Source organism: Taudactylus pleione, unplaced genomic scaffold, assembly GCF_031769625.1.
Source record: "Taudactylus pleione unplaced genomic scaffold, aTauple2 ptg000296l, whole genome shotgun sequence".
Taxonomy (NCBI): domain Eukaryota; kingdom Metazoa; phylum Chordata; class Amphibia; order Anura; family Myobatrachidae; genus Taudactylus; species Taudactylus pleione.
Window position 1 is genome coordinate 12,857,191 of NW_028284698.1, and position 144,179 is coordinate 13,001,369.

Genomic DNA, 144,179 nt, shown 5'->3' on the forward strand with positions numbered 1-144,179 from the left:
AAACTTGAATATTACACTTTGAAGCTATGGAACCTTTTATGTAAGTGTGCAGTGTGTAAGTATTAGGGGTTTGGAAAAGGACGCTAGTTTAGAGTTTACCATGGTAAGTGTTTTGCAGGGTTGATTCCTTTGTGTTTTAGTGACTGTCTGTATTTATGTAGTAAGGACTATTAACTTGGGGAAGATGCGTATGCATGGAACTAATAAATAGCGTTCGTTCGCGGGGTATTATGCATTTGCTAATGTGCGTATGGTGTTAACAGCGCAGCTGTGCATATTTAATGTGTATATGGGGTATGATGAGATATGCAATAACACGATGCTAATAAGAGCATCGCCGTATGTACTTAAGTGTGAGTTTCGCTAAAATGGCGCTGGGCGGCCATTCGCAAAATGGCGTTGTGCAGATCTCATTTTTAAGATGGAGTCTTGTTGCCATTCGCAAGATGGCGTCGCTCCGATCTAATTTTTAACTGATCCTGTCTCAGCCAATTATCCGGCTTCTACAGTCCACCATTTGATAGCAACCAACATGCTATCATACACTGCTCTTACATTTAATTTTTAAGCTTACATTATGACATATTATTTAATGTTATTATGGGATGGCCCAAGGTGGTTCTTAATCCATCAATAATATGTCTCTAGGAGGGGACATACTGTAAAACTACCATTATACGCACACCGCGAATCTTGGGAGATCATGGGAAAGATGTTGGGATGCACCAATCCTATAAAGGAAGTCTTGAGTGGGAGATAGGGACTTACATTATTTGAGGTGTTTTAAAATAACACTTAAATATTAAAATTTTGTACATGTCTAAATATAATACAATATACAATGGTATTTCCTAGTTCAGGGTTGTAATGCAGTTCTACATTTACCTCAGTATTCATATTGTCACTACTGACCACCATCATAATTTCATTCTTCTGGTTTACATTATTTTTACATTTTCCACACTTCAACACAGTAGGAACACACTTGACACATATGCCAATTACTAAGATGACAACCAGTATGAGGATCAGGAGTTTACCTATGCTTGCGATAATTTCCTGGACCCATTCCCCTAGACTTGAGAACCATTTCCCTGGGTTCAACCATGAAACCCATTCTTCTACCTTCTCCTCTACTTCAGCCACTGAAGCATTATGGTTCTTTCAAAATTCCCATTTTAGATGCAGAATTTCATCCATCTTCCGGTCTATCACCTCCTTGGGGTCGCTGGTATCATTTGTGATATAAGTGCAACACTTCACTCCAAATTAGGTGGTCAAAGTTACGCAGTACCCTCCAGTGACAGCTGTTAAATAATTTAACACTAGTCTGTGTTGCACCAATTCTTTCTTGTACGCTTGCAACTCCCTACCTGTATACCTGAATGTGTCATCATACATATCGGTGATATTATCTATCAATTTAGCAAGATCTTGGATATATCTGAAGTTTAGTGTACCCCGAGCGATCCTGGTGGAATCCAGTGCTACTAAAACTTGAAAGCCAGTAGTTTCACTAATCAACTGTATGGCTTTATGCACATCACCAGGTATCATATTTCTTTTGCCTGTGTTCATACTGCGTGTGAAGATATGGTGATGGTGTGTTTTTATGAATACCAAGCATTTCAACATGTGTGAAGGTCATAACCTCTGGGACTACTATTCCCAGGTAAGACAAACCTTCGGAACATGGCGAGAGCCACTTATATGCTTTCCTTCCACATATAAAATATATATCATCAGGGAGAACATAAGGAATAGTATGCATCATTATCATTAAACACATTTCCCTCGCAAATAATCCTATCTCAGGTTCTCCCATCTGGCAAATACATGTTTCTGGTTGTATAACCTTAGCACAGTACCCTTCTGGTATTCTACCAACCATTTCTTTGGTGTTACTCAGTGTATATTTATACCGGAAGTGTCTTCCACCTGGTCTAATTTTGCATAATAATTCATAATTCATAGGCTCCCGGTCAGATCTTTGTGAGAAGGTCATCATCTGATTATTACCAGTCACCTCCCAACTTCCTGGTTCATTGGAGTTGGTGATGTTTAAACATAAAAGTGTTTTATCTACTTTCTACTAGTGGAGTTTAAAATGGGGTGGTTTGGTATTAAGAAATTTCCCGTCCAGTGTCTTCCTTTTTTGCAATTCTAAAATTTCAGAGATATTTAACGGGAAGGGCACTAATCCTACATTATGCTGTCCTTGGGGCATGTGAGAGCACACCCAACAGTCAGTTTGGTTCAAAATTTTTCCCACCATGGTGTGATAATCCTCTAAAGGATACCCACCCCAATACTGATTATGCTTAGGTTGACAACGTTGGATGCATCTCTCATCAATTACGGACCCACAGAACTCACACATACAATAATCCTCAGACGATAAACCTTCACACTGTCCCGGAGTATCAAAAATAGCAGATCTCTTAACAATTACAGTACTAAGATTGAACAGACACTCCCCTGATTGGCATAGCACTCCTCCTCTTGACTCCACTCCATCAGCACTGCCATCAGCTCCCATCTCCTCTATCAGTCCCCTGTGACAGAAACCAGAAATCCCCGAGCAAACCAGGATGATGGAAACTCTGGAGAATATAAAAATGAACACAGCAGACCAGTCCATCGCCGCAGCAAGGACTTGCAAATTTCTTTAGCTCAGGTATTTCACTACAACCTTTTAATCCTTCCGGAACAAACTCGCGATTGACAGGTCCACGTTATCGGCCTTGTCTCCTCCTTGTTTCTCCACTGGTTGGTTGACCTTTTTGCAGTGAGTGGAATGGACCCAGGTATCTTTCTCGGCCACCTTCAATGATGTGGTACTCATCAGTAACACCTGATATGGACCCTCCCAACGATCAGTCAAACAACCTGAACGCAAGAAATTTCTGATCATAACATATTATCCAGGTTCAATATCATGAAAGTTTGTTTCAGGCATATCATGGGACAACAATTTCAGTTTCTGCTGTTGCTATTTTAACTGTTTACTCATTGATATGATACTTTACAGTTACCTCGTTGTTACCTTTTAAATCTTCCTGCGGACTTATAATCAAATGAGGTTGTCTACCAAACAGTATTTCAAAGGGGGACAGATTTACAGGGGGTCTAGAAGTGGTCCTTATGCTTTGTAGGACCAACGGTAATGCTTCAGGCCATCCTAGTCCAGTCTCTGCCATGATTTTACTTAGTTTATTTTTAATAGTCTCTGAGTGTTGGGGTAATACGGTACGCATGTATATATATATATATATATATATATATACACAGTATATATATATATATATATATATATATAGTGTTCACTCTAGCTCCGGCGGCAGGCAGGGCGCCGGAGCTAGAGAGGGCAACTTTGTGTGCGCGCTGCAGGCGCGCCCGCGCTTCCGAAAAGGGGCATGGCCATGAAAAGGGGGCATGTTTATAAGATGCGTCCCCTTTTCGTAATATTTGAGGGCGTGCCCGGCACTTACGGACACGCTGGACAGCCCCCAAGCGCTGCAGACAGTGAGAATATATGCTGGGCGCATGCGCCCGGCATCTATTCTCTGGCAGTGACAGGGTCACCGCACAATTCTCCACCCGCGGGACACTGCGACCCGCGGGTGAAGACGGCACCCGCAGGCTGTGAGGGCAGGGCACTTTTTGCCCGCCCTGCTAAAACAGCCTAACAGGAGCACTACATACATATATATATATATATATATATATATATATATATATATATATATATATTTTGAGATCGTTCCACTCTGTCTAAACTACTACACTATATAGGCGCTTGCTCTCACCCTCTTATTTTTCATATATATATATATATATATACAACAGCACATGTATTTTGAGTGTCAGCAAGTGTAATGGGGTGAGGGGGGGCATAGGCTGCAGTATTGCCTAGGGTGCCAGGAGTCTTGCACTGGCCCTGGGGGCCCGCTGCTCAGTTGAGGGGGTACACTGCACACAGGCCCACTCGGGCTTTAATGTGCCTCTATATAAGGGTGTACCCATAAGAAAAAAATTGAGAAATATGGGGTTCTTCATGAATACCATGTTTTAAATAACTACATTAAACAGGATATATTTCGTAAATACATACGACTACCATTTTCCTGTCTTATGGGTTCTATTTTTAAGGACAGCATGACTTTAGCAACAAAGATAGTGTAACAAAAAAAGGAGAGCATGATGGTTAATACTTTAAGAGCATGAATTACACATGATATATATAGTTTTAAACCAAACTGACTGTTGGGTGTGCTCTCACGTGCCTCAAGGACAGCATAATGTAGGGTTAGTGCCATTCCCATTAAATGTCTCTGAGGTCTTAGAATTGCGAAGAGGGGATACATTAGATGGAAAATTTCTTATGTCCAAACCACCTCATTTTAAACTCCACCAGTACCAAGTAGATAGATCACTTTTATGTTTGAACATCACCAACTTCAATAAAACAGGAATTTGGGAGGTGACTGGGAATAACCAGACGATGACCTTCTCACTAAGAGCTGATAGTGAACTTATACATTTTGAACTTTTACCCACAATTAGAACAGGTGGAAGACACTACCGGTATAAATATACACTAAGTTCCACCAAGGAAATGGTTGGTAGGGTACCAGAAGGGTACTGTGCCAAGGTAATACAACCAGAAACTTATATGAGTCAAATGGGAGAACCTGAAATAGGATCACTGGCTAGGGAAATGTGTTTACTGATAATGATGTTTACTATCCCTTATGTACTCCCTGATGATGCATATTTTATATGTGGAAGGAAAGTGTATAAGTGGCTCTCTCCGAGTTCAGAAGGTTTATGCTATATAGGAAGAGTAGTTCCAGAAGTTATGACCCTTACACATGGTGAAATGCTTGGTATACATAGGAACACACCATCCCCATATCTTCATATACATTATGAACACCGTGACAAGAGAAACATGATACCTGGTGATGTACATAAAGCCACACAATTGATTAGTGAAACAACTGGCTATCAAGTTTTAGTAGCATTGGATCCCACCAGGATCGCTCGGGGTACTTTAAATTTCAGATATATTCAAGATCTTGCTAAATTAATAGATAATACCACTGAGATGTTTGATGACACGTTTAGGTATACAGGTAGGGAGTTACAAGCTTATAAAAAAGAACTTGTGCAACATAGGCTAGTGTTAAATTATTTAACAGCTGTCACTGGAGGGTATTGTGTAACTTTGTCCACCCAATTTGGTGTAAGGTGTTGCACATACATCACAAACGATACTAGTGACCCCAAGGAGGTGATAGACCGGAAGATGGATGAAATTCTACAGTTAAAATGGGAATTTCGGAAGAACCATAATGCTTCAGTGGCTGAAGTAGAGGAAAAGGTAGAAGAATGGGTTTCTTGGTTGAACCCAGTGAAATGGTTCTCTGGTCTAGGAGAGTGGGTCCAGGAAATGATTGCTAGTATAGATAAACTCCTGATCCTCATATTGGTTGTCACCTGGCATATGTGTCAGGTGTGTTCCTACAGTGTTGAAATGTGGAAAATGTAAAACTAAAGTTAAATGAAGGAATGAAATTATGATGGTGATCAGTAGTAACAATATGAATACTGAGGTAAATGAAGAACTGCATTACAACCCTGAACTAGAATGCACCATCAGATGATGTATAGATTTAGCCATGCATGAAACGTATTATGAAATGTTATTTTAAACATCTTAAATAATGTAAGTCCCTATCCCCTTCAAGACTTCCTTTATAGGTTAGGTGCATCCCCACATCTTTCCCATGATCTCCCAAGATCTGTGGTGTGCGTATAAGGGTAGTTTTATGTCCCTCCCAGAGACACATGAATAAAATAATATGTTATAGTGTAAGGCTAAAATAAATAAATAAATAAATTTAAGACCAGAGTGTGATAGCGTATTGTTTGCTATCAAAGGGTGGACTGTCAAAGCTGGATGATTGGCTGAGTCCTAAATTGTGAAATTAGAATCTGCACGAAGCCATTTTATGTTGCCCCTGACGACGCCATCTTGCATCGTCAGCCTGAAACCATTGTGTGCGATGCTAATATGCTATTATTAGCATTGTGCGATTACATTGTTACCGCATATTGTTAAAAGTCCTACCATACCCCATACACACATGAAAACATACATATAATATACAAGACGCACTGTGCACAGTTGCACTGTTTATTAATGCACTCTGCACATAAAATGCACCATGCATAGTAGCGACTGTACGATACCCTGTGTACGGCGCTGTTATGATTATTAGCGTCGTGCGTCTGCCACTGCCCCAGGTTAAAAGTCCTCATTATACAAATATGTACATTTATTAGAACATATAGTATGAACAACCCAGCAAAGCACGTACCATGGTGTACGCAGACGCACAACGCATACTAGTGTCTTTTCTTAATATCCCCACACCGACACACTGCATACTTACACATAAAAGTTCCCTAGCATTAAGGTTAATAATAAAGGTTTTATATGTTATCAAATCTATTGTGAAATGCCGGTATTTTGAAATCTAGGGTTTAGTACATGATAAGCAGACCGTGTTTGGTGCTATTCTAAACCACTGTTTATTTGCAGATTTCCGGTTCCATCGGCAAGGAGATCGCAACATGCATCTGCGAATTATGGATCATAGAGAGATAGGCATTGAAATGTACTCTGTAATGTAATGTTTATTAGCCAGTTTAGACTTGTTCTTCGGCGGAAAAGCGGACACAAAGAGCTGTTGGAGGCTGAACTATTACAATACAAACTGACCTATGAACTTCATTGTAACAGAAGAACCAGGAGGAAGAACCAATGGGATTATGCCAACTTGTTCTATTGTATTGCCTATCTCTGCAAGGGTTTATATGCAGGTACCCTGGATCTGGTATTTAGTCATCTTTCTTTTCTGTTGACGGGGGCGGCATGCATATGTATCGACTGTACCTTGTGATTGTATCATTTGTTTGCGCTAATTGTATTTAGATCACAGCGTGTAACAATATGCTTTTTGGTGAATAATATATTTTTGTGCTTTGGAAATCAAAGTCTGGAAAGCAATTATTTCTTGTGCGACTTACAACGCTAAATAGCGACATTATGGTATAAAGGTTAGATAGGAATTCATAGGGGGACTACTACTGGGCACACTGCATCAAGGGGGACACCTACTGGGGGCTCTATATAAGGGGCTTACTACTGGGGGCACTGCACAAGGGTGACCACTACAGGAGGCACTGAAAAGGGAGAACCACTACAGGGGGCACTGCATAGGGGGGATAACTACTGGGGGCCTGCATAAGGGGGACAACTACTGGGGGCACTGTATAAGGGGCACTACTGTGGACCTGCATAAGGGGGGATCACTCCTGGGGGCACTGTATAATGGCTGGCTGCATAAGTGGGACTACTAGAGGCAGTGATCGCGTTGAGCTGAACAAATTGTGGATCCCTGGGACCACTTACTTTACTAAACTGGGGTCCTACCTGACCTTTTCTGGGTCCCATCGGAATGAAAGTCTTATGAAAATCTAACAACTTAAACAGAAAAAAATAATGAATGCTAAACATTTATGTAAAGCATTAGCTTTATTATAGTATAGTAAAACATTTTGTTAATCTTTATTGCACAATGAGACATTTTTCCATAATAGACTCAAGTGCTGGTAATTAACATTAGAGCTGCCAGTGTTAGCCAACTAAACTTTTAGGGGCCCATTTTTCATTGAATAATGAGGTAAAATCCCAGAAAACACCCTTTTTCGGAGGTTTACCTCAAATATTAAGTTTCCCCCGGATGTATGAAGGAGGGACCGCAACAGGTATCTCCGATACCAACTGCAATCCCTCCATTCCCGCTGGCAGCCGCCTCCCCCATGGGTGTCTATGGGGGATGAGATACTGCCATATTTACCAATATCCGGAATGTGATGCACTGGCCCCCTCAGCTAATGCCATTAATAATATTTATTTCACCATCAGCAGGCTTATTATGCAGGCCCATGATCTACAAAGAGCCCATCTATAGGAAGCAGAGGCTGCACATCAATGGGGAAAACCCATGGGACTTCCCCCACTACTGCCAGCACCACTAACAACCCTCCCTTCTCCACTACTACCAGCATCACTAACAACCCCCCCCCACTACTTCCAGCATCACTAACACCCCCCACTACTTCCAGCATCACCAACCTCCCCCCCACTACTTCCAGCATCACCAACATCCCCCACTGCTTCCAGCATCACCAACATCCCCCCCACTGCTTCCAGCATCACCAACATCCCCCCCACTGCTTCCAGCATCACCAACATCCCCCCCACTAATCCTTGCATCACTAACAACCCCCCCACTACTCACAGCATTAATAACAACCCCCCCACTACTCCCTGCATCACTGACCCCACTCCCTCACTGCTTCCAGCATCACCAACATCCACCACTACTTCCAGCATCACCAACATCCCCCCCACTAATCCCTGCATCACTAACAAACCCCCCACTACTCCCAGCATTAATAACAACCCCCCCCACTACTCCCTGCATCAACAACCCCCCACGCTAATCCCTGCATCACTGACCCCACTCCCTCACTACTTCCAGCATCACTAACAACCCTCCTCCACTACGCCCCCTGCATCAATAACAACCCCGCTCCTACTGTACCAGGGACCTGCTAAGAGCATGAGCATGGAAATGCAGTTTGTCTGGCAGTAATTTCCAGAGGCCGCTACAAAGTGCAAGTGGTACCGCCCGCTGCCGCACCAACCCCCGCCCGCTACTGCACAACCCCCCCACTACTCCCTGCATCAATAACAACCCCCCCACTACTCCCAATATCACTAACAACCCCCCTATCCACTACTCCCTGCATCACTAACAACCCCCCCACTACTCCCTGCATCAATAACAAGCCCCAACTACCCCCTGCATCAATAACAACCCCCTCCACTACTCCCAACATCACTAACAACCCCCCTATACACTACTCCCAGCACTACTAACAACCCTCCCACCCACTACACCCTGAATCAATAACAACCCTCCACCACTATTCCCTGCACAAATTATTACCCACCCCCCATACTCCACTACTCCCTGCTTCAATAACAGGCTAACAGCTATCTTCCATCGCTCTGTTTTTTCAGAGGAGGAGGCAGGAGCGGTGAATCCAGCTAGGCAGGGACAGGAGAAGTGCACCCAGCCCCAGCACCCAAGGCTCCCCTACATACCAGCCATCGGAGCGTGATGCTCATGCTCCTAGCAGGTCCCTGGAACAGTAGGAGCTGAGGTGCTGTTATGCCACAGAGCAAGACCATGGTGCTAAACGGCATGGGGCGGCGTGACTGCACCTCCGCTCCTACTGTACCAGGGACCTGCTAAGAGCATGAGCATGGAAATGCAGTTTGTCTGGCAGTAATTTCCAGAGGCCGCTACAAAGTTCAAGTGGTACCGCCCGCTGCCGCACCAACCCCCACCCGCTACTGCACCACCCCCCACCCATCACGCTACCCCTCTTCACATGTACCTTCAAATTGGGGGGGGCCAGAGTGTTCACGCCGGGGTGGGGCGAAGTATTCTATCCAGATGGGCCTCCAGGACCAGACACAGTCTTCACGCCAGAGGGGCCACCGCGACCGGGACCAGTATTCACGCCGGAGGAGCCGTCGCCGGGACCAGTCTTCACGCCGGAGGGGCCGTCACCGGGACCAGTCTTCACTCCGGAGGGGCCGTCACCGGGACCAGTCTTCATGCCGGAGGGGCCGCCGCCGGGAGGACCAGTCTTCACGCTGGAGGGGCCGCTGCTGGGACCAGTCTTCATGTCAGAGGTGCCGACACCGGGACCAGTCGTCACACCAGAGGGGCCAGGCATATTTCTCCTCATTTTGCCCCTCGCGCCCACACCAGAGCAACCCTTGAAAATAGCCCTGTCATACAAACCTGGCACCGCGCATGAGTCAATCAGAGCTTGCGGACCGGCAGCCGCTGCTGATAGGCTGCTGGTCTGCGAGCTCCAATTGGCTCATGACTGGCGCCTATTTGATTGACAGTGGTACTTTTAGCTACGTGTGCAAGGTGACTGGGTCGTGTCTGACGGGGATTGACAGCGGCACAGCGTGTCCCCGGGGACCCAGCTCTTTTATAAAAGTGAGTCCCCAGTCCTTGAAACTGGGTAAAATACGTGCTATAGCGCGTATTTGTGAACACTGCTACAGGGGGAACTGTGTAAGGGGCATTGCATATGGGGGATCGCTACTAGGGCCACTGTAAAAGGGGAACTAATGGGGGGCTGTATAAGGGGGACCACTACAGGGGGCACTGTGTAAGGGGCACTGCATATGGGGGACCATTACTGGGGGCACTGTATAAGGGGAACTAATGGGGGGCTGCATAAGGGGTACCACTACAGGGGGCACTGTGTAAGGGGCACTGCATATGGGGGACCATTACTGGGGGCCTGTATAAGGGGAACTAATTGGGGGCTGCATGAGGGGGACCACTACTGGGGTACTGTATAAGGGGCACTACTGGGGGCCTGCATAAGAGGGACCACTACTGGGGGCATTGTATACTGGTGGTACTATACAAGGGGGACCACTACTAGGGGCACTGCATAGGTGTGACTGTATAAGGGGCACTGCATTAAGGTGCATATGGAAAGAAATGTTCCCAGTGACTAGAAAGGGGGGGTGTCATATTGACACGACCCATTTTCAGTGGCCACGCCCCTTGTGACCACGCCCGGCTGTGCGCGCACATGGGTGGGGCTCCATTTTAATATTTGCCCTGGGCTCCAAATACCCTAGTTATGTCACTGCACCCCAATAAGTCAGTTTTAAAAAACATGTTTGAAAAAATCACCCATATCTCACATACAGTACATCCAACTGATAAACAGCAGCAGTATTCTGCACCAGGAGTGTGCCAGGAAATCTGAAAACATGGCTGTGACTTGTTATAATATAGCTGCAATATTAATTAGTGAAGATCAGTCACCTGGAGGGGTCAAACAGAAGCAGCCAATCAGAAGCAGCTATTGGCATCATTATCACATATCTGTGCACCAGTCCCACTAAGAAATTCAAGACAAACTTCCAACATGGCCCAATGAGTTCTAGCTGTGTCAGGGTTTACTAGGTAATAACACTTGTTTATTGGAAGGGGCTATGGCAGCGCAACATAATAACTGAGATAATGAGATATATAAATGTCTCCTGTGGGTTGACCTGTTTTATTTCCCTGCCATTTTATATGTATTCAGTAGTATTTATAATATGAATATGTGTAGATAAAGTAAGCCCGAAGGCTGACATTAAGCATGAGGGACATTAAACCACAAGTGTTTTGAGAGTTGCCAGTTTAATAACGTGTTGGCTATTGCCCCTTTAAGTTTAGCTGCAGCCACTGAATGTTCATGGAGAGTGGTCTAGGGGTATGTAATGGAGTGTATGTAAATCTGTCTCTTTGTGCCAGTTTTTCAGGACAGAGAAGTACATGCAGTTGTTATTATAATATTTGCAGCTTCCTTACTTTATCTTTCTTTCTTACTGCTCCTCGGCTCCCCCCTTTTTCTCTTTCCTTCATCTTCATTCAATCTGTTTTCTTTTCTCCTCGTTTTCTTGCTTTAACCTGCTCCCCCCCCCCTTTTTGAGCATGTCCCTTCCTGGTCATGTGCCACTCATCTTCTCTCCCCACCACTATATGCGCCCTGGGAGCCTGAGCCCTGTGGCAGCAGGCTCCCAGTACTGATCCCTGCCGTGGCCGCCGCACCTCGACCATCAGCGTGTCTGAGGCAGTCGCTGCGCATGCGCTGTAAGGCAGAGCCGTGGCTGAGGCTTTGGCAGACGGCTCTGCTTTGAATGCGGCCATGTCGGGAGCAGCCAGCAGTGCCGCCGCCCCACATAGTATCCCCTACACCACAGCCATTGCCAGGCTCCTTCTAGGCCACGATCGTGCAAGCGGACTGCTGCGGCAGCTAAGGCCGATGGCCATCCTGAACCAGTTATGTTGAGGCAGGCAGCACCTGCTTCTGCCTCTATGCTGCAGAGGTAAAGGTCTGGTCGTGTGCAGGCCGCGCCCGCGATCCAAACCCGCTCAGGGGGCGTGGCTACGCCACTAGTCGCGGACGCTATTTTGTGCTTGAGGGGCTGCTAATGCACCCTACAGGTGTTCAGCCTCCCCTGACCCTGGTCCCTGACTCCACAGTGCCCTATGTTATAAGGGGCTGCAGGGGTGGTTACCCCAATGATGGTTCTATTCCCTCCCCCTCAGTCCTTAATGCCCCTGGTCAATGTCATCTTTGTGGCTGCAGGGCCAGCCCCGTAGGCAGGAGGGGTTTATGGTTGGCCCCCTCCCCCAAGCCCACACCTTGATGACCACAATAGAAATAGCCTATAATACTAAAGTAGCATGTTTTTTAGTATCCCCTCAGGTCACAAATGTCTATCCCCTTAGGTCACAGCTATCCAGAACATAAGTCCAATCTGTACATCTATGTCCAGGGCAGTGTACGGTTTCTTTTTCTGCCCTCCCCCAAATTCCCCAACTTGCTCAAATGATCTGTAATTGAGCGCACATATGAAATAAAAGATTGAGCTCAGACAGGATGGCTCTAATTCTGCATATAATTACTTACTGTGTTTGCTGGTCCTGTATATACCTGAATTATTTGATTCAGTACATTCGTATGATGTATATTATAGCTGGTTTAAGTGCTGATTATGGCCTTAAATGTAGTAAATGTTGAATTCAAGCATTTGGAAACCCCTCTGCAGAAATTCTGCTTTTGCCACTGAGCCCTGTCCCTTTACGAACAAGGGCTGTTAGGATTGCCGAAGCAGGAGGTGCAGGCCAGTGGCAAACACAGGATTTCTAGAGGGGGGTTTCCAAATTCTTCATGTTAAAGCAAGTGTGGCCAGTCCATGAAGAGGGCATAATTAGCACATACACACCAGCTATAATATGTCATATGAAGTAAAGTGTATGTAATAATTCTGACACATACAGGACTAGTAATCACAGTATGCCATTACATGTGACAGTAGGGCCATCCTGCTTGAGCTGAATGTTTTTATTTCAGATATGGGCTACATTTCAGAACATTTGAGCAAGTTTGGGAGTGAGGGGGAGCAGCAAAAGAACCTAGCAGTGTCCTGGACATACAGTCAGGTCCATAAATATTGGGACATTGACAGAATTTTCAGATTTTGGCCTCTATTCAACATTACAATGGTTTTGAAATGAAACAAACAAGATGTGCTTTAACTGCAGACTTTCAGATTTAATTTGAGGGTAATTATATCCAAATCGGGTGAACGGTGTAGGAATTACAACGGTTTCAATATGTGCCTTCCACTTTTTAAGGGGCCAAAAGTAATGGGACTATCAACTCAGAAGCTATTTCATGGACAGGTGTGGGCTATTCCCTCGTTATTTCATTATCAATTAAGCAGGTAAAAGGTCTGGAGTTGATTCTAGGTGTGACATTTGCATTTGGAATCAGTTGATGTCGACTCTCAATATGAGATCCAAAGAGCTGTCACTATCAGTGAAGCAAGCCATCATTAGGCTGAAAAATCAAAACAAACCCATCAGAGAGATAGCAAAAACATTAGGTGTGGCCAAATCAACGCACCGGAGAGCTCAGCAACACTAAAAGACCCGGAAGACCACGGAAAACAACTGCGGTGGATGACAGAAGAATTATTTCCCTGGTGAAGAAAAACCCCTTCACAACAGTTGGCCAAATCAAGAACACTCTCCAGGAGGTAGATGTATATGTGTCAAAGTCAACAATCAAGAGAAGACTTCACAAGAGTGAATATAGAGGGTTCAAACCATTGGTGAGCCAAAAACAGGAAGACCAGATTAGAGTTTGCCAAACAACATCTAAAAAAGCCATTACAGTTCTGGAACAACATCCTATGGACAGATGAGACAAAGATCAACTTGTACCAGAGTGATGGGCAGAGAAGAGTACGGAGAAGGAAAGGAACTGCTCATGATCCAAAACATATCACCTCATCAGTGAAGCATGGTGGTGGTAGTGTCATGGCGTGGGCATGTATGGCTGCCAATGGAACTGGTTCCCTTGTATTTATTGATGATGTGACTGCTGACAAAAGCAGCAGAATGAATTCTGAAGTGTTTCGGGCAATATTATATGCTCATATTCAGTCAAATGCTTCAGAACTCATTGGACGGCGCTTCACAGTGCAGATGGACAATGACCCGAAGCATACTGCAAAAGCAACCAAAGAGTTTTTTAAGGCTAAAAAGTGGAATGTTATGCAATGGCTCTGACCTGAATCCGATTGAGCATGCCTTTCACTTGATGAAGACAAAACTGAAGGGAAAATGCCCCAAGAACAAGCAGGAACTGAAGACATTTGCAGTAGAGGCCTGGCAAAGCATCACCAGGGATTAAACCCAGCGTCTGGTGATGTCTATGCATTCCAGACTTCAGGCTGTAATTGCCTGCAAAGGATTTGCAACAAAGTATTAAAAAGTGAAAGTTAGATTTAGGATTGTTTAGTTTGTCCCATTACTTTTGGCCCCTTAAAAAGTGGGAGGCACATATAGAAACCGTTGTAATTCCTATACCGTTCACCTGATTTGGATGTAATTACCCTCAAATTAAATCTGAAAGTCTGCAGTTAAATCACATCTTGTTTGTTTCATTTCAAAGCCATTGTGGTGGTGAATAGAGGCCAAAATATGAAAATTCTGTCAATGTCCCAATATTTATGGACCTGACTGTATATGTACACATTAGTCTCCTTATGTACTGGATAGTGTTATATTATACAGTATTAATAATTGACCCTATAGATGGTATTCATCAGTGCACCCCTAACAGTGCATGTTTTCCATATCTCCAAGTTGGTGCGCAGGTTTATTCATCACTGGCTCACACATTTTAAAAGGTCAACAGGTGGGCTAATTATTTCATCTGCGACACTAAGGGGATCTTAAAAACATGCAACTTTAGTATTATATGCTATTTCTATTGTGGTCATCATGGTGTGGGCTGGGGTGGGGTGTTTCCAGGCAACCGGAAACCCCCCCTGCGTTTGCCTATGAGCTGTGCCAGTGGGGTTTGGCCAGCCTGCGGGGGACTACTGAAGTGAAGAGAAAAACAAGCAGTGGCAGTTTTATGCTGGGAACTGAGGTCCCATTGGGGGAATAGCATACTTTAGTGATGCACTATCTGACATTAAAGGGGTAGCTGCTTTGTCACTGCTTTATTTATGTATAGGACCTAGGATCTAGCTTTTATCTCCTTTGAATCATTGTTAACAGTCAATAGAGGAGATTGTGTTATATATTCTGAGCATTTAAATTGACAGAATACATGGGCTACAGTGAATACATGTGCTACATTGAAATTCCACAGGGTGCATGGCTTATTGCTGCAATTACTGCCCCAAGCTGCTGTCACTGGAGTGGGAACACCTATGGGAAAGCTCCATTCTCAGCTATGCTCCTACTTTGCATTGTCTCCTGTGGCTGTGATACCCCCCCTCTCCCCCAGCTGTCATCTCGGGTAAGCCTTTTCACCATGACAAGGCTTGCTTCCGTGTCGAATCTGGTACCGCCCCCAGCCATCCAGCTGTCGGTGGCAGATTTCTGTAAGACGGCATCATCTATACGCCTTGGTCGTATGTGGCGCTGGCTGTGGCTATATCCACATAGGGAAGTGGCTGAGTACTCCTGCAGTAACACTCAGCTCCAATTTTACTGATGCTGCTGTCGCAACTGGCTTTTTGAGCTTACCTCAACAGTTCGTGGTGCACTATACTTTGGCCGATCACGTGGGTTGCATAGGGGTTCACTAAGAACATGCTGTTGCTTGAGCTGTTCGGGGGACCGCTTGGGTAACGTATGATTTTGTTGCGACAACCTGGGCGCGTTGCAGGTGCTTGACCTCAGAGGTCGTCCTCTCTTCCAGTTGTTTGTTTGCTAGCATGAATTGTTCTGTGTTGCCTGCTGCTTAATGTCCAATTTGTGTCCAGTCATGTGCCTGGGATAAATTGGATTGCGGATGCACTTTTGCCGTTCTAAGAATTAGCCCCTCAGGCCGCTCTGGCTGGTGGGTACAAAAAATATGATTGGCAGAGATCCTGGGCGCCTATGGCACTTGGATATGGTTGCAGATAAAATGTCAAAAAAAAAAAAAGTACCACCCCAAGATACTCAAAATATATGTAGCGAAAATATTACTGTGACATTTTAAGTGCGCACGGTGCCAAAATAAGAATTATGGAATACTCCCCAATTATGCTGATATGGGGGTCCCGTATATGTCAGTCGGTCCCAGTCAATGATGTTCTCATTTACATGTAAAACATAATTATCATGTAGACATAGTGCATTAAAGTAATCAGTTTATTGAACAATAAAAAATTAATGAAGTGCAATACATAAACTTATTCATAAGCGCAATACACAACACGTCAGGTAGGTTATAATATGTACATATATGCATACACAATATAAAATCCAAGGGCCACTGCCTCTTATTTACAGTAAAAATTGGGGAATTTCCTCTCTGGCAGGTGACCCATGTCCTTATGTTTGGCAGATCATCAGGCCGGCATTTAGGATTTGTTTTCGAGGGCCAATGCCCCCCCAGGACTTTGCACTGTTATCAGGTGGGTTGGCTGGAATGGGAGCGTTTTTTCTGATTTCAGTGGCTCAGGCACGTAAGAGCTTGCAGAGAGTCATGCTGACATTTATTTTGGATCTGTATTCGCAAGGGCGCTCGCTCGCTGTGGTAGGGCATATTTTAGCAGGTGTGTCTATTTTCTCTGCGTTGTATGACAGGCCCGGCCCCTTCAGGTCCTTCATAATTTCAGGGGCCTGCAGGGGTTGGTCCAGGTCGACCCCTAAAGCAATTTACTGCAGGTGTTCCATTGTTATGTCCATGTTGCTTTACTTGGTGGCTGCAGTCTCTTCAGTTTGTTTTTATTTTCAGCTTTGAATGCTTGCTGTTTCAATTAGGTTTTTGCCATGACGCTTCTTGTAGCATTTTGGATCCGCGAATCAGTTGTCGCCTTTAAGAGGGCTGACCCACCACTCACTATTGCGGACGTAATTTGTATGCCCGGAAGCGATGCTAGGCCTTATACAGTGCTCCAGTACGGACCAGGCTGGTAGAGGGCACTGGCTTTCACTTCAACCATATCCAATTCCTGCAGTATGTCCGATGGTGCTGGCGCGTGCCTTTGAGCAGATGCATGACGATGGGATGGGGCATGGTTGATGCACAAGGATGTATCCCAGTTACGAAATACCAGTTTTGTCATGTTTTTTTGCAGCGTTGTTTGGCTTTTTAAGAGCTCGAGGTGGGCAAGTTCGGTAATCACTCATTTAGAAGAGGAGCTGCTTTATCTGCGGCTTCTGCTGGCTTATCCGATGGGGATATCCAATCCCTTGGTCAGTGGCATTCTGCTGCGTTCCGGCGTTATATTCGTCCAGGTTTAGCTATTTTGCTCAAACGTAGCTCACCGGAGGCCTAACTACTCGCCGACCTACTGCAGGAGTTTAGGAGGAAGTTTTTATTTTCCCCTGGAGGACCAATTGGCTTCTGAATTATATGATATGGCGTGATGGTTAGTTTACTCTGGTTTTTTTTTTTTTTTAGGTTTTTTGCCTCAAGTCTGGTTAGCTACGTTGTTCCCCTCCCCCTTCTCCCCTCTGTTACGGTTCCATGTCTTGTCGGTATGGTGTGTATGTGGTTCAACTGCTTGATTTGTTTTTTTTTTCTTTCCGTATTATAAGGTGCTGCATCTGTGTGTGAATGAACATATCTACTTATGTTGTGATATGTGGACATACTGTATATGTACTCCATTCAACGCAGTGCTATAATTGTTTGAAATAATACGGAGAGAGTGGCATTTGGTTTAAATAATTATTTATTGCAATAGATTAAATAAATGGTAATATATACAGTAGATATCCAGGATACTACCACATATTTCAGAAAAATATTAAAAACACACCTGTATTGGTACCAAGAATCTATTTTAATTACATTTTTCTTACCTATATAACAATTAATTTCTTTCATTGAATATTTCACGGACTATATCATTGATTTACATATTTTAAAGACTAATAAAAGTTCTATTTTAATTCTGTGCATCCATTGCAGACAACTCTTTCCCTCTCTACACATCATTGGGAGTGATTTAAGTCAGCGAATTGCATTGGATTTGCGCTCTATTGTCATTAGAGCCACTTGATAGCAGAAGCTCTGCCTTCCTGCCAGTTGTTGTGGTATTTCATTGTCCACAGGAGTGTTTGGTGGTGTGCTGGTTCTGGTGCCCGGTTAGATGTGGCTAGGAGGAAGGAAAATACTGCAGTGGTGAGGTACATATTGGAGAATGGGGGTGGTGTAGTGGAGAATGGTGGTGGTGTAGTGGAGAATGGTGGTGGTGTAGTGGAGAATGGTGGTGGTGTAGTGGAGAATGGTGGTGGTGTAGTGGAGCAGGTGTTTATTCATTCAGCAATGCACATTTGTTTCATGGACATGGTGTACATTTTAGCCCTGCTGGATTGGCTCATTTTTCTGCTGGTTGAGGTGTTTATTGTTACAGGGTTGAGTTATGGTGGCGGTGCATCGGTTTAGGCCTCGCTTGGCGGAAAAGAATGACACTTGGAGTTACTTTATGTTAATACTTAGGCTTAGTGGGTGCGCTCTCATTCAAGTGGAGTAAGGAGACAGCCAATTGTCCTGGACGGGAAATGGCTATACCACCTGGACCGGTGGTTGAAGTTAAAGAAGAGTTGATCAGCAATGCTTGGCTTGTGTGTGTGTTTGTTTAAACGGCTTTATTGTTATTGTCCTGTGCGTTCTTTTTGTGCCGTCACCATTATTAGTATTAACTTCTAGTCTAAAAATGTAATGACTTGTCAAAAATAAATTTGACAAAATATTTAAATGCCAACACTGTTGTCTGTGTCTTTATTTTAGAAGTTAAGTTACATTGTATTTAAGAAGGTATTATATGTTAACACGATAATACACGTTAGTGACTTTATATTCTATTAGACAGCTTGGTAACCACAGATTCCTATAGAACAGCCCCACATGTAACTACGCTTATTATAATGAATTGTAGAAAGCTTCCTGGTATTTTCCATACACCAAGTATCTAAATAATGCATCACTCAGCAGGAAATGTTCTGGAAAACATTTATTGTTTGTTTTTACAATACTTCATATTTTATTACAAGCCATTCAATTTTATATCAATTTATTTTATGTACAAGGGGTGGCCCAATAAATCAGGTAACAAGAGCTCTCATTGTGTATATTGCAGGAACTGCACTCCCTCCTCATGGTACTGTGTCATGTGCATGAGACACAATCCCAACTTATTGGTTTTATGAACTTCTGTATGGTTCTTCAGTACCCAGCGTGAACACCTTTTCCTGTACCCCGGTTGCCCATGAACGATGTTGTGCACAGTGAGCTCGATTCAGACCCGATCGCTAAGCTGCGGACACACTCTATGGACGATTATCGCACATTTGCGCATGCATATGTGTCAATGTACGCATGCGTGAACCAGTCACTGTGTCTGGGAATCGGGGGCTCTCAGTACACAGGACGCTATTTTGAGTGACAGATAGTGCCGTTTGTTGGAAGTAACAGGGGAAGGTGCTTGTAAACGAGGGACTGGTGTTGCGAACACAGGCGTGTCTGGGCGTCAAAACGGCGTCTTACGGGTATGCATAATTAGCAAAGTTGCGTCATTGTACACGTCACTTGGTTGTATTTCAGCCTGCAGTGATCGCAGTGCTTGCGGTGGGATAAGGTCTACCTCAAGCGCTGTGGGCAGCTCCGATGGCTCTCGATGGTTCCGATTAATCATACACTTTCTGGAGATGACGTGTGTTAAGTGAGAAAAGTTAGTGTCTTTATACTAGCGTGCGTTCGCTCTGCCATCGCTCTCTAAGACAGAGGGCGTCCTTACACCAGACAGTGCGATCGCATAATTTGCATACCCAACCCATTTTAGCTGCATTAGAGCGCAGCTTAGCGACCGGGTCTGAATGAGCTCCTGTGTCCACTAAGATGTTCAGTTCATCAGCAATATCACTAACTCGAATGCGTCTGTCCTCCTGACTCAGATATTCAAAGTGGCAAAAATTGTCATCTGTGGTAGACATGCTTGGCCGTCCAGATCACTGCTCATCTTAAACATCTGTCCTGCTATTATCAAAGATAGTGCACCAAACCCAAACCTGTTTTCGTGACATGACATTATCACTGTACACCTCGACATGTTGGTGATGAATTTCAGCTGCTGATGTGCCCTTTAGATGCAGAAATGATCACACTACGCACCACAATGTTTGACCATGTTTCTGCCAATCCCGCCATGTTACTGATGTTGGGACAGTATGACTGATATGAGCCTCAGTGTAATGGCCATGAGGGGAAGCAGTGGTCTATCTGCTCTAGCATGGTGGGAAATTAGAATGAAATAGAGAATATTACACACGTGAGAGGTTATGTTACCTTACTTATTGAACCATCCTCGTATTACAATCCATTAAATTTTATATGAATTTATTTTATATATATACGGCCTCCAAACCACCTCTTCTAGCCGGCCAGCACACACCTCTGATGTTATTATCTCATTGCTATTACATACTAAAATTCTATAAATATTAAAATACAAAAGTAAATAAGTAAATATAAAAGTTAATACATATAAAAGTGTTTGCTTTTACAATTTTATATCAATTTGTTTCATGTACGAGGGTGGTTCAATAAATAGGGTAGCAAGACCTCTCATTCTGTAAATGTATTCAACTCATACATGGTACCAAACCCAAACCTCTTTCTGTGACATGACATTCTCAATGTACACCTCAACAAGTTGGCAATGAATTTCAGCTGCTGATATGCCCTTTAGACACACAAATCTGATTACACTACGCACCTCAATGTTTGACCATATTTCTGCCAGCCCTGTCATCTTACAACTGATGTTGGGACAGTATAACTGTTACGGTCTCCTAGGACTCACCGTGTAAGACCTCTAGAATCACACAGATGAGGTCTTCACCAATAACAGCCACCCCGCTGTTCCCTTAGAACTGGACACGTTCACCGGTACTTAGGTGGCCGCCTGGACTTAACTCAAGATAGTAGATGCTTACACGGTTATCCTAGGGCCACAAGATATTATGCGACTGTTGAATCTCAGGAAAGGGTGAGAGATACAAGGAGGAGTAGACAGGGTGCAGCTTAAAGAGTTTATAAATACAGTATATAATGACTTATATCAAGCACAGTGTAACGGCCGTGAGGGGAAGCAGTGGTCTACCTGCTCTGGCCTGGTGGGAAATTAGAATGAAATAGAGAATATTACACACGTGAGAGGTTATGTTACCGTACTTATTGAACCATCCTTGTATTACAATCCATTCACTTTTATATCAATTTATTTTATTTATATCCGGCCTCCAAACCACCCCTTCCAGCCGGCCAGCACACACCACTGATGTTATTATCTCTTAACTATTAAATATATACTAAAATGCTATAAATTTTATAAATATTAAAATGTAAATAAATAAGTATAAAAGTAAATAAGGTAAAACATATAAATAACAATCTATATAGAGAAAAGAAAAGTTTTCATAAAATATAACAAATATAATTCAGAAAATATAAAAATTCTTAGTATTCTATTGGTTACAATCTTCGATCTTCTACAGACTTGATAACTACGTTGTCTTCGATGTGCTGTATAATTACAAATGAATATCAGATCAGTATACCTATTACACATGTGCACTCTGGTAACATGTACAACTAGATACTGTATAACATTATATACATCTTTATTTATATTTGTACCCTTTGTTTATTTCGTTACTCACCAGCAGCTGACAGCATGCAGTAATATAGCCGGGTTATATACCAGAGTGTAATATTACACCCCTGTAGAGCATATGCAGCCTTGTGACATCTCTTCTTGCACTAATGTGCACACTTATATAGTAAGCACCTGGATCTGTACATCTAGGGGTGGTGCAACATCTTGGTGGGAGAAGTTGGGATGATCAGTGTTTGCAGCTAAATATCGGGGGCTAAACTTGCAGGATGTGATATGTAACTGAGACTGAAGGGAAGGAGATAGGGCATGTATACGGGCATTCTCTGGTTAGTGTGTGGTCGCAGAAGCTCTTCTCTGCTAAAGGATCTCAGAAGGTGTCTGTAATTAGGAGTTGGTCTAACTCTGGGGCTGATTCAGACCTGCTCGCAAGCGGGTCGATGTTTTCCCCCTGCGCATGCCCCGCCTCTGGCATGCGCATGCATGAGACCCAGCCAGCGACGGGTGCTCCGTAACTACGGGTCTCGCACCAAAACGGGGCGGCTGTCGATTGTGATTGACAGCTGACCCCGTTTAGGAGGCGGGCAGGGGGGGTGGCTACACAAATGGAGGAGTTTCCGAAGGAATGCCTGCCGTTTGTGGGAGGCACCACTGACATCACCAGTTATGTCAGTGGTGAGCTTCCGGCTCTATTTAGAGCTGGAAGCTCACTGGGGCTTGCGGGAACGAGACCCTACCACAAGGGTTTCGTCGCAAGCCCCGATGGTCACGACCATCACCTGGCCGCTCGCAAAAACTGTGGGTGACCACCCACAGCTATGCAAGCGGCCAGGAGGCCAAATAAAAAAAAACGCCCTGATTCAGAGCGAGCGCTCTGAAAGAGTGTCCGGCTCTGAATCAGGGCCTCTATACTATCAGTAGGACGGCTTTTGTATCACCCAGACATCTTTCATATGAATGCCTGACTAGGTGCACATATATACGCTTTGTAATAAAAGCACTGACATATAAAAGGGACACATACAGTAAAAACAGTCCACATCCCTCCCAATACCCTCCCAGTCATTATTAATATATGACTGGTGATGCTTGTTTTAGGAGAAAGCGTAATATGGGAGACTAATGAATAGGGTGATGGTGCAATAATAGGAGGCATTGTATAGAGGGGGTGGGGCCAAAAGGCAACATGGCCATACCCCCGCTCCACCTGCAAATGCTGGGTAAGCTGTCCAGCCATGACACCCTATGCCGGCCATGCTCCCCTGCTATGCCAATCTGCCTGTTCCCTCCCGGAAGGGGCAGCCAGAATGTTGGCATCCCTGTCATCTACATTTCCACGTGCACCACAATACATCCAAAATAGATTTATCCCCATTTTGTGGACAGTTACCAAAGGTATAACATGGGCTTCCCCTGTACATGTCCTAATACACACATTTAAATAAACAGAACACACTGAATGTCGTCATATGTTGCAGTTAGTAAATGAGCTTTTATTTTATACTTAAGTCTTATTAATTATTAAGGCATGGGGGCTGATTACTAAGATAAATCATATGATGTAGTCCATAGCAACCAAGTAGTCATTTTCTATCATACACCTATCCACTAGACTGATGAACGGTAATATCTGTTGTTATAGCATATTGTCATATTTATATTATTTCATGACTGTCCAACACCCAGCCCACAAGGGGTCCTCATAGAGCCTGCAGTGTAATTAGAGGAAAAGGCATCTAATCATATTCATAAACCTTCCAAAGAATAAGGGTTATAGTTAATAAAGTGAAAGTTTCTAGAAGTGGAGATGTTGCCCTTTAATAAATATGCCCCTAAGAGTGTGCACCAGTGGCGGTTCTTACCTTTTCCCAGCCGGGGGGCTGCCCGGGCTCCTAATCTTGTATTGCACACGTGCAAAAGCCGGGCTTGGGGGGGAAAAAAAAACGTGCATGCGCAGTTGTAGTATAAAAGCATCTGGGCTGTTATACTACACTGCCAGTGCCAACATGCAGGGCAGGTCTACACAGGGAGACTGTCTCCTGCTCCCTGCTGTGCCTGCCCTACTATTGATTATCACGCCAGTGAGTGGGCGGGGCCGGAGTCAGAGCAGAGGGGACTCACAGTGGCAGATTTTTACTGGGGGGGCTGCAGTCCGCTGCCCCTAGTTAGAATCCTCCACTAGTGTGCAAATTAGGGTGTGCAGTCCAGTATTTGTGTATATAAAGAAAATAGCCACTTCCTTCTGCTAGGTACCAGAACCCCTCCCATCTGCCCTTAGGTGTTTATAACCAGCACAGGTTCCTGCATTCCTAGCTACATATTACCAGGCATTGTATAAATATACAATAATAATAATCTGTAACTAGAAAATATAAATGGAGTTTTGGTAAATGACTCTTAATGAAAGCAGGGGATTGGGTGCCGGTATACATGGCCGTAGCTAGGGTGGTGCGGCTGCACAGAGCGCACTTGCTCTGTGGCTGGAACCAGCCGCCTCCACCTACGATCATGGCTACTACTGCCCGCTACAATGATTAATAGTAGCTGTGTGCTTGGGTCTTTAATTGCCAGGCACAGCGCTACTTATATACTTTACAGTGGACCGGGCAGCGCTGCAGCGCCCCCTCTCTGTTTCTGGTAGTATCACTTGTGGACTGGGAGAGACGCCATGACGTCTACTAGTCAGTCCCAAGGTGGCCTGCGATGAGGAGCCTCTGGCCTGCCGCCATTCCCCCTACTGCGGCAGATACAGAGACTGCGGCTCCCTAATGCCCCCACCCCCTACTCGTTATAAAGCTAAGGGCTGCTTTATGTGCGGGGATGGGGGAGTTTAATTGGCATACTGTGTAAGGGGGAGGGGGGATTTTTATTGTTTGGCCTAATGTGTAAGGGGGAGGGGGGGTTACTGTTTGGCCTAATGTGTAAACTGGTGGACTTTTACTGTGTGGGCATAATGTGTAAGGGGGAGGGGGGAATTTTACTGTGTGGGCATAATGTGTAAGGGGCATTACTACTGTGGGCATAATGTGTAAGGGGCATTACTACTGAGGGCATATTGTGTAAGGGGCATCACTACTGTGGGCATAATGTGTAAGGAGCACTACTACTATGGGCATAATGTGTAATTGGCATTACTACTGTGTGGCGTAATTTGTAAGGGGCACTACTACTGTGTGGTCATAATGTGTAAGGGGCATTACTAATGTGTATAAGGGACAATATTGTGTAGAGTAATGTGCATAAGGGGAACTACTATGTCTCGTAATGTGAATTGGGGGGTAGTATAATGTGGCCACACCCTTTTTTCGGACGCGCGCCTGTACCGCTCACTGTCCCTGTTTCATAGTTGCCGGCATACCCTCCCTCCCGGGAGGGAGCTGAATGCCTGCACACAGCGGGGGGCATGGCCGGGCACTGACTCTGCATGGGGGTGAGGCCAGGGGCGTATCCGTGGGATCGCGCCATCATGGCCCTGCCCTCTCTTCACAATGCCGAAATTAAAGGCATTGTAAAGCAGGGGGCGGAGCCACGATGACGCGATTTAGCGCGAATCGCATCATCGGGTCCCTTACTGCAGGGGGGTTTCTAGTTGTAGTCGGGGGTCAGACGGCAGCCGGGAGGCTCGCCTGCCTTTCCGGGGGGTCGGGAGCGGCACCCGATAATCAGGAGGGTAGGCAAGTCTGCCCTGTTTACAACATGGGGGGGTACCGATGCAAATTCTGGCACAGGGCACCAAAATGTCTAGCTACGGCTCTGCCGGTATACCATACACGCCTACTCTCCCAGAAGTCGTGGGAGGCTCACGATTTTTGAGGTAAGCCCCGCACCCCCGGTAGAGTAGGCATTTCTCCCGCATTCTTGCCCACTTCCTAGTGAAGTGGGCATAATAGGGAAAATTTCTGCGGTGATTGCGGGTCCCCGTTTAGGGGACAGGGTTTTGTGACGCGATTCTGCAAAAATCGCATCATTTGGCTCCACCCCTGTTTAAAGCTGCGTGAATCATGGCAACTTACCACGAGGGGGCGGGGCTTAATTACTTGGACCGTCATGTTCCACCCCCCCATTGCCATCCAGCTGCTTCTCCTCCCAGGATTTCTCCCGGGGAAGAGAAAAAATTAGTCGGCAAGTATGCGGTATACCAAACCATTTGGAGTAATGCTGGAGGATGGGAAATAAATAAAACAAGGGGACATTACTCTGTACAAAAACCGAACCCTTCTGTAGATAAGAACATGTATTAGTTCTGCACGGTACTGTATGTGTAGCTAAGTATATAAGGCTGTGTTTTTTGGGAATGGTATTGAAATATCGACAGCTCTTTAGCCACCGGTTCAAATACCATCTCTGGAAGACCGACAGCAGGAGATCCCGACGTGACTAGGTAAGTAATCTAACCCTCCCCTACCCCCCCAACCCTAACCCACCCTTAGTGGTGCCTAAACCTAACCTCGCCTAACCCTAAGTCCCCCCACAGTGGTGCCTAACCCTAACCCCCCATCCTGGCGCCCTAAACCTTAGTCTCCTGGGGGGTGCCTAACACTAACCTCCCCCCGGGATGCCTAACCCCCCCCCTCCCCGCACGCTAACACTAACCCCCCTGTATATTAGGCTGGCAATGTGCATATGAGGCTGGCAATATGGTCCCTGTAACGGGCTGGATATTAGACTGAACATCTATGAAGCTGGCATAGTGTCAGGGCACAGTATGATACCTGTTATAGCCTTGGTATCGGTATACAAGTCTGGCATGGAATCAGGGCAGAGTGTGGTCCCTGTAATGTGCTGGGTACTAGATACTGTACATAAATGAGGCTGGTATAGAATCAGGGCAGAGTGTGATCCATATAATATGCTAAGTATATGTACTATACATATGAGGCTGGAATATTGTCAGCATAAAGTGTGGTATGTATAATGTAATTGTATCAGTACTGTACATATCAGGCTGGCAAAGTGTCAGGACAATGGGTCTCATTCAGACCCGGTCGCAAGCACCGATGTGCTCGCAACCGGGTCGATGGTAGCCCTGCGCACGCGCAGCAGCCGCACTGCGCGTGTGCAAGCCCCAGAAACTTTCTTGCTCCGAAGCTTGCTACAAAATGGGCGGCTGTCGATGGTGATCGACAGCTCACCCTGTTTTGTAGGCGGGTCGGGGGGTGGTTTCCAAAATGGAGGCGTTCCTTAAGGATCGACTACCGTTTTGTGGGCGGCCGCACTGACATCATCAGTGATGTCAGTGGGGAGCTTCCTGCTCCATCAGAGCAGAAAGCTCCCTGGAGCTTGCGGTTGCCAAGATCCAACCTTAGGGTCTTGTTGCAAGCCCCGATGGTCGCAATGGTGATCACCATCGCGACCATCAACTTGGTCTGTTGTTAAGCTGTGGGTGGTAACCCACAGCTTAACTAACGACCAGGAGGCCGCACTTCAAAAATGAAGCGGCCGCCCTCATTCAGAGAGAGCGATCGCGACTTGCGACCGCCTCTGAATGAGGGCCAATGTGTGGTCTGTGTAATGTACATTGTGTGACTTGTGTGAGAACGTCTGTTGGGCAAGGTATGACAGGGGTGAGAAAATTTGGAAGGCAAGGGTTGGCATATGGGATAAACACTGGTGGGCAGGGGGTGACATGGGAGATAAGACATTGTGGCTGTGGGAGCATGTGAGAGTACAGCTGGTAGGGAGTGTGTGGCATGTGACAGAAATCTGATGAGCATGGGGGCATGTGAGGGAAAAGTTGGTGACCAGATGGAATATGAACAAAAAGCTGGTAGAGGACATGAAATGTGAGATAGAAGCTGGTAGGGAAAGGGTGACATATTATAGAAAAGTGTGGTGAGCAGAGAATGGCTAGTGATTGAATAGAAACAGGACTAGGGCTGGTACGGGAGGTGTTGGGCACTCCCTGGTTCTAATATACTATAGATGATCCTGCCCACTATGCCAATAAGTAAGGGTGTGTAGAGCTAGATAGTAAGAGAGAGACACCTCAAATTCCTGACTCACCATGATGTGATCCAGCCGTATTTGGAGAATGTAACTCAGGTCTCACTGACGGACGCAGCACTGATGCGGGAGAAGAGGATCCCTGCCTTGTACACCGGCCTTGGATTTCTGTAAAAGAAAAAGAAAGGGCATTTCTGCGAGAGCAGCACCATTCATGTCCCTGACCCAACTATACTCACCAAGTAACGAGTTCATCTGACGACCTCGGTGGAATCCTTGCTCCTTCTCTTCATGTGCATGACGGTGTTCCACTAGCTGGCTCTCACTGATGTTACCAAATGATCTGTGGACAGAACACACCTTATTACTTATCCTGTCCCTATTCTATCTCTGGTGATACACTCTACAACCATTTACATGCAGCCCTGGCTGTTACTCTCTACATGACATACAATAACCCAATCATCCACTGCACTGATCAGTTCCATTTTGGGTACATACCAGCTAGAGTACATTACTAGCGTCTTTCATAAATGCTGTAATAAATTCTCCAGCGTTTGTTCCCCCTGGATCAGGCACCATAAGGCCCCGTGAAACAACTGATTTTGCATGGTTCTCTTGCTTCTTCTGAGGTGTCCATCCTCTGCTAACATCCCTGACAGGCCTCTTCTCCTCTCCTCATCCCCTGTCCTCCATTTCCCCCATTTTATTATATCTCTTATGTGTAACTCAAGCTGTATATCAGTTTAGTTAATAATCTCAAGACTGCTATTGTTTCTCCATTTAGTCTTGTGAGAAGCCTATTGTACACCTTTCACCATGAATATTGATTATTACTGCCCCTTACTGTACATCATTGTTACTAGCTCTAGCTCCCTTTTTTCTCTCTTTATCCTTGTTTACAAATAATAACACATAAATATATTATGTACATACATGCAGAGACCTCCATTGGTGTAACCAGCAGTGCTGCTGCCTGAGCTCTGTGTACTTATAGGCAGGGTGGCTTTGGCAGGGTTCTCCAGGTGGAGTTGGTAAATGAGAACCCATGAAATACTGCCTGGTCCTTGGATGTTATTGGCTGTTTGCTGGCCTCTGCTGCTTCCAGACTTTCCAGGTGGTTCTTTCTGCATCCAGAGTGAGGAATGGCTGGCTACAGAAAGAAGAAATAAGTGATTATTGCATCTTTCATTTCAATGTGTAAAGCTGCATACACACATAAAGATTTTCTGTCCAACCATCCAACTAGTTGATTGGTTGGAATGAAAATCTGGTAACGTATGGGAGTAACTGATGATCAGTGATGACCACTTTATTTCCCCCCATTCATTAACATAAACATAAAGGGCTCTATTTACTACAATCCGCATTGGTAATGCAGATCGTAGTGTGATATTACTGACTGAGGGCCCGATTCAGACCCGCTCGCGAGCGCATATCGCTCGCAAGCGGGTCGATGGTGGGGTACTGCGCTCGCGCGGCGCGCACATGTGCGAGCCCCGGAGCGAGAGAGACATTCTCTCGCTCCGGGACTCACTACAAAAGAAGCAGCTGTCGATGTTAATCGACAGCTCGCCCCATTTTGTACGCGGAGCGGGGGGGGGTGGCTACACAAATGGAGGCGTTCCCGAAGGAACACCGGCTGTTTGTGGGAGGCACCACTGACATCACCAGTGATGTCAGTGAAGAGCTTCCTGCTCTATTAGAGCAGGAAGCTCTCTGGGGCTTGCGACTGATGAGACCCTACCACAAGGGTCTCGTCGCAAGCCCCGATGGTTATGATGGTCAAACAAAAAAAAAAACGCCCTGATTCAGAGCGAACGCTCTTAAAGAGCGTCCGGCTCTGAATCAGACTCTGAATTCGCATTGTGAATTCAGGCAATATCACAGGGATTTACTACAAATCTCTTGCAGGGACAGAGTTTGTAAGAAAGCTCTGTCCCTGCGAATCCCGTCCGTACACCAGTCACTGTTTTTTTCACCAAAAAAATAAAGTGACCAGTGCCCCGCGCATGCATCAACCGGCCGCTGCTGCTACCCCCGCCCCGCCCCTGCTGCTAAGCCCTGCCCATTGTTAAGCCCCGCCTTTCTCCCCCAAAGTGCAATATGAAGGCTAAGAAGAGCCCCATTAATAGTGGAAATGTTCCCTTTGCACAAAAGGAAATGCACCATGTCCACCCTTATCTCCTTTCCAAAATATCACTCTGAGAATGTAAATCTCATACCTTACTGGTCTGGAAATATAGGAGTGCCGGTATACCTACTCCCTGCTTCATAATGAGCTCCCTTATTCTGCCCAGCATCTCTGCTTGTGCTAACTTGTGGTCTTCCACAGATGCCGACATCTTGCCTTGATGGAAATGTTGGTGCACTGGTTGCTCACAGCTGATTTTACTCAGTGCAGCGTCTGTGTTATGTTTTGCCAATGATACAGAGGAGGAAATCTCTTTGTGACCTGGACCAGCATTTATGAGAATGAAGTCGGCCAATTCATTAGGAAAGAGTGACACCACCTAGGCACAAGGCACTGCGGGGTTTATTTAGTAAATGAAATAAAGGCTTTTGTCCAGCATTATTTTTCTAATAACAATGCTGCAGACCCCATTGGTTTCAATAGGGACTGCACACAAAACTCTGTTTAAGAAATGATAGAAGCAAAGCTTCTCACTATAATAAAACACCATATAAGGATGGCATTATGTGTACCCTCAGGGGAGATAAGCAGGAACAGACCAATCTCTTCCTGCTTTCTCCCATACTGCATTGCACCCCAGGCTACTTTGGGGCAGAAGGGTAAAAGATGGCAGTGGACTCTGTTATCTCCTCACTAGGTCTGTTCCGGCGCCCAAAAATATAAATATGGAGATAAAAGACAAGAGAAAAGAGGTGATGCTGTTATGCCGCTTTTCACTTTCCTTTTTAAATAGAGCCCTGTGTGTTCTTATAAACTTATTATGAGGCTAATTAATGGAAAGAGTCCGCACAAGTAATATCAAATCCATAAGAAGTCACAATTAAATATTATGTAGCAACATAATGGTCTATCCTTAGGATAAATTCTAAATGACACTAGGTTGGTGGTGCGCCCACAAAGATTTGTGCTGTACACATATGTAGGAGTTTGAGTAAAGAACAAAAACTCAAGAAAAAAGACAAATATGTCTATATGGGCGCACTCTTGATACAAATTATGAAAAAAATAATAAGGAATATTAAAACTTAACTTTTATTAGTTGGTTGTTTTAAATGAGATTCTCTTCATTAAATATAGCATCTAGTAAAATAGATCAAATGCGCAAATCAAGTACTGATATACAGTAATTGTACCTAATCAGTGTTTATATATTGAACGCGAAACAATTGGCGAACATAAATACTGAATTAAAGGATCTCTAAGGTCCTGTTACTATCATAGAAGTCCACAGTGGACACAGGTACACCATACACAGCAAATACAGAATCTGACTGACAAAATGAAAAAAGTATCGAATGAATATCAAAAGGACTGATATGGAGATCTCAGTCAATCTGACAGGTATTCATCGCAAACCCAGTGTGCCTTTATTCAGGATATCAGTAACTAACATTGTGAGAGTGGAAACTGGGTTTGCGATTAATACCTGTCAGATTGACTGAGATCTCCATATCAGTCCTTTTGATATTCATTCGATACTTTTTTCATTTTGTCAGTCAGATTCTGTATTTGCTGTGTATGGTGTACCTGTGTCCACTGTGGACTTCTATGATAGTAACAGGACCTTAGAGATCCTTTAATTCAGTATTTATGTTCGCCAATTGTTTCGCGTTCAATATATAAACACTGATTAGGTACAATTACTGTATATCAGTACTTGATTTGCGCATTTGATCTATTTTACTAGATGCTATATTTAATGAAGAGAATCTCATTTAAAACAACCAACTAATAAAAGTTAAGTTTTAATATTCCTTATTATTTTTTTCATAATTTGTATCAAGAGTGCGCCCATATAGACATATTTGTCTTTTTTCTTGAGTTTTTGTTCTTTACTCAAACTCCTACAAACTTATTATAAGGGTCAGGGGAATCACACCTGAAATTGGTCACAGATGTGAATTCAGCTATAAGAAAGTATTATCAAAGTAATAAAAATCCTTTCTTATATACTGTATGTCCACTTGTAGAAAGAAAACCCTTATAAATGTGTCTTGTCAGTAATTACTATATAGACCTGATCACAAGAATATCTTATTTTTAAATTTCCATTTATAATTATGTAAAAGTAGCCAGGTGGCACATTAGTCACATTTCAGCCTCTTGGCACTGGGGTCATGAGCTAAATCTTCAGCCAAGGCAATATATGCATAGAGTTTGTATGTTTTCCCCATGTTGGTGTGGGTTTCCTTCCAGACTCCAAAAACACATTGATAGGTTAATTGACTTCTGATTACAATGTACATGTGTGAGTGTATTAGAGAGAGCTGGTAGAAGTGACAGGTGCACATCTCCTTATATCTATGTGACTGACACTTATACATCATCTGCTGATCTGCATTTAGTTACAGGCTGCCCAGGAGCTCATACAAGTTCTGTATTATACTTACTGGAGCGGGTATGTACGGGGGTGCAACTTCAAGAGCTTCAATTGAGACCCAATCAACATGCTGGAAAAATGGATGGTGGCGGATCTTTCCATGCACTCCAAGACGTCTGGTCGGATCTTTATCGCGCAGCTGAAAAGTGATTTGTATTTAATTTAGTGACTTTAATTAATACAGCAGAAGTGCTCAACACATCATGTTATACACATTTCTGCTGCCTGGCACAGAGGAATATAAAGTGATCTGTCCATGGCCACAGTATGATAACACTGAGATTCTATCTGGGGACTGTAGCATGTCTCACATTGGGCCTGATACAGAGGAGGATGCATTTAATACATCAGACAAAAGTGCCGGATGTTATAAATGTGTGCATGGGTCTGAGACGCACTGAGCCAGCATCCTGATGGTTACCGCCATCTGTAGCACAGTGATAAATGGTATGTTAAATTAAACATCTAGGATTTCCCTCATGCTGTATATAAAGTTATATAACGTTATCTATAGCCATTAGAATTGTATAAGTGACAGAAATACTTCTAAACGTAATATCTAGGTTACCTTTACAATGATGTCTCTGGCTGCTGCGCCTGGTGCTTTAAATAGCTTACGTTGGAAGGTAAGTCTGCTGGTGATCATTTGGGTTAGGATGACACCAAACGAATACCAGTCAGCACCAGCGTTGTAGTTCTTGCCAGACCGCATCTACCAGAAGAGAGATAATAGTTATTATGGCTGTCACCAATCCCTCTCTAATGTACATTCTTTTATCTCACTGCCCCAGTCCATCACTCTATATAATAAGTGTTTATGTGGGGATAGAATACACGGAGGTAGAATAACAATACAATGTAATGCTCCAATTCAGAACACTGATGAGTGACTGTGCAAGCTTGTAATCATATTGGCATGTGCTGGGTTGTATGGGGAAGGCTGCATGTATACTATACAGGCATTACTATTACTTTATTTCATTATTTATAAATCATGGATATTTCCCTGACCTGGGATATCAGGAATATAATAATAGTTACTATCTAGTCTCCTACCTTACTCACCTTTTCTTATTAATTATTTACATAGTAACATCACAAGACAACATTATAAATCACGTGACGATGATGGCCGTCATTATAAAGATCCAAATAAATAACTAAGAACTCCTTGTTATCCCCTCATAATGTGTAACCAGCACCAGTGCTATAGCCAGGACTTGGTGCAGCTAAAGCAGAGGGACCACCAGGGGGTGTGGGGATTAGCTCTCTGCAGTGTTGGGTCACCAGTGATCTTGCAGATACAACTGTAACAACGTAATCACATGTGAGAGCCTGACGTCTCACTAAGAGATCTCTGACAATGGCTAATGGGCCTGATACAGAGATGTACACAATGCCAATGTTTCCATAAGTGAAGCGATTATTTGCCACTGCACAGGCATCACGGTACATTACCGTAGTCGGTATGCAATCGGGAAGCCGGCTGCTGGAATCCCGGCAGTCGGCTCCCTGACTGCTTTATCCCGCCATAGGATAAATGACCGGCGTCTATATCTAGACACCGCTCATTTCCCCGACGCCGGGAGACAGGCGCCCGGCATCCCGATCGAGCGGATGCTGGGTGCCGCGAACGGACAGCCGCAGTGGGGGGAGAGGGTTATGTTTAGGGCACCCAGGGGGGGACTTAGGGTTAGGCACACCCCCGGGAGGGTTAGGGTTAGGCCTAGGGGGAGGGAGGGTTAGGGTTAGGCACCCCCCCGGGGGACTTAGGTTTAGGCAGCGGGGAAGGGGGGGTTAAGGTTAGGCATAGGGGGGGGTTAGGGTTAGGCACCCCTAAGGAGGGTTAGGGTTAGGGGGTTAGGTTAGTTCATACTTACCTTACCACGATCGGGATTTCCAGCGCTGTTGGGCTTCCGCTGCCGGGCTCTGCTGTTTTGTCAGCCTGCCGCTGCCGGTATTCGAACTCCCGGCCATGCGGAAGCCGGGATATCATACCAATTCCCCGTAGTCACACGCTGTGCAGGTAATGTACAGGTATTCTTAAAGTGTGCCTTTTATAGCCATATTGCATTATACCAGGCTCCTCTATGAAATGGGAGAAGTTACATGAGTAACAGTAGGAAATCCTGTGCACCTCACCTCAGGAGCGATGTAGCCAGGTGTTCCTGCGTATCCATTGGCTGTTCTGTCTCCCAGCATGTTTTCAATTGCAAGACCGAAGTCTGCAATCTTCAGATGACCCGTTTCAGCAACTAGAATGTTTTCAGGCTTGAGGTCTCTGTGAAGAAAAAAAACTCTTTGTATGCACTATGCAAATATTATTTTGATACATTAAATGATGTGTACATTCTAAATATTAGTAGTTTTGAATGTAGGTTTAGGAGCATTGACTAGAGTGCCAGCACCTTATATTGTCATTATGAAATTAGTGTCCATATGAGCCCACTATTTTATGTACATTTATATGGGTTCAGCAGAATTCTTTTAACCATTTTGCAGCTAAGGACGAGTAGGACCCGTCCTAAGCAATGTAGAGGTTCAAATTGGGATGGGGAAGTTACCTAACAGTCCCCTCTTATAGTTGATGTTGCTTGGATCTGGAAGGGAGTGGGGCTTGATGATGTCATCTTGTCGGCCCTGTGATGTCATTAATCATCATTACTCTTCCAGATTAAACATTGAAGAACTTTTTAAAAGCTAAAAAATAGGGGAAAGAGCATTCTGAGTGCTCTATCTGCTCTATCCTGGCATCCACAGATTAAGGGGAACCCTCATATGAAAGAAGAGAATCTCCCCTTTCAAATGATTTGATCCCTGAGAAGTTATTCTGTGGTGAATATCGGTGATCACCAGAGAACACATCTGAGCTCCAGAGATTATTATAAAGTCCAGGGATAGGGGAATATATATCCCATCCTGGCTTGAATAAACTCAGGGGCATCTTTATTTGAAAGAGGGGAGTCCCCTCTTTCAAATAATGTGGCCTCTTTGTGGTTATTATCTGGTGATCACCAGGCAGTATCAACCTGCACTGCAGAAATACTAGTAGACCTGGCAGATAGGGAAGGGTACTTAACACAATTAATTTCCCCCATTCAGTAGCGCTGAGGGGGGGCGAGTATTAATTACCTGGGCTTGTTGGAGGGTACCGGGTCCGATGCTTCCCCCCTCTCTCTTATCTGTCAGCAGCCCAGCTGCAGTCTCCTCTCCTCTGCCATGCCCCCCTTGGCAACTTCAGGTAAAAGACGAATTTTCTTGGGGTAACCTCATGTAAAGGAGGAATTTCCCCTCTTTCAAAAATGTGCCCTCTTAGTAGTTTTTTACTTGTGATCACCTGACAATAGCACCCTATGCTATAGAAGTGTAATAAGTCAGGGCTGAGGTGCTTCTAATCCCCAGATCTCCCACATGCTGGAATCAATTAATACAAAGGTCCCCTCATTTGATGCGATAGATTGTCTATGTATCAGAGTGCTATGCCTTGTTGAGCTGCCATATTATTCCTGCACATTTGGGCCTGAATTGTGTTGCCCGCAGCTCTGTACATGGCTGCATCTAGTGAATTATAGCAAACCGCATATGTACACTACCATATTTGCCTATAATTCTTAGTCAGACAGACCTCTGCTGTTTCTCTCTGTATGAACGGGGGGATGCACGGAAGAATAATAGGAGAGATAGAATGCCATGGGCATGTAGCCAGAGGTACCATCCTGTTCTGAGTCCTGCAGATGGATCTCTTGCATCCAGCATGGGATAGTGTAAGTGCCAATACCAGAGATGATGGCTGTGACAGCGTATGGAAAATCAATGGGTGGCGCAATGTGCACACAGGATGATGTGCGCTTACTCGCAATAACATCCTGTTACCAAAATATGTGCATTGGAATGTGGCCGCATACAGAGCTGCTTGTGACACAGAATCAGGCCCTTTATGTGTTTCATTCATACACGTAATAGAGAAAATGCATTATCACTTTCTGTGCAGCTTCTGTTTTGGAAACCTGTGTAGAATGCATTATGATGCTGGTCTGGAAAGGTGGATTAATGGTTACAAAATAATGCATACATCTTATTTTGGTTCACACTATTTTGCAATTACAAGAAAACAAACATTTTATGCCATTGTTGGTAGATTGGCTTTTGCCTTGGTAGGAGAAATAAGCAAACTAATGCTATTACCAGGAAAGTCAGAGTCTTCAGAAAAAAGTAGGTATGATTTGTGTGTACACCATAAATAATGACTGATGTTAGATGCTGGAATGTGACCATTACAAAAGTGCCATAACTGGATCAGCAGTAAAGGGGTTAAAAACCTGTGTGCGATTAATATTCTCCACAAAGGATTCCAATTATTGCTGCAAGCAAAGGCAGAAAAAAAAAAATCTGTTTTGCACTGAAAGTAAATTTAGTATAATGCCTCTGCCGTGCCACAAGCCTAATTCACAGAATTTATTTTCCCCTCCACTTGGTCACATTTTCTCTTTTCTTCATTAACAGATCTATGGGCCCAGGTCCCATTTGTATAAAACACCATTACCATTAATGATAAAGTATGCATACACAGTATGTGCGATAAGTTACATAAATGTGCTGTGATAATAGAACAGTGGCCGGCATGTCACTCTTGTATATCTTTTGCCTTTGGGCCGGCCTATATTATACCACTTACACACTGAAAATGAAAACCCTGTGTAATTCACTTTTACCCGGTAATTTGCTAAACAACCCGGGATTTTTCCCTGTGTGAAAGGGTCATCCCGGGACTAAATTCCCAGGTCTCCGACCCTGGTTTTTTGCATTGAATTAAGGGCCTGATTCAAAGCTGCTCGTATGCGGCCGCTCGCTCGCTCCGAGCGATGTTCGCACATCTACGCATGCGTATGGGTCGTAATGCGCATGCGCCAACCAGTCATTGTGGTCAGAAATCGAGCGCTCGCAAAATAGCGAGTGCCTGCTAATTTGAGTGACAGGATGAGGCGTTTGTGGGTGGTAACAGGGGAAGGTGCTTGAAAACGGGGAGTGGTGATCCGAATACAAGCGTGCCAAACGGTCAAAACGGGTGTTTTAAGGGTGTGCATAATTAACAAAGCAGCGTCATCGACCACGTCACTTGATTGTTTCTTAGCCTGAACTGTTCGCATGATTGCGGTAGGAAAATCCAACCACAAGCACTGCGAGCAGTTCAGACGCCTTTCGATGTACTCGATTAATCAAATAAATAGCGGAGATGACGTAGGATGCGAGCGGCCAGGGGGCGTCTTTACAAAATAGTGAGCGCATGTTTCGTTCGCTCGCTCAGACATAGAGGCATCAACAGACCGCAAAGAGCGAGCTCTCAATTTAAATAGCCGGCCCCTTTTTCTGAACGAGCGAGCGCCAATAGCGTCCGGCTCTGAATCAGGCCCTAAATCCCAGGTTGACCCTTTCACACAGGGAAATAACCCGGGTTGTTTAGCAAATTACCGGGTAAAAGTGAATTACCTGGGATTTTCATTACATGTTATTAGTGGCCAGTGTATACTGGGCCTGATTCAGAGACGGACGCTCTGAACGAGCGCTCGCTCTGAATCAGGGCATTTTTTTTTTTCTTTTTTGTTCGGCCTCCTGGCCACTCGCATAGCCGTGGGTGACCACCCACAGCTATTGCGAGCGGCCAGGTTGATGGTCGCAATGGTCAAGACCATCGCGACCCTTGGGCTTGCGACGAGACCCTTGTGGTAGGGTCTCGTGGCCGCAAGCCCCAGAGAGCTGGCTCTAATAGAGCCGGAAGCTCTCCCACTGACATCACTGGTGATGTCAGTGGGGCCGCCCCCAAACGGCAGGCGTTCTTTCGGTAACGCCTCCGTTTGGCCAGCCACCCCCCCTGCCCGCTTACCAAACGGGGCGAGCTGTCTATCACCATCGACAGCTCACCACCTTTGGTGCAAGACCCGGAGCAATGGAGCACCCATCGCTAGCTGGGTCTTGTGCATGCGCACGACGGAGCCGGCTCCGTTGTGCGCATGCCCAGTGGGCAAACATCAACCCGGTTGTGAGCAGACGGCGCTTGCGACCGGGTCTGAATCAGGCCTTATGTTCTAACTCACAAACTTTTTACTGGATCTTAGAGCTGCTGTCAGCCTCTAATTTACTGGCTAAGAGCTATTAGCTATTGCTATTTCCTCTCTGAAGTTTGGTAGCAGTTTGGTACACGAGAAGAAATATAACACTATTAGCTAATGTTAGGTAATATTCAGTTTCCTGTCTTGCAATGGATTGTCCAAGTTTGATGGCATAGAGAAAGCACAGCAGCTACCAGGCAGTAACCACAGTTTACTGGTACTATAGCTGCTCCCAGACCAGGTGGGAGGTTTCTCTGCTGGGTTTTGCTGCAATTGTTGTCAGAGAACTAATCTGCTAGAAGAGTAAATAATGGATGTTATTATGAATGTCTCCTTAATATTAACTGCAGTCTGGTTCTCCTTCTCTTGTTATATGAACAACTCATGAAAGGTAAATTGGTAATATCCTAACAGGGTATTTCTGTACAAGTGTTTTAATCTTTTAATGTAATGTAAAGATGAAGGGGCTTGAATAATGTTTTATTACTCCTCCTCAGAGGTCCTCTCCAGCAGAGCCGTAGCTAGACATTTTGGTGCCCTGTGCGAGAAAGACCATTGGGGCCCCCCCCCTCCCCCCACCAATTGCCGGAGTTTGCAAGTATAAAGGCAGCTGTGTGTGGTGGCACCGACCGCACCACCCTAGCTACAGCCCTAACTCTTGGCTTTTTGTAAAATATATATAATGAGAATTCTATACATAGATTAACAGATCAACAATAACCAAATGAATTAAGCTCAATTACGGGCACTATAAAATCATATCGATAGCGATATTATGGATGAACTGGGTATGATTTTTATAGTGCCCGTATTTGAGCTTAATTAGATTGGTGAGAGCTGCAGTTCCATATTATGTGATATCTATTTATTATTGTTGATCTGTTAATCTATGTATAGAATTCTTATTAAATACTTATTAAATATATTTCACAAAAAACCTTTACACATATATATATATATACACGCACACAGTGGTCGACGTGGGCATAGCTACGTACCATGAGGGGTGTGGAAACGTGTCATGTGGGGTGTGCACACTCAAAAATGGGGTGTGTCATGCATCCATCTCATTCCTACCTTTCATCTCTCACCCTTTGCACGTCTCATTCAAACACATAGGGGCCCATTTATTAATGATCGCTTTTGCAATGCGATCAGGGCATGTCAATAACCGCCAATGATCGCATTACAAAATGCGATCATGGTGGCCGGATGTATCATCCGGGACATGCAGGGACATGGGCTCCGAAAGGAGCCCGTCCCTGCAATGTCTTCGGAGAGCTGCCGGCCAGTGCCGGGGCGGCTGCGCACGCAAAGTCCCGGTTGGCTGGCAGCCATTGCCGTGGGAGGGTTCCTGAGGATCCCTCTGCCAGCAAGTTATGCGGTGTGTAGCCATAAGCCTTAGCTGAGGGGCCAAATATCGGGAATGCGTCGCATTCCGGATATTGGTAGATCTGGCAGCATTGCATCCCCCATAGGTTTCTATGGGAGGTGTGGCTGCCTGCGGGAGTGGAGGGATTGCAGCAGGTATCAGAGATACCTGCTGCAGTCTCTCCTTAATACATCCGGGGGATACTTAATATTTGAGACAAACACACACACACTGGCACCCATAGGAAAAAAACAAATACATAGGCCCCCATAAATTGCACAACCTTTGCTTGAAAATAAACATTGGCACCGATAGGAAAAATGTTGCGGGGTACACTGGGGTGGTGAGGAACACAAAGGTAATGAGGCAAATATAGAAGGTAGGGTACTCAAAGGTGTAGGGGTACATATAGGAGGAGGGATACACAAATGGTGGAGGGGTACACATAGGAAGTGGGGTACACACTAGAGGAATAGTAACTGAAATCTGGTATTACTTACCAGCTGCTGCTGACTCCAACTGAGGGTTGAAAAGGTGGAGTGGAGAGGGATCCATCCAGAGGTGAGCAGCAAAGGAGGAGGGAAGCACCAGCAGTAAAAACAGGGCTCCAGGGCCCAACCAGCCACATAGTCATCCGGGCAGAATGAGGGGCTAACCTGTGACCCCTGTCACTGTATCCAGCAGGGGATGGCCATACACACACTGGCTGGTGGGCGGAACGGCGCGCGGCAGCTGGGACACAATGCCGGACTCTGCTGCGTGCATATGGCAGAGACCTTCCGGCAGTGGGAGGGGGACAGGCACTGATGGGTGGGGAAACGGGCACCTGCGGATGGGGGAACAGGCACCGGATGGCACACTGCCAGAAATTATTTAGAGCCAGCCGCACAATCATACACTGCGGCTGGCTATGGCTTTAGGGGCTGTCCTCCTCCTGTGACTGGCAGCCTGTGAGTAGTGTCAGACTGTCAGTCACTGAAGTTAGTGGGCGAAGGCATGTAGCTTCCCCGCGCCGCGGCCACGCAGCAGTGGCTGTCCAGCTCAGATAGATAAGCTGGTGGGCGGCCGGTGTTCCGCCCTCAGCGCTGTTCCACTCTGTGCGGTGGCATCGACCGCACCACCCTAGCTACGGCCCTGCTCTCCAGTAGTGTTGGACATGTGCAGTAAGAGTGTGATATCCCCGTATTACAGGAGAGAGTGACGTCCTTAAGAAGACAGAAAGGATGTCCTATACTCAGCATGTAGACTGCTATGGAGTTACCCAGACAATGCCTGATGTGAGGGGGCCACAACACACTTGCCTACTTTTGAAAAGGCATTTCAGGAAGATTGTGAAAGCAGCACCTACAGTATGAGCGCGCAGTAAAGTGGGCGTGTACTGCTACATCTGAGAGGCATGTCATAGAACTGACTTACATCCAAATGTAAATGCACCCAATGCAGTTAGTAGGATCTACTTGTTGATGAAAACACACTGATACATTTCAAAAAATGCATGTAGCCATAGGGATCATTGTGTCTTATAACCAATGCAGGGAAATTATACTGATGATCACATTTTGAATGTATATATCTCTGTTTTTATTTTAATATAACAACTTCATAATGGGGGTAAGGTGCAATCAGGGAGATTTCTAGACTCTTCGGGGAGACAGGGAGATTACTACTATTTCAGGGAGTCTCCCTGACAATGAGGGAGAGTAGGCAAGTATGGGCCACAAGTAAAACATCCCCATATCAGGCAGCTGAGAAGCTTCTGGATAGAATCTCTGAATAATGTGAGTACAAATTTTTCAAAACTCTCCTCACCCACAAATCCCAGTAACAGAATAAATGACTTGTGCAGAGAGATCCTATATGTGTTCTGAGAATACAGAGTGAGCATTACTGTGTAAGGGAAGCAGTGTGTAAGATGTAGGTGGAAATATCGGCAATGAATAAAAGTATAACATGTAAACATTCTGCATAATACAATCCATACTTATATAACGTCATTATACTATTGTTATGTTGTAGCTATATACTTACCGATGGACAATGCCCTTGGAATGGAGGTATTGTACCCCACATACAATCTCCGCTCCATAGAACCTGGTAGAAAGAGAATAAATCAATGTATCACTGTTAGGATGGTTACATATTGGCAACACATTTTCTGACAATGTCTCTCATATTTGTTTTATATAATTTGTCTTTGGTGATACCTATCACTAATCTAACTGTGGTCTCGATTCAGACCCGGTCGCTAAGTAGTGTTCGCTTGTAGCTGCCGATGGTTCGCATTGTACGCGAATGCGTATGCATTGCAGTGCGCGTGTGCAAACCACTGCGAAAGATCGGGAAGGGTGCGCTTGCCGAACATAGACAGCCCAGCAGAGTGAGTGACGGGAGAAGCTGTTTGTGGGTGGTAACAGGGGCTGGCCACTAGAAACGGGGGAGTGTAGATGTGAACGCAGGCGTGCCTGACTGAAATAACCCATTTCAGAGGCATGCATAGTTAAAAGGAAGCGTCATTGTACACATCATCTGGCTGTTTTTTACAATCAAGTGATTGCAGTGCTTGAGGTAGGGTATAGACTACCTCAAGCGCTGCGTTCACTTTCGATGGTACCCAATGTACCGATGCTTGCATACACTTCCTGGAGATGGGATGGCATTAGGGGCGTCTTAACACAAGCTGGTGGGGACGTCTGCATACACGAAGTGATCGAACGCCAAGACATAAGAGGGCATGCTTATGCCTTGCCGTGCGATCGCCTGCCGTGCCGTCACTTAGCCGAATTTGCATACAGTGGGAGTGAAAGAACGCATCCAGCGAGCGGGTCTGAATAAGCTCCAGTGTTCATAAGATTGACCAACTTGCATGCCCAAAGGCAAATAGCACCTTTCTATGTGATAAGCTCCACCCAGCTCTATCCTAATTGGATGGGGTTATACCCATGTGACCTTCTCCCTGCATCTGACAGCTGCCTCCGTTCCTATATAAAGCTGACTCGCCCCGCTGTTCTCTCTGACCTGCCTAATGGAGCCCAGCCTGAGATCTGGCAACAACAGTGAGAGCAGAATCTCCTCCAAACACATGTGGTGAGTAATAACAGGATTTTGGTACTTACCATTAAATCCATTTCTCCGATTCTACAGGGGACACTGGAGCTTCATGACAGTGGGGTATAGACGGTGGGTTGAGTTGAGCCTGGCACTTTAAAAATCTACAAGTGTGACTGGCTCCTCCCCCTCTATGTCCCATCAACCCCAGTTTTAAAGAACTGAGCCCGAGAGGAGACGGAGAACAGACTGAAGAACAGAGAAGGAGAACAGGAAAGAAACAATCCAACATACTGACACACTGCAGGAACACAACTGGCTGCAGGGATAAACAGTCACACAACAAAAACAGACCAAACTGCAACAGAACTGAAGCAGAACAAGTAATTGATAACAGGCAAGAAGCACTGGGTGGGCGTCCAGTGTCCCCTGTGGAATCGGAGAAATGGATTTAACGGTAAGTACCAAAATCCTGTTTTCTCCTTCATCCACTAGGGGACACTGGAGCTTCATGACAGTGGGGACGTCCCAAAGCTACCCTCCTGGGGGGGAGAGTGCTGAACGCCCTGCAAGACACTGTGACCAAAATTTGAAGCAGAAGCCGCAAAAGTGTCAAATCTGTAGAAACGTACAAAAGTATGAACCGAAGACCACGTAGCTGCTCTACAAAGCTGTGAAGCCAAGACACCTCTACGTGCCGCCCAAGAAGTACCCACAGAGCGCGTAGAATGCGCAGAAATGGATACCGGCGGTGGTCGAGCAGAAGCAACATATGCCTGACGAATAGTCAGACGAATCCACCTGGCCAAAGTCTGCTTAGATGCAGGCCAGCCACGCCGATTGGCATCATAAAGGACGAACAGAGCCTCTGATTTACGTAGTCCCTCAGTACGGGCCACATAAATGCGAAGTGCCCGAACCACATCCAAAGAGTGAGAATCCCCGGAAGAGTCCGACAACGCTGGGACTACAATCGGCTGATTCAGATGAAAACCCGAGACCACCTTGGGCAAAAAGGAAGGGCGGGTACGAAGTTCCGCCCGATCTTCGTGAAAAATCAAGTAAGGAGAACGACAGGACAAGGCTCCAAGTTCAGACACTCATCTGGCCGAAGCCAGGGCCAATAAAAGGATCATCTTCCAAGTCAAATACTTCAATTCCACATCCTGCAAAGGCTCAAAGGTGGATGACTGAAGAAAAGATAAAACAAGATTCAGGTCCCAAGGAGCCGTGTGTGGCACAAAGGGGGGCTGAATTCTAAGTACCCCTTGAAAAAAGGTCTGAACCTCCGGAATCAGAGCTAGGCGACGCTGGAAAAAAATAGAAAGAGCAGAAATCTGCACTTTAAGCGATCCCAAGCGTAGGCCCGCATCAAGGCCTTTTTGAAGAAAAAGAAGAAGACGAGGTAAATGAAAAGAGGAAGTGGAAGATCCACGACCCTCACACCAGGAGATATAAGCCCTCCAAATGCGATGATAATGCACTGATGTTACCGGTTTTCTAGCTCTAAGCATGGTAGGAATGACCGACCTAGGAACACCATGGCTTCTTAGTATGGCGGTCTCAATAGCCACGCCGTTAAACGAAGCCGCCGTAAATCTGGGTACACACATGGACCCTGCTGTAGAAGGTCCGATCGTAGCGGAAGAGGCCAAGGTTCGTCTGCCAGAAGGAATAAGAGATCGGAGTACCAAACCGGACGAGGCCAATCCGGAGCCACCAGGATGACAGTGGACGACTCTCGTTTGATCCGCTTGAGAATCCGAGGGAGAAGCAGAAACAGTGGGTACACAAGGCTGTATGGCCAAGGGATCAATAAAGCATCTGCTCCCACCGCTGCCGGATCCACGGTCCTGGAGCAGTAAAGGGGTAGTTGATGATTTATCCGTGATGCCATCAGGTCTATCTGTGGTTTCCCCCATCTGCAAACCAATTGATGAAAGACCACGGGATGAAGGGACCACTCCCCGGGATGAAGATCCTGACGACTGAGGTAGTCCGCTTCCCAGTTGTCGACTCCCGAAATAAACACTGCGGAAATTACCTCTACGTGTCTTTCTGCCCACAGAAGGATGCGACTGGCTTCTCTCATTGCCAGATGACTGCGGGTTCCTCCTTGGCAATTTATGTATGCCACTGCAGTGGCGTTGTCGGATTGTATCCAAACCGGAAGTCCTCGTAACAGAGGAGCAGCCTGTATCAAAGCTCTGTAGACTGCCCGCAGTTCGAGAACATTGATTGGTAAGAGGGATTCCTGCTGCGACCAAAGCCCCTGGAAGTGACTGCCCAGAACCACAGCTCCCCATCCACGGAGGCTGGCGTCCTTGGTGACCAAGGTCCAATTCCAAATTCCAAAGCGCCGACCCGCTAACAGATGCTCCGTCCGAAGCCACCAGAGCAAGGATATGTGGGTCCGGAGAGACAGACGCACCAGCCGATGCATCTGTAGGTGGGATCCGGACCATTGAGACAGAAGATCCAGTTGAAAAATTCTGGAGTGAAATCTGACGAATTGGATGGCCTCGAAGGAAGCCACCATTTTTCCCAGGAGACGGATGCAAAGATGCACGGACACTTTCCTGGGTCTGAGCACCAAACGAACCAGCTCCTGTATGGCTATGGCCTTGCCCCTTGGCAAGAATACACGAAGCAGAACAGTGTCTAGAATCATTCCTAGGAACTGAAGTCTCTGGGACAGCATCAACTGAGACTTCTGGAAGTTCACAATCCATCCGTGTTGAATGAGAATCTGATGTGTAAGGGACACTTGGTGTAAAAGGACTTCTGCCGTTGGAGCCTTGATGAGTAAATCGTCTAGGTACGGAACTATCGTCACCCCCCGAGAGCGCAAGTGGGATACCATGACGGCCATCACCTTGGTGAATACCCTGGGAGCTGACGAGAGACCGAACGGCAGGGCCTGAAACTGGTAGTGAGCTTCCTTGATGGCAAATCTGAGGAAAGCCTGGTGAGGAACCCAAATTGGGACATGCAGATAGGCGTCCTTGATATCGATCGACACCAGAAACTCTCCTGCCTCTAGTCCCGCAATGACAGAATGGAGAGACTCCATTTTGAACCTGTGAAATGAAAGATACTGGTTCAAGGATTTCAGATTCAGAATGGGTCTGACTGACCCATCCGGTTTCAGAACCACAAAAAGGTTTGAGTAAAACCCTTGTTGTCTTTGTGCAGTGGGAACCGCCACCAGAACCTCGGCCAGCAAAAGTTTCTCGATTGCTTGACGCAAAATTAGTTGCCTCAAGGGATCGACGGGCAAATCTGTTGTAAAATAACGCACAGGAGGAGTGAAAGCGAACTCGATCTTGTATCCTTGAGATACCAGATTCCGAACCCAAGTGTCTGGAGAAGTCCATCTCCGAACCTCCGAGAAACGCTGGAGGCGAGCCCCCACCTTCGGATCTCCGAGATGGGATGGGAGCCCGTCATGCCACAGGCTTGTCTGCTGGCTTGGGATCTGGACGGCGGGCATTAGTCGCTTGACGTCCTCTAGCACGGCCTCCTCGCCCCGCTGAAGACGAACCTCGCGATCGTCCCTGAAATCTTGCAGATGCTCGAAAGGAGCGAAATGAAGGTCCCCTAAACGAGCGACGCGGAGGAGGTGCTGATGAAGGTAGAAAAGTACTCTTACCTCCAGTGGCCAGCGAGATCCACTTGTCCAGCTCTGGACCAAATAAAATATCGCCTGTGAAAGGAAGAGCTTCCACTGCTCTCTTTGACTCAGCATCCGCTTGCCAGGCACGAAGCCAAAGTGCCCGGCGAGCAGAGATCGCCGAAGCAGAAATCCTAGCGCCTACCTGGCCGATATCTCTGGAGGCGTCTCCTAAGTATACTGCATACTCCTGAATATGTTCTGCCAAGGTAATCAGATCTGCCCGCGGAGTGTTGGAATTAAGACCCTCAGTCAATTGTTCCGCCCACTTTTCCACAGCCTTGTTGACCCAAGATCCTACCAAGGCCGGCCGGAGAAGAGCACCTGCACCCGTATAAATGGATTTCAAAGTGGTTTCTAATCTCCGCAGGTGGCGGGGTCTCCCACCTCTTTCTATTTTCGGCAGGAAACGGGTAAAGAGAGAAAAAACGCTTAGGAATCTGGAATTTACGGTCCGGATTCTGCCAAGCTGCCATCATCTGTTCGTCCAACTGGAGAGAAACAGGGAATGTGATAGCAATCTTCTGTGACCTGGCAAACAAGGAGTCTTCTAACGATTCTGGAGCTTCCGGGCCAGAAATCTTAAGAACTTCCCTCACCGCTAGGATGAGTGAATCAATACCTTGCATTGCCTCAGGTTCTTGTGAGTAAGTCTCTACGTCTGATTCGTCCAGCATCTCCCCTTCCTCCTGAGACGAGTGATCCGCTGCCGAGTCCTCATCCGACTGGAGAACCGCCGGAAGAGCCCTCTTCTTAGATGAGCGACTTACCGTAGCTTCAGGAGCTTTAGACGCAGAACCCATAACCTGAGCAAGGCTATTCACCGAGCGGACTAAATTCTGAGCCCACGCTGGTTCTGTTGCTAGAAAAGAAGGGTGAGATGTGCTAGGTAGATCTCTGGCGGCCTCCCGTTCCCTACGGGAAGCGGCTAATTCAGAAGAAAGATCCGCCATGACCCCTGCCAAACTATTTATGAAGGAGGGAGTGACAGACTGCGTGCTAGCACTCTCTGCTTCACACGTCTCGCACAGGGAAGACCCTTCGGAGCGAGCATGGGTAAATTTTTTCCTGCACTTACTGCAGGCAAACAGCTTTTGTGAAGCAGCTTTTTCTGTTCTGGATGTCATCATTTACTCACAGACAGACACCACATACAACTCAGTAGTGCAAAAGGAGTATAGGGAGATGCAGAATTTCAATAATAATGCTACTCAAGTATGGGTGCAGACAGAGCAATAAGGGAGGAGCAGAATTTCAATAATAATGCTACTCAGGATGCAGACAGAGCAGTATAGGAGGAGCAGAATTTCAATAATAATGCAGCTCAGTAACAGGTGCAGACAGTGCAATATAAGGGAGGAGCAGAATCAATAAAAAAAAACAGAAGGTAGTGAACTACCTTACTGTAATTACAGACCCCCTGTAGAAGCTCAGTCTTCTCCCCTCCGATCCGCTCTAGCTCTACAGAGGCGCCACTCCCTCTCAGAGCGCGCCAAACGAGCCCAGCAGTGAAGGAGGAAGAGGAGGGCCTATAAGCTCCACCCCCTTTTGTCAATGGCCACCGCTATTATATGCGCGCGGCATAGCCCTGCATCCCAGCCGCACGCGGGGGCCAGCGGCACGACTGCCGCCAGTGATTAACGTGCCGGTGCCTTTACACAAGCACCGGCACGCACAGGTAGGACCGCCGCTTCCTCTGCAGAGCCTACCTAACAGCCAGCGCTGGTGTTCTTCCGCAACACCAGCGTGGCACTCACAGCCGTGCGCTGTTAAAAAACCCCAGCAAATTATTTTCACCTCTCCTGCTAGACAGGAGAGGTGTGCATACTCACAGGGCTGCTGCGGCCAGAGCGCTGGGCTGTGAGGGGAGAGCGGGGACCCGGACACAAGCCAGTGTTAGCTGTGGCGGGCCCCGCTGAGTCTGATGACTCCTTCACTGCCAAAAGGCAGCCTCCCCTCCATAGGGTGACCGGACACAGGCTGCAGTAGCCGTGTGGTCCCCTCTCTGGCGGCTCCCACGATGCAGGCAGACTGTCACAACTAACAGTCTGCCTGTCCTCTTGTTTCTTCTTTATAAATTAATATATATATACTTAAGGGCTGGAGACAGCCCCTGTGCACCGGCTCTACTCGGGCACATTCTAAAAACTGGGGCTGATGGGGCATAGAGGGGGAGGAGCCAGTCACACTTGTAGATTTTTAAAGTGCCAGGCTCAACTCAACCCACCGTCTATACCCCACTGTCATGAAGCTCCAGTGTCCCCTAGTGGATGAAGGAGAAATATGTATACATTACTATAGGGACATTCCTCATCAAGTGACCAATGCAACTTACCTTACTGTTTACTTTTATTCTCAGCACACATTTATTACTATAAGAGTGTGTCCCAAATATACATCTCATGTAGCTTCTGCTTTATAAGTGTTTGACAATGTAAAAATGTGGGTAATATTGGCATTGGTGAGCATATGATTCTGAGTGGGACCCAGCCGCATCCGTGTGTGCATCTTTTGGTGGTCGCCCATCGGTGACTTCATGCCAATGATACTGCAAAGTCCTCCCTGGTGTACTCTTGTGCCTACGAATGTGCAAGGACTGAGACACCCACTGTCAGTGCCCATAGATGCTGAAATACAAATTGGTCGTACCACTGACACTGGCACCAGCCCTATGGCAGATGCAGTTTCCCCATCTGAGTATGGCCTCCTATATGAGCGGCTGAGCTGGCAATTTATGACTTTTAAGGCCCATCGACAGCCTGTCTGAATACTTATTTTGATATTATTCCCGGGAGTTTTTCTATATGTATAAGTGTAATTATTATTAATATAATTAAAAATATATTTATACTATCCAAGTGTTTTCCTGTGTGATACACCAGCGCCTGGCATAATTATCCTGGTATAAGTGGTTGAGAGTCTGTGTACACATTTTCAATGACATGCCCATGGTACACCCACAACACGCCCATGACACACCCATGACATGCCCATGACACTCCCACAACACATCATGACATGCCTATGGCACACCCATGACACACCCATGAGAAGGGCCATCTCTGTGTATGCTCTAAGCCACCTCCCTGTCACTGCCCAGGAACACCCACTACATTGTCAGCACATTTCTGAGGGAATCAGTATGATTTACCGCCGGCCGACAGCAGCAGGCCGACAGAGGAGGAAATACCGATCATCTAGAGAGGTAAGTATAACTAATCTAATTCCCCCCCTAATCCTCCTTTACCTTCCTGCCTAACCCTAACCTCCTCCCCAGTGCCTAACCCTAACCTCCCCTTCCCCTAGCCTAACCCTAACCTCCCGGGGGAGTGCCTAACCCTAAGTCCCCCCCAGGAGCCCTAAACCTAACCCTCCCCCCCCTGCGGCTGTCCGCGGCCGTAGCCCGGCATCCCTTCGATTGGGATGCCGGGCGCCGGTCTCCCGGCGTAGGTAAAATGACAGTCGTCGAGATTTCGATGCCTGTCATTTAACCATTGCCGGGATTAAGCAGTCGGGAAGCCGGCGGTCGGCATTGCGTCTGCCTGCTTCCTTTTCTTAGACTGTGTCTCCCGTGCACCTCAATTGCAGCTCTGACCCTGTGCGCACACTATCTGGGCCCATGCGCAGTGCGACATAGATTCATGCGCAGCATAAAGAAATCGGCAGTGCGTGTGACTCACAGTCAGGCCCTTCATTTTCTCTAGGATCAAGATCAGGGCCGGATTAAGGGAGGGGCGACAGGGGCGGTCGTCCCTGGGTCCCCACACACAGAGGGCCCCCACACTACTGCATGCAGCAGCACAGTCAGTGCTGCTGCATCAGCTTGGGGCAGGACGGTAGTGTGGATGGCACATAAGTGCCATCCGCACTACACAGCACAAACACACAGCCACCGGCGCCGGCAGCTGTGTTTTGGTTTTAGTAGCCGTCTTCCGGCTCCCGCAGTGGCTGATGGGAGAGACGATGACGTCTCTCCCATCATGCAGAGCGGGCCGGCCTGGGAGGACACCGGACGGAAGAGCAGATGCTGGAGCGGGGCTTAAGGTAAGTGGAGAATTTTTTTATTTTTCAGTGTGCGTGTCTGGGGGTGGGGACAACTACTCCTAAGGGCACTGCTGCAGTTGGACTACTACTAGGGGCACTGCTGTGGGGGGGGGAAGTACTACTAGGGGTACTGCTGGTGGGGGGGGAAGTACTACTAGGGGCACTGCTGGGGAGGGCAGTACTACTAGGGGCACTGCTGGGGGGGGAAGTACTACTAGTGGCACTGCTGTGGGAGGGGGGGAAATACTACTAGGGGCACTGCTGTGTGGGGGGAAGTACTACTAGGGGCACTGCTGTTGGTGGGGGGGACGACTACTACTAGGGGCACTGCTGGGGGGGAAAGGATGACTACTACTAGGGGCACTGCTGTGGGGGGGGGAAGGACTACTACTAGGGACTTATGGGGTTACTACTAGGGGCACTGCTGGGGGGGGAAGGACTACTACTAGGGACTTCTGGGGGTACTACTAGGGGCACTGCTGGGGGGGGATTGGACTATTACTAGGGACACTGCTGGGGGTACTACTAGGGGTGCTGCTGGGGATACTACTGGGGGCAATGCACACTGCTGTGACCACTACTGGGGGACACAGCATAGAGGGTGATTACTACTAGGGGTACTCCTGGGGACTGTTGAGGGGGGACTGCTACTGGGGGCATGGCTGGGCTCGGCTTTGTGTAGCTTGAAGGGGGCCCCCAACAACTTAGTTGCGCTGGGGCCCCCACAAGCCTTAATCTGGCCCTGATCAAGATATTTAAAAAAAAGAAAAACATTTTGCTCAGAGCATATTATCATTTTCATGGTCACAGATGCAAACATTAAAAAGCAGATTTCCCCAAAAACAATGTTTTAAAATCTCCAAAAACCTTGATGTTTTAAGATTGTGCACACAAAATTTCAAGGATCTCAGTGTAATCTTATATTTTTAACCATGTTTGTTAATATTAGCACATGAACATGTCTGATGTTGCACTATATTGCAGTCACTTATCAAACATTTATAAGAAACATTGACAATTTTATGCAAATGCAGTTAGAACTGGAGCAAGGCCCTACCTGTCCTCCCCTCACAGCTCTCACTGGCTGCCACAGACTCAGCCTCTAACCCCCTCCAGCATTGTGAATAGAGGGAGGGAGGTGAGAATGAGAGGGAAGTAAGATATAGAGGGAGGAGGGAGAGAGAGGGAGGAGGAGAAGAGAGGGCCTGATTCAGACCCACTCGCAAGCGCTAAGCGCTCGCAAGCGGGTTGATGGCTGGGCAGTGCGCACGCTGCACGTGCACAAGCCCCGGAGCGAGAGAGAAATTCTCTCACTCCGGAATTCGCTACAAAAGGGGCGGCTATCGATGTTGATCGACAGCTTGCCCCGTTTTGTAGGCGGGGAGGGGGGGTGGCTGGCCAAACGGAGGCTTTCCCGAAGGAATGCCTGCCATTTGGGGGAAGCCCTACTGACATCACAAGTGATGTCAGTAGTGAGCTTCCGGCTCTATTAGAGCCGGAAGCTCACTGGGGCTTGCGGCAGATGAGACCCTACCACAAAGGTCTCGTCGCAAGCCCCGATGGTCACGACCATCACCTGGCTGCTCGCTAAAGCTGTGGGTGGTCACCCACAGCTTAGCGTGCGGCCAGGAGGCCGGACATATAAAAAAAATAAAAACGCCCTTCAGACCTGCGAGCTGCCTCCGTCAGCGAACGGGTCTGAATCAGAGCCAGAGTGTGGTGGGGGAAAGAGGGAGGTGAGAATGAGAGTGAGAGAAAATAGATATAGTGGTAGGAGGGGGGGAGAGAGGGAGAAGGAGAAGAGAGAAAGTGGTGGGGGAGAGAGAGAGAGATATAGAAAGCAGATGGGGAGTGAGAGAGGAGTGTAATAGAGGGAGTAAGGAGGGCAAGAGAGAGAGGGAAATGGAGGAGAGGGAGAGAGAGAAGAGAGAGAGGAGGGAGGCAGAGGGAGAAAGAGAGAGAGCGGAGAGAGCTGCCCTAGCCATGGTTATATTATTAGCAGTGCCAACCAGATACATATAACTGGTCAAGGTGAGACTCAGTGCAAGCAGCCAAGCTCTACCCTGAGGTAGGCTGGGGTAAAACCGTATGTGGTTTACAAATTGCTACACACTGGATGTGGATTGAGTTTCAAACCATGGAATACTAAATGCAACAGTTTGCTTCTAAAAACCACATCTGATGAGTAGTAGTTTCAAGCAGAATCGGAATGACATATCGGCAGGATCGTTGAGTGTGTACAGATGTGTCTTCATACATATTAGTTCTATGTACTATGTAAGGCGCTGCAGAACACTTTTGGCACCATATAAATAAAAGATAATAATAATAATAATAATACAACTAGCCTCCTTGCGCGTTAAACAGCCCTTCTAATCGCGCCATGCCGTGGCATAACTTGGTAGCGCCGAGCATCTTTTTGTGCAACGTTTTACCTTCAAATGCATCTTATTCCCACAGTGATGCCAATAGATAGCACAAGCAGCTTCTGCTAATTAAAATGATATGCAGCATGTGCGTCTCCGGGTGTATCTGCATGCAAAACACTACATTACAGTGTTACAGCGGCCGACACAAACGCTACATTACAACACTGTAATGCTGCATATCATTTTAATCAGCAGAAGCTGCTTGTGCTAGCTATTTGCATCACTGTGTGAATAAGACGCATTTGAAGGTAAAAAGTTGCACGAAAGACGCTCAGCGCTACCGAGGCACACAATGCTCCTGCATTATTTGTGACGCGACTTGTAGAGCATGGAGGATAGATGTATGTGGACACATCTTTATGGCCAATCTGCACGCACCCGTGGTTGTCAATGATATCTTATAGTCGGCCGTACTGCATGGCCAACTGGATGATATCGCATGCGGCTCCGTGCAAGGTAATGAAGAACGGAACAAGGAATCATTCCATCCTTCATGACATTGATCTGATGTGTACAATGGATACGATATGTCGACCACCATATTATCCGGGTACGCAACACTCCAGTGTGAAAGACTTAGCTGTGATCGGTGACATGTTTGCACACTTTGATAAAACAGCTTTACAATTATGTCACAACTGTTTTTCCCTGCTAATATTACTGGCATCCCAATTCTAAGATATAACAAAGATGTATGCTTTTAAACACTGTGGGGGCCTATTCATCAAACGATAAATGGCCTGGTAACCATGTGGAAATGCTAGTTTAGGTTACTGGGCCATTCATCATCAGGGGTCTGGTAGGACCACCTTATATTCAGCACACTCCAAAAACTGAAAGTTTTCAGAGTTTGCTTCTGAGAACAAGCGCCATCTTCAGACGGCGCTTGTTCTTGGATTCCCGCTCCTTCCTATAGGAAGAAGTTCCAGGGATGCGAAGAGGGATTAGAGTGGATCCTCCACCACCTCCTCACTACTTCCCTGGTGGCTTTACGCATGCGTGATCTCGGAGAAGAGGTACGTAATGCAGCTACTTCTGTAGCTGTGATACTAACCGAGGGAACAGCTGCTTTTTGGAGCAGCTGTACCCGCACCGGAGCAATGATGAATTGCTCCTGTGTCAAGTTTCCCCCTGATGCGAGTTGGATAGTTTAGTATCCCTCGCAGAGAGACCATTCCTTAATCATCGGGGCCCCTGTGTTATCTATTTCTATACATCAGAAGAACACTGTCATTAAGTCCATCCTCTATCTAGTTGCTTTTACAATATATCATTCTATATCCTCACCTTGCACTGGGGATGTCAAGGCAGCCTTCCCTTGTGAGGAGCTGATGGAAATCCCCACCACATGCGTACTCCATGCCAAGAAGCACATGCTCCTGTTTATGGAAGAAGCAGTAGTATCATTACACATGTCGGGGAAGCCAGGAGGGAACAAATGGGATCTAAAGCAAAACATCTCAATGAATTAATAATTGCAGAAGGGCTGCATAACTACATTAGCATTAGAAGCTGTTATCTAAGGCATTGATCCCCTATCCTGTGTCGGACTGTGGCATGAAGGGCCCACTGGGGGAAGGCAGCGGTAGGGGCCCATACTTAAGGGTTGTGGCCAGCCAAAATGGATGCTTGGCCAGCCATTATAGAGGAGATAGCCTGCAGACAACATGGATACTACAGTGCATGGTCTGTTCATCCATGGTCCTGCTCTACCAGATAACTGACCCTGTAATAGAGTAACAATGTATAATTAGAGTGCACTGTCTAAAACTTGACATTAGAGGAGGAGGGGGGCCCTCGAGCAGTGGGGCCCAACAGAGATTTCCCCTGTACTCCTGTGGGCCAGTCCGACCCTGTCCCTATCTATGGGCCACATAACACAGGCAAAGCCGCTCTTTTCTTCCTGCAGGAAGCAGGACAGATGCACGGATACCTGGTACAGAATTACCACTGTCTCCCTGTAACTGTCCTTTCTTGCATTGTCCTGAGTCTGAGTGTGGCTTTCTACAATCACCCACATAGCTGCAATGGGGCCTCTTATAAGTAATGTCAGTCAAACAGCAAGAACGAATGAGCTAAACTGTGATATGCCACCAGGCCATTACTGTCCTATAGTAGAGCATGGTCTCACAAGAGTTTTACTGCATGGGAGCAGGGGCATAGGGAGGGCGGTTTCGGAGCTCCAGGCACCTTAGTTGCCAGAGGGTGCCCTGAAGTCGGACTCTGGAAGCAGCTGTCAAGTAGGTGACAGCCTGCCAGGTGCTGTGATACAGAGCAGCAGCGTCCTGTCCTGCCTTTCTGCTGCTCTAGTGAGAGACTCCATGGTCAGAGGAGCTTGTACTGAGCCCTGATTGGTGAAGCTCAGCACATGTTCATCTGACCTCATCAGAGGGCGGGGCTACAGCAGAATGTCGATGAGGAAGAAGCTGCAGGGTCCACATTAAGGTGAGAGAGGTATCCCAGTTATGTCTATCACCCTCCCTGCCTGTATGTATGTGTAACCCTTCATGCCTGTATTAATGTATGTGTATGTCGCTGCCTGCATGTACTGTATGTGTGTGTATGTGTGACCCTGCCTGTATGTGTATGTATGCATGTGTGATTCTGTCTGCATGTGTGTATGAATGTATGTATGTGACCCTGCCTGTATGTGTGTATGTATGTACTGTATGTGTGACCCTGCCTGTGTGTGTGTGTATGTATATATGTGTGATCCTGCCTGTATGTGTATGTATGTGTGACCCTGCCTGTATGTCTGTTTGTGTGTGTATGTATGTACATATGTTTGATACTGCTTATATGTTCATGTATGTGTGTATGTATGTATGAATGTATGCGTGACCCTGCCATGTATGCATATGTGAAATAAATATATATATATAATATAGCACACACTTTTTTGTGCCGTAGCACGCTCATGCACTGGTCGCCCTGGCCACACACTACACCTCTGCATGGGAGGACAGTGAAGTGATATGTAGGGGAATATGTTACTGCATACTTGGGACTTGCTTACTCTTCTGGAACCTGTGGGAGGCTCCCGAATTTTCAGGCAGTTCACCCGCACCCTCGGAAGAGTAGGCACTAGTGGATAGAATGGTAGGAACCTTACCGGGAATTCACAGTCTGTCAGGAGGGACGGGGCTTAAAGTCACAATTCTATAATAATTACATCATATGGCCCTGCCCCCTATTCAAATGTGCATTAGTCCGGCCCCACCCCCCTCACTGCCCACCTGCATCTCCTTTCTGGCTTCTCCCGTAGAGGACAACTTAAAAGTAGGCAAGTTGGGAAGGATGGGGAAGATATACAGCATGTTTTTGCAGTGGGGGAGGAATCTGTTATAGCAGTGATGGTGGTATAATAAATAATACATCCAAACTAAATATTTAAACCAAATAAACAGCCAGGTTCCAGCACTAGAATAAATGTGGCAGGAGATACAAAATAGCTGTGTACATGAATATAAAACTGCAGCACTGAGGGGTCTATTTACTAAGCAGTGTTAGGAGACAAGAGTGAAAAGTGATAAGAAAGTGATAAGGTACCAGCCAATCAGCTCCCAACTGTCATCTCACAGGCTGTGTTTGAAAAATGACAGTTGGGAGCTGATTGGCTGTCCCTTTTCTCTGTCTCCTAACACTGCTTAGTAAATAGACCTCTTAGTCTGACCAGTGGGGGATACAGGGAGGGGGAAAGGGATAAGGGTGATCACACAGCCTGAAGCCCCGACCACTTATTTACACTGCCAGTGTCAGACAGTGCAGCAGGACAGGCCTGCAGCTCCAGCAATGACAGACAGACTGACTCAGATTTGCTGCTGATGGCGACACTGCTGCTGCTGGGCTGCCAGTTTAGTGTCTCTCTCTGTGGGCCTTCTCCTCTCGGCAACTCCTTTGCGCATGAGCTCAGAGATTTCTGACATGAATAGAAGGAATCTGAGGACACTGAAGGGTCCGTCTACTGGTGCCATCTTCAGCAGCAGAGCAGCGCAGGGGTAATGTGGCCGGATCATGGATGGAGTGTAGAGGGCAGGTCCTGTCCCTTTTTTGCAGACTGTCACTCTGACTGTGTGACTGAAGCATATTTTTATGGGGGCCCGGGGACACACATACACACCATGTGGTGCAGTGCACATGTGTGTGGGGAGGTGGGTGGGGTCTGGAGCATAGTAATATATAATTTTGTGGGGAGGGGGTCTGGAGCATATTATTGGGAGGTCTGGAGCATATTATTGGGGGTGGTGGGCGTGTGGAGCATATTACAAGGGGGTCTGGAGCATATTAATATATAATTTTGTGGGGAGGGGATCTGGAGCATATTATTACTGGGGGGGTGGGGCTGGTGTGTGTGGAGCATATTATTACAAGGGGGGTCTGGAGCATATTATTATATTATGTCATGTGGGGATGGGGTCTGGAGCATATTATTGTGGGGGCGGGTGTGTGTGGAGCATATTAGTGGGTATATCTGGAGCATATTATTACAAGGGGGGCTCTGGAGCATAGGATAATGGGGGGGATGCATTAAAGGCAAAAATTCTGTAAAATCCATGAAAATGCAGTTTTGGGGATTGTACTGCATTCCCCAAATGTAATGTACTAAGCACTGGAATACGATGTATTCTGGTGCTTTGTCCTGATGGGTAATGCCACCTTCAGGTGGCATTACCCAATATAAGCCTATGGGCTTCTTATTGGGAAGCTTCCCCTTAGGAGCGGATCCCTCCCATTACCCTCCGTGGCCCGGAGGGCGTTAAACCCGGAAGTTCCTCTGTCTGGAGCCATCGCAAAAGACAGCTCTTATCAGGAGAGCTATCCTTTGTGATATTCTTGGTACATACCGCGGTAATTAAACATGGTATGTACTCAAAGACAGGAGGGATGTACCACATCCCATAAGCGATGCTTAGTACAGAGCATCCTATGTTTGTTTCTTTCAAAACTTGTTACAAATGGGAGTGATAGAACTGTAAGTAGGAGGAGTAATGAATAGAGAGGGGAGGAGTCAGTATAATCTCTTAAATAGTCCCTCCTAAAAGAAAAGTCTAGATCCGCCACTGAGTCTGATGTGACAGACATATACTCTGGTACAACATTCAATTCTGTTGTCTATTTTCATTAACCTCTATATCACCAAGTGTTGTAGATACAGAATGCCAGGATTTCTGGAAATGATTAGATGAGATTTGCTATCTAGGAAAGTCACAGCAGAGGAAATTGAGGATATATGGTATATGTGTATATATTGTACAATACAGAGATAATGACAGCAGTACCTTGGTCTGGAAAGCAAAGTACCCATGGATAAGGAAGGCGCTTCCCGATGCAAGTTCTAATATCCTCCTCTCCACAAACACCATATCCTCCTCGCCCTCCGCTAGCAGCTCTCTCTTGCTCATGACTTTAACAGCCAAATGGTGACTGCCATAGGAATCTGCAGCCAGCAGGACCTAGAGGAAATATTACAGAGTCAGCCTCATAAGCAGCACAGGAACATAAAGGCAAATGCATTGTTGTATCACAGTGATTGTGTATTAACTGCTGGATTACTGAATAAGAAAAGACCAATAAGAAGCTTTTGTTCTGAAGTCACCTTCCCTCACCCATAATCCAATTTATCTGGGACCATGGATGGGAGGATAAGGGTCTGATCACCAGTTTAAGGTCTCCAAGTGGGCCCGAGACAGGAATCTTAAAGTATACACCACCCTCCTCCCCCTCTCAGCACCTTAATTGCTGGAAGTAAAAGTTTGCAGATACTGATGAGAGGAGCATTTGCTAAGTGTGCATTAGACAAAGAATTGCACCTATTTTTCCACTTTGCAGAAAGAGACTTGAAATATTTGGGATATGCAGCTGGTCTAATGTGTGATTGGCTGACAGTGTAAGAGACAGCTCCTGATTGGCTATCCAACTATGAACTATCCATGCTCACTGGAGCATAATTCATTTTATGTAGGGTCACAGTTTTGAGGGGCCCATAGCAACAGTTTGAAGGGACTCCCAATACTTCTACAGAGACACTAAACTCACTAACGTGTATTATCTTGTTACCATATAATACCTTCTTAAATACAATGTAACTTAACTTCTAAAATAAAGACACAGACAACAGTGTTGGCATTTAAATATTTTGTCAAATTTATTTTTGACAAGTCATTACATTTTTAGACTATAAGTTAATACTAATAATGGTGACGGCACAAAAGAACGCACAGAACAATAACAACCAAACAGCTCCATACACACACACACACACACAAGCCAAGCATTGGTGATCAACTCTCCTTTAACTTCAACCACCGGTCCAGGTGATATAGCCATTTTCCATCCAGGACAATTGGCTATCGCCTTACTCCACTTCAATGAGAGCGCACCCACTAAACCTACCTATTAACATAAACTAACTCCAAGTGTCGTTCTTTACCGCCAAGAGAGGCCTAAACCGATGCGCCGCCACCATAACTCAACCCTGTAACAAGACACCCTCAATCAGCAGAAAATCAGGCAATCCTGCCGGACTAAAATGCACATCATCCACACGAAACAAGTGTGCAATGCGAAATTGAATAAATACCTGCTCCACTATACCACCACCATTCTCCACCATACCACCACCATACCACCAGCATGGTCCACTACACCACCATCATTCTCCAACATGTATCTCACCAGTACAGTATTTTACCTTCCTCCTAGCCACATCCAACCGCACCAGAACCAACATTCCTCCACACACTCCTGCGGACAATGAAAGAACACACAACTGGCAGTAAGGCAGGGCATCTGTTATCTATCAAATGGATCTAATGACAATAGAGCGCAAATACAATGCAGTTTGCTGACTTAAATCATTCCCAATGAAGGGTAGAGAGAAAAAATTGCCTGCAATTGATGCACAGAATTAATTATAACTTTGATTAGTCTTGAAAATATGTATAGAAAATATAAAGTCCGTGAAATATAAAAAAAAATGAAAGTGTTATATAGGTAAGAAAAATGTGTAATTAAACTAGTGTCTCTGCCCAAAATCGGTGTTTCCAATATTTTTCTGAAATATATGGTAGTATCCTGGAGATCTATATATTATCATTCATTAAATCTATTACAATAAATAGTTATTTAAACCAAATGCCATTCTGGCAGTATTATTTCTAACATAATTATAACACTGCTTTGAATGGCGTTCATATGTACACATAGCATAACCTGAGTGGATATGGTTATTCCAGGACAGATGCAGCAACTTAGAATACAGAAAGAAAAAACACAAACAAACCAGTCGAACCACAGATACACCATACCGACAAGACATGGAAACGTAACAAAGACAGGGGAAGGGGGAGGGGAACAACGTAGCTAACCAGACTTGAGGCAAAAAAACTAAAAAACACCCGGAGTAAACTAACCATCACGCCATATCATATAATTCAGAAGCCAATTGGGACCCCGGGCGAAAATAAAAAATTCCTCATAGACTCCAGCAGTAGGTCGGCGAGTCGTTAGGCCTCCGGTGAGCTACGTTGGAGCAAAATAGCTAAACCCGGACGAATAGAACAATGGAATGGAGCAGGACAACACCGACCAAGGGATTGGATATCCCCGTCGGATAAGCCAGCAGAAGCTGCAGATGAAGCAGCACTTATTCCAAATGAGTGAGTACCGAACTTGCCCAGCTTGAGCGCTGAAAAAAGCCAAACAACGCTGCAAAACATGATAAAACTGGTATTTCGTAAACGGGATACATCCTTGTGCATCAACCATGCCCCATCCCATCGTAAGGCATCTGCTCAAAAGCGTGCGCCAGCGCCACCGGACATACTGCAGGAATGGGATATGGTTGAAGTGAAGCCAGCGCCTTCTACCAGCCTGGTCCACACTGGAGCGCTGTATAAGGCCTAGCATTGCTTCCAGGCATATAAATTACGTCCCCAATAGTGAGTGGTGGGTCAGCCCTTTTAAAGGGGGCAACTAATTTGCAGCCCACAAAAACACTACATGAAGCGTAATGGCAAAAAACCTAATTAAAACAGCAAGCATACAAAGCTGAAAATAAAACAAACTGAAGGGACCGCAGCCAGCAAGGAAAGCAATCAGCATGGACATATCAATGGAACACCTGCAGTCAATCGCTTTAGGGGTCGACCTGGACCAACTCCTGCACACCCCCAAAATTATGAAGGACCTGAAGGGGCCAGGCTTGTCATACAACACAGAGAAAATAGACACGCCTTCAAATTAAGTAGTGTTCACTCTAGCTCCAGTGGCAGGCAAGGCGCCGGAGCTAGAGAGGGCAACCTTGTGCACGTGCCAAAGGAGGACAGGGCGCTGCGCCCCGCTAAAACAGCCTAGCGGGAACGCTAATTAAGCCGTACTACAGTGAGCGAGCGCCCTTGCAAATACAGATCCCAAATAAATGTCAGCATGACTCTGCAAGCTCTTACATGCCTGAGCCACCGAAAAACAAAAAAAAACGCTCCCATTCCAGCCAACCCACCTACTAACACCGCAAAGTCCTGGGGCAATGGCCCTCCAAGCTAATTCCTAAAATGACTGCAAGCTGAACTGCCAAACATAAGGAGGACACGGGTCACCGGCCAAAACGGCCTGAGGGGCTAAATACTTGAACTGCGACAGGGTATACGCAAACCCAAACTGTATACCAGGCACAATACTGGCAACAAAATGGACATTACGCAGCAGTCAACCAGAACAATTAATTCTAGCAAATGAACAACCGGAAGAGAGGATGAACTATTTGCAAAGTAGGAGCATAGCTGAGAATGGAGCTTCCTATAGGAGTTTCCACTCCAGTGACAGCTGCTTGGGGCAGTAATTGTAGTAATAATCTGTGCACCCTGTGGGATCTCACTGTAGAACCTGTATTCTGTAAATTTAAGTTAAGTGCTCAGAATATATCATACAATCTCCTCTATTGACTGATAACAATGATTCAAAGTAGATAAAAGTCAGATCCTAGGTGCTATACATAAATAAGGCAGTGTCAAAGCAGCTACCCATTAATGTCAGATAGTGCATCACTAAAGCGTTCTATTACACCAATAGGACCTCAATGCCCAGCAGAAAAAACTGCCACTGTTTGCTGTTTCATCTCCTCACTCCAGAATTCCCCCGCAGGTTGCCATACCACACTAGCTCAGTTAGGTACAGGGAGTGTGTGTGCAGGGGGTGGTGGGTTGCTACACTTCTCCCAGGCGCCATGGTCCCAACTCTGGTAACAACTGAAGCAGTGTTGGGCAGCCAACCAGTTAGCTCTCTGGGTCAGGGGAGCCAGGACCGCCTAGCTCTATGCCTGGGAGACTAAATAACTGCTGGCGTAACTGTGTACTGCGGTAGTGGAGAGCCCACCACTACTGGTCATACACGTGACCTCTGCAATATATATTCACAGGAGGGGCCTGCCTGTGCCTCCCACTGGGAAAAACCTAACAGCCCTTGTCTGTAAAGGGGACAGGGCTCAGAGGCAAACGCGGAATTTCTACAGATGGACTTTCAAATGCCTGATTTTTAACATGTTACCAGTAAGCGGGCATAAACAGCACTGAAAACCAGCTATAATAGACATCATATGAATGTACGGAATGAAATAATTCTGGCCTATACAACCAGTACAAGCAGACACGGTAATTATATGTAACAGTAGAGCCATCCGGTCTGAGCTGAATCCTTTTATTTCATATGCGGGCTCCACTACCGATCATCTGAGCAAGTTGGGGAATCTGGGGGAGGGCAGAAAAAGAAACCGTGCACTGCCCTGGACATAGACGTACAGATTGGTCTCTTTTTGTACTTGATAGGGTATTATTCAGTATTAATAATTAATCCTATAGATGGGCTATAGTATTGCACCCCGAACAGTGCATGTTTTCTAAATCACCCTGTCGGTGTACAACTATATTCATTAGTCTTTCCAATTTATTTACTACTTGCTGCATCACTACATTCATTACATGTTTTTCAGATTTCCTAGTCGGTGCACCACGTTATTCATTACTGGCTTTGCAATTTATTTACTACTGGCTGCACAACTATATTCATTTCATGTTTTCCAGAACTCCTAGTGACATATGTTAAAAGATCAACAGGGACTGAAGTTAGTTAATAGGTGACACTACTAAGAGGATCCTAATTTGTGTGGCCCCTTACAATATGGGGCACTAATAGGGCAGACTGGGTACATGGGAGGGCATCCTCCGCGCCTAGAGCAGGCAGCAGCAGCCACCCCAGTATTAAAATGGCGGCCGCAAAGCCACGCCCCCTTCCCGGCCCTAATCGCGGGCGCGCAACAGCCCGCAAGCCGCTCATTGAATCAACCAGCGGGGCAGCCACCACTACCTGCCGCTGGTTAAAAACAATAGAGACGGAGCCAGCTGAGCCGCGTTCCGTCTCACTGCACAGTCGGGGCCGAAGCTTCCGGCCTCGGCTGTGCTAAGGCGCGCGGCCGCGCCGAGCACCACGTGGAGGCATGATTGGAGGCGGCGGATACCGCCGGCCGCCTCCATACAGCAAATATAAAAGGGCAAGGCTGACAGCCGCAGCCCTGCCCTACTTGCCTCAGGCCCTTTCCGCGATAAGCGCGGCGGCCTGCAGGGGAGGGAGAGGAAGGAGAGTGATGGGCAGCAGGGGAGGCCGCTGTGTTAGCCCCACATACAGCGGGCAGTGACACAGAGGAGCAATGGGCGACATTAGGAAGGCAAGAGGGAGAGACCAGGAACAGTGGGATAGAAGATTGAGGGAAAGCATGAAAGAATAAGGGAATAGAATGAAAGTATAGGAGGAAGAGAATAAGAGAATAGCAGGAGGGGAGAGAACAGGAGAAAGAGAAAAGCAAAGGAGATTTATACAGGAGATTCACATAACATTATACTTCCCTGTTCTGGAAAAAAACTGTAACAAAGAGGCAGATTTACATACATCACCCCATTATATACTCTTAGCCCACTCCCCATGAAACATTCATTGGCTGCATAAGACCAGCTAAACTTAAAGGGGCAATATCCAACACGTTATTAAACTGGCAACACTCAAAACACTTGTGGTTTAATGTCCCTTAGGCTTAAATTTTCAGCCTTCGGTCTTACATCTCTCAGACTGATCGGTATGGAATACCATTGGAAGCATATCTGGCGGATCTAATCCCAACAGCAGAAGACCGGCAGTGTAGATCCCGACAGGTAAGTATTTTCTCTATTTGCCAACCTAACCCTCCCTTAGGGGTGCCTAACCCTAACCCCCCCTGTAAGTGCCTAAATCTAACCCTTCCTTCCCTGCAGCCTAAACCTAAGTCTCCCGGGGGGGGTGTCTAACCCTAACCTCCCCCTGGCAGTGCCTGACCCTAACTCCCCCTTCCCCTAGCCTAATCCTCCCAGGGGGGTGCCTAACCCTAAGTTCCCCCGGGAGCCCCTAACCTAACCCTCTCCCCCCGTGGCTGTCCGCGTCCGCCGTCCGGCTTACCTTCGATCGGTATGCCGGGCGTCAGGCTCGCGGCGTAGGTAAATTGACAGGCGTCAGGATTTCTGCGCTTCTCATTAGACCCGTGCCGGGATTAGACAGTCGGGATGCCAAATTCTCGGATACTTACCTGAGGAGCGATCATCAATAGCCGATTCTTATATTGCTGCGGGAGCCAATAATTGCATCAAAGCGGTGGTTTGCCAGAAACGCTGGATGCGCTCCTTATAGAGATTTGTGGGGCTGTTACAGTTACTGCCCTCAGAGCTCCTAATCCAGCCAAGCGTGAACAATAACATTGATGCTGGGTGTATATCCATGGCAATGCCGCAGAGTGATGTGGCTAACACCGCTATAGACCTGGAGGTCTGAAAGTGAGGGAACGTAATATACTCACCTTTTAGGATCTGTTCTGGTGAGATATTTATTGGACCGACTGTTTCAATAAATTTGTTGATGGTTCCTTTGTGGACATTTAAGACAAGCTATTAAATATAGTGGCATTTAATCACTTTTCATATATCGGCAAAGTATGATCCACCATGGTATATGGTATGATTTAGTGAGTATTACATACAGTGTCTTTTATTTGTAGTCATTTATTGTGATTTATTTTATTTGATATAAATGATTTATTTTTTGATCTCTATTTATTTTTGCTATGCCCAGTGTATGTATGGTTTAATCAATGGGATGTAATTAGCGTAACTTAATTTCTATATATTTTGTAGTAACAAGTTTCTAGCCTTTTTGTGAGCTTACACAGGCTCACAGGTGTTTGCAGCTATAAGTATGTAATTATTCTATTGATGGATTTGCGCCCTGCTTAGTGTTCTTCATATCTTATATGGGCTAGTGTATACAATATACAGTATTGATTATACTAGTATCATGGTGGGAATCGGCATGGGATGCCGTCAGTCGGGATCCCGGCTGTCAGTATCCTGACACCGGCATCCAGACAGGGCTAGCATACAGACACTCGCTGCCCTAACCCTCCCTCTTTGGTGCCTAACCCTAACCTCCCCCCCTAGTAGCTGAACGTAATCCCTTCCTCCCCACACCCTAACCCTCCCCCCCACCCTGCTACTTACCCTGTCATCACTTGGATTGTGATAAATGACAGGAAGCCGGAGGTGGTAATATCAGTGTCGGCATCGCGCCCACCGGGATACTGACTGTATCCCTCATGGTGAGTAGGCCCGGCAATAGGGGGGGTCCAGGGGTACTAGTGTACAGGGCCCCAAGGTTCTAGGTGGCCCCAGAGTGTACCACTGCCTGTGCTGCTGCAGTGATCATCAGGGTGCAGGAATGTACGGGCTGTGCTGATCAGTGCAGCAGCAAATCCAGTGGTGAGCACTGAGCAGGGCCAGGGGGGCAGGGTGCCATCTTCCTAATTACCTGCTGCACGCTACATACACATTTGCAGCAGGACCGGCCCGGTCTGAGTCACTCACTGCTGGCCACGCTGGGGCTTGGAGAAGCTCAGCACTGTGGTGGGGGCGGGGCTGCTGCCTAATGACTGCTTCTATCTACCAGCCAGTGATCTGAGGAGTCTGATGTAAGCTGAACTGTCTCCTCAGATCACTGGCTGAGAGAAAGAAGCAGTCATTAGGACCGCCCCCACCCCAGTGCTCTGCCTCTACACTGTCTCCACTCCCACACAGCAGCAGCAGCAGCCTGGATTCAGCACTGCAGAAGATAAAGAGGAAGCTCCAGCAGGTAAGTGCAGCCTGGGGGGAGGGGAGAACACAAAACATGGGATAGGGTTGGGAAGCATAGTGGGGGATGGGAGAGCACAGTGTGAGAGGGGGGATGGGAGAGCACAGTGATGGATGGGAGAGCACAGTGTAGGATGGGGGATGGGAGAGCACCATGCTTTGGGTACGGTGGCTCACTTCGCTCGCCACAGGTTTATATTCCCCCTCTATGTCAGTGTTGGCTAACCTTGACACTCCAGCTGTTGTGGAACTATATATCTCAGCATGCCCTGCCACAGTTTTAGCATGCCCTAATAGCAAAACTGTAGCAGTGCATGCTGGGTTATGTAGTTCCATAACAGCTGGAGTGTCAAGGTTAGCCAACACTGCTCTATGTCCACGTAGATAGCACGGAATGACGTTGGACAGTAACTGATGACATCAAGGTACAAATACTGGAATCTATGGGGAGAGCACATTGGGATGGGACAGCACCGTGGGGGATAGGAAAGCACAGTGTGGGGCGGGGAATGGGAGAGCACAGTGGGGGATAGGAGAGCATAGTGTAGGGCGGGGAATGGGAGAGTACAGTGGGGGATGGGAGAGCATAGTGTGGGCTTGGGGATGGGAGAGCACAGTGGGGGAGAGGAGAGCACAGTGTGGGGTGGGGAATGGGAGAGTACAGTGGGGGATAGGAGAGCACAGTGTGGGGTGGGGAATGGGAGAGCACAGTGGGGGATAGGAGAGCACAGTGTGGGATGGGGATAGGGGATCACATTGAGGGATGAGCTATGAGAGAGTATAGTGTTAGATGGGGGAGCACATTGGGATATGGAAGCACAGTCTGGGATGGGGAGCTTATGTGTAATATATATATAATATGCTTATGCAAAGGAGCTAATACCAGTCCCCATGCTGCTTAGGTTAAGAACGTCGAGAATCAAGTAGCCGAGCGGAGTCAAGCCAGCACCGAGAGGAAAGAGGATCCAGCACATGGGGAGCTGAGGAGTGGAGCTGACCCAAAGAGAAGACACCCAGGCAGAGATGCTGCGGCAGGTAGACATAGAAATAGGTAAGTGTGGGGCATGGAGGGACACTGTGGCTCAGAGGTTCCCCAGAGAAACTACATTTAGGTAAGGCACACTCTCAGGTGGCTAGCCTGTACCTGCCAGGCAACATGGGATCCCCTAAAAAATGTGTGTCCCGGGCCCCATGATTTCTGTTGCCGGCCCTGATGGTGAGTATATTATAGACTGTCCATATCTGTATTCAATACTGTGTCAGCTGTTCTTACTGCACTGTTCAGCACTGAGGCCAATATTAGCTGGGTGCAGGGGTGGCTGGCCCCCTAAGCCTCCAGACCCCATAGAATTAGCACCCCATGCACCCACTATAGCTAAGTCCCTGCAGTCGGATGCTCCATAGAGTAGGACCATTCATTCCATTAGTGGTCTGCTCCCCAGGTATAGTACCCAGAGCTATTCAATTACAGAACCAAGAGCAGCCCAGACACCACAAATTATGCTCATTCCTGCTCACACCTCTGGGGGGCGCAAACATAAATAAGCATTAACTTCATTGCTGCTCCTGGGTTTGTAATTAAATAACTGCGACCACTTTACCAGTGGAAACAGATCGCGCGACTCAACCCGTGACTAATTGAATTTGCCCCCATTAGGGGTATTCAATATGCGAGCGAGCGAATTATTTCTGGTGGGGTCCCCAAGTATGGGGCAGGTGTTTTATTCATTGCGCAAAGTAGCGGCAGGTGCATTTTTGCAGAATTTTTTAAAATTACCTTTAGGGAAATAAAAATATGCTAGTACCCATTTTCATGTACCCCAAATTTGATGGGACCACTTAAAAAAACGAAAAAAACCCCTAAGTGCTATTCTGCATCACTTCTTCAATGTCGGGAAAAAAAACACCTGCGCGGCTATTTAAAAACCCCGACTTTCTTCTGCAGGCAAAAACGGGGGTACCCATAGTGATCCCCGAGGTCTGGACATCTTTAAGGGGCTCCTACAATTATTTCCAGATAATTCCAGTTTTTTTTCGCCGATCCAAATATCGCTGGGTCCCGTTTTCGACGATTTCAAATTGAATACGGGGATAAGCGGGAGCGCGCGCGATACTTTTTCGCTGGCAAAACCTCCGATGTGCGGCGAAAACCTCGCTGTCGAGGTTAACGTTTCATATTGAATACCCCTCTGTGTTTTTATTCCTTCCCCTATGGATTACCACCCTCCCCCTGAATTTGATCAGACCAAGAAAGAATAAAGATGTTAGGTAACTATATATAATGGGAGCAGCATTTTTTTCTTCAGCGGCGGTAAAACCTAATTATTAGTCACAGGGAAGATTTATTTCTTTAGGATCAGGTGAATCAATAATTAAAATCAGGGAAAATATTAAGGGGCCTAGTCATCATCACTTAATTTTCACAAAAGCAGGTGAGAATGCACATTTTCATCTGCAATTGTAAAAACTAAGTTATCAGGCCATTCATCAAGCAGGTTATGCAGGAAATATTGCAGATATCTCCTACTTACCTTCCTCTCACGGAATGGCCCACTGTCCCCATACGCTAGTACAGGGACAGAATTCATCAAGCTCCGAAAATATTATATTTTTGGAGCTTGACTGCGGGATCATTCACCATCTTCAGATGGCGAATGCTCCTGCTCCGGCATCGCAACCCGCCAATTCCCTATAGGAAGGAGGTCTGGTTTGTGAAGAGGGATCCTTTTGGATCCCTCTACCCCTGTCCAGCTCCTTCCGCCAGACGTCGGGGAGCTTGTGCGCATGCGTGACCTGTAGAATATCATTACATGGAATGTGTATGCAAAATCAAAACTGACAGATTGAATGGAATTGTGCTGCAGCTTTGCTCATTTCTAATAGCATCCAAACTCAGACATACAGTAACTCCCCTGTGACTATTGGAAGTTCATTGCTTACCTTTCCAAAACTACCCTGGCCTAACTGGTGGTAAAATGTAAGTCTCTGGATGGTTTCAGAGGCTCTATGGCAGGATGACTGAGCACTGCTGGTTCCTAATGGAGACATAAAAGAACATGTCAACATCTACCATATATTATAGATCATTAACTGAGGGGTTTATTACAGCAAAAAATCACATAAAGACCTGGGCATCCAAGTGACATGAAGATTTCTATTCCTGTATCCTACTACCTACTGAGTGCCAAGTGCAGTAATAATATTAATTAATACTATTCATAGGGGCAATTGGGTGCGAGAATAGCAAAAAAACGCACCTACAAGGATTTTCCTACAGGTGCGGGTTTTTTGCTATTCAAATACAGCAGGTGCAGATTATTTCTATTTGTACTCGCTGGGAGATTTTAGTTCTCGCACCTCCCGAGCAAGTGTGATTTTTTCCTAAAATCGATAATTTTAGGAAGAATCAGCGGGACTTGCTCTGGTTCCCAGGCGGACCCCCCCCTCCCCCTGTGGACTAATTAAGCAATTGAAAGTTTCTAATTAGCTTAATTAGTCAGTAATTACTCACCTTCCGAAGTGCTGTCTTCTTCATCCAGCGTCAGCTCCCGGACTACTGCAGCAGCGGTGAGTATGTCAGTGTGAGTGTGTATGAGTGAGTGTGCGTGACCCCCGGTATATGTGTGTGTGTCCCAGTGTCCGTGTGGCCCCCCCAAAATGGGCGCTGGGAGAACTACATCTCCCAGCAGCCCTTGCCCCTCCCTCCAGCCCCTGGAGCCTCCCAGCAGCCCCCTCCCCAGTTTGAAGACAGAGGGGAGGCCACCAGGAGCCATGGAGACCACCACGGCACAGAGTTTTCAGAGCTGAAAACCCAGCAATTACTTTTTTTAATTGGATACTGCAGGTATCGGGAGAGAGCATACCCGCGGTATTCCACAATTGGGCGCAAGGTTTTTTACCTCGCTAAACCTTGCATCCAATTGAATATGCCTCATAGTAATAATATACACATACAGTAATAAATGCATACATATCAAAACTCTTTATTTTGTTTAAAGATTCCCCTTTGTGAAATACAGGACTGCCTACAACATTTATGTTTCCATATGTGGTCACATGACAGTGCTGCTAGTGTAAGCCAATCATAAGTCAGCGACTGATCATAAGTGCTGCACACTGTCATATACAGTAAAATAAAGCCTAGTCTTCTCTTGTCAGCAAGAAAAATCTATTAATCGCAGTTGTAGCAGGACCCATTGCAGTGCCACAGTAATAATGAGGAAGTCAGAGTGGGACTGTGGGACAGTCACTGAAAAGCGGGACAGCCCCGCCGAAAGTAGGACAGTAGGGAAGTATGCCCGAGCTGTGCCAGAGCCAGGCACTTCAACCATCAAGTAAATATCAGGTATGTTTATAAACACGTACTACTGCCATATACTATATGAGTGATACAGTATACTGTATTTGCAGTGATAACTTAATTAAATAAGATTTTAGATCTATGTTTTGTATAAACTTGTCATTCAGAATTCTGAAATGTAAAGCGCAATGAAAAGATAATAAATATAAAGTGACCAGGGCCGGATTTACAATAAAGCAACCTAGGCACCCACCTAGGGCCCGTTGGGTTCTAAGGGGCCCGTGGCCGCCTCCCCCTCTGAAATCCAGCCCTGGGGATAACCTGCTGCAGCATGCACCGGACAGAGGAGAAGTCACACACTTACACAGTAAGTATATCAGCAGTAGCATGGTCCTTCAGCTGGCAGCCTGAGGACACAGTAAGTTACTAAGCCAGTCTCCTCCGCTGTGGCTCTCCTCCCTCCCCCCATTGTAGCCAGCCTTCCTCTCCGCAGCATGCTCAGCCCACTCCAAACCCCCCTTCTCCCGCAGCCAGCGCTGCAGTCACAGTGGTGTTGCCTCCCTCCACCATTGTAGCCGCCACCCCCCCACCGCTGCATGCGCTGATCGTAAGCCTACTACCACCAACCCCCCCCCCCCCACTGCAGCCTGTGCTGCTGTAGCCAGCCAGTGTGAGTGCTGCCAGCCCCCCTCCCCTGCACGGTGTAGCCAGCGTCATCCGATTTACCCCCCCCCCCTCCGGAAAACTTTACCTCCCCTGTGCTCTTCCGGGGGAGACTTCCCAGTCTGGGTATGTTTAACTTTAAAAATGCTCTGTTAGACAATACTGCTATCTATATATTTATTTATTTGCTGAGTCACTACTTATTGTGAAGGAGTTTTACTCTTGTGATCCCCCACCTCCCCTCTCCCTCTGTTCTTCCCCCTATCCTTCTGTCTCACCATGTTCTTCTCCCTATCCTTCTGTCTCACCATGTTCTTCCCCCTTTCCTTCTGTCTCACCATGTTCTTCCCCCTATCCTTCTGTCTCACCATGTTCTTCCCCCTATCCTTCTGTCTCACCATGTTCTTCCCCCTATTCTTCTGTCTCACCATGTTCTTCCCCCTATCCTTCTGTCTCACCATGTTCTTCCCCCTATCCTTCTGTCTCACCATGCTCTTCCCCCTACCCCTTTCCTCCCATCTTCCTCTGTTTATCCCACTCTCCTCCCGTCTCACCCTATTTTTCCCCCCTTTCCTCCTATCTTCCTCTGTCCAGTCATCCCCCTGTCCTACCGTCTCGCTTAATAACTTAATTAAATAAGATTTTAGATCTATGTTTTGTATAAACTTGTCATTCAGAATTCTGAAATGTAAAGCGCAATGAAAAGATAATAAATATAAAGTGACCAGGGCCGGATTTACAATAAAGCAACCTAGGCACCCACCTAGGGCCCGTTGGGTTCTAAGGGGCCCGTGGCCGCCTCCCCCTCTGAAATCCAGCCCTGGGGATAACCTGCTGCAGCATGCACCGGACAGAGGAGAAGTCACACACTTACACAGTAAGTATATCAGCAGTAGCATGGTCCTTCAGCTGGCAGCCTGAGGACACAGTAAGTTACTAAGCCAGTCTCCTCCGCTGTGGCTCTCCTCCCTCCCCCCATTGTAGCCAGCCTTCCTCTCCGCAGCATGCTCAGCCCACTCCAAACCCCCCTTCTCCCGCAGCCAGCGCTGCAGTCACAGTGGTGTTGCCTCCCTCCACCATTGTAGCCGCCACCCCCCCACCGCTGCATGCGCTGATCGTAAGCCTACTACCACCAACCCCCCCCCCCCACTGCAGCCTGTGCTGCTGTAGCCAGCCAGTGTGAGTGCTGCCAGCCCCCCTCCCCTGCACGGTGTAGCCAGCGTCATCCGATTTACCCCCCCCCCCCTCCGGAAAACTTTACCTCCCCTGTGCTCTTCCGGGGGAGACTTCCCAGTCTGGGTATGTTTAACTTTAAAAATGCTCTGTTAGACAATACTGCTATCTATATATTTATTTATTTGCTGAGTCACTACTTATTGTGAAGGAGTTTTACTCTTGTGATCCCCCACCTCCCCTCTCCCTCTGTTCTTCCCCCTATCCTTCTGTCTCACCATGTTCTTCTCCCTATCCTTCTGTCTCACCATGTTCTTCCCCCTTTCCTTCTGTCTCACCATGTTCTTCCCCCTATCCTTCTGTCTCACCATGTTCTTCCCCCTATCCTTCTGTCTCACCATGTTCTTCCCCCTATTCTTCTGTCTCACCATGTTCTTCCCCCTATCCTTCTGTCTCACCATGTTCTTCCCCCTATCCTTCTGTCTCACCATGCTCTTCCCCCTACCCCTTTCCTCCCATCTTCCTCTGTTTATCCCACTCTCCTCCCGTCTCACCCTATTTTTCCCCCCTTTCCTCCTATCTTCCTCTGTCCAGTCATCCCCCTGTCCTACCGTCTCGCTTAATAACTTAATTAAATAAGATTTTAGATCTATGTTTTGTATAAACTTGTCATTCAGAATTCTGAAATGTAAAGCGCAATGAAAAGATAATAAATATAAAGTGACCAGGGCCGGATTTACAATAAAGCAACCTAGGCACCCACCTAGGGCCCGTTGGGTTCTAAGGGGCCCGTGGCCGCCTCCCCCTCTGAAATCCAGCCCTGGGGATAACCTGCTGCAGCATGCACCGGACAGAGGAGAAGTCACACACTTACACAGTAAGTATATCAGCAGTAGCATGGTCCTTCAGCTGGCAGCCTGAGGACACAGTAAGTTACTAAGCCAGTCTCCTCCGCTGTGGCTCTCCTCCCTCCCCCCATTGTAGCCAGCCTTCCTCTCCGCAGCATGCTCAGCCCACTCCAAACCCCCCTTCTCCCGCAGCCAGCGCTGCAGTCACAGTGGTGTTGCCTCCCTCCACCATTGTAGCCGCCACCCCCCCCACCGCTGCATGCGCTGATCGTAAGCCTACTACCACCAACCCCCCCCCCCACTGCAGCCTGTGCTGCTGTAGCCAGCCAGTGTGAGTGCTGCCAGCCCCCCTCCCCTGCACGGTGTAGCCAGCGTCATCCAGCGTTATTGTGAAGGAGTTTTACTCTTGTGATCCCCCACCTCCCCTCTCCCTCTGTTCTTCCCCCTATCCTTCTGTCTCACCATGTTCTTCTCCCTATCCTTCTGTCTCACCATGTTCTTCCCCCTTTCCTTCTGTCTCACCATGTTCTTCCCCCTATCCTTCTGTCTCACCATGTTCTTCCCCCTATCCTTCTGTCTCACCATGTTCTTCCCCCTATCCTTCTGTCTCACCATGTTCTTCCCCCTATCCTTCTGTCTCACCATGTTCTTCCCCCTATCCTTCTGTCTCACCATGCTCTTCCCCCTACCCCTTTCCTCCCATCTTCCTCTGTTTATCCCACTCTCCTCCCGTCTCACCCTATTTTTCCCCCCTTTCCTCCTATCTTCCTCTGTCCAGTCATCCCCCTGTCCTACCGTCTCGCTTATCACCCAGTATGTGTGTGTGTGTGTGTATATATATATATATATATATATATATATATACACACTCAATCCTGTCAAACATACAGTATATGTGTGTATACACAGTTGGCTACATATATATTTATTACAGGAATATATATACATATATAGTAACACAAGATGCATCACTTTATATAAATATATATATATCTCCATGGTTCCTATTCAAAGAATGAGGCGGCACTCCCAAGCGATGAGAAACTAGAACTGTATTTAAATCATTGTAGTGACATCAAATATATCATGATATAATTGTCGCCTCATTCTTTGAATAGGAACCATGGAGATTACATTCGTTTTAAGGAAGACACCCCACTTATGACCTTTTTTCCAGAGTCCCAGGCCTTTTGGAATATATATATATATATATATATATATATATATATATATGTATATATATATATATAGATGCCTGTATATAATATGATGTATGTATCTTGCTCCAGCGACACCTACTGTAATATATGCACAGGTTTGTTGGAGGAAGTGGGGCCCCAAACCAGTATCTTGCCTAGGGCCCCATGAGGTCTAAATACGGCTCTGAAAGTGACTTAATGCTGAGAACTGTCCTTGCTAAATCAATGTGAGTGGATCTAAATTTATTTCCAATGTTTAGTACATGTAAATAAGAATGTTTCCTGTATTTACAAGTGAAATGGAATACGTCCACTCGGCCTGAGATTGTTCCCAACAATAACATAGAGGAATTTTACTTTGGGAAACAAAAATGACAGTGCTGGCCCGAAGCAGTAACATACATAACCTAGCAATGGCTAAAAGCAGCCTTTATGTCTCACAAGGAGCAACTTTAAAAAAAAAAATAAAGTTAGAGTTTCATAGGTTCGGACCTGTTTACTAACACATCACTCATTTCCTGATTTGCTCTGTGCTGTTGGGGACCCTGTTGCTTATACTATATAAGTCTGTGGCTTCCTGCTGCCTCCATTACCCCTCCTCATATCATGACACACCCACACAGCACTGGCCATACCCATAAGGTGCCTACACATTTGGCGATGTGATGCCGATCCGACAATGTGTACGATTTCCCTTAAAACTCCCCTAGCAGTTCCCCGGCAGTCCTGCTCACAATTTGGTGTATGTACAAAAGATACATCGTGCATCCTTACTTTTTTTTCAGTGCATCATGTTCCAGATTGTCAGATCTGCCCTACAGCACGGCAAATCTGACGATGCGATGTGCGACCAGCGGGGACACGCATCACATCGTGATTGTGAGTGGGAACTCACTATTTGAGCATATTTTACACGATCTGTCGTTCTGATGCGTCGGAATCGGCCAGATCGGGTACAATATCTCCAAGTGTGTAGGCACCTATACTGTTTCTCACAACAGGCCATTGATTATTTTTAGCCCCAGGTGGCCCTTAATCTTGCCCAGAATACAACATAAATACAGTAGACACAGAAAGGTCACCCCAGTGATTATGAGATTGTGTAGGAGTACATTTTTCTTACAATCCCTGTCCCCATTGTTTTGTGGATGCTACAATTACTCATACTTGCCAACTCTCCCTGATTGTCAGTGAGACTCCCTGAGATAGTAGCAATCTCCCTGACTCCCTGAAGAATCTAGTCATCTCCTTTATTGCACCTTTATCCCCATTACAATGCTGTTACATATTTATAGAGAGATTATTTCTATATATACTGTATATATATATATATATATATATATATATATATATATATACCTAGAAAGCTAGGGTCCGCACTCACATCCTCCACAGCCAGTCAAAAATCGGGGTATACATGATAAATATATACATACATATATGACAATTATACATCAAATAGGATCATTAGTGTAATTTCCCTGCATTGGTTATAAGGCACAATGATCCCTATGGCTACATGCATTTTTTTAAACATATCAGTGTGTTTTCATCAACAAATAGATCTTTCTAACTGCTTTGTGGCTCAGTTACATTTCAAAAGTAGGGCCCATCAGTGGTTACCATCGATAGCACACAAACCATCTATAGTGAACCATTGATGGTTTGCACCTTTTTGATGGCCACTGCTGCTGGGTTCACTGCTGGGTCAGGTTGTCTCTTTGCTTTTGTGTTACGGGAGATGCCGAGCCACAGTCCAATCAAAAATGGGGGCAGCACTTAGCGGCCGCCGGGGGGCTAGGCCGAGCTCTGTTCTGTAAAAAAAAATGTATAAAAACATTGGCTCCCAGTAGTCCATCGATGGCAGAGAACCATCAATGGTTGATGGCCATCCCTATTCAAAACAGCAGTTCCATGGGAATCGGTATGATTTACCGCCGGACCCCTGGCCAAATCCCGACAGCGGCAGCCCGACAAGGATGAAATTCCTGATCGTCCCTAGGTAAGTATTCACTAACCTAATTCTACCCCCTAACTCTAACCCTCCCTTAGGGGTGCCTAACCCTAACCTTCCCCCCCAGTGCCTAACCCTAATCCCCCTCTAAGTGTCTAAACATAACCCCGCCTTCCCCGCCACCTAAACCTAAGTCCCCTGGGGGGGTGCCTTACCCCAAGTCCCCCCGGGGGTGCCTAACCCTCCCTCCCCCTAGCCTAACCTCCCAGTGGGGTGCCTAACCCTAAATCCCCCTGGGAGCCCTAAACCTAACTCCCCTACCCCCGCGGCTGTCCGCGCTCGGTTCCCAGCATCATTTCGATCGGGATTCCGGGCGCCGGTCTCCTGGCATCGGTAAAATGACAGGCATCTAGATTTAGACGCCTGTCATTTAACCCTCGCCGGGATTAAGCAGTCGGGAAGCCGGCTGTCGGGATTAGGTACGCCGGTTTCCCGACTGCATACCGCTCCAAGGCACAGACAGATAGCGTAGTCATTGTATTACACATTAGCGATACTTGTGGAGAAGATACAGGAGCTGATCCTGAGTTGGGAGCAAAGCAAGTAACTGTGGGCCTGATTCAGAGCCGGACGCTATTTGCGCTCGCTCGTTCAGAAAAAGGGGCCGGCTATTTAAATTTAGCGCTCGCTCTTTGCAGTCTGTTGACTCCTCTATGTCTGAACGAGCGAACGAAATATGCGCTCGCTATTTTGTAAAGACGCCCCCTGGCCGCTCGCATCCTACGTCATCTCTGCTATTTCTTAGATTAATCGAGTACATCGAAAGGCGTCTGAACTGCTCGCAGTGCTTGTGGTTGGATTTTCCTACCGCAATCATGCGAACAGTTCAGGCTAAGAAACAACGAAGTGACGTGGTCGATGACGCTGCTTTGTTAATTATGCACACCCTTAAAACGCCCGTTTTGACCTTTTGGCACGCCTGCGTTCGGATCACCACTCCCCGTTTTCAAGCACCTTCCCCTGTTACCACCCACAAACGCCTCATTCTGTCACTCAAATTAGCAGGCATTCGCTATTTTGCGAGCACACAATTTCCGACCGCAATGACTGGTTCGTGCATGCGTATTACAACCCATACGCATGCGCAGTTGTGCGAACATCGATTGGAGTGAACGAGCGGCCACTTACGAGCGGCTCTGAATCAGGCCCTGTGCACCTTGGTAAAACCATGCTGCACTGCATGTTAGGCACATTTAAGTGTGCATAGATTTAAATGTGCATGGGCGTGTACACACTCAAATCTAAATTGCAGTGTAAATATAAAGCTGTCCAGTATTTGTGGGCTACATGCAATACAAGCCAGTATTTATCCTGCATGCATACAAATATACTAATGTATTTGCACCCTTTGCATTGCAACATGGTTTGTCCCAGATACAAAGATACTTGCTTTTTTGTTTTTCTTTACTCCCAACTCAGAATCATTAAATATTGGGATTTATAAGTATTCTCAGATTTACCAGCAAGACAAATAACAGTAATTTAGATTTTGATGTAGCTAATTTAGCATATTACAAATAAATTCTAATAAATGTATTATTAAATATTAGTAGTTGAGGCCTCAGCACTTCTCTAATGTGGTACAGCGACCAAAAGACATTCACAGTGTTTATATGAAAATAGTTTGTATGTGCGAGTTTCCCTTACTTCTTCTCTCTGCATCTGCGTCATGTACGTCGCTCATCTTCCTCTCAGCTCCGCTCTCACTCTTCTCGTCCGAGCTAGATGGTAACTTTCTCCATCTCTTCTTATCCTTTCTCTTGATGGATCCCTTCTCCTCTTCCTCATCAGATGAGCTGGAAACCATCCTCCTCTTTCTGGCTTCTCCAGCCCCGATCCTCTCCTTCTCCAAGCCAGATGGTAACTTTCTCCATCTCTTCTTAGTCTTCCTCATGATGGATCCCTTCACATCTTCCTCATCAGAGGAGCTGAAAACAATCCGTCTCTTCATCGCCTCTCGAGCCCCACTCCTCTCCTCCTCTGAGCTAGATAACTTTCTCCATCTCTTCTTATTCCTCCTCATGATGGACTCCTTCACATCTTCCTCATCAGATGAGTTGGAAATCATCCTTCTCTTCATGTCAGCCTTCTCCATCTCTGCATCCACAGCTGACGTCCAACTGTCATTGATCCACCAAGGGTTTGAAAGGAAACAGCTCAGCTGTCCTGGTGGCAGCCGCATGCCTCAAGACAACATGTGGCAGTTACCTGCCCATATCACTGTCCTGTATATGGTGTATGCTGGATGTGTCTATGTGCATGTAACATCCATTGTGAGGCATGGGTGAAATGACCACTGGATAACTTGGGGGTTTCCTAATTTATGGTGTGGAAGTAATTATATCAATGTAGACTTTTCACATTAAAATGTAACTATATCAAGAACATATGAAAAGATGTTTATTTGTTTTTATTTATAACAATACCAACTAGTTATTGGAAGAATAAACAACCAGGTGTCAGTACAAATAATGTTATACAGCAGCAGGGGCGATTCAAGAGAGGAGGGGGGCCCATGTGCAGTCTCCATCTGGGGCCCCCTGCTCTCTCTACGGTGGTCGGCAGTGCACTGAGGGCCTGATTCAGAGCCGCTCAGAAGCGGCTGCTCGTTCGCTCCGAGCGATGTCCGCACATCTGCGCATGAGTATGGGTCGTAATGCGCATGCGCCAACCAGTCATTGCGGTCGGAAATCGAGCGCTCGCAAAATAGCAAGTGCCTGCTAATTTCAGTGACAGGATGAGGCGTTTGTGGGTGGTAACAGGGGAAGGTGCTTGAAAACGGGGAGTGGTGATCCGAACGCAGGCGTGCCAAAAGGTCAAAACGGGCGTTTTAAGGGTGTGCATAATTAACAAACCAGCGTCATCGACCACTTCACTTGGTTGTTTCTTAGCCTGAACTGTTCGCATGATTGCGGTAGGAAAATCCTACCACAAGCACTGCGAGTAGTTCAGACGCCTTTCGATGTACTCGATTAATCAAATAAATAGCGGAGATGACGTAGGATGTGAGCGGCCAGGGGGCGTCTTTACAAAATAGCGAGCGCATGTTTCGTTCGCTCGCTCAGACATAGAGGCGTCAACAGACTGCAAAGAGCGAGCGCTCAATTTAAATAGCCGGCCCCTTTTTCTGAACGAGCGAGCGCAAATAGCGTCCGGCTCTGAATCAGGCCCTGAGTGTAGTGTTGCAGTGGTAGACTCTGGGCACTAGTCTCTACCCAGAGTCTACAGCGAATGCGCCGGTCACCAGGAAAATGGCGCGGCAGCCATTATCCCGGTGTTTTTCATATTACACATGCTCAAAATGCCGGGATAATAGCCACATTGACCAATTTCCAGGCGGTTTTTGCAGCACTGACACCGGCGCCGATGTGGGACTCCGGAGTGGTAAGTATAATATAGGGTCAGGGTGTGCGGTGTAGGCCCCTTGGACTCAGAGGCCCGTGTCTGGTGTACTCTTGGTTATTATGGACGCCTCCTTGCTCTACAAGGAAATACCACACAAAGAGGGTGTAGAGGTGGTAAGAGACACTCTGTTACAATATGACTTGTTGGTCCACCGCACACCCTGCACGCATTATAACTATGCCCCTAAATAGTAGGTAAGCACACTAGGTAATTCTTATAGCTTAGGGAGGAATTCAATTAGCCACAAAAAGATACTATTCGCTAAAAAGCGGCTTATAGTGCAAATTCGTACTTATTGTGCAATCCTATTAGCCATGACTTATTACAGGTGTGAATTCTCCATATCATTTGCAGCAAAAAGTGTTTCACCACCTCCTGAGTAGTAAAATTTGTACAAAACCCCTATTTTTAGCTAAAATTATGGGGACCACTAGGACACACCCCTTAATGACTAATTAGACAAAAATAAGTTTTTAATTAGCTTCATTTGGCCAATAATGACATGTAATTTTTGGGGTGAAAAGAGTAAAGTGCAGGAAGATGGGTTAATTGATGAGGGACAGCTATATGGGGCTGCTGTATGAATAGGACAGGTGTATGGGGGTGCTGTATGAATAGGACAGGTATATGGGGGTGCTGTATGAATAGGACAGGTATATGGGGGTGCTGTATGAATAGGACAGGTATATGGGGGTGCTGTATGAATAGGACAGGTATATGGGGGTGCTGTATGAATAGGACAGGTATATGGGGGTGATGTATGAATGGGACAGTTATATGGGGTGATGTTTGAATGGGACAGGTATATGGGGGTGATGCATGAATAGGACAGGTATATGGGGGTGCTGCATGAATAGGACAGGTATATGGGGGTGCTGTATGAATAGGACAGGTATATGGGGGTGATGTATGAATAGGACAGGTATATGGGGGTGATGTATGAATAGGACAGGTATATGGGGGTGATGTATGAATAGGACAGGTATATGGGGATGCAGTATGAATGGGACAGGTATATGGGGATGCTGTATGAATGGGACAGGTATATGGGGGTGCTGTATGAATGGGACAGGTATATGGGGGTGCTGTATGAATGGGACAGGTATATGGGGGGGCTGTATGAATAGGACAAGTATATGGGGGGGCTGTATGAATAGGACAGGTATATGGGGGTGCTGTATGAATAGGACAGGTATATGGGGGTGCTGTATGAATAGGACAGGTATATGGGGGTGATATATGAATAGGAGAGGTGTTTTTAAGATTGCAGAATGGTGTTAGAGACGTATTTTGATTGTTTTTTTTGGTTAAAGTGTCTTTAAATGACATAGATATATACTTACAGACATTTTTGTGCACCTCCAATTTAAAAAAAAAACCACTTGCTTTCTATCATTATTTGAATGTATGAGAAATATGTATAATACAGCCATTTGACACAATTTAAGAACCCCAAATACTTTTATTAGGACCACTAATACGCTCCTATTTTGTTATCCTATATCACTTTGCCTTTTTTGGGGGGTACAGGCAGAATGACGCTTTGCACTTTTGGAATTCAACTGCGCAAAAAGCGATAAGTGGAATTTGCATGTGAAGGGTGCGAAAGTGTAGTGTGCGAAAAGTTAGTGCATTATTGTGGCTAATTGAATTCCCCCCCTAAGTCTGTAAAAGGCCCTCAGTCATGGAAGTGTCACCTTTCACACAGGGTCCTATTCATCATAACTTAAAAATGGAGTTCTACCTAATTACCGGAGGAATTCATAATTCCTCCTCTCCATAAGTATCTATAACACAGTCTGTGTCAGAGCAGGAGACGGAGGAGGGACCAGGGAGTGACGGAGGGAGCCGAGGAGGACCTGCTCAAGCTGAAAGCAAGTATAACCCGCTATACGCCATCTGAGAGTGTCATATAGCAACACTATCAAATTATGAAATTACATAATTTTTGGAATTTGATGAATAGCCATAATTTCTACATCCCCACAAAGGGAGGTTTAGGGTTAAGGGGTGGAGAGGAGAGGGTTAGGATAATTACCAGCCCCAGTCGTGAATTAGGTCCGTCATGCATCCGCTGTCGGTATTTCATCCGGTGGCTATTCAGCCGCCAGCATTAAATATTGATTCCCTTACTACTAGTCATTGCACACGGCTGATCATGGATATGGAGGATGATGAGACAGTACGCATATTGTCATCTTTCACATTTATTCAACTTCTACAATCAGCACTAGTGAGTACTGTTTGGTCATCGCCTTTTGGAAATAAGATGTCCTTGTTTAGAGTGAGCAATGTGCCTGGAATAATACTTGAGCACATATAAGTAGGGAGCAGATTGATACTAAGGGATCTATTTATCATCACTTAATTTTCACAAAACCAGGTGAAAATTAACATTTTCACCTGCAATTGTAAAAATTAAGTTATCGGGCCATTCATCAAGAAGGTAAAGCAGGAGATATCACAGGTATCTCCTAGTTACCTTCCTTTTGCAGAATGGCCCGTTATCCCCATACACTAGTATGGGGACAGAATTCGTCAAGCTCCGAAAAATATAATATTTTCAGAGCTTGACTGCGGGAGCATTCGCCATCTTCAGATCGAACACTACCACCATGTATTATGGGCGTAAGTATACTGTATATATGCCGTGAATTTCAGACATTTTTACGCATACACAGTTGCAAAAAGTTGGTCAACTAAGTAAACATCAGGACCAGTATGTGGAAATACAATTGGCAATACATTATCGATTAATGATATGACAAATAAACATACAAAATGACAAATCCCTATACAAAATACTGAGACAAACAGATAAAAAAAACATAAATGTGGCACTAAAGATTACTAAATATTAATCATATTAACCACAAATTTTATGTTCTAAAAACCGCTAAGAAATGTAGGGTTTAGAGACATGTATTTTAACTTATCCAAAACAATTTCATTTAAAAAAATTAAAATATGTAATATTTGTAAAAAAAATGTTTTTTTCAGACATCGGACCACCACGATCAGGAACATCGCGACCATTGTGACTTTTCGTTTCCCAGTTGCTGCAGCCACTAGGTACACTCTAGAGGGCTGAGTGGGGGTTAATTTACTTTTCCCCAGCGGCTGCTAATCTCTGCATCCACTGGGTAAGGGGTCCTGCTGTGCTGACCAATCAGCAGTGATCTGCAGCACAGCAGACACTGGGGGAGGGTGCAGGAACGCAGAGGGAATAGAAGGTACCTCTGAGAGCAGCAGCTGCTGGAAGATTCTCTTCCTGCAGCCGCCCACACTGTGGGCCTGATTCAGAGCCGGACACTATTTGCGGTCGTTCGTCCAGAAAATAGGGGTGGATATATAAATGAACCGTTCACTCTTTGCGGTCTGTTCACGCCTCTATGAGCAAACAAAACTTACGGTCTTTTTTTGAAAAAATACGCCCCCTGGCCGCTTGCATCCTACATCATGTCCGCTATTTATTAGATTAATCGAGTACATCGACCAGCGTAAGAACTGCTCGCTATTCTTGTGGTTGGTTTTTGCTACCAAAATCTTGCGAGCAGTTCTGGCTATAAAATAACCCAGTGACGTGGTCAATGACGCTGCTGTATTAATTATGCACACCCTTAAAACGCCCGTTTTGACCTTTAAGCACGCCTGCGTTCGGATCTCCACTCCCTGTTTTCAAGCACCTTCCCCTGTTACCACCCACATACGCCTCATTCTGTCACTCAAAATAGCAGGCATTCCCTATTTAGCGAACAAACAATTTTCGGCCGCACTGACTGGTTCGCGCATGCGTATTACGATCCGTACGCATGCGCAGTTGGGCAAACATTGCTCGGAGCGAACGAGCGGCCGCTTACGAGCGGCTCTGAATCAGGCCCTGTGTATCTGACTGGTCGCATCTTTTGTGACCAGATCAGATAACAGACAGCCTGGTGTGGGCGCAAACAATGCGACCATCCCAGACAAGTGGTTAAGCATTCATAATAGGGATACTATGACAATTACACAAAGTGGGCAGGCAGAAGGTATATACTATAAGAAGGGTTATTGAGAAGTAATTCTAGTCATAAAAGAATTGATTACTGATTAAAAAAGAAACAAATTTGAGTACTGCTGTAGTGACACTACAAGTCCCAGCAACTACAGCTGACAAGGTACATACCTCCCAACTGTCCCGCTTTGGTCTGGACAGTTTCGTGTTTCTGGGACCCGCGGGCTGCAGTGTGTGTGGGGGGGGGCAGTTGGGGAGAGCACACTCAGCTGCTCTGCATAACAGAGCAATGGTTGAGTAGATGACATCTATACTGTGCAGGCAGAGTCTCTGGGGGCAGCCCAGCATCTCTTGGAGTGCTGGGCATGCCCTCAGAGTGACAAAGTGGAGGTGAGTGTTGAGGCCCCGCCCACATGCACTAAGCCCCGTCCCTCTTTCAGAGACATCCTTCATTCTTATGGTAGGCGGTATCAACAGCACCCTAGGTATCTGCCTAAGGTAGAGATGCGAAAGTGTTCAAAGAAGAGAGGAAGAAAAGACTCTGGTGGTGCACTCTTAAAGAAAAAGAATAATATAAAAACATTTCTTTATTTAATCTAGTTAAAATATTGTGTGCTTTGCACATCTAGGACAGGGTAAACACAAAATAACACAATACACAATTTAGCTACCGCTAGATGCATCACAGAAATCCATTCATAATTTCCAGACCTGCTCCATACTGCAGAATCAACTTAAAAACTTAAAAATATTTTTGCCTAAACCCATACGGGCCATATTACTCCTAGACAGGCCCGGTGACAGGGGGGTCCAGGGGTGCTAGTGTACCGGGCCCTGAGGTCCTAGGTGGCCCCGGAGTGTACCGCTGCCTGTGCTGCTGCAGTGATCAGCAGGGTGCAAGCATGTACGGGCTGTGCTGATCAGTGCAGCACCAAATCCAGTGGTGAGCACTGAGCAGGGCCACGGGGGGCAGGGTGCCATCTTCCTAATTACCTGCTGCCGGCTGCATGCTACATACACATTTGCAGCAGGGCCGGCCCGGTCTGTAATGACTCAGGTTCTATTTACTAAGCAGTGTTAGGAGACAGAGTGAAAAGTGATAAGGTGCCAGCCAATCTGCTCCCAACTGTCATTTTTGAAACACAGCCTGTGACATGACATTTAGGAGCTGATTGGCTGGCACCTAATCACTTTTCACTCTGTCTCCTAACACTGCTTAGTAAATAGACCCCTCAGTCTGAGTCACTCACTCACTGCCGACCGCACGCTACATACACATTTGCAGCAGGTCTGGCCCGGTCTGAGTCACTCACTGCTGGCCACGCTGGGGCTTGGAGAAGCTCAGCACTGTGGTGGGGGCGGGGCTGCTGCCTAATGACTGCTTCTGTCTACCAGCCAGTGATCTGAGGAGTCTGATGTAAGCTGAACTGTCTCCTCAGATAACTGGCTGATAGATAGAAGCAGCCATTAGGCAGCCCCGCCCCCACCCCAGTGCTCTGCCTCTCCACTGTCTCCAGTCTCACCCAGCAGCAGCAGCAGTCTGGACTCAGCAGAAGACAGACAGGAAGCTCCAGCGTTTAAGTGCAGCCTGGGGAGAGGGGGGGGACACAAAATGTGGGATAGGGTTGGGAAGCATAGTGGGGGATGGGAGAGCACAGTGTAGGATGGGGGTTGGGATAGCACAGTGGGGGATAGGAGAGCACAGTGTGGGCTTGGGGAATGGGAGAGTACAGTGGGGGATAGGAGAGCACAGTGTGGGGCAGGGAATGGGAGAGCACAGTGTGGAGCGGGGGATGGGAGAGCACAGTGTGGGGCGAGTAATGGGAGAGCACAGTGTGGGGCGAGTAATGGGAGAGCACAGTGTGGGATGGGGATAGGGGAGCACATTGAGTGATGAGCTATGAGAGAGTATATTGTTAGATGGGGGAGCACATTGGGATATGGAAGACACAGTCTGGGATGGGGAGCTTATGTGTAATATATATACTTCTGCATATATACTTCTGTATGTGTTTATATATAATATGCTTGCGCAAAGGAGCTAATACCAGTCCCCATGCTGCTTAGGTTAAGTACGTCAAGAATCAAGTAGCCGGCGGAGAGAAGCCAGCACCGAGAGGAACGAGAGGATCCAGCACATGGGGAGCTGAGGAGTGGAGCTGACCCAAAGAGAAGACACCCAGGCAGAGATGCTGCGGCAGGTAGACATAGAAATAGGTAAGTGTGGGGCATGGAGAGACACTGTGGCTCAGAGGTTCCCCAGAGAAACTACATTTAGGTAAGGCAGACTCTCAGGTGGCTAGCCTGTACCTGTCAGGCAACCTGGGATGGGGTCCTCTAAAAAATGTGTGTACCTGGCCCCATGATTTCTGTTGCCGGCCCTGCTCCTAGATATGTATATTTTATCCTTAGAGACCTTATATAAGATAAATAATATATGGCTCTGTAAATTATAGATATATACCAAAAGATGATTCTATATTCCATCCAGATGTTCAGTAGACTAGGAAATTATGAATGGATTTCTGTGATGTATCTAGCGGTAGCTAGATTGTGCATTGTGTTATTTTGTGTTTACCCTGTCCTAGATGTGTAAAGCACGCGATATTTTAACTAGATTAAATAAAGATATGTTGTTTTATATTATTATTTTTCTTTAAGAGTGCACCACCAGAGTCTTTTCTTTCTTTCTTCTTTGAACACTTTGGTAACTGCTTATTGACTCTGGTGCACCACCAACATTATGAAAACTAGGTAATGTTAATGCGTCTATATATTTGGTCTATTTGTTGGTTGAGTTTAGATCACAGGTGCTCACACTCGGTCCTCAGGACCCCAATCAGTGCATTTCTACTTCAGGGTCCATAGGGGGTCCACAGGGTTGACCTTGGGGTATAGGTTTTGAACCAAATCCGGGCACCATGCAGTTAAAGCTTTTAGCTCCCAGGATGCACTTGGGTCCACTCTCCCTATAACCCCGCCCCCCAGCCAGAGGCACCTCAGTTTAAGTTGGTGCCCGGCCGGAGTCGGGTCACCGTTTAGTGCAGTGGGGAGCTGATTAGCAGCCCCTAAGCTTTATTTTTTCAAAGGACAAAGTTTTTATTTTTACTTTGGATTCTTCAGAGCAGCAGCGTCGGACTGTCCATAGGACGTCTAAGCTGCTGCTCCGTCACCCCGCTGGCGCTGAGACGCCAGTACAGATCTGGGGATCTCAGCGGGACCCCAGAATCTGTACTAGCCACACTCTGCGGGCGCCCAGGACTGCTGCCGGATCCACGGGGAGCAGGTAAGGTGTGGAACACCGCTTGCGGCCATCTCCGGAGATAGCCGTTGGTCCAGTCCCCCTGCGTACCTCACCATCAGGTCAGTGTACACAGCGCTGTAGCCTTCCCAGACACTGAATCTGGGTAAGTTGAATGCAGTGACATAGTGCAGTATATTGTATGACATGTTTATGTGTGTGTGTGTGTGTGTGTGTGTGTGTGTGTGTGTGTATATATATATATATATATATATAATAAATAAACAGCGCCACTAGGAGACTTGAAAAAGATAAAGTTTTAATGTGGCACAAAGTGTCACATCTCCAATGTTTCGGGGCTCACTGGCCCCTTTGTCAAGGATATATATATATATATATATATATTTCTGCATGGGATGTGACTTATGCTAGTGCTGACTGTCTGTTCTTTATTCTCACCTGTCAGTGTATATCTATCCCTTTTCTTTACAATCTGCCCTTATACAGCTGTACTTAGGGTGGTTCTGAGACCTCACATGTATATACTCGTTAATATTTGTGAGGTTTGTCACATACTGTTGCGTGCTGCACGTTGCCATATTTTTAGATGGAACTGTGTGTTGCATACGCTGAAAATGGGTCCCTGCAGCTAATTTTAGCATCAGTCAGGACCAGTATAGCGCTGCTTGATATTTCCGCCAAGAGGGTTGGTCAGATATGTCTGACCAGGAGATAGAGCGTTATACTGCACCCATTTTTACTATCCTGCAAGCCATGTGCTGCAGGTGTTAGTGCGGAGGATTTAACTCATAAAGGGTTCTGTATGTGGTGTCATCTAGTGCCAGCCCCTTTCACGACCCCCCTTGGGCGGTTTGTTTTCTTGGGATCCTCTCAATTGCGGATCGCCGGGCGGGCCCCATTGTTGTACCTCACCTGGGGGTTACTTCACCATACTGCCCTTTTCTTCTCAGGGTATCTTGCAGTTTCTTGCACTCTTCCCCTGTGATACAGACTACCGCTCCCTGCAGGTTTATTTTGCAGTATATGAATTCCCCCTGGTGCCACAATAGTCTGTCATTCCCCTTGCAAGGATTACCACAGCCACCCTGGGTGGATGTCGTTTTCTACGAAACGCAAATTGGCGTGGTTGACGCCCTGTGGTTACTTCCCAGTTGGCTCTGCCGTGTACTGGATACTGTTTTGGGCTCTTTCCCTCTTACACGGGGGGGAAGCCTATTTCAGGTTTTATTATCCCTGTTTTAGGGCTGGTAGCAGGTCCATTTTGGTAGAGTGAATGTTGACCTGCACCTGTATCATACACCCTCAGTCTTACATGCCTTCGGGTTCCCTGTTGCTGACTAGCGGGTGGATCGCATGGCGGGACTCTGGCTGTTGCCAGATACGAGGTATTACAACAGTGTTTGGTCCCAAATTCCCTGAGGGTCATCACGAGCCCCTCCTGGGTGGTCGGATTCTTCGGATCCGTAGGTGGTAACTCTGCCTGAAATTCCCTGAGGGTCATCACGAGCCCCTCCTGCGTGGTCGGATTCTTCGGATCCGTAGATGGTAACTCTGCCTGAAATCAGTATACTCGCTTTCAGGGGTTGTTACCCATCCGACCATGGCTATAGCATGGTTGGTTAATACTATTGCATACTGAACTGATGCATTTGTAATGTTTTTTCCCCTCCATCACGTCTGGGGTTCAACTGTATTTGGTCGCTCACGTAATATATGCAGTTGTCATAGGTGGATATGCCTATATTGGATACCAGTCTCCTAACTTTCAGAGTTCCGGCTGCGACTGTATCCTCCGTAAAACCCTATGGCTGCGCTCTGGGAATGCAGAGGTGCAGATACCATCTATGGGGTAGATCTTGTTTGGTCCTGACCTTGACAAGATTGTAGTAACATGGGCAGTATTACTAACGACAAGTTTACCGCCTTCAGCTATGCCCACTACAAGGCCCCAGACTAAGTCTGTTAAGTCTTTTTGTCCTCTGGGTCAGCCTAAAGGTCTTTTGCTTCATAGACTGTCGGCCTCTACAAGGGCCGACATATCCAGTACCGAGCAGGCCTGGACTGCCAGCCGATCCTGCTTCTGAACCTACGGATATATCTTCAGCCTGACGAGACAGGCCTCCCACTGGGAGATAGCGCTTTTCTCAGTTCGCCCGGTACTAGTGTCAAGTTGCCGCGGCTATGTGGGTATGAGGGTACGCCCTCTCTTTGCTCAGGCTGCTTCTTTCCTTGTGTTGGTACGCGGGCCCTTAATCAGACCCGAACAGGGCCTTACAAATCCAGAAAGCTATACAGTTGTTGCGGTAAGCGGAGCTAATTAGGCCATCCCCACTTTCTCAGCGAGGGACTGGTTGTTCTGCTTTCTTTCTGATGTGGAGGCTGAATGGTCCTCTTTGGCCTATTCTCTGTCTCAATTCCCTGAACCAGTTCCTAAAGCTACCTGGGCTCAGGAGACAATCCCTATGCTCCATCATACTATGTTTGGAACCTGGGGACTTTATGGTGTCACTGGATATACAGGACGCGTGCTTACAGAGACCTTTCCTCACCATGGACTGAGGTTTGCTGTATCACAGCAACACTTATAATTTTTGGGCTCTGCTTGTTGGGACTGTCTTCAGCCCCACAGGGGTTTACCAGCGTTCTGGATTTTCTGACCGTTCTACTGTTCAGTATATCCCAATGCTCCTGTACCTGGACGGCCTCCTGCTCTTACCAGGATCACCGGGGTACTTTACATCCAGGTCAGGATGACCGTTGCTTCTTCAGGGTGCAGGCGTTTAATCAACAGGGAAAAAGTCCTCCCTGCATCCCTCTCTGGGTATTCTTCATCTAGGAGCCCTGCTGGATTCTCAGAATCTGAGAATTCTTCTGGCGTAAGATGGAATCTCCACTCTTCCATTAGGAGTACATGGATGTCTACGCAGTCGACATATGTCTTTACACTCTGGGGTGCATGGTCAAATATTCAGTGTCTGCCTTTGGATGGGTGGAATGGGCTTAGTTCTATTCCAGGCCTTTCCATAATTGGCTTATCTCCAGATGGAACGAGTTTTTTCTGTCTGATCACTGTTCAAACGATGATGCTCTCTCCGGAGGCAAGTCGGTCCCTTTCCGGGTGGCTATGGCCATCTCGTCCAGGGTATGTTTTGCTATGGACAGTTTCTGGTTCGCATCCATTTCTGGGCAGTTGGACATCTGTCGATTCCACCCTGTCAATTAACTTGTTGGATCTTTAGCCTGTCTTGGTCCTTCACTCTGGCATAACTCTTGTTTCCCGGTGAACCTGAAAAGGTTCAGTCCGACAGGGTCAGGACAGTGGCTTCCTTTTTAGCAACACTGTTCGTTTGGTGGCAATGACTGGTATGTCACACATTCGGACATAGTGCGAGGGTCTCCTCCCGACCATCTCGGCTGCGTTCATTTCAGGAGCTCTCCATTGGGAATCGGGAGTCCTCAGCCGTCACGCCGTGAATTCTGGGGACTAGTCTCTTCCCCAAGAGAGGTTTCATCTCCTGGTGAGCAGGGGGGGGGCCCCCTGAGGTGACCCTCATGGCCTTCTGACTTTATCACACTATGGTGTTACAGTCCAGCTCTGGGGATTCTGAAGCAACCTTCAGTGACTCTTTGTCGGTGAAGTGGTGCTTCCACTTTGCGTACCTGTGTTCTCCGGTCTCCCTTCTTCCTCGAGGGAAGTGTTTCAATCGAGACGGAGATGCTTTCCTGCTGGTGGCTCCTGATTGCCCCAGATGTCAGGGGTACTTGGATTTTCGGAGTCTCTCCATCGATATTCCATTCCTGATGCTTCACTGCCCTGACCTGTTGTCTCAGGGTCCTTGGTTTTGCCTTGGACCTGGGTCGTTTGTCTTTGACTACGTCCCTACAGTGGTCTTATGGCTTCCCTGGCTTTGTCATCGTTGGAATGATTAGAGCACATAGATCAGCTTTTGCTGGGACCTACCACAAACTGTGGCAGCCATAATTCTTATGGTATTGTACCTGTCGATACGATCCTCCGGTGTCCAGGATCTCCAGATATTCTGGCATTCCTTCCGGCTGGCTTGGGTTTCACCCTCGGCATGTCCTTCCTGACAGTGTGGATCTCTACACTGTCAGTATGGTTAAGAGGTGGAGTTGCTCCACTCGGGTATCCAGTTCATCCTTTGGAGTGTTTTCTGGATTATGCCTCCATTTGTCCTCCCTAGGGACTCCTTGGGAGTTAGTAGTGGTTCTTTGTTCCCTCCGGGGACAGTCAATGGAACCGCTGGTTGTGATAGCCATTACATGGTCTATTGTTTAGGCTCTCTCTCTCAGGGTGTTTATATCAACCAGGAGAGTGTCTGAATTGGGAGCGTTCTCATGTGGCTCCCTCTTCTGGAGGGCATCATGTCAGGGTGTGAGTTGCTCTCGCCCTGTGTTTCTTCTTAAAGTGGTTTTTAGGTTCCATATTATTCTGGAACTTATGGTACGGCCATTCAGTCCCCAGTCCTCTCGGCTGGTGTGGCCTCATTGACTGTGGTCCGGCCTCTTTTGATTTATGTGATCCGTTCAAGTTCCTTATGGAAATCGGACTCCTTATTGGTGGTCTGCGGTTTCTGGTTTTCACAGGAAAGGATAGCCGGCATATAATGAAATGTTGGCTGGATGGCCTCGTATGTCTTACTCAGGGGCCTACCCATGGGTAGGCATTTCTGTCGTTGAGGCTTGTTTTTTCTCGGGCCATGTAACCCTCGTGGGCGGCTCGCCTTGGCGCCTCGGCTGTTTTGCCTTACTAGGTGACCACGTGGTCTTCTGTCCACACCTTTTTATGGTTCTACGCATTGGTTTCCTTTGCCTCTCAGGATGCTTTCTTTTTGGCGACAGATTCTCCTCTCAGCACAGGAGCGTCCCCACCCTTGGTTGAACTGCTTTGGGACATCCCCAAGGTCAACCCTGTGGACCCCCTATGGACCCTGAAGTAGAAAACAAGAGATATGGTAAGAACTTACCTTTGTTATATCTGTTTCTACGAAGTCCATAGGGTCCACAGGGCGCCCGCCCTGATGCACCTGGCTTCATATGGGCTGTGTTACTGGTCACCGGTTTCCCGTCTCCTTTTCTGTGAGTATGGTTCTTGAGTGTTCCAGTTTTCTCTCTCTTTTTCTCTCTTCCTCTGGCCTTTGGCTACTTAAAAACTGATGTGCTTCTGGCTGGGGGGTGGGATTATAGGGAGAGTGGACCCAAGTGCATCCTGGGAGCTAAAAGCTTTAACTGCGTGGTGCCCGGATTTGGTTCCCAACCTATACCCCAAGGTCAACCCTGTGGACCCTATGGACTTCGTAGAAACAGAGATAACAAAGGTAAGTTCTTACCATATCTCTTGTTTTTCCAGTTCACCTCACAGATTCACAAGTGAAATAATTAGCTTCACCTGTGGATCTTTTAAATGTGTCAGTGAGCAATGAACACACCTGTGCACCTGCTGGGTGACCTGGAAAATGTGAACTGGGTGGGGTCCTGAGGACCAAGTTTGAGAACCTTTGGTTTAGATTATTTCTGATTGTAGTTGCTCTTGTGCGGACTCACAATTTTTCTTGCTGTTTAAGGTAGAGATGCACTAAGCCTTGGAGAATGATAAAGTACCAACCAATCAGCTCCTGTCCTTTTTCAAACACATTCTGTAAATTGACAGTTAGGAGCTTATTGATTGGTACTTTATCTCTTTCCAAGGCAGGGTGTGGCCTCACGGTCTGAATCCCGTAGTCCCGACTCCTGTGCTTTTTACTGGGGGGGCCCGGGGGGGTGCAGGAGGTGCAGACTGCCCTGTGTGCAGTGTCGGCTCCCTCACAGTACCAGGAGCCGGGTGCTGCACTGTAGTATTAGGTGCAGCACCCAGCTCCTGTCACTGAGAGGGAGTCTGCACCTTGGTGTCACCCCTCGGCGGGTGACACCCAGGTGCAGCCCACGCCCCCTTGTGACGCCACTGCTCCAAGGCATAGTGTATCTCTCCCCCCTCCCCCCCCCCCCCCCCCCCAGGTGCCATGTCTTGCCAGTAGCAGTGAAGATGTTTCATGTAGAATAGCTGTTGTTGGTACACTTTCTATTTAAAAGGTCACAGTATTTATTTTATTATTTATTAACAGTATCTTATATAGCGCAGCATTTTCCATTGCGCTTTACAATTGGAAACATTAATAGAACACAATTTGGTAGTAACAAACAGACATAAAGGTAAGAGGGCCTGCTCGCAAGCTTACAATCTATAGGGAAATAGGTGTTGATACACAAGGATAGGCGCTACATATTGCAAATTGGTCTAGCCAGATTGCAGAGGTTCTTGGTAGGGCATATGATCCAGTCACACAGGAATGCTGGCCTAGGGTTAGGAGGATGTGAGAGTGAAGAAATATGTGAGGTTATGTGTGGACTGTAAGAAGGGATGTAATTAGATATGGAAGCTATGAAGGTTATGTGGGCAGTTCTGGAATCTGATAAGCTTGTCTGAAGAGGTGAGTTTTCAGGGAATACATGAATGTTTTGAGACTAGAGGAAAGTCTTGTTCGGTGTGGGGGGCAATTCTACAGGGTGGATGCAGCCCGAAAAAGTCCTGTAACCGTGCATGGGAACAAGTAATGCGTGTGGATAAGGGAAGCAGATCTTGTGCAGAGCGGAGATGACGGGTTGGGAGATATTTTGAGATGAGTGAAGAGATGTATGTTAGTGTGGTTTGGTTAATAGCTTTATGTGTAAGTAAAAGTATTTTATATTGAATACGGTAGAAAACCGGTAACCAATGGAGGGACTGACAGAGCGGAGCAGCAAACGATGAACGTTTGGCGAGGAAGATCAGCCTCGCAGCTGTATTCAAAATGGATTGTAGGGGTAAGAGTCTGTTTTTGGTAAGACCAATAAGGAGACTATTGCAATAGTCAATGCAGGAAATGAGTGCATGGATTAGTGATTTTGCAGTGTCTTTTGAAAGCTATGGTAGAATTTTGGATGTTTTTTAGATGTATGTAACATGATTTTGAGACAGATTGAATGTGGGGAACACTGGACAGTTCAGACTCAAAGATGACACCTAGGCAGCGGGCTTATGACATTTGCAATATATGCATATTATTTAGAGGTAAATACATTGAACCTAGTAATTAGATTGATATATTATGCTTAGGTGATAATTGTGTAGAGTATACTAAGATTATGGTTAATATTTGTTAAAGGCTAATCCCCCTTATGGTGCATACACACATTCAGATCTCTCAGACGAACGATGAACTACGAACGATTTGAATGATTTTAATAACAATTTCATGAACTACGAAGTAAGAATGATTTTTTACAGTATTAAAATGAATGAAAATCGACCAAATCTGACTGCAAACACATCAGATGTCAGATATCGTTATCTGACAAACGGGAACGCGCATTGTTCATCGTTGCAGGGACACATGTCAGATTTTCTTTCAGATATGAAAGATTGAACGATTTTTAAAATGGTTATTATACAAATCTGATGGAAAATCTGACCGTGTGTATGCACCATTACAATATAAAATGGTAAGGATCTCTACCGGAAGCATTACTGTTAACTCCAAGTCACTGATAGTGAGACGAAAGATGTTTAATTAAAGAGGGATTTCCATGAAGGCTGGGCTTGATTAGACAAGTGTGTGGACATATACAGTGTCTTAAACCATCATCTGAACTTTTGAAGGTCTGTATGATATCAACAATCTTTTGCTATGGAGATGCTTGTAGTGCTTTAACTGCATGATGGATGATGGATATGATTTTGGGTTACCTGGGACATAGGCGTATTTATAATGGGTGCAGGGTGTGCGGTGCACACGGGCCCATGGATCCAGGGGGGCACTGCACACCCTGCACCCGAAGTATACTTAACTAAGTTCTGGCAAGTGGGTCCCTCTTCCCAGTGACATCTTCGGGAAGACAGCGCTACGCAGTGACAGTAAATATTCTAGCACAGTGTCGGAGCCTTTGATCTCTAGTACGTGTGTGCCATATTCCCGAAGAGGAGGATGGAGCCGCTTACTGTAGCGAGGTAACATTCCTGTTTGGGGGGAGGGCCGGAGCCACCATTAGGCAGCTGCCTAGGGGTGCCGGCCACTGGAGGGTGTCACACACTGCCCATAATTGGCATTGTGTATTTGTACCTGTATGGATCATGGCTGCTTGTGTGAAGTCCGAGCAGTGGCAGCGGCACTGGTGGAGCCAGCCGCAGCCACTGCCCTGTCAGTGACTGAGACCGTGTGCACTGGCAGTGTCTCCTCACTCCCTGCAGTGTCTGTCTGCTATGACCGGAGCCGGGCACAGGATGCCTGTGTCAGCGCTGTGGCTGACGTGCCACTCGTAGGTCTTGCTTTCACTTGTTGATTGTGAAAGCAAGGCATGCCAATCATGAAGCAATCACCCGCCCCTTTGCTCTATACTTCCCCTTTGCTCCTCCTCTTCCCTCTCTGAGAGGCGAGGAGCAGGGAATGGTTGCTCCCCGGGCAGAGAGCCTGGGAGTTGGAATGAACGAGTCTTCACTATGAATAGTAAGTATAATAATGGTGCTGCTGTGGACTGTCAGTATAATATTATATATATTAAAATAAATGTATGTTGTGTGTGTGTGTCAGTGATTGAAATGTACTGACACAACATACATTTCTTGTTAAAATATATATATATATATTAGGGATGTGCAGACTCGGATAGGTTCGAGTTTGCACGTTGAGTTCGGAACTCAGAAAGAGGCTAAACGTCATCTTACATGGACGAACATCATCATTCCTGGACAAAAGATGACGTTTAGCCTCTTTCTGAGTTCCGTTTTTTTGGAGGGAGAAATCCGAACTCAACGTGCAAACTCGTACCTATCCGAGCCTGCACATCTCTAATATATATATATATATATATCTATCATAGGCAAACGCAGGGGGGTTTTCCGGTTGCCTGGAAACCCCCCACCCCAGCCCACACCATGATGACCACAATAGAAATAGCATATAATACTAAAGTTGCATGTTTTTAAGATCCCCTTAGTGTCGCAGATGAAATAATTAGCCCACCTGTTGATCTTTTAAAATGTGTGAGCTAGTGATGAATACACCTGCGCACCAACTTGGAGATATGGAAAACATGCACTGTTAGGGTGCACTGATGAATACCATCTATAGGGTCAATTATTAATACTGTATAATATAACACTATCCAGTACATAAGGAGACCAATGTTTACATATATGCAGGGCCAGATTAACAATGAGGCGGATGGAGCTCCAGCTCCAGGCCTCCACATAAAAATAGGCCCATCAACATGACATCATGATTGCCAGCTGCCTAACTGGCCATAAATAGTTTTTCTAGTTTTCCCCATAAAAAAAAATTATACAAATTTTCTATTTCTATGTAGTTAGGGTGACATTGTGTCTCATAGTGTAGGGGGTGTACACACCAAGATGACTTTGACCACACCCACACAGCACCAATCACAGTTCTTCCCCTTCTCAGTATAGGCCCTTGAACATTTTCAGCTCCAGGCTCATGTGGGCCTTAATCCGGCCCTGCATATATGTCCAGGACACTGCTAGGTTCTTTTGCTGCTCCCCCTCACTCCCAAACTTGCTCAAATGTTCTGAAATATAGCCCATATCTGAAATAAACATTCAGCTCAAGCAGGATGGCCCTACTGTCACATGTAATGGCATACTGTGATTACTAGTCCTGTATGTGTCAGAATTATTACATACACTATACTTCATATGACATATATTATAGCTGGTGTGTATGTGCTAATTATGCCCTCTTCATGGACTGGCCACACTTGCTTTAAAATTAAGAATTTGGAAACCCCCCTCTAGAAATCCTTTGTTTGCCACTGTATATTAACAGTACATGTATTTTGAGTGTCAGTAAGTGTAATGGGGGGAGGGGGGGCATAGGCTGAAGTACTGCCTAGGGAAGCCAGGAAATCTTGCACTGGCCCTGGGTGCCCACTGCTCAGTTGAGGGTATCCACTGCACACAGGCCCACTCGGGCTTTAATGTGCCTCTATATAAGGGTATACCCATATGAAAAAAAATTGATAAATATGGGGTTCTTAATGAATACCATGTTTTAAATATCTACATTAAACAGCATGTATTTAGTAAATGAATATCTTATAACTACCATTTTCCTGTGTTGTGGGTTCTATTTTTAAGGACAGCATGACTTTAGCAACAAAATGAGTGTAACAAAAAAGGAAAGCATGATGGTTCATACTTTAAGAGTATGAAATATATATATATATATATATATATATCTGTCACAAGGTGTCTCAAGGTTTCTAGATGAGAATTTGTTAAATCAGGCTGAGAATGCACAGGTGAGCCTGACTGATGAGGATGCAGACATAGAGCTGTTTGAGCAGGAGGAATTTGCACAGCTCCTCACTGAATCAGCATTAAGGAGGCCATACATCTGCAAGGGATCGTCGCGATGCAGGGATGTGTTCGGAAATTTCAGATCGCCCATCGGAAACTTCCGATCGCCTACCATCGATGTTCTGCGATACGTCGTCGGATCGCAGACATTTGTCATGTTAAATGTCGGCGATGTGACGATTGCAATCATTTTTTGATCGCAATCGGCAAAATCCAACATGTTGGATTTCTGCGATGCCAGGTTGCGGCATCGCGGGATTGTGGCAATTCATCATAGATGGATGGGGCCCATTAGACCTGTATCACAACTTGTTGCGTTTAAGCAAAAAAAGAGGTTGATCTAGTCCTTCAAGGACAATTTTTGTCTGACTACTACCGGCAGAAGAAAATTCCAAGGGGCTTTTGTGTTCACAATGTACCCACGATAGGACGCACCAACACTGAGTTTTGTAGTAAATGGTGCGGTATTTTTTTTAATAAGTGCTCCTGGGATTTGCTTCTGCTGGTAGTAGAAGAAGTGGGAGTGGAATTAAAGAAAACAAGGGCCGACCTAGAGGACGTACGCTCTTCTTTGTTAAATGTTTTAACAGAAGACAAATCCAATAAATGGTTAGAGAAACTGGGACTAGGGCCCGTATTCAATTTGAGGCGAAAAGCCGTTTTCACGTGTTTTTGGCGGAAACCTTTTGCCGATGACGTCATTTTTGCCTGTTTTGATTTTACTCCGTATTGAATTTGGAAGACTTTTCGCCTACGCGGAAAGTCAATGCAATGTAATAGGCAGGTAAGTTTCGCCTATGAATAGCAGGCGGAAAAAAGTGCAGAATTGGGGTTTTGGGGTGCAATGTTGCGGGAACCCCCGTGCAGCCTTCAGACAGTCCCCCAAAGGTAATCTGTGTCAATTAAAAAAAAAAAAAAAAAAAAGACTTAAGAACACCCCAAAAAATCACTTTGAATTTGGGGGCAAAAAAAAAAATGTTGGGTAAAAACTAGCGAACTTGACTCGGTGGGGGTGGGGGGGGTCCCCGAGTATGCCCCAGGTGTTTTTTTCATTGCAGGGGCTTGCGGCAGGTGGATTTTTCACCATTTTTTTTCAAGTTAACTTTAGCAACTTTAAAATATGCTGGCCCCCATTTTCAAGTACCCCAAATTTGCTGGGATAAGTTATTTTCTGCAAAAAAACCCTCCTGAATACTATTCTGCACCACTTATACAAAAACGCTATTTAGCAGCTATTGAGCCCGTTTAAAAACACCAAATACCTTCAGCAAGCCAAATTGGGGGGTATCATAGGGAACCCCCATGTCAGAGCATCTTTTGGGGGGTGTCAGGCTGATTTCCCCAAATCTGTCAGGACTTTCCGCTTGTTTACGTTTCGCCGGGTCCCGTTTTTGCCTACTTTCAAATTGAATACGGCGATATGCGGGCGCACGCGCAACACTTATCTGCCTGCAAAACACGCGATGTAGGCGAAAAGTCCGGGAGGCGAAAAAGTATCTCGGCTCAGCTTGAATTGAATACGGGTCTAAGTGTTGACCTCTATAAAAAGGACTTAATAGCGTTTAAAAGAAACAAGTTAGAAATTGTCCATCAAGACTATAAAAATCATACGGTCTACAGATGGTTAACAGGGGATAAGTCCCAATTCCCAAGACATCCTATTAAATGAAATGGAAGGCGACTTAGTGTACACTGTTGATTCCTCCTATTCTTCTTCTGATATTGAGACTAATGAGAGATTGCCACCAACTGGATCCCAGGGTGAGCCTTTTTTAGGTGTAACACAATTGACACACCCCCCTGGACATAACAGGGACGACAGAGGTTCCACACGCGGAGGGGGGTTACAAGAAGAGGCCGAAAAAAGCGTTGATTGATAATGTGTCTAATCTTTCATCTTACACGCTCACAGAATATGAGACTTCAATGTTGGCACTTGGAATTACATTTGTTCCTACATTTACTAGGAATGATTTTGGGTTCCAAATTGATCATTATAAATTGGGTCGCAAGTTAAGGTTGAAATTATTTTTTCATGAGCAATCTGATTCCCAGAATAGAGAGGTTTGAATCTTAGAAATCCAAGCACTTTCGACCCACAGTCATCCAGTCCGAGTGTCAAGACATTTTTGAGAATGTTTGAACAGGATTACAATAGTTTGACACATAACCATCGGGTGTATCATAACTTGAATACACATCAACGCCTTGCACTAAAATCCCTACGCACAATGACAACATTGTGATACACTTAGGGCCTGATTCAGACCCACTCGCGAGCGGCTGTCCGCTCGCAAGTGGGTCGATGGTGTGCACTGCGCATGCGCACGACGGAGGGAGCTCCGTCGTGCGCATGCGCGAGACGCGACGAGCGAAGGACTTTCCTTCGCTCGTTGTGTCTGATCAAAGGGGGCGTGCTGTCAATGTTGATTGACAGCACGCCCCCTTTGGTGGGCGTGCCAGGGGCGTGCCTGCCAGACGGAGGCGTTCCCAAGGGAACGCCTACCGTCAGAAGCCGGCCCCACTGACATCACTAGTGATGTCAGTGGGAGTGATTTTGGCTCTGATGGAGCCAAAATCACTCCTGCCCTTGCGGTTGAGAAACTCAACCGCAGGCTTCTGCTCACACTGGCGATGGTCGCGATGGTCAAGACCATCGCGACCATCATCCTGCACGCTCGTATAGGCTGTGGGTGGTGACCCACAGCTATACGAGCGTCCAGGAGGACGCTCCATATTTATGGAGGTGGGCCCTGATTCAGAGCGAGCGCTCTGGTCAGAGCGTCCGGCTCTGAATCAGGGCCTTAGTACAATGCTGACATTTTGCAACAATTAAGCTGCACTGATACTGTACTTATACCAAATTGGACTATAACCCCGATGTATGAGAGATTAAAAGCAAAATTGATGCTCTACTGGCTATGGGAACAACACGTATGTGGCTTAATGAGTCTTTGGCTAGGTTGTTGGCAGTGGAGCACCCAGTGTGCACCATTTTCTACAGCATCCCAAAGATTCACAAGTCTTTCGAACAGCCGTCTGGGCAACCGATAGTGTCTGCAAGAAATTTGGTTCTGCAACCCATAGCACAATATGTGTATTTCTTATTACAGCCCTTGGTGACCAAGTCTAAGAGCTATATAAGAGATACCCCAGATTTTTAAATGAAGTTGAAGAACATAAAATCACTTCCATCTAGTGTACTCTTGGCTATTATGGACTTCTCCTTGCTCTACAAAGAGGGTGTAGAGGTGGTAAGAGACACTCTGTTACAATATGACTTGTTGGTCCACTGCACACCCTGCACCCATTATAAATATGCCCCTATATAGCAGGTAAGCACAGTAGGTAATTCTTATAACTTAGGGAGGAATTCAGTTAGCCACAAAAAAATACTTTAAGGCTAAAAAGCGACTTATCATGCAAATTCGTACTTATCGCGCAATCCTATTAGCCATGACTTATTACAGGTGTGAATTCTCCATATCATTTGCAGCAAAAAGTGTTTCACCACCTCCTGAGTAGTAAAAGTTGTGCAAAAACCCTATTTTTAGCTAAACCTATAGGGACCACTAGGACACACCCCTTAATGACTAATTAGGCAAAAATACGTTTTTAATTAGCTTAATTTGGCCAATAATGACATGTAATTGTTGGGGTGAAAAGTGCAAAGTACAGGAAGATAGGTTAATTGATGAGGGACAGGTATATGGGGCTGATGTATGAATAGGAAAGGTATATGGGGGTGCTGTATGAATGGGACAGGTATATGGGGGTGATGTATGAATAGGACAGGTATATGGGGTGATGTATGAATAGGACAGGTATATGGGGGTGATGTATGAATAGGACAGGTGTATGGGGGTGATGTATGAATAGGACAGGTGTATGGGGGTGATGTATGAATAGGACAGGTGTATGGGGGTGCTGTATGAATAGGACAGGTATATGGGGTGATGTATGAATAGGACAGGTATATGGGGGTGATGTATGAATAGGACAGGTATATGGGGGTGATGTATGAATAGGACAGGTATATGGGGGTGATGTATAAATAGGACAGGTGTATGGGGGTGATGTATGAATAGGACAGGTGTATGGGGGTGATGTATGAATAGGACAGGTGTATGGGGGTGATGTATGAATAGGACAGGTGTATGGGGGTGATGTATGAATAGGACAGGTTTATGGGGGTGATGTGTGAATAGGACAGGTGTATGGGGGTGCTGTGTGAATAGGACAGGTGTATGGGGGTGCTGTGTGAATAGGACAGGTGTATGGGGGTGCTGTGTGAATAGGACAGGTATATGGGGGTGCTGTATGAATAGGACAGGTATATGGGGGTGCTGTATGAATGGGACAGGTGTTTTTAAGATTGCAGATGGGTGATAGAGACATATTTTGATTGTTTTTTGTTAAAGTGTCTTTAAATGACACAGATATATACTTCCAGGCATTTTTATGCACCTGCAATTTAAAAAGAACATTTATTTTTCCAAAAAAAACACTTGCTTTCTATCATTATTTGAATGTTTGAGAAATATGTTTAATACAGCTATTTGACACAATTTAAGAACCTCAAATACTTTTATTAGGACCACTAATACTCTTATATTTTGTTATCCTATATCACTTTGCCTTTTTTGGGGGGGTAGAGGCAGAATGACGCTTTACCCTTTTGGAGTTCAACTGCGCAAAACGCGCATGCGAAGGGTGCGAAAATGTAGTTTGCGAAAAGTTAGCGCATTATCGTGGCTAATTGAATTCCCCTCTAAAGGTGCATACACACGGAACGATCTGTATCACCAACGACATGAACGATATCTTTCAGTGAGTCATCCTGCCACATCTCTGAACATGCAAAGTTGACGTTATCGTCCAGATTGGCCTGCATGCACGGACAATCATAGATATCGTTATCGTTCATGCGGGAACGCGCATCGTTGGTCGTTCACTGCATAAAAATTAACGATATCGTTAAACGATATCGTTATTGTTCAAATCGTAACGATATATCTGTCCGTGTGTACGCACCTTAAGTCTGTAAAAGGCCCTCAGTCATGGAAGTTTCACCTCTCACTCGGGCCTATTCATCATTACTTAAAAATGGAGTTCTACCTAATTACCGGAGGAATTCATCATTCCTCCTCTCCATAAATATCTATTCCGAAAAGCTGTCATTTGTGCGATGACTTTTCCCTGTCTGTTCCTACCTTATCGCAGATGGAATCAGAGCTGCGCATGTGCCGTTACATTCACAAAAGCGACGCATGTGCAACACTGAATACAGCTGCTGTAATTCTGTGTCTCCCCCAACCTCTCACCCTGCTGCCCTCCCCCACCTACCTGACCGACTGTCACAGGCTGCAGCCGCGGACCCCAACCTCCTGCTGAAGAGGATAAGCATTAAAAAAAAAAAACTTTACTGTGTTCTGCCGGGAGAACACGGTCTGTGTCAGAGCAGCAGCAGCAGCCGGAGGAGGGACCAGGGAGTGACGGAGGGAGCCGAGGAGGACCTGCTCACGCTGAAAGTAAGTATAACCCGCTATACGCCATCTGAGAGTGTCATATAGCAACACCATCAAATTATGAAAATACATCATTTTCAGAATTTGATGAATAGCCTAATTTCTACATCCCCGTTAAGGGGGGGAGAGGGGAGGGTTAGGATACTTACCAGCCCCATTCAGGAATTAGGTCCGTCGGGCATCCGCTGTCGGTATTTCATCCGGTGGCTATTCAGCCGCCAGCATTAAATACTGATTCCCTTACTACCATACTTGCCTACTTTTAAAAAAGCATTTCAGGGAGATTGTGAAAGCAGCACCTATAAGCGCGTGTTACAGTGGGCGTGTACTGATGAATCTGAGAGGCGTGTCCTAAACCTGACTTACATCTAAATGTAAACCAGCCCAAAAGCAGTTAGTAAGATCTGTTTTGTTGATGAAAACACACTAATACTTTTCAGAAATTCATAGGAATCATTGGCCCTCATTCAGAGCCGCTCGCTAGCGGCAGTACGCTCGTTCCGAGCGATGTTCGCACATCTGCGCATGCGTATGGTTTTTAGTACGCATGCACGAACCAGTCAGTGCGGCCGAAAATCATTTGTACGCTATATAGCGAGTGCCTGCTTTTTTGAGTGACGGAATGAGGCGTATGTGGGTGGTAACAGGGGAAGGTGCTTGAAAACGGGGAGTGGAGATCCGAACGCAGGCGTGCTTAAAGGTCAAAATGGGCGTTTTAAGGGAGTGCATAATTAATACATCAGCGTCATTGACCACGTCACTTGGTTTTTTTTAACTCAGAACTGCTCGCAAAATACCGGTTGAAAACACCAACCACAAGAATAGCGAGCAGTTCATACGCTGTACGATGTACTCGATTAATCTAATAAATAGCGGACATGACGTATGGTGCGTGCGGCCAGGGGGCGTTTTTATCAAATAAACGAGCGTATGTTTTGCTCGCTCGTTCAGACTTAGAGATGTGAACAGACTGCAATTTGCGAACGGATCATTTGAATAGCCACCCCTTGTTTTTAAGCGAACGACCGCAAATAGCGAACGGCTCTGAATCAGGCCCATTGTCTCTTATAATAACCAATGCAAGGAAATGACACTAATGATCCCATTTGAATGTATATATCTCTGTTTTTTAATATAACAGCTTCATAATGGGGGCAAGGATGAAATTAGGGAGATTGCTAGACTCTTCAGGGAGACAGGGAGATTGCTACTATTTCAGGGAGCCTCCCTGACAATGAGGGAGAGTTGGCAAGTATGCTTACTACTAGTCATTGCACACGGCTGATCATGGATATGGAGAATGATGAGACAGTACGCATATTGTCATCTTTCACATTTATTCTACTTCTACAATCAGCACTAGTGAGTACTGTTTGGTCATCGCCTTTTGGAAATAAAATGTCCTTGTTTAGAGTGAGCAATGTGCCTGGAATAATACTTGGGCACATATAAGTAGGGAGCAGATTGATACTAAGGGATCTATTCATCATCACTTAATTTTCACAAAACCAGGTGAAAATTGACATTTTCACCTGCAATTGTAAAAATTAAGAAGGTAAAGCAGGAGATGTCACAGGTATCTCCTAGTTACCTTCCTTTTGCAGAATGGCCCGTTATCCCCATACACTAGTATGGGGACAGAATTCATCAAGCTCCGAAAATATAATATTTCCAGAGCTTGACTGTGGAAGCATTCGCCATCTTCAGATGGAACACTACCACCATATATTATGGGCGTAAGTATACTGTATATATACCGTGGATTTCAGAAATTTTTGCACATACACAGTTGCAAAAAATTGGTCAACTAAGTAAACATCAGGACCAGTATGTGGAAATACAATTGGCAATACATTATCGATTAATGATATGAAAATAAACATACAAAATGACAAATCCCTATACAAAATACTGAGACAAACAGATAAACATAAACGTGGCACTAAAGATTACTGAAATTAATCATATTAACCACAAATTTTATGTTCTAAAAATCGCTAAGAAATGTAGGGTTTAGTGACATGTATTTTAATTTATCCAAAACAATTCCATCTAAAAAAATTAAAATATGTAATATTTGTAAAAAAATGTTTTTTTCAGACATCGGACCACCATGATCAGGAACATCACAACCATTGTGACTTTTCTTTTCCCAGTTGCTGCAGCCACCAGGTACACTCTAGAGGGCTGAGTGGGGGTTCATTTACTTTTCCCCAGCGGCTGCTAATCTCTGCATCCACTGGGTAAGGGGTCCTGCTGTGCTAACCAATCAGCAGTGATCTGCAGCACAGCAGACACTGGGGGAGGGTGCAGGAACGCAGAGGGAATAGAAGGTCCCTCTGAGAGCAGCAGCTGCGGGAAGATTCTCTTCCTGCAGCCGCCCACACTGTGTATCTGACTGGTCGCATCTTTTGTGACCAGATCAGATAACAGACAGCCTGGTGTGGGCGCAAACAATGCGACCATGCCGGACAAGTGGTTAATCATTCATAATAGGGATACTATGACAATTACAAAAAGTGGGCAGGCAGAAGGTATATACTATAAGAAGGGTTATTGAAAAGTAATTCTAGTCATAAAAGAATTGATTACTGATTACAAAAGAAACAAATTTGAGTACTGCTGCCGTGACACTACAAGTCCCAGCAACTACAGCTGACAAGGTACATACCTCCCAACTGTCCCGTGGGCTGCAGTGTCCTGCGGTGTGGGGGGGGGGGAGTTGGGGAGAGCACACACAGCTGCTCTGTATAACAGAGCAATGGTTGAGTAGATGGCATCTATACTGTGCAGGCAGAGTCTCTGGGGGCAGCCCAGCATCTCTGGGAGTGCTGGGCATGCCCTCAGAGTGACAAAATGGAGGTGTGTTGAGGCCCCGCCCACCTGTACTAAGCCTCGTCCCTCTGTGCTAGGCCCACACCCCCTTTTAGGCTCTTTTAATGTTGGGAGGTATGCTGGGACACACATAGACTCTCAGTTATACAGGACACCCCCACTCATGTAGACCCCCAGCCTGCTCACCTCTGGAAGATGATTTCCAGGAGCAGCACTAACTGTAACTACATGGGGAGGAGCAGACGAATAGGAGGAACATGGGATGCTCATGCCGGGAAGTGCACTGAATCTGTGTCAGGGCAGCCCCATATCTGAGCCCTGGCCGTAGATGACCCCATGAATATGACACTGCCACCCAGAAAAGTTACTTTCATCTGGCAGCTCCCAGTACAGGTCATCTTATCTGGGAGGTGAAGCTATTTTATGCCTGGTTGGGAGGGAAGAAAGGGGAGGAGGCAGCAGGGCAGAATGGGAGTCGGGCTGGCTGCGCAGTGACAGTTTGGGATGACCATCGATGGTACAATCTGTTATCGATGGTATAAACCCATTCAAAGGGAAACCATTGATGGTTTCATCCACAGATGGTCATCCTTGTCTCTTTCAGAGTCATCCTTCATTCTTATGGTAGGCGGTATCAACAGCACCTAGGTATCTGCCTAAGGTAGAGATGCGAAAGAGTTCAAAGAAGAGAGAAAGAAATGACTCTGGTGGTGCACTCTTAAATAAAAAGAATAATATAAAACAACATTTCTTTATTTAATCTAGTTAAAATATTGTGGGGGTCATTCAGATCCGGTCGTTAGCGCCGATGCGCTCAGACCGGGTCGATGGCCCCCCACAGAGCATGCGGAAGACTGCGCCGGCACCGTCGTGCACATGCGTGAGACCCGCTACGACCGACGGCGCCGGTCGTAGCGGGTCTCTTTCCAAAGGGGGCGAGCTGTCGATGTTGATTGACAGCTCGCCCCATTTGGAAGGCGGGCCGGGGGGTGGCAGCCCAAACGGGGGCGTTCCCATGGGAACGCCTACCGTTTGGGGGCGGCCCCACTGACCTCACTAGTGATGTCAGTGCAGAGCTTCCGGCTCAGACAGAGCCGAAAGCTCTCCGGGGCGTAGGACAAGGGAGACCCTACCCTAGGGTCTCGTCTTAAGCCCCGATGGTCTTGACCATCGCGACCATCACCTTAGGCGGTCGTAAGGCTGTGGGTGTTAACCCACAGCCTTACCACCGCAAAGGAGGACGTCTTGAAAATTCAAGAGGTCCTCCCCTCATCCAGACCGACCGCACACTCTGTGCGACCGGCTCTGAATGAGGTCCTGTGTGCTTTGCACATCTAGGACAGGGTAAACACAAAATAACACAATACACAATTTAGCTACCGCTAGATACATCACAGAAATCCATTAATAATTTCCAGAGTCTACTGAACATCTGGATGGAATATAGAATAATCATTTGATATATATTGAGTTACCATGTACAACTCCTATGGAGCGGTTCGTGCACAGACCTGCTCCATATTGCAGAAGAAACTCCAAAAAACCTCCATTGATTACTGATATCATCTCTATTAGAGGATTATTTTCTTGATACATGTCCTAACAAATATTTTTGCCTAAACCCATACGGGCCATATTACTCCTAGACAGGCCCGATGACAGGGGGGTCCAGGGCTACTAGGTCCTAGGTGGCCCCGGAGTGTACCGCTGCCTGTGCTGCTGCAGTGATCAGCAGGGTGCAGGCATGTACGGGCTGTGCTGATCAGTGCAGCAGCAAATCCAGTGGTGAGCATTGAGCAGGGCCAGGGTGCCATCATCCTAATTACCTGCTGCCGGCCGCACGCTACATACACATTTGCAGCAGGGCTGGTCCTGTCTGTAATGACTCAGGTTCTATTTACTAAGTAGTGTTAGGAGACAGAGTGAAAAGTGATAAGGTGCCAGCCAATCCGCTCCCAACTGTCATTTTTCAAACACAGCCTGTGACATGACATTTAGGAGCTGATTGGTTGGCACCTAATCACTTTTCACTCTGTCTCCTAACACTACTTAGTAAATAGACCCCTCAGTCTGAGTCACTCACTCACTGCCGACCGCACGCTACATACAATTTGCAACAGGGCTGGCCCGGTCTGAAGGTGCCCACACACATAGCGACATTTTACACGATCTGGCCGATTTCGACGAATCGTGACGACGAATCGGGTAAAAAAAGCACAAATCGAGAGTTTATACTCACGAGCATGATGCCGATGCGCGTCCCCGCTCGTCGTACATCGCATCTTCTGATCTGCCGTGCTGTAGGGCAGATTAGACCACCCTGAACACGATGGAAGCCGATCGTGAGGGTTTTTCCTTCATGATGAATCGTACGATTCATCACACAATGCGGAATTTGACTGACAGAAGCCTGGACACGCCCCATTGCCATCTTGTGCAGCATGTATGGAGCAAGACAGTCGCACATTGAGGAGCCTGCACACTGGATTCTTGTTTTGGACAATTTTTGGTGAGTATTGGTATAGTTTAAATACAACCACACTGACCACCAATTTGTGCTCCCCACTGCCCACCAATGTGTGCCCCCATGTAATAAAAGCATGACCCAGCCACCGCCTGCCGTATTGAGGCGGGCGGTGGCTGGATCATGCATTTAAGCTCCCACTGCCCACCAATGTGTGCCCCCAGGTAATAAATTCATGACCCAGCCACCGCCAGCTGTATTGAGGCAGGCGGTGGCTGGGTCATGCATTTTAGCTCCCACTGCCCACCAATGTGTGCCCCCAGGTAATAAATGCATGACCCAGCCACCGCCCGCTGTATTGAGGCGGACGGTGGCTGGGTCATGCATTAAGCATTAAGCTCCCCCACTGCCCACCAATGTGTGTAATATAACAAAAAAATAAATAAATAAACACATATTTTACAAAATAATCACCATACATTACATTTAAAAACACACATTACTTAAAGCTGGGGGTCTACTACCTTTCGGTCTCCAGCTGTTGGGGAACTACAGATCCCAGGATAACCTGCCACCCACCTTTGAAACTGTTTTTAGGGCATCCTGGGATCTGTAGTTCTACCACAACGACAGGCCCAAAGGTGGAAAACCCATACTGTCAAACAAAGAAAAACATTATATTACCAAGCAATGAACACATGACATTCCTGTAAAAGAAAACACGATTAGAATACCATAACAAACCTTTAAAAACCTGTAAAAGAGAAAATATTAAAACATTAAAAATGTGAACTATAACAGCATTACATTTAACAAAACTATATACACAAATATTTAAATGTCCTTTTTTTTTCTTATTCATAGATAATGTCCATGGATTCTGAACGTGAATTCGTTACAGGATTCATTGAAATCCTGCACTCGAAAGAGTGTCTGTGGAAGATCAGTTCTCGGAAGTACCACAATAAGTCGCACAAGTTGGCCGCACTAGAGGAACTTTTGGTGTATACGAAAAAATACATATCTGATGCAGACCTGAAAACTGTACGGCAAAAGATTCAAAATCTCAGGACCGTGTACATCAAAGAATAAAAGAAGGTGGATGACTCCAAAAAATCAGGAACGGGCACAGATGAAATATATAGTCCTGCACTGTGGTACTACCATATGATGTCATTCATCAGTGAACAAGAGCCTCAAAGGGAATCTATCATCTTGATGGCTGAGCGTGAGGGAGAAGAGGAGGTTGCAGAAGTCTTGGTAAGTAGTGACACAGTTTAAACCAAAATTCTTAATGTTTTTGTTGTTAAATCCAAAATGTCCAATTTAGTCAGTAGTTCACAGACAGTCCTCCTGCCATGGTCCAGCACCTGGTCCATTGAAATAGGTCATGTACTCCTCCCTCACTTCTTTGGTATGTGCGGTGGATGTTGTTGTAGTTGGTGGTGCAGACACAGATGTCAAATGTTCAATGTCCTCCAGGAGTCCTACATCTTCTGGTCTAGCTGGGACTGGTCCTCGTTGAGTAGATTATCTTCGCAGAAAGTTGTGCAGCACACAGCACACCATCACGACCCAGTCAATCTTCTCCACACGTAGATTGATGGTAGTGTGGAAAATGCGGAAGCGGTTGCTCATTATTCCAAACGCATTTTCCACAATGCGCCGTGCCCGGGATAGACAGTAGTTGTAGATCCTTTTCTCTCTGGTCAGGCCCCTGTGTGCAAATGGCTTCATCACATGTTCATGTAATGCAAAAGCCTCGTCTGCAACAAAAACGTAATTTAGGCCATGCTTTGTCTGGTCCAGTGAGGGCAAGTTGAGGGTTTTGTTGGCGAGTCTCTGGTAGAAAGCCGTATTTTTGAAGGACCCACCATCCGAAGCACGGCCATTCTTGCCGACATCCACAAACAGAAATTCGTAGTTGGCATTCACCACGGCCATGAGAACGATGCTGAAGAATCCTTTGTAGTTGTAGTAATATGATCCGGTGTTGGCAGGTGGGTTGATGCGGATGTGTTTCCCATCGATGGCTCCTCCGCAGTTAGGGAAATTCCAACGTTGTTCAAAATCTTCCGCGATGCTGGTCCACTCCTCCAAGGTATTAAACTGTAAAAATAGTAAAAAAAAGGGGTTAAAACATGACTATAATATTTTTTTATATCTTTTTTTTTTTCCTATATAGACTCCCACCCAACACCCTGATTTATCATCCACACCAGACCTCAGTCTGCTCGGTGGTGACAGTGAGCCGGAGAATAGCACACAAGTGGAAACTCCACTTCCATCTGGACTCTCATCTTCTCAACAACCCCCAAAAAAGAAAAAAAAACAATGGAGAAAGGAGAATCTTACTGAACGTGAGGAGAATTTTTTCCAAAATGCAGAAAGGGTGCTGCAGAAACCCCCAGATGCAATAGATGATTTCACAGCTCATGTGAACAGCACATTGAGAAATCTGGATACAGATATCCAAAGAAATTTTCTAAGGTTAACCCACGACCTGTTGAGTCGCTGTATGAGCAAAAATCTCACAAATTCTACATAAATTGCAGATCCAATGCTATTTTCCCCTGCCCCAAATAGGTATGTCCTTTCCCCCCCCCCCCTGCCCAGTTAGATATTACTCCCCCACCAAGCACCCCAAGCACCAGCACCACCTTGTATAATGCTCTGGTGGATGCAGCGGATGAGTCGCCCCAATATACAGAGATGTAAATTTTTTTCTTGCTTTTAATGTCACCAAATTTTATGATTTCTCACAGGTGCTTGCTGCATGGGATAGGGTGGTGATGACGCCATTTGGACAAGGTCACTACACACATGGCACAAGTACACATTGCTGGAAGCCGGGGCCACAATGTGTACTTGTGCCATGTGTGTATTGGCCTGTTCAAACTGGCGTCTGATCCAACCTATCACATACAGCCGGCTACCTATTGGGATTCCTAGAATTTGGTGATAATGTTCTTTTGTGAACTTGTTACAAAAAAAGTATATTGCACACAGTTTAGTGCAAACTTTCAGTTGCCTGCAGGTCAGTGCACATTGTACTAAATGAAGGCTATTTTTTGCTTTATGTTGAGTAAAAATTAAAAAAAAAAAATTTCTTTAAGCAAGAAACCAATGTGTGGTGTTTTTTTTTTAACTTACCTTGCAATTCTGGTACTGTAGCACTTTTACGATGGCTTTGCAGGTCTCCGGAATGATGACGCCCAAAGACTGAGGTGAGATGAGTGTCCCAAACTTCAGGTCTTCAAATGATCTTCCTGTAGCCAGGTACCTTAGGGTAGCCACCAGTCTGTCTTCAGCAGGGATTGCCCTTCGCCACCTTGTGTCCTGTCTCTGGATGTGGGGGGTCACCAGATGCAGCAATTCTTGGTCTTGGAAGGTGGCGCGATCCATGCGCAGGTAGTTCCGATAGTCATCCGGGTTGTTCTCCTTGATCTCCATCAGCAGGGACATATGAGAGTGGGTATCCCTTTGTAGAAGCCACTCCTTGGTCCAGCATGCTCTCGTCTTTCTTCGCTGGACCCTCTTCCTAATCTCCCGGAACCCAGCTTCAGCGACCAACACTCTATACTGATAGGGACGCATCAGTACAGAATTCAGGAACAGGATAGAATGCAGGTAGGTAGCACACACTTACAGGTAGAATAAACTTTGTAAAAGGCAAGCCAAATACAAAGAGCACAGTAGCAATGTACAGGATTCAGCAGGAATACACCTAGTTTAAAGGGTGCCTGCTTTTTATACTCCCTAGATAGCCCCTCCCATTGTTATGGCTATTGAAATTTCCCACCAATAGTCAAGAGCCTGTTTATTTTATTTTTTTTAAACTCACGATTTGTTATGGCCAATCTCACGATGCGTACGATCCGACAGATCGTGAGATCTATTGACAGATTGGGTGTCTTTTTTCCAGAATCGTGATCACGACGGCAAGGGAGCTCCCGTGAAAGTTCATGAGGAGATTGGCCTAAAAATCGTATCGTGAGCACATCGGTATGTGTGTGGGCACCTTGAGTCACTCACTGCTGGCAATGCTGGGACTTGGAGAAGCTCAGCACTGTGGTAGGGGCGGGACTGCTGCCTAACGACTGCTTACATCTTCCAGCCAGTGATCTGAGGAGTCTGATGTAAGCTGAACTGTCTCCTCAGATCACTGGCTGATGGATAGAAGCAGTCATTAGGCAGCCCCGCCCTCACCCCAGTGCTCTGCCTCTCCACCGTCTCCAGTCTCACCCAGCAGCAGCAGCAGTCTGGACTCAGCAGAAGACAGACAGGAAGCTCCAGCGTTTAAGTGCAGCCTGGGGAGAGGAGGGGAACACAAAACGTGGGATAGGGTTGGGAAGCATAGTGGGGGATCGGAGAGCACAGGGTGAGAGGGGAGATGGGAGAGCACAGTGTGAGAGAGGGGATGGGAGAGCATAGTGGGGGATGGGAGAGCACAGTGTAGGATGGGGGTTGCATACCTTCCAACATTTCATAGTGAAAACCCGGTACAGGGGCGTGGCCATGTTCAAAAGGTGGTGTGGTTACATATAAAGGGGCGTGTCCACGGGGCTGTACATGGGGGCTGGAGGCAGCTGGCACTGGCTGGGCTCTGACTTCTGATCATCGGCGCTGGCGTGATTACGTCAGCGTCAGTGCTGACTGCACTACAGACCACCAGGGAGGACGGAGCGGCGCCGCCTGTCACTCAGCAGCGCTGCGGGAGTCCTGTGTCCCAGCAGCGCTGCTAAAGAATTCAGGAGATTGTGTCCCACCGGTACATAATGGTACAGCCCCTGTTGCCGGTACAGACCTTTTAAAAACGATACTGTACTGGCTAAATCGGTATAGTTGGAGGCTATGGGGTTGGGATAGCACAGTGGGGGATGGGAGAGCACAGTGTTGGATGGGGAATGTGATAGCTCTGTGGGGGTTGGGAGAGCACAGTGTAGGATTGAGGATGGGATAGCACAGTGGGGGATGGGAGAGCACAGTGGGGAATGGGACAGCACAATGTGAGATGGGGAATGGAGAGGGAAAGGTATAGATCCCCTTCAGTATTTGTACCTGGTAGTGATGTGAGGGCGGTAGTGCGTTTCCCTGACCATACAGTCCACCAAAAAAAGAAACTTATACCCTCACGGGCTCATTTCACTGCCCACGCTTCGGGCATTGGGGCTCGCTTCGCTCACCACAGGTTTATATTTCCCCTCTATGTCCACGTAGATAGCACAGAATGACGTTTGACAGTAACTGATGACATCAGGGTACAAATACTGGGATATATCCACTTCCGACGGGGAGAGCACAGTGTGGGATAGGAGAGCAGTGTGGGGCGGGGAATGGGAGAGCACAGTGGGAGATAGGAGAGCACAGTATGGGGCGGGAAATGGGAGAGTACAGTGTGGGCCAGGGAATGGGAGAGCACAGTGGGGGATAGAAGAGCACAGTGTGGGCCAGGGAATGGGAGAGCACAGTGGGGGATAGGAGAGCACAGTGTGGGGCGGGGAATGGGAGAGTACAGCGGGGGATGGGAGAGCACAGTGTGGGGCAGGGAATGGGAGAGCACAGTGTGGGGCGGGGAATGGGAGAGCACAGTGTGGGGCAGGGAATGGGAGAGTACAGTGTGGGGAATGGGAGAGCACAGAGGGGGATAGGAGAGCACAGTGTGGGCCAGGGAATGGGAGAGCACAGTGTGGGGTGGGGAATGGTAGAGCACAGTGGGGGATGGGAGAGCACAGTGTGGGGTGGGGGATGGGAGAGCACAGTGTGGGGTGGGTAATGGGAGAGCACAGTGTGGGATGGGAAGACAGTGTGGGATGGGGATAGGGGAGCACATTGATGAGCTATGAGAGAGTATAGTGTTAGATGGGGGAGCACATTGGGATATGGAAGACAGTCTGGAATGGGGAGCTTATGTTTAATATATATACTTCTGCATATATACTTCTGTATGTGTGTGTGTGTATATATATATATATATATATATATATATATAATATGCTTGTGCAAAGGAGCTAATACCAGTCCCCATGCTGCTTAGGTTAAGAACGTCGAGAATCAAGTAGCCGAGCGGAATCAAGCCAGCACCGAGAGGATCCAGCATCCAGCACATGGGGAGCTGAGGAGTGGAGCTGACCCAAAGAGAAGACACACAAGCAGAGATGCTGTGGCAGGTAGACATAGAAATAGGTAAGTGTGGGGCATGGAGGGACACTGTGGCTCAGAGGTTCCCCAGAGAAACTACATTTAGGTAAGGCACACTCTCAGGCGGCTAGCCTGTTCCTGCCTTGCAACCTGGGATGGGGGGCCCCTAAAAAATGTGTGTACCGGGCCCCATGATTTCTGTTGCCGGCCCTGCTCCTAGATATGAATATTTTGTCCTTAGAGACCTTATGTAAGATAAATAATATTTTGCTCTGTAAGGTATAGATATATACCAAAAGATGATTCTATATTCCATCCAGATGTTCAGTAGACTAGGAAATTATGAATGGATTTCTGTGATGTATCTAGCGGTAGCTAGAATGTGTATTGTGTTGTTTTGTGTTTACCCTGTCCTAGATGTGTAAAGCACGTGATATTTTAACTAGATTAAATAAAGATATGATGTTTTATATTATTATTTTTCTTTGAGTGCACCACCAGAGTCTTTTCTTTCTTTCTTTCTTCTTCGAACACTTTGGTAACTGCTTATTGACTCTGGTGCACCACCAACATTATGAAAACTAGGGAACGCTAATGCATCTATATATTTGGTCTATTTGTTGGTTGAGATTAGATCACAGGTTCTTAAACTCGGACCTCAGGATCCCAAACAGTGCATGTTTTCCAGGCCTCCTCACAGAATCGCAAGTGAAATAATTAGCTTCACCTGTGGATCTTTTAAAATGTGTCAGTGAGCAATGAATACACCTGTGTACCTGCTGGGTGAACTGGGTGGGGTCCTGAGGACCAAGTTTGAGAACCTTTGGTTTAGATTATTTCTGATTGTAGTTGCTCTTGTGCGGACTCACAATTTTTCTCGCTGTTTAAGGTAGAGATGCGCTAAGCCTTGGAGAGTGATAAAGTGAAGAATGATAAAGTTCCAACCAATCAGCTCCTGTCCTTTTTCAAACACATTCTGTAAATTGACAGGAGCTGATTGATTGGTACTTTATCTCTTTTCAAGGCAGTGTCGTCTCTCCCCGCGGTGTCACCTGATGCGGGGAGGGATGCTGTGCTTGTGGCATAGCCATGCGCCGTCAATAAGGGGGTGTGGCCTTGCGGACAGGGGGAGAGATCACACGAGAAGAGAGGCGGGTGACACCCGGGTGCAGCCCGCACCCCCCCTTGTGACGCCACTGCTCCAAGGCATAGTGTATCTCCCCCCCAGGTGCCATGTCTTGCGTGCTCTTGCCAATAGCAGTGAATATGTTTCATGTAGAATAGCTGTTGTTGGTACACATTCTGTTTAAAAGGACACAGTATTTATTTTATTATTTATTAACAGTATCTTATATAGCGCAGCATTTTCCATTGCGCTTTACAATTGGAAACAACATTAATAGAACAAAACTTGGTAGCAACAAACAGACATAAAGCTAAGAGGGCCCTGCTCGCAAGCTTACAATCTATAGGGAAATAGGTGTTGATACACAAGGATAGGCGCTACATATTGCAAATTGGTCTAGCCAGATTGCAGAGGTTCTTGGTAGGGCATATGATCCAGTCACACAGGAATGCTGGCCTAGGGTTAGGAGGATGTGAGAGTGAAGAAATATGTGAGGTTATGTGTGGACTGTAAGAAGGGATGTAATTAGATAGGGAAGCTATGAAGGTTATGTGGGCAGTTCTGGAATCTGATAAGCTTGTCTGAAGAGGTGGGTTTTCAGGGAATACATGAATGTTTGGAGACTAGAGGAAAGTCTTATTGTGTGTTGGGGGGGGGGGGGGGGCATTCTGCAGGGTGTATGCAACCCGAAAAAAAGTCCTGTAACTGTGCATGGGAACAAGTAATGCGTGTGGATGAGAGAAGCAGATCTTGTGCAGAGCGGAGATGACGGGTTGGGAGATATTTTGAGATGAGTGAAGAGATGTATGTTAGTGTGGTTTGGTTAATAGCTTTATGTGTAAGTAAATGTATTTTATATTGAATACGGTAGAAAACCGGTAACCAATGGAAGGACTGACAGAGCGGAGCAACAAACGATGAACGTTTGGTGAGGAAGATCAGCCTCGCAGCTGTATTCAAAATGGATTGTAGCTGTAAGAGTCTGTTTTTGGTAAGACCAATAAGGAGACTATTGCAATAGTCAATGCAGGAAATAATGAGTGCATGGATTAGAGATTTTGCAGTGTCTTTTGAAAGCTATGGTAGAATTTTGGATGTTTTTTAGATGTGTGTAACATGATTTTGAGACCGATTGAATGTGGGGAACATAGTACAGTTCAGACTCAAAGATGACACCTAGGCAGCGGGGAATCGGTATGAATTACCACCGGACGCAAATCCCAACAGAGGCTGCCCGACATGGGTGAAAATCCCGATTGTCCCCAGGTAAGTATTTACTAACCTAACCTTCCTTAGGGGTGCCTAACCCTAACCTTCCCCCCCAGTGCCTAACCCTAATCCCCCTGTAAGTGCCTAAACCTGCTACACTGCATCTTCATAGTGATATCTTCGGGAAGACAGTGCTACACAGTGACAGTAAATACTCTATCACAGTGTCGGAGCCTTTGCTCTCTAGTACGTGTGTGCCATATTCCCGAAGATGAGGATGGATCCGCTTGCTGTAGCGAGCTAAAATTCCTGTTTGGGGGGAGGGCCGGAGCCACCATTAGGCAGCTGCCTAGGGGTGCCGGCCACTGGAGGGTGTCTCACACCGCCCATAATTGGCATTGTGTATTTGTACCTGTATGGATCATGGCTGCTTGTGTGAAGTCCGAGCAGTGGCCGCGGCACTGGTGTAGCCAGCCGCAGCCGCCGCCCTGTCAGTGACTGAGACCGTGTGCACTGGCAGTGTCTCCTCACTCCCTGCAGTGTCTGTCTGCTATGACCGGAGCCGGGCACAGGATGCCTGTGTCAGCGCTGCGGCTGACGTGCCACTCGTAAGTCTTGCTTTCACTTGTTGATAGTGAAAGCAAGGCATGCCAATCATGAAGCAATCACCCGCCCCTTTGCTCTATACTTCCCCTTTGCTCCTCCTCTTCCCTCTCTCAGAGAGGCGAGGAGCAGGGAATGGTTGTTCCCCGGGCAGAGAGCCTGGGAGTTGGAATGAACGAGTCTTCACTATGAGTACCGTCTTTTTCGGACTATAAGGCGCACCTAATAGCCTTAAATTTTCGCTAAAATAGGCCATGCGCCTTATTATCCGGTGCGCCTTATGTGTGCACTGAGTTCCAAAATCTGTAAGAATGTGGTTGTGCGAATTTGGTAAGCGCTTCGCTTGATTGACTGTCGGACCATTTCCTGCTGACACCGGGACGTAATACGTACACTACGTATTACGTACACTGCGATGACCCCAGAAAATGGCACCAGTGAAGAGACATGCTTACGAGAAATTGCCCAGCTGTTCAATTCAGACACAGAAGATGATGAGTTTTTTTTACCGTTTTTAGCATGCGTCTTATAATACGGTGCGCCTTATGTATGGGTCAAGTACAGAAATAGACCCCATAATTGATACTGTGCCTTATAATCCGGTGCGCCTTATAGTGCAGAAAGTATGGTAGTAAGTGTAATAATGGTGCTGCTGTGGACTGTCAGTATAATATATATATTAAAATAAATGTACAGTATGTTGTGTGTGTCAGTAATTGTTATCCACTGATACAACATACATTTCTTGTTAATAAATAAATATATATATATATATGACGAAGTCCAGCACAAACTGCACAAAGGACAAAATGCGTTGAGGACTGTGGGTGTACCCCGATATCCAATACCAGCGAGTATCAGATAAGCTCATTTGAAACTGTTTTAATGTAAATATTCATTTTTATTAGGGATGTGCAGGCTCGGATAGCTTCGAGTTTGCACGCCGAGTTCGGATTTTTCCCTCCAAAAAAATGAAACTCAGAAAGAGGCTAAACGTCATCTTGCATGGACAAATATCATCATTCCTGGACAAAAGTCGAACCTGTCCGAGCCTGCACATCCCTAATTTTTATGTGTGTTATTTTGTGTATCTAAATGAAATCTATAAAAATACTACACCATGAGAGTGTTTTCTCTATTTGCTTTTGGAGTTCACGGCTGATGGTAGATGTTAACCAATTCGGAATGATAGAAGAACGCATTTGGTGAAACCAAGTTAAAGACCCATAACACAAGGCCTTGAGTGTTGGGATAACATGGTACGCGTGTGTGTGTGTGTGTGTGTGTGTGTAATATATATATATATATTTCTACTTCAGGGTTCATAGGGGGTCCACAGGGTTGACCTTGGGGTATAGCTGGATCTGGATCCACGGGCACCACGCAGTTAAAGCTTTGCTGCTCCCAGGAAGCACTTGGATCCGTCCTTCTCTATACCCCGCCCCCGAGCCACAGGCACCTCAGTTTTAGTTGGTGCCCGGCCGGAGTCGGGTCACCCTGGGCAGTGGGGCTGCATAAGCAGCCCCTAAGCTTTATTTGTAACAAGAAGATTTTATTTATTTATTTTTACTTCTTAAGAGCGGCAGCATCAGACTGTCCGTCTGGACGTCCATGCTGCCGCTCCAACAGCCCCGCTGGCGCTGCGACACCAGTACTGATCTGGGGATCGCAGCGGGACCCCGGAGTCAGTACTAGCGTGACTCCGGGACCTCCCACAGACTGCTGCCGGACGCACGGGGCCAGGTAAGCGGGGGGATAATAAGGCAGTCTTCAGCCGCCGGTCTCTGGGGACAGACCGGCGGCGCTAGTAGCGGCGCGGGCTCCCCCTCTTCAGGAATACCCTGCGTGACCGCTGGACCACCAGGGTGTAAGGACCATCAGGGAACCGACATCCCTGGGGGTTAATTACTAGCCAGGGGAGGCAGTGGCTCCTCCCCTCAGCCCAGCGCGCCTTCTCTCATGCGTGCTGGTGTCGCTGGGCTGTTCTCCCTCGGCCACTCCTCCTCAGAGCTCTCCGGCGGCCATCTTCTCAAGGCAGCAACGCAGAGCTCCCAGGCGGTATCCTGTGGACCGGGTACCCCTGCGTACCTCTCCCCCTGCAAAGGACAGGGGGCCTGATTCAGAGCCGCTCGTAAGTGGCCGGTCGTTCGCTCCGAGCGATGTTTGCTCATCTGCGTATGGGTCGTAATGTGCATGCGCCAACCAGTCAGTGCGGTCGGAATTCGTGTCTCGCAAAATAGCGAATGCCTGCTAATTTGAGTGACAGAATGAGGCGTTTGTGGGTGGTAACAGGGGAAGGTGCTTGAAAACGGGGAGTGGTGATCCGAACGCAGGCATGCCAAACGGTCAAAACGGGCGTTTTAAGGGTGTGCATAATTAACAAAGCAGCGTCATCGACCACGTCACTTGGTTGTCTTTTAGCCTGAACTGTTCGCATGATTGCGGTAGGAAAATCCTACCACAAGCACTGCGAGCAGTTCAGACGCCTTTCGATGTACTCGATTAATTAAATAAATAGCGGAGATGACGTAGGATGCGAGCGGCCAGGGGGTGTCTTTACAAAATAGCGAGCGCATGTTTCGTTCGCTCGCTCAGACATAGAGGCGTCAACACACCGCAAAGAGCGAGCGCTCAATTTAAATAGCCGACCCCTTTTTCTGAACGAGCGAGCGCAAATAGCGTCCGGCTCTGAATCAGGCCCAGTGTTCGCAGCGCTATAGCCCTCCCAGACACTGAATCTGGGAGGTTGATTGTAGCTGAAGGTGCAGTGAGTATAACTTCTCTGCATGGTATGTTACTTTTGCTAGTGCTGCCTGTCTGTGCTTATTTCTACTTTGTCAGCTTATACCTATCCCTTTCCTTCTCCTACGGCCCGCAGGTGCGTGGGGGAGGGGTGTTCTTTCCGTGTACCTCACTTATATAGATCTACGTATTTGTGAGGTCCGTCACATACAGTGGTGTGCTACTCAGTACCATATTGTGGGCTGTTTGTGTTGCATACTTGGGAGTGCGCAGGTGTTATACGTCTCACCTCTTTTCGGTGATACATTTTTATTGCAAGAGTTTTGTGTCATGTCTGATGAGGAGAATGAGCGCTCCGTGGCTCCTGTGTTGTTTTCCTGCCGACGCTGTTCGGCAGGGGTTGAGGGGGCGGATTTGTCTCAGGACGGTCTGTGCGGGCGGTTCCAGCTGGTAGCTGGTACCTGGTTCCTCTAAACCCCCGGTGGCGCAGGATCCTCCTTGGACGATGTTTACACAAGTGCTGGCGTCGATCACGGACCGGCTTGCGGTCCCGACTGAGGTCCCTTCTAGGGCGTTGCCCCAGCCTACCATCCCCCGTTCCCCGGGTGTTACGTGTCTGGTGCAGTCTCCTCCCGGGTCTCAGACTGTGGGTCCTTATGCGGGATTGCCTGTATACGTGCAATCTCCCACGGTGACGCAGCAGTCGATGGTACCCTTTCAGGGGTATCCTCAAACGGTACCCCCTCCCTGAGTGGATGTCCTCTCCAGCTCTGTTCAGAGCCTGGCGGCTTCGTCATCGGCTTTTCAGTCAATGTTGCACAATGATTTGCCCCCAAAGGCGTCCAAGTGACCCGTTTCGGCTTCACTGGCGGCGCAGTTCACGGACGTGTCTTCGGATGACGGAGAGATCCATGAAGACTCTGACTCGGATGCCGGGGCCCAGGAGGTGGAGGTTAAGTCCTCCATTAATGTGCCGGCATTGGTTAGGGCGGTGCGGGTCATCCTTCATATAGAGGAGGATGCGCCGGCTCCCAGGTTGAAGTTCCCTAATTTTAAAAAGGCCAAAGTAGCTTAGACTGTTTTTCCCCTGTCCGACCAGTTGACGGATCATATGGCGGGGGCCTGGCAGTTGCCCAGCAAGAGATTCCAACCGCAGAAACGGTTGGCTTCAAACTATCCTTTTCCTGAGGCTCATTGCAGGAAATGGGAAACTCCGCCTGCGGTGGATTCCCATGTCACCCACTTAATTAAAAGCGCTACGTTGCCTTTGCCGTCGATCTCCTCCCTGAAAGATCCCACGGACAGGAAAGTGGAGACTTGTTTAAAGTCTACTCTCTCTTGGGGGCGGTGGCCCGTCCGTCCATGGCCATCTCTTGGGTGGCTAAGGCCATCGAGAGCTGGGCCAGCGCTTTGGAGGATACCTTTCCGGATGATGCTCCGGAGATCCAGAGAGTGTTGATAGGACAAATGAGGGATGCGGCTTCCTACATTGGGGAAGCATCGTTGGAAGCCTGCTGACCTCTAGGGTGTCGGCTGCAGCTGTTTCGGCACGTCGGTCCTTGTGGCTGCGGTCTTGGAGAGCTGACGCAGACTCCAAAAAGGGACTGGAGGCCTTACCGTTTAATGGAGAGTTGCTTTTTGGTCTAGACTTGGACAAAATAGTGGATACTCTAGCTAAGTCTAAATCAGCCTTCCTCCCTTCGGCTTCTGCACCTACCAATGTACGGAGCTCTGCCTTTCGGTCCTTTCGGGTTCAGGGCAAGGCCAAAGGTCAGTCCTTCCCGAGGCAGTCGGCAACCAAGGCCGCTTCTAAGCCAAAGAAGCAGGCTTGGAGTGCCAGGCGCCCTTCTTCCAAGCAGGAAGATAAGCCTTCTGCCTGATGGGACGGGCCTCCCTCTGGAGGACCCCAGAGTGGGAGGCCGACTTCTTCTATTTGCCCAGTCTGGCACAATACCACCACGGATGCCTGGGTTCGAGAAGTTGTCTCCCAGGGGTACGCCCTGTCTTTTCGGCACAGACCGCCCCACCAGTTTTTCTGCACGAGTCCTTCTCAGGACCAGATCAAGACTTTACAGATTCAGGAAGCTATAGAGTCCTTGCTGAAAGCAGGGGTCATTGTTCCCGTTCCTCAATTACAACGAGGGACGGGGTATTATTCTTCTCTGTTTCTGGTGCAGAAACCCAATGGTTCTCATCGCCCTATCCTCAATTTGAAGTCTCTGAACAAATTCCTTAGAGTTCCCAAATTCAGGATGGAAACGTTACGTTCCATCATTCTGGCGATGGAACCTGGGGATTACATGGTGTCCCTGGATATCCAGGACGCCTACCTCCATGTTCCGATAGCACCTTCGCACCAGCGGTATCTGAGGTTCGCTATCCTTCAACATCATTATCAGTTCCGGGCGCTACCCTTTGGCCTCTCCACGGTACCGAGGGTATTCACAAAGATTATGGCGGTCATGGCCGCACATCTTTGGAACCAGAATGTACGGCTGCTGCCATATCTGGACGACCTCATGTTGCTGGCGAGCTCCCCGGAGGTACTGCTTCAACATCCTCCACCTAACTATCACTTGCTTGCAAGCGCACGGGTGGTTGATAAATTGGAGAAAGTCCTCCCTGATTCCATCACAGCGGATGGTTCATTTGGGAGCCCTGCTGGATTCTCGTCAGCAAAGGATCTTCCTGACCCCGGAGAAGGTCTCCTCCCTACAGCTGTGGATACGCAGTCGCCTGAGCAGTTCATGGTGTCGACATTCGACATGGTGGAATTTGCCCAGTTCCATTCCCGGCCCCTGCAGGGGCTGATTCTATCGGAATGGAACGGGTTACCTCACCGGATCCGCTCTCAGATGCTGGTGGTGTCCCCGGAGGTTCGGCAGTCTTTGGCTTGGTGGCTTCAGACAGCCCATCTGGTCGAGGGGCGCCCCTTTTGGATCCCGGACTGGGTCCTGCTCACGACGGATGCCAGTCTCCGGGGTTGGGGGGCAGTGACCGGCTCATTGTCGCTTCAGGGTTGTTGGTCTGCGGAAGAAGCACTACTCCCCATCAACATCCTGGAACTGCGGGCAGTATACAGGGCCCTGCAGTCGTCCGGCCCCGCTCTTCACAGAAGGCTGCTTCCGGTGCAGTCCGACAACGCCACCATGGTGGCATATATCAACCACCAAGGAGGAACTCGCAGTAGGGCAGCGATTTCAGAGGTGTCTCACATCCTTGCTTGGGCGGAGTGCCACATTCCAGCGATATCGGCAGTCTTCATTCCCGGAGTCCTAAATTGGGAGGCGGACTTCCTCAGCCGTCACGACGTGCATCCCGTGGAATGGTCGCTTCACCCAGAGGAGTTTCAGCTACTCGTGGACAGATGGGGGCTGCCAGAGCTGGACTCGATGGCTTCCCGTCACAATCACAAGTTGCCCGTTTACGGGTCAAGGACAAGAGACGCAGGCGCATGTCTGGTAGACGCGCTGTCGGTGAAATGGACGTTTCACCTGGCGTATCCGTTTCCTCCGATATCCCTACTTCCTCGAGTCCTGAGGAAATTCAAGCAGGACTGCGGCACGCTCATGCTAATGGCTCCGGCGTGGCCCAGACGTCCTTGGTACTCCGATCTGAGGAGCCTCTCCATCGACGCTCCGTACCTTCTTCCTCAGCGTCGGGACCTGTTGTCTCAAGGGCCCTGCCTTTACCTGGATCTGGGTCAGCTGTCTTTGACGGCGTGGCTCTTGAGACAGCCGTCTTGAGGTCTCGGGGCTTCTCCAGTTCGGTTATTGGTACCATGCTCCGGGCACGCAAGCCTGCTTCCGTACGGATTTACCACAGGGTGTGGCGCACTTACTTTCAGTGGTGTGAGTCCAGAAGCTATGATCCTCAGGTGTTCCGAGTTTCCAGAATCTTGGAATTTCTTCAATCAGGTTTGGACCTTGGTTTACGCCTTGCCTCTCTGAAGGTTCATGTGTCCGCTTTGTCCGTATGGTTCCAACGATGGATTGCTACACTGCCAGATGTTCACACCTTTTTCCAAGGTGTTCTCAGGATCCAGCCTCCCTTCGTGCCTCCTGTGGCTTCTTGGGACTTGGCGGTGGTGCTGCGGGTCCTGCAGGGTCCTCCTTTTGAGCCTCTTGAGTCTGTGGAACTCAAGTGGCTGACATTTAAGACCGTTTTTCTCCTGGCAATTGCTTCTGCCAGGAGGGTGTCAGAATTGAGGGCGCTTTCCTGTCGTCCTCCTTTTCTGATTTTTCACCAGGACAGAGCGGTGCTCCGCACTCGTCCTGAGTTTTTGCCTAAAGTGGTCTCAAAGTTTCACATCAATCAGGAACTTGTTGTGCCAGCTTTTCAGTCTCCTGATCTTTCAGCTGGTGAGGCTTCATTAGATGTAGTCCGGGCGCTTAGAATCTATGTGGACCGGACTGCTTCGGTTAGGAAGTCTGATTCATTGTTTGTCCTCTTTGGTTTTCACAAGAGGGGTTGGCCTGCCAACAAACAGACGTTAGCCCGTTGGCTTTGTTCCGTTATTTGTGAGGCATATGCACAGGAGGGTTTACCTGTGCCAGCCTCTGTTAAGGCTCATTCCACTCGTTCTGTGGGTCCCTCTTGGGCTGCTAGGCGTGGCGCCTCTGCTGTTCAGCTGTGTAAGGCGGCCACTTGGTCTTCAATTCAGACATTTTCGAGGCTTTATGCGTTTGACACCTTTGCCTCTCAGGATGCATCCTTTGGGCGCCGGGTACTCCTTTCAGCACAGGAGCGTCCCCGTCCTTAGTTGAACTGCTTTGGGACATCCCCAAGGTCAACCCTGTGGACCCCCTATGGACCCTGAAGTAGAAAACAAGAGATATGGTAAGAACTTACCTTTGTTATCTCTGTTTCTACGAAGTCCATAGGGTCCACAGGGCGCCGCCCTGATGCACCTGGCTTCATATGGGCTGTGTGGCTGGTCACCGGTTTTCCATCTCCCATTTCTGTGAGTATGTTCCAGTCTTCCTTATCTCTGTTTAGTCTCCTCCTCCGGCCTTGGCTGCTTACCAACTGAGGTGCCTGTGGCTCGGGGGCGGGGTATAGAGGAGGACGGACCCGAGTGCATCCTGGGAGCAGCAAAGTTTTAACGGTGTGGTGCCCATGGATCCAGATCCAGCTATACCCCAAGGTCAACCCTGTGGACCCTGTGGACTTTGTAGAAACAGAGATAACAAAGGTAAGTTCTTACCATACCTCTTGTTATATATATATATATATATATATATATATATATATATATATATTAGTGTTCACTCTAGCTCCGGCGGCAGACAGGGCGCCGGAGCTAGAGAGGGCAACTTTGTGCGCGCGCCAAAGGCGCGCCCGAAAGAGGGGCGTGGCCATGAAAAGGGGCCCTGTCTATAAGACGCGTCCCCTTTTTCGTCATATTTGGGGGCGTGCCCGGCACTTACGGACACGCTGGGCAGCCCCAAGCGCTGCAGACAGTGAGAATAGATGCCGGGCGCATGCGCCCGGCGTCTATTCTCCGGGCGGTGACAGGGTCACCGCACAATTCTCCACCCGTGGGACACTGCGACCCGCGGGTGAAGACGGCACCCGCAGGCTTTGAGGGCAGGGGTGCTTTTTGCCCTCCAGAAGGATATATATATATTTTGAGATCGTGCCATTCAGTCTAAACTACTACACCATATAGGTGCTTGCGCTCACCCTCTTATTTTTCATATATATATATATATTACAGTATAACGGCACTCCTGGTACAAACGACACTGTATAGGCAGCGTATATAGTCGTCGACGTTTCAAACCCTTTATTATGGCTTTTTCATCAGGACAAACATAACATACAAACACATCTTACCTTAAAACCATTCTATCACCCAGTGAGCGGATGCAATGCCCGGAACGGGACCACTCCCCCGGCGGGCGGCGCCATATTTCCACGTCATCAAGATCTAGGTCACATGCTGTGTGCAGGCTGATGACGGAAGTGATACCCATCACCATAGAGACCGACTAATTTACACACAATCTAAGGAAACAAAATACACCAATATAAAATATCACATAACAATGGACTAAACACACAAATAACAGGTATAACACTGAATGGCTAACTGCAACCAAGCTGCATTACATGAATGTAGGTATAAGAACATTTTATCTACAATACATAGTCCAATTGAGTTGAGTTGCAAGATACCACTCACGGTACCCCAGTTCACTAAAGGAAGTCAAAAAAAGACACCCCTTGACTGACCATTATCTAAGCAATAAACAATTATACCAACCATCACTAGAACACAAATAAAGATAGCTGAATACCCAAACTTAAAATTAAATAAATCTAAACCAAATAATACCTAATGAAAACAATTCAATCCTAAATTTTCGTTGAGCCCCTTGGGAGCAAGGTTCCCAACGTATGGATCCAGTGAGTCTCACATTGAAGTAGCTTCAAAGGACGATTGCCACCTCTAATTGAGGCTGGCACATGATCTATCATGCGGTAACGTAGGGATGAAAGAGTATGTGGCGCAGTGGCAAAATGCCTCGCCACAGGCTGTTCGCTAGTACCTGTATTTAGAGCCGCACGGATAGCTGAACGGTGAAGAGCCATCCGCTCTTTAAAAGACCTTTCGGTCTTCCCTACATATGACAGCCCACAGGGGCATAAAATTTGATATACCACAAATGTGGAATTGCACGTCAGAGTGAATCTGATATGGTAGGGTTTTCCAGAATGTGGATGATAGAACACATCACCGGCTAATAAATATCAACAGGTCATACAGGTACAGCGAAAACAACCGGGCCTTTGACCAATACTTGAAGAACGCAATAATTTGTGAGGAGCAGTAATATCGGTTTTAACTAGAATATCACGGAGATTGCGGCCACGGGAGTAGCACGGCATAAGTCTAGTACTGGACAGTTGCAACTCAGGATCTGATTGAACCATAGGCCAAAGGTTTTTAGAAGCCCGATTAATTTTAGGACTCACACTATTGAAATGATTAGTCCAAATAAATGCTGAAGATTTATTGGTCTGGACCTTACTCTTTAACAAATCAGATCTATTCAGCCTCATAACCTTCTGCTTACTTCTCTCGAGATCATGGTAGTTATAAACCTCTTGCCAAAAATTTTTGTATCATGTTGTCCATTTGACACTCTGCTAACACAGGGCCAGAAGTGATACGCTTAACACGCAATAATTGCGAATATGGCAATCCTCGCTTTAATGCCACTGGATGACAGCTATCGTTATGAAGTAGATTATTCCTGTCTTTGGTTTTGGAGTACAGGCTAGTAGTAACCCTACCTAAATTAATTGAGATCAACACATCCAAATAATGGATCTGTACATCACTGATATTGAAGGTAAACTTGACAGGAGATTGACTTAAATTATGATTCTCAATTAAGGTAATGAGGTCCACTTTGGGGCCCCTCCAAAAAATCAACAGGTCATCGATATAACACGTATAAAACGCAATCCTATCTGAAACCTCGGGGCAAGCAAAAAAGATATAGTTCTCAACAGAAAACATAAAAATGTTGGCGTACGATGGGGCCACATTGGACCCCATCGCACAGCCAACCAACTGTAAATAAAATGCACCATCGTACAGAAAATATTTTTTTGTCAAAATCAAATGTAACAAACTCATAACTAGCGATAAATCTGGACCCATATAATCAGGATGATGAGATAAATGATTCATAGTAGCGGCTATACCAACATCATGAGGGATGATGGTATACAAACTACACACATCAATACTACACATCCAAATCTCCTCATCAAAAATAGGTAATGCATCTAATTTCCTTAATAACGTAGACGTATCAAGGAGATAGCGAGGGTGAGACCTAATAGTCGGTTGCATAATAGCATCTAAATAGACCGAAGCAGGTTGGAATAATGATCCCCTAGCCGCAATGATAGGGCGGCCAGGCGAATTATCCAAAGATTTGGGAATTGTGTAAAATACCGGCACAATTGGATGTGACGGCAACAGAGCGTCCTTTAACTTAGTAGAGATGATATTCTTAGATACTGCATCTGTCAATACTTCTTTCAATTCCTCCTTGAATTCAATCGTAGGATCTGCTTGCAAACGTCTATATGTCACTACGTTATCCAAATGAATGGCCACTTGCAACTTGTAGTTGGTTAAATTCTGTATGACCAGGGCACCCCCTTTATCAGCCGGTCGAAAAATAAGCTCTTTATTACCAGCTAAATCATGCAATGCCTTAAACTCGAGTTTATTTAAATTTTGTCTAATTCTTGGAAGTTTAGTAACTTCCTTAGAAACCTCAGTACCCAAAAGTCTCATATATGTTTTGATGGTAGGATTAAAAGACTGTGGCTCAAACGTAGACCGGGGCAATAGTTTACTCAATTTTGGCGGTATATCAGAAGTAGATTCATTTGAGTTTGGTTTTGCCTTGGCAAAAAATTCTTTCAATTTTAGTTGACGTTGGAAATTGTGCTGCTCAATCTGCCATTTAAACGAATTAAAAGGTACTGTGGGTACGAAAGAAAGTCTTTTACCCAGTACACTCAATTCAGTGTCAGTCAATGGGAAGGAGGATAAATTTTACTACTAAGTTTTGTGTGGCAGGGGAGGTTTTTTGCCACGTCCTTTGTCTTTGATTTTGGCCCCCCCGTCTGGTATAAGATCTCCACCTACCGGACCTTGGGCTCTTGTTGGCATGCCTAAAGGGAGAGCATTATTCCTTCTGCCCCTACTAGTAGTTGCCACCTCATTGTCACTAGCTGATGAAACTAGTTCATTCGAAGACTGAGTCCACAAACTTTCTCCCATTCCTCCTGAAGAAAGGCTTCTTATTTCTATTCACCTGCCCATGACCAGAGCTAGTAAATTGGTAAACAGTATTTAACTCATAGTCTTGATCGACTTTCATTCTTTTATCCTTTTTGAATTTAATTAGATCAGACTTATATGAAGCCAACTGACTTTCAAGCTTTTAAAGCCATTTAACGTTGGGATCTTTTTCCAAAGTGGCTTTGTGCGTCAATTCATATGCGGCTATTTTATCTCTTGTGGTATTTAATTCTTTTGTAATTCAATAAGCAGAATGATCCACGCTCCAGGTTCTGGTGGGTGGGTATAATGATTGTGCAGGGGAGGGAAGGGGGGGGGTTATGCTACACAGGGGCGAGGAGAGATAGGGGGAGGGGGTTTGCAATGGTGCTGCACGTGGAACAGGCGTACCAAACCTGTTGGGTTATGCTTTAGGAAGGAGCTACACGTGCGCTCCTTGGTGTGTGCGGGGGAGGGGGGTGGGGAGAAGAATACAGAATGGGTGGGGGAAAAGGATGGGAGGTGTGCTACTGGGGTGTCGTGTGTTGGTGTGTAACTTAGTAGGTAGATGGGTGATACACAAATGCTGAGTCAGACACTGTAAATGATTTGAATCCAACCTGTTTATTGGTGAGGCACAATGCTCCCCAGGTGGTATCGTGGGATGCATTGGGGATGAATAGGTAGTTCCTGTAGATCCTGGTCAGGGAGTTGGTGGGCCCTTTTAGGGGGCTCCTTGCCGTGCGGCCCTTACTTCTGCACGTCCCCTTTGCTGGACCTATGGTCTCAGTCTTAGTGGACCAGGATATGTGTGTTAGCAAAGAAGTCCCGTTCAGTGACAATGGCGGCGTCCCGCACTATTGAGTTGTTACCTACCGGTAGGTTTGTTGTCCCTGGTTGGTGCACAGTAGGTGTGTTCTCCGGTGTGCTTCCAGTGGTTGGTGGCACTCTGCGAGCCCGCAGGGTGTTGTCTGGATGGGCGCTCATCACTGTTCCGAGGGTTGGGGTGATGCGGCGGTCTCGCGTACAGTTCAGTCCCACCTTGGTGGGGTGGTGATTTCACCTATATTGTAGACTGCTCAATTATCAAAAGGGTCAAATCAAAAGAGCACTTATTTCAAATTGAGACCCAGCGTCTACAAAAAATAGGGTCATGCCTCCCGTCTGTAGGACTGTTTTTGACACGCAACCCCCTAGGAATTTTCTTGGCCCTATAATATTCACTTAGGGTTAGACCGTGATAAAAGAAGTCAATTTCTCTCTTTTTAAGCTTCAATAAGTCCCGGTACAAAACTTCAACAGGGAGAGAGTCTAGTTGTCCCGCATAATGATAATATCCCTGATAACAGGAGGGGTGCCCTGACAGGAGAATCTCAAACGCCACAAGAGACCTCCAAATCCAACACACAGCCAAGGTCCGGCACTCCCTGTTATCAGTGATATTATCATTATCTGCAACAGTTTTTTCATCATTGGAGCGATATTTTCTTATAGTTCTTTTTTTCATGTGTGATTTTTAAATTTAATAAAGTATGTTTTTAACAGTATACTAAGGGGTTAGAATTTTTTACCCCATGGACTAAGCCTGATGGATGGATTATGTTGCTGCCATTTACTTTGAGCTGCTGGATTTGCTGTTTGCACGGATAATTTTTGCACAGTAACACTTTCTAGCTACAATTATAGGGATTATTTTGCTGCTATTGATCAGAAACTGCTGGACTGATATGTCTGAACAATTTTCTGTAAAATTGTGTTGATATATGGATTTTACTGTTGATTTTACTTTTAAACCTTTGGATTTGCGATTTGTACAACTGACTGTATACTGATCAAGACTTTGAGTTAAATACTGTTTACCAATTTACTAGCTCTGGTCATGGGCAGGTGAATAGAAATAAGAAGCCTTTCTTCAGGAGGAATGGGAGAAAGTTTGTGGACTCAGTCTTCGAATGAACTAGTTTCATCAGCTAGTGACAATGAGGTGGCAACTACTAGTAGGGGCAGAAGGAATAATGCTCTCCCTTTAGGCATGCCAACAAGAGCCCAAGGTCCGGTAGGTGGAGATCTTATACCAGACAGGGGGGCCAAAATCAAAGACAAAGGACGTGGCAAAAACCTCCCCTGCCACACAAAACTTAGTAGTAAATTTATCCTCCTTCCCATTGACTGACACTGAATTGAGTGTACTGGGTAAAGGACTTTCTTTCGTACCCACAGTACCTTTTAATTCGTTTAAATGGCAGATTGAGCAGCACAATTTACAACGTCAACTAAAATTGAAAGAATTTTTTGCCAAGGCAAAACCAGACAAATGAATCTACTTCTGATATACCGCCACAATTGAGTAAACTATTGCCCCGGTCTACGTTTGAGCCACAGTCTTTTAATCCTACCATCAAAACATATATGAGACTTTTGGGTACTGAGGTTTCTAAGGAAGTTTCTAAACTTCCAAAAATTAGACATAATTTAAATAAACCCGAGTTTAAGGCATTGCATGATTTAGCTGGTAATAAAGAGCTTATTTTTCGACCGGCTGATAAAGGGGGTGCCCTGGTCATACAGAATTTAACCAACTACAAGTTGCAAGTGGCCATTCATTTGGATGACGTAGTGACATATAGACGTTTGCAAGCAGATCCTACGATTGAATTCAAGGAGGAATTGAAAGAAGTATTGACATATGCAGTATCTAAGAATATCATCTCTACTAAGTTAAAGGACGCTCTGTTGCCGTCACATCCAATTGTGCCGGTATTTTACACAATTCCCAAGATTCACAAATCTTTGGATAATCCGCCTGGCCACCCTATCATTGCGGCTAGGGGATCATTATTCCAACCTGCTTCGGTCTATTTAGATGCTATTATGCAACCGACTACTAGGTCTCACCCTCGCTATCTCCTTGATACGTCTACGTTATTAAGGAAATTAGATGCATTACCTATTTTGGATGAGGAGATTTGGATGTGTAGTATTGATGTGTGTAGTTTGTATACCATCATCCCTCATGATGTTGGTATAGCCGCTACTATGAATCATTTATCTCATCATCCTGATTATATGGGTCCAGATTTATCGCTAGTTATGAGTTTGTTACATTTGATTTTGACAAAAAAATATTTTCTGTACGATGGTGCATTTTATTTACAGTTGGTTGGCTGTGCGATGGGGTCCAATGTGGCCCCATCGTACGCCAACATTTTTGTTTTCTGTTGAGAACGATATCTTTTTTTGCTTGCCCCGAGGTTTCAGATAGGATTGCCTTTTATACGTGTTATATCGATGACCTGTTGATTTTTTGGAGGGGCCCCAAAGTGGACCTCATTACCTTAATTGAGAATCATAATTTAAGTCAATCTCCTGTCAAGTTTACCTTCAATATCAGTGATGTACAGATCCATTATTTGGATGTGTTGATCTCAATTAATTTAGGTAGGGTTACTACTAGCCTGTACTCCAAAACCAAAGACAGGAATAATCTACTTCATAACGATAGCTGTCATCCAGTGGCATTAAAGCGAGGATTGCCATATTCGCAATTATTGCGTGTTAAGCGTATCACTTCTGGCCCTGTGTTAGCAGAGTGTCAAATGGACAACATGATACAAAAATTTTTGGCAAGAGGTTTATAACTACCATGATCTCGAGAGAAGTAAGCAGAAGGTTATGAGGCTGAATAGATCTGATTTGTTAAAGAGTAAGGTCCAGACCAATAAATCTTCAGCATTTATTTGGACTAATCATTTCAATAGTGTGAGTCCTAAAATTAATCGAGCTTCTAAAAACCTTTGGCCCATGGTTCAATCAGATCCTGAGTTGCAATTGTCCAGTACTAGACTGAAGCCGTGCTACTCCCGTGGCCGCAATCTCCGTAATATTCTAGTTAAAACCGATATTACTGCTCCTCACAAATTATTGCGTTCTTCAAGTATTGGTCAAAGGCTGGGTTGTTTTCGCTGTACCTGTATGACCTGTAGATATTTATTAGCCGGTGATGTGTTCTATCATCCACATTCTGGAAAACCCTACCATATCAGATTCACTCTGACGTGCAATTCCACATTTGTGGTATATCAAATTTTATGCCCCTGTGGGCTGTCATATGTAGGGAAGACCGAAAGGTCTTTTAAAGAGCGGATGGCTCTTCACCGTTCAGCTATCCGTGCGGCTCTAAATATAGGTACTAGCGAACAGCCTGTGGCGAGGCATTTTGCCACTGCGCCACATACTCTTTCATCCCTACGTTACCGCATGATAGATCATGTGCCAGCCTCTATTAGAGGTGGCAATCGTCCTTTGAAGCTACTTCAATGTGAGACTCGCTGGATCCATACATTGGGAACCCTTGCTCCCAAGGGGCTCAACGAAAATTTAGGATTGAATTGTTTTCATTAGGTATTATTTGGTTTAGATTTATTTAATTTTAAGTTTGGGTATTCAGCTATCTTTATATGTGTTCTAGTGATGGTTGGATATAATTGTTTATTGCTTAGATAATGGTCAGTCAAGGGGTGTCTTTTTTTGACTTCCTTTAGTGAACTGGGGTACCGTGAGTGGTATCTTGTATAGAGTTAACTCAATTGGACTATGTATTGTAGATAAAATGTTCTTATACCTACATTCATGTAATGCAGCTTGGTCGCAGTTAGCCAATCAGTGTTATACCTGTTATTTGTGTGTTTAGTCCATTGTTATTTGATATTTTATATTGGTGTATTTTGTTTCCTTAGATTGTGTGTAAATTAGTCGGTCTCTATGGTGATGGGTATCACTTCCGTCATCAGCCTACGCACAGCATGTGACCTAGATCTTGATGACGTGGAAATATGGCGCCGCCCGCCGGGGGAGTGGTCCCGTTCTGGGCATTGCGTCCGCTCACTGGGTGATAGAATGGTTTTAAGGTAAGATGTGTTTGTGTGTTATGTTTGTCCTGATGAAAAAGCCATAATAAAGACTTTGAAACGTTGACGACTATATACGCTGCCTATTGTGATAGGGTCACTGGTAAAGTGGTCTGTGGCAGGAACATTTGTCCCAGATTCCTGTCTTTGGTGTTTTAAACCCCCAGGAGAAAGTCTGCAGTGTAGCAGGCTTGAGTTTCGGCTTTTTGAAAAGCCGGTTTGGGACCTGGGGGTTGTGGGTGAGAGGAGAGGGAGGGCTCCACCCACGGCCACTCCAGGTTTTGGTTCTCGCAGCCTGGTAACAGGCTTGTTAGTTTTTCACCTGAGAGTGGCCAATATAAGCCTAGTGTGTTTAGGGCTGATTGTCTCATCTGGGAGAGCAGACAGGGAGTTTTCTCAGAGACACTTGGATACCTAACTGTGAGTGTTGTGCTGTGCTTTTGTTGCTGGCGAGGGCATTAGGCCCTGCCAGGTTCTGGTAGTGAGGGAACTACCTGTAAAGTTAGTGCCCCGACAGGGCTAGGATTTATATTTGTTTTCTTTGTTTCTGACATTGTACAATAAAGACTGGCGTCGACCAGCTTGTACTTGCATCCAGACTGGTGTGCTGCTTCCCTGCTGATGTGTGTGTGTGTAAGGAAGGAGTCCTCTACCCAGGAGAGGGACCCCCTAACCTAACTGTGTCACAGTATGGTGGAGAATGCGGGCACCCACACACACTGAAGTTGCAGCAAGAGGAAAACTTTCCGTTTAAAAATTAAAGGGACAGACACCCAATTTGTGAGTGTGGAAATAACGCTGTGTCCTTGGAGTCCCATAGAGGAGGCGTCAGCCCATGCTCAGAGAGGCAAGGTTCAGCTTCCAACCTACACCCCAGGACAAAATGGAGGACATTATTAAAGCCCTGCTTCAAGCTACAGCAGCTCAGCAGGAATCTACCAGAGCTCAGCAGGAATCTACCAGGGCTCTGCAGGAATCCACCAGGGTGCAACTGTCGGCCTTGGAGACAGCCCAGGGGCAACAACAGGTTGCCATCGAGGAAACCCACCGGGCCTTAGCGGAAAACAGCCAGGCCATAAAAGAGGTGGTACAGCACCTGATCGCCCGGCCCAGAGATGTTGGTACTGGTCCTCCCACCATCACTCACTCCGTACGAGCCAGTCACTTCCTCCAGAAGATGACTTTGGGCGATGATGTGGAGGCCTATCTCACCGGATTTGAAAGAACGGCCGAAAGGGAGAGTTGGCCCAAGGAGCAGTGGGCAAGTCTGGTGGCACCTTTTTTGTCTGGGGAGCTACAAAAGGCCTATTTTGACTTATGCCTGGCTGATGCCAAGGACTATAAAAAACTAAAACAGGAGATCCTAACTCGCTTGGGAGTCACCACCTTTGTTCGTGCCCAACGGGTCCACCGCTGGGAGTTCCATATGGACAAGCCTCCACGTTCACAGATGCATGACCTCGTCCATCTGTCCTCAAAATGGCTACAGCCCGAGATGCTGACGGGACCACAGATCGTGGAAAGGGTCGTGATGGACCGGTACCTGCGTTCATTACCTGTGATTCTGCGCAAGTGGGTGAGCCATGCAGACCCTAAGTCCGCGGACCAGTTGGTCGAGCTGGTGGAGAGGTACGTGGCGGCTGAGGAGCTGATGAGTATGCCCCACCGAGCCCCGATGGCGCACTGGCGAACTCCCACAGACACTGGTAAGACTGTTCCAGGGGAGAAGGGTGCTGGGCGGTGGAATGTACCTAAGACTAAGGGTGTAGAACCTGGAGACAGGCCTGCCAGGCCGGGAAGGTTCTTGCCCCGTAAACGACTAGACGTTAATATGACTCAGTGTTTCTGATGTGGTGGCTTCGGCCATATTGCCGCTAATTGTGCACTTACAACTGAACCTATGCAATGTGATACTGCTCATGTCTACCGCAGGGGGTCTTTCTTTGCACAGATAGCCTGTACGGCTGACCGTCAGGCTGTGACTGATAAGCACATGTGTGTACTCACTGTAGATGGCAACCGAGTAGAGGCACTGTTAGACTCTGGTAGCTTGGTGACACTTATAAAAGCTGAGCTGGTGAACCCCTTGCGGCGTGAGGGGAAAACTGTTGGTGTGACCTGCATACATGGGGATACTCGATATTATGTTACTGCCGAGGTGAACATCGAGACACCATGTGGTTCTGCTATAGTTTCTGTAGGTTTGGTACATGGTCTGATGTACGATGCAATATTGGGGAGAGACTTTGCTCACTTCTGGAAGTTGTGGGAGAGCCGTTTTGTTCCAGAGGTGAACAACCCCGATCCATTTGAGAAGGTTGTCGATGTAGTGGAGGAGGGAGTTTCTTCTGAGTCAGAGGTACTCCCTTTTTCTACTATGATTGGCGAACTAGAGAATGCGGAGCGTGACGGTGGCCCGCCAACTGATGTGCCTCCCATTGAGGTGGGAAGTGTTGTTGGGCCAGGTGATCGTCTGCCTGATTTAGAGGTCAGAAGAGAGGTCTTTGCCGTGGAGCAGTTGAATGACCCTACTTTGGTAAAAGCCAGGGAGAATGTAAAAGTAGTTGATGGTAAACCCGTAGACCCTGATAGTTCTTTGTCCTATCCCCACATGGCAATGTGGCAGGATTTGTTATATCAGGTGACTAAGAAGGGGGAAGATATTGTGGAACAACTAATAGTTCCCAAAGCCTACAGAAGAACAGTGTTGGATCTGGCCCATGGTCATATAACGGCAGGCCATCTAGGGGTAGAGAAAACCACTGAGCGAATAATGCAGAGGTTTTTCTGGCCCGGGCTTCATAAAGAGGTATCTGACTTTTGCGCATCCTGCCCTGAGTGTCAGTATCATGCTCCCAGGCCACATTTTAAGGGTTCACTAGTTCCATTGCCTATCATAGAGGTGCCGTTTGAAAGAATAGCGATGGATTTGGTTGGACCCTTAATGAAGTCTGCCAGGGGACACCAGTATATTCTGGTCATAATGGATTACGCTACCAGGTACCCGGAAGCGATCCCGTTGCGCAATACGTCAACCAAGATCATTGCCAGAGAGCTAGTTCATGTCTTTAGCAGGCTGGGTATACCTAAGGAGATACTAACTGACCAGGGTACACCGTTTATGTCCAAAGTCATGAAAGAGTTATGCCGCCTGTTCAAAATCGAACAGTTAAGAACTTTGGTTTATCACCCCCAAACCGATGGGCTGGTCGAGAGGTTTAACAAGATGTTAAAACACATGCTTAGGAAAGTGGTCGACAAGGATGGTAGGGATTGGGACTACTTATTGCCGTATTTATTGTTGGCCATAAGAGAAGTTCCCCAGTCCTCCACCGGGTTTTCACCTTTCGACTTGTTGTATGGGAGACACCCAAGGGGGTTACTAGACATTGCCAAAGAGGCATGGGAGAGGCAGTCTAGTCCTTACAAAACGGTGATTGAGTATGTTTCTCAAATGCAGGAGAGAATTGCTGCGGTAGTGCCGATAGTGAGAGAGCACCTGGAACAGGCTCAACAGGCACAGCAGAGGGTGTACAACCGCAATGCTCGGTTACGCAGCTTTGCTCCTGGGGACAGAGTGTTAGTATTGGTTCCCACTGTGGAAAATAAACTTTTGGATAAATGGCAAGGGCCCTTTGAAATCTTAGAAAGAGTGGGCCAGGTCAATTGCAAAGTTTACCAGCCGGGGAAAAGAAAGCCGGAACAGATATACCATATAAATTTGTTAATGCCCTGGAAAGATAGAACGGTACTGTCGGCCGTCCGAGACCCTCCAGTAAGTCCAGGGCCCTTAGTTCCCGAAGTGACAGTGGCAAAAACCCTGTCGGCAATTCAACAACAAGAGGTCAAGGAGTTTCTGATTAGAAATAGGGTGCTGTTCTCTGACGTACCTGGGAAAACCTCGGTCATTAAACATGACATCATCACTGACCCAGGGGTTAAAGTTAATCTAAAGCCCTATAGGTTGCCAGAAGCACAAAGAGAATCTGTGTCGAAAGAAATTAAAAATATGCTAGAGTTAGGGGTTATTGAAGAATCACATAGTGAATGGCCAAGTCCCATTGTGTTGATTCCAAAGCCCGACGGGAGTGTGCGTTTCTGCAATGACTTCCGAAAGTTGAACAGTGTTTCATAATTCGATGCCTACCCGTTGCCAAGAGTGGATGAACTGATTGAGAGACTAGGGATGGCAAGGTATTTAACCACTCTTGACCTAACCAAAGGGTATTGGCAAGTACCGTTAACCGAGAGCGCCAAACAAAAGACAGCTTTTTCAGCGCCAGAGGGCTTGTTTCAGTACAAGATGTTGCCCTTCGGGCTACATGGGGCACCTGCTACCTTCCAAAGAATGATGGACAGGATTCTAAGGCCCCATAGACGGTACGCGGCTGCTTATCTGGATGACGTGGTCGTTCATAGTCCTGATTGGCAGTTTCACTTACCCAGGGTACAAGCAGTGTTGGACTCCATCTATAAGGCAGGTTTGACAGCCAACCCAAAAAAGTGTTGTCTAGGCATGGAGGAAGTAAAATATCTGGGATACACCATTGGCAGAGGCCTGATAAAGCCTCAGCTCAATAAAGTTGATGCCATACAAAACTGGCCACGGCCTCTGAATAAGAAGCAGGTGAGAGCCTTCTTGGGAATTACGGGGTACTACAGGAGGTTTATACCCAACTTTGCCACCATGGCAGTCCCACTGACTGACCTGACCAAAAGGCAAACAAAAAGTCATGGTAGAATGGAGTCCTGAGGCAGAGAAAGCTTTTCAGGAGTTGAAAGTAGCGTTGTGTTCCCAACCAGTCCTGATGACTCCTAATTTTGAAAGAGAATTCATAGTACAAACCGATGCATCAGAAGTAGGTATAGGAGCGGTCCTGTCCCAGAACAAGGAGGGTGAGGAACACCCTATTTTCTATCTTAGCAGAAAGTTGAATGTACATGAGAGAAACTATGCCACAGTGGAGAAGGAGGCGTTGGCCATAAAGTGGGCGTTAGAGGCTCTCAGGTACTACTTGGTCGGAAGAAAGTTCAAATTGATCACTGACCATGCCCCTCTGAAGTGGATGTCTGAAAATAAGGACAGTAATGCGAGAATTACAAGATGGTTCTTGGCGTTACAAACTTTAAAATTTTCAGTGGAACACAGGCCAGGAAGCCAGCTGGCCAATGCTGACGCATTGTCACGCGTTCATTGTTTGGAGGCTTCAGTTGTTCCGCCCCACAGGTCGAAACAAAGGGGGGGCATATGTGTTAGGATCTCTGGTAAAGTGGTTTGTGGCAGGTACATTTGTCCCAGATTCCTGTCTTTTTGTGTTTTAAACCCCCAGGAGAAAGTCTGCAGTGTAGCAGGCTTGAGTTTCGGCTTTTTGAAAAGCCGGTTTGGGACCTGGGGGTTGTTGGTGAGAGGAGAGGGAGGGCTCCACCCACGGCCACTCCAGGTTTTGGTTCTCGCAGCCTGGTAACAGGCTTGTTAGTTTTTCACCTGAGAGTGGCCAATATAAGCCTAGTGTGTTTAGGGCTGATTGTCTCACCTGGGAGAGCAGACAGGGAGTTTGCTCAGAGACACTTGGATACCTAACTGTGAGTGTTGTGCTGTGCTTTTGTTGCTGGCGAGGGCATTAGGCCCTGCCAGGTTCTGGTAGTGAGGGAAGTACCTGTGAAGTTAGTGCCCCGACAGGGCTAGGATTTATATTTATGTTTTTGTTATGTTTCTGACATTGTACAATAAAGACTGGCGTCGACCAGCTTGTACTTGCATCCAGACTGGTGTGCTGCTTCCCTGCTGCTGTGTGTGTGTGTAAGGAAGGAGTCCTCTACCAAGGAGAGGGACCCCCTAACCTAACTGTGTCACACTATACAGTGTCGTTTGTACCAGGAGTGCCGTTATACTGTAATCTCTGCATGAAGTTTTTATTCGGGCACCCGGGCGAGTTGTAATATAAAGGGAGTGCCGGACCTTGGCTGTGTGTTAGATATAGATGTATATAAATATATATATATATATATATATAAGCAAATGTATTTTGAGTGTCAGTAAGTGTAATAGGGTGAGGGGGAGCGTAGGCTGCAGTATTGCCTAGGGTGCCAGGAAATCTTCCACTGGCCCTGGGGGCCTGCTGCTCAGTTGAGGGGGTCCACTCCACACAGGCCAGCTTGGGCTTTAATGTGCCTCTATATAAGGGTATACCCATAAGAAAAAAATGGAGAAATATGGGGTTCTTCATGAATACCATGTTTTAAATATCTACATTAAACAGGATATATTTCGTAAATACATATGACTACCAGTTTCCTGTCTTATGGGTTCTATTTTTAAGGACAGCATGACTTTAGCAACAAAGATAGTGTAACAAAAAAAGGAGAGCATGATGGTTAATACTTTAAGAGCATGAATTACACATGATGTGTATAGTTTTAAACCAAACTGACTGTTGGGTGTGCTCTCACGTGCCTCAAGGACAGCATAATGTAGGGTTAGTGCCATTCCCATTAAATGTCTCTGAGGTCTTAGAATTGCGAAGAGGGGATGCATTGGATGGAAAATTTCTTATGTCCAAACCACCTCATTTTAAACTCCACCAGTACCAAGTAGATAGACCACTTTTATGTTTGAACATCACCAACTTCAATAAACCAGGAATTTGGGAGGTGTCTGACGATGACCACCTCACTAAGAGCTGATAGTGAACTTATACATTTTGAACTTTTACGCACAATTAGAACAGGTGAAAGACACTTCCGGTATAAATATACACTAAGTTCCACCAAGGAAATGGTTGGTAGGGTACCAGAGGGGTACTGTGCCAAGGTTATACAACCAGAAACTTGTATGAGTCAAATGGGAGAACCTGAAATAGGATCACTGGCTACGGAAATGTGTTTAATGATAATGATGTTTACTATCCCTTATAAACTGATGATGCGTATTTTATATGTGGAAGGAAAGCGTATGTGGCTCTCTCCGAGTTCAGAAGGTTTATGCTATCTAGGAAGAGTAGTTCCAGAAGTTATGACCCTTACACATAGTGAAATGCTTGGTATACATAGGAACACACCATCCCCATATCTTCATTCACATTATGAACACCGTGACAAGAGAAACATGATACCTGGTGATTTACATAAAGCCACACAATTGATTAGTGAAACAACTGGCTATCAAGATTTAGTAGCATTGGATCCCACCAGGATCGCTCGGGGTACTTTACATTTCAGATATATTCAAGATCTATGTTTAGGTATACAGGTAGGGAGTTACAAGCTTATAAAGAACTTGTGCAACATAGGCTAGTGTTAAATTATTTAACAGCTGTCACTTCATGTATTGTGTAACTTTGGCCACCCAATTTGGTGTAAAGTGTTGCACATATATCACAAACGATACTAGTGACCCCAAGGAGGTGATAGACCGGAAGATGGATTAAATTCTGCAGTTAAAATGGGAATTTCGGAAGAACCATAATGCTTCAGTGGCTGAAGTAGAGGAAAAGGTAGAAGAATGGGTTTCTTGGTTGAACCCAGTGAAATGGTTCTCTGGTCTAGGAGAGTGGGTCCAGGAAATGATTGCTAGTATAGATAAACTCCTGATCCTCATATTGGTTGTCATCTTAGTAATTGGCATATGTGTCAGGTGTGTTCCTAAGGTGTTGAAATGTGGAAAATGTAAAACTAAAGTTAAATGAAGGAATGACATTATGATGATGGTCAGTAGTAACAATATGAATACTGAGGTAAATGAAGAACTGCATTACAACCCTGAACTAGAATGCACCATCAGATGATGTATAGATTTAGCCATGCATGAAACGTATTATGAAATGTTATTTTAAACATCTTAAATAATGTAAGTCCCTATCCCCTTCAAGACTTCCTTTATAGGTTAGGTGCATCCCCACATCTTTCCCATGATCTCCCAAGATCCGTGGTGTGCGTATAAGGGTAGTTTTATGTCCCTCCCAGAGACACGTGAATAAAATAATGTCATAGTGTAAGGCAAAAAAAAATAATAATAATAATTTAATACCAGAGTGTGATAGCGTATTGTTTGCTATCAAAGGGTGGACTGTCGTAGCTGGATGATTGGCTGAGACCTAAATTGTGAAATTAGAATCTGCACGACGCCATTTTATGTTGCCCCTGATGACGCCATCTTGCGTTGTCAGCCTGAAACCATTGTGTGCGATGCTAATATGCTATTATTAGCATTGTGCGATTACATTGTTACCACATATTGTTAAAAGTCCTACCATACTCCATACACACATGAAAACATACATATAATATACAAAACGCACTGTGCACAGTTGCACTGTTTATTAATGCACTCTGCACATAAAATGCACCACGCATAGTAGCGACTGTACGATACCCTGTGTACGGCGCTGTTATGATTATTAGCGTCGTGCGTCTGCCACTGCCCCAGGTTAAAAGTCCTCATTATACAAATACGTACATTTATTACAACATATAATATGTACAACCCAGCAAAGCACGTACCATGGTGTACTCCACAAACACGTAGACGCACAACGCATACTAGCGTCTTTTCTGAATATCCCCACACCGACACACTGCATACTTACACTTAAAAGTTCCCTAGCATTAAGGTTAATAATAAAGGTTTTATATGTTATCAAATCTATTGTGAAATACCGGTATTTTGATATCTAGGGTTTAGTACATGATAAGCAGACCGTGTTTGGTGCTATTCTAAACCACTGTTTATTTGCAGATTTCCGGTTCCATCGGCAAGGAGATCGCAACATGCGTCTGCGAATTATGGATCATAGAGAGATAGGCATTGAAATGTACTCTGTAATGTAATGTTTTAGTCAGTTTAGACTTGTTCTTCGGCGGAAAAGCGGACACAAAGAGCTCATGGAGGCTGAACTATTGCAATACAAACTGACCTATGAACTTCATTGTAACAAAAGTACCAGGAGGAAGAACCAATGGGATTATGCCAACTTGTTCTATTGTATTGCCTATCTCTGCAAGGGTTTATATGCAGGTACCCTGGATCTGGTAGTCAGTCATCTTTCTTTTCTGTTGACGGGGGTGGCATGCGTATGTATCGACTGTACCTTGTGAATGTATAATTTGTTTGCACTAATTGTATTTAGATCACAGCGTGTAACAAAATGCTTTTTGGTGAATAATATCTTTTTGTGTTTGGAAATCAAAGTCTGGAAAGCACTTATTTCTTGTGTGACTTACAACGCTAAATAGCAACATTGTGGTATAAAGGTTAGATAGGAATACATAGGGGGACTACTCCTGGGCACACTGCATTGGGGGTGATCACAACTGGGGACTACTACTGGGGGGGACTTCTACTGGGGGCACTGCATCAAGGGGGACTCCTACTGGGGGCACTATATAAGGGGCTTACTACTGGGGGCACTGCACAGGGGTGACCACTACAGGAGGCACTGAAAAGGGAATACCACTACAGGGGGCACTGCTTAGGGGGATAACTACTGGGGGTCTGCATAAGGGGGATCACTCCTGGGGGCACTGTATAATGGCTGGCTGCATAAGTGGGACTACTAGAGGCAGTGATTGCGGTGAGCCGAAAAAATTGTGGGTCCCTGGGACCCCTCACTTTACTAAATTGGAGTCCTACCTCACCTTTTCTGGGTCCCATCGGAATGAAAGTCTTATGAAAATCTAACAACTTAAACAGAAAAAAATAATGAATGCTAAACATTTATGTAAAGCATTAGCTTTATTATAGTATAGTAAAACATTTTGTTAATCTTTATTGCACAATGAGACATTTTTCCATAATAGACTAATGTGCTGGTAATTAACATTAGAGCTGCCAGTGTTAGCCAACTAAAGTTTTAGGGGCCCATTTTCCATTGAATATTGAGGTAAAATCCCAGAAAACACCCGTTTTTGGAGGTTTACCTCAAATATTAAGTTTCCCCCGGATGTATGAAGGAGGGACCGCAACAGGTATCTCCGATACCAACTGCAATCCCTCCATTCCCACTGGCAGCCGCCTCCCCCATGGGTGTCTATGGGGGATGAGATGCTGCCATATTTACCAATATCCGGAATGTGATGCACTGGCCCCCTCAGCTAATGCCATTAATAATATTTATTTTACCATCAGCAGGCTTATCATGCAGGCCCATGATCTACAAAGAGCCCATCTATAGGAAGCAGAGGCTGCACATCAATGGGGAAAACCCATGGGACTTCCCCCACTACTGCCAGCACCACTAACAACCCCCCCTTCTCCACTACTTCCAACATCACTAACACCC

At 46.4% G+C, this 144,179-nt stretch overlaps 1 protein-coding gene across 2 annotated transcripts; it reads right to left on the reverse strand.

Annotated features, from left to right (window-relative positions):
* Positions 1-21,721: 21,721 nt before the first annotated feature.
* On the reverse strand, positions 21,722-69,271 carry LOC148511723 (protein kinase C delta type-like). Of its 2 annotated transcripts, none has more exons than XM_088482926.1 (10): positions 69,204-69,271; positions 58,347-58,520; positions 54,355-54,446; positions 41,905-41,967; positions 34,540-34,678; positions 32,966-33,109; positions 32,408-32,536; positions 28,760-28,976; positions 27,884-28,166; positions 21,722-21,789 (listed from the first exon to the last, which is right to left on the reverse strand). In XM_088482926.1, exons 2-8 carry the CDS (start codon positions 58,467-58,469, stop codon positions 28,815-28,817), a joined length of 852 nt encoding a protein of 283 aa, XP_088339052.1. In that variant the 5' UTR covers positions 58,470-58,520; positions 69,204-69,271; the 3' UTR covers positions 21,722-21,789; positions 27,884-28,166; positions 28,760-28,814. The 2 variants fall into 2 exon arrangements, with proteins under 2 accessions (XP_088339052.1, XP_088339053.1); XM_088482927.1 differs by lacking the exon at positions 69,204-69,271 and adding an exon at positions 65,944-66,024.
* Positions 69,272-144,179: the final 74,908 nt, after the last annotated feature.

Coding starts and splice junctions, on each gene's coding strand:
- LOC148511723 (XM_088482926.1), bottom strand. CDS start 58,469: ATGAGCAAGAGAGAGCTGCTAGCGGAGGGCGAGGAGGATATGGTGTTT. Junction 54,447..58,346: donor ACTTTGCTTTCCAGACCAAG/GTACTGCTGTCA, acceptor TTCCATAAACAG/GAGCATGTGCTTCTTGGCAT. Junction 41,968..54,354: donor CTTGACATCCCCAGTGCAAG/GTGAGGATATAG, acceptor TCTTTCTACCAG/GTTCTATGGAGCGGAGATTG.